Source organism: Tasmannia lanceolata, unplaced genomic scaffold (genome assembly GCF_043159265.1).
Source record: "Tasmannia lanceolata isolate RefF3 unplaced genomic scaffold, GAP_Taslan_0.1 ptg000019l, whole genome shotgun sequence".
In the NCBI taxonomy this organism is placed as follows: Eukaryota; Viridiplantae; Streptophyta; class Magnoliopsida; order Canellales; family Winteraceae; genus Tasmannia; species Tasmannia lanceolata.
The window spans coordinates 29473981-29618159 of NW_027518696.1; the positions used below are offsets into that span (position 1 = coordinate 29473981).

Sequence of the window (144179 nt, forward strand, 5' to 3'; positions counted from 1 at the left end):
AGATTATATGATTTTAAGTAAAAGAGATCAATTTGTTTCCTACGAATTAAAACCCATTTATTAAAATATATTGTAAAACCTTAACAAAATTTTGTAAAATCAATTGAAATTTTTTCTCTATCATTCCAGTAACCTAAGTTACTGGTTTGTAAAGAAACATTTCTAAAATTTATTAATTTAATATGAAAAAGAATTACGGCACATAAAACGGGGAGGCGAATGGAAAACAGTAAAGACCATATTCTTTTAAAACTTTTTTTTCAATGAAAAATTCAATTTGTTATTAAGCATTAATTCTAGAAATTTTCTTTAATTTTTACAACCTTTTGATATTTATTAAAAATGGTCAAAATTTAAAATAATTAATAATCCGATTAAAAAAAATCAAAAAATTCAGAAAATTTTAGGGTGATCTTGAAATTCAAAAGGAGGTTCGGAAACAAAATTTCATGAATTTGGGATTTGATTTGACCCGTTTTCCATTTTATTCTTCATGAAATAACCCTTTGTGGGGAAAACTTTCAAAAAATAGAACGGAAACCGAGGCAGTCAAACCATGGTCAAAGATCATGATTTCCAGTAACTTTAGAATTTTTAGAACCCTAAAAAAGATTCATTTTTTTAAAATGATACTTTTTTCAAACACTTGCTTTGAAACATCCATTTAAATCCATATTGAAAAGAAAATAAAGAAATTCAAGATTTGTGTAGAGGAAAATTAATTTTGGGGCAAAATTTTAGATTTTAAAAGCTTATAATCTATGTTATAACATATTGGAATGTTAAATGAAAACTTATAGATTTGATATTTCAAAAAAATAAAACCCTAGCATGCTTTTCTAATTCGCAAAGAAGGAAAATTCTTACCGTCGATCGCGATCCGAGTCTCTTGGGTTGGTAATCCGAAATATTCGCTTTGTCCAACCCTTTGGTATGATGAAGAAGACCGAAAGAACACCCCAAAGATCCTTGATGTGTGATTTGTTGAAGAAGAAAAAGGAATTCAAGAATCCCTTTTGTGAATAACCCTTGAAAGAGAGTTGAATACACTTCAAGAGAGAGGAGGTTTTTTTCTCTTTTTTTTTTCTTTGTTTTTCTTGAGAGGAGAGAGAAAAATGACGAATTTGGATTTTTTTGGATCTCCTTTGTGTTGTGTGCTTTGATTTTTATACAAAAAAAGCTAGGGTTAAGAGAGAAATAGTAGTTTCCAATGTGAGAGCTCCCATCTTTGGCTTGTTTATAATTTTGCCCTCTTGCTTTCTTTCTTTCTTGTTTCCAAATTGGATTTGATTCCAATCTTAATTTCTTGTCAAACAAGACATGATATTCCCATTCCACATTGCTTCTTTGGAAAACCCCTTTTAAGCAACCATTCATCTTTTCTTTCTTTACTTCTTTTCTTTTTATTCTTTTTATTTTTCTTTTAACCAATATGATGTCACCACCATGACATCATCTAGGTGGGGCACCCAACTCATGTGGGTCAGCCATGTGGGGCGCCCACCATGGTGGTCGACCCACATGGGCTCAATTCTTGCGGGCTTTAGCCCAATGGGCCATTTCACACACGTTTCGGGTTTTTTCCATAAAAGTTCAATAAAATCTTTCTAAATTCAACATTTTATATATGGACCCAACTCATTTGACATTTATGGTGCATCCCTAACACATGATCGAACCATATTTTTTGTAAAAATAATTTTTCAGACCAAAATGCCCCTATTTGACAATTACACATCCAAATGTGACCAAAATACCCTTAAATTGGTTCACCCCTAAAGGGAAAAGTTAAAAATGGAAAGTCTTTGTGATCAAACTTCAAAAATAGAAAATTTTAAAGTTGGGTCATTTTGGTGAGCAATATAAAACAGGATCATTTGGTACCCCCTGAAAATACCCAAAATGCCATTGACACATAAAATTTCCAAGTCAAGCGAAACCCCTGAAAACTCTAAATTTAGCAAGCTTTTCAAAATTCATGAAATGATCTAAGATTCCTTAAATACACCCTAGAGGTCAAATGAAACATTTTGGAAATGACCAGATTACCCCCGAGGTACAGAATTTGGTGAAACTAGGAAAAACCGTGAGAAATTCTACAAATAGCAGCTTTTTCAAAATTCATGGAATCGCTCAAGATTTCTCAGATACAACTCGGGGATCAAACGGGACACATCGGGAATAACCAAAATACCCCTGTAGTGCAAAAAGAGGCAAAAATGAAGGAAACCTTAAAAATCCCAAAAATAGTAGGTTTTTTCACTTGCTTGAAAACTTGATTTTATATCTTCCGGAGGCCAACGGAACCCCCTAGAGACCTTTAGGATCGTGGATCGACTTCAAAACTCATATAACGAGATGAAATCTACCCTAAAATACATGGATGCCTAATCTAATGCGAAATACGGACTCATGACTCGATGACACTACCAAATCTTTTGATTTTTAAAACGAAGCAAAATAGGGGTGTCTACACCAATAAGATGTAAGAAGATTAAAAGCTTTCCCTTTGGGATTAGGATATAAATCCCATCTTTCCCAAGATCTCATAGGATAAGTCTCTTCTTGAACTACCCGTTGAGTCCAATCTTGAGCAATTTCGCCTAATCTTTTGATCATGTGTCTATCATTTTTCTCTTATGAGATTCAATCATATCTTCATTCCTTTTATTAATTGGCGGAAACTGTGTTCCGATCCTATGATTATGTAATCCTGATCCTCCTTTTGAAATGAACTGATCATACTTGTATGCTTGGTCTCTTCTTACTCAGGGGGTGACCTTTTTCAAGATTACTTTGCTAAACTCCTCAGAGTTTATTCTCATGATCCTTAAACTAGGGGCATTCCCCGCGCAATTGTGCCATCATTGTTATGTCTCGATCATTAGGGTTTCATTCTATCATTCCAATTACTTGCTTATCCCATAATCATCTTTCAGTCATTTAATAGAAAGCACTCATTGAATGTCAAGCTTACGCCTCGTGTTCATTATTTCTATTTTAGGAAGTTGACACCATAGATAAACCCACTTCTTGGGTTCAGATTTCCTCACGACTGGAGAGGAGATATGTTTCTCCTCCACCCTCTGTGATAACCCCAGCATCTTCACCTTCTTTGTCGTCCCCCCAATGGCAGAGAACTCAGATAACCCTTCACCCATTTCCATTGCTGATACTCTTGCATTGGTTCTCAAGCAATTGCGAGAGCTTAAAGAAGAGAATCAATACATCAAGGCTAAACTGAATGAGAAATTTGGTTCAACCGCTGTTACTTCTAAAGACAAAGGTCCTAGCTTCCTAGATACATTGGTGCCATAAAAAAATCCTATGGCTATGAGAATGGGAGAAATGATTATGATTCTCTCTAGACAAATAGCCGCGCTAACACAAGAAGCTCATCAAATGAAGCACCAAACGCAGACGAATTATTCCCAATCTCAGGACTCCGACCACCAAGGTGATAGAGCACAAAGTTTTGTTATATGGAACTCGTCCGGTCAAAGGTCAAAAGAACCTCTCGGACCTCTAACTCATGAACATGACCAGGGAGAATCATTCAAAAAACCAACAAAGGAATTCATCAACCTCTCGAAACCAGATCCGATAATTGAACTCAGTAGTAGCAGCAGCAGTGGCAGTGATTCAGATGATGAAGAAAAATTGGATGTAGTGTTGCCAGATGGATTCCTCGATCCCTTGCCACCAGAAGAGCCAATGAAATACTATCAGAATCATCAATGCGTTGTAAACGCTGCAAGCCTTACGTCCACGGGGCAAAAAAATCAAAGAGGCTACGACGCATGGGGCTTATAACCGAGGCAATTTTACTTCAAAAATTATCAGGGAGCTACAAAACCCTATGGTATTCAAATACAATCAATCAAGGGCTGCACCTCGGCCACAGGATCAAACAGAATTTACTCCTCTCCCTCTTCCACCATCTGAGATACTCAGACAGTGTCTAGCCTCAGGTCATATTACCCTACCTGGCATTAGGGCTGCTCCTAATCTTTTACCGGCGAATTGGAGAGCAGACCAACACTGTGAATACCATGAAAATCCCGGCCATCTCACTGACAATTGCGTTGCCCTAAAATTCAGGATCCAAAGGTTGCTCAACAATAAAGGACTCAGTACTGTCAATAATCCTGTGTCGACTCATGCAGTACCGCCACCAGAAAATCTCAATGCTTAGACAACTCTAGGTTCAAAGAAGTACAGGTCTGGCTGCAATGAAAAGAATCAGAAGTTGGAAGTACTAGTTATGAGGAAGCCATCTCCAAGCCTCCAGGGCCAAACAGTCGCAGCAGTTAAAGTTTTAGTCATTTACTATTTTACGTTGAGTCAGTCATTATGTTTAGTCCAGTTAATAGGTCAGGTCTTACAGTGCAAGGTCGATGTCTGGTCCATGCCAATTATCTTCTGCTTTTCTTCTTATTTTTAGAGTTGTGAATCCTGAGCATGTTCAGGATAGGTCATGTGATGTAATAGCCTTTCTTTAAATAAAATTTCAGTTCCAATAGCTCCTTTGTATTTATTTCTCAAGTATGCTTCTGATCTTGATAACAATAACAATAAGACTCTCTCCTCAAATGAGGAAGAGATCGACGAAACTTTAGTTGATTCACAGCAATTGCTTGAACAAAAGGAGGAGCGCTGATCCCAACCTTTCAAGGAAGAAATTGAAATGATGAGCATTGGCACTAAAAATTTAATCCAGTAAATGCCAATTGGAAATGCATTACCCTCCAAAAGAGCGCAACGAATTAATAAAATTATTTCGAGGATAAGAGGATTGTCTAGAAGCTCTATAACTGATACCAGGTGCAAGACATAGATAGAAAGCTAAAGAGAATGAAGGAAGTGAGAGACATATGCTATACAAGGGACATGGATTGGAAACAACTTTCATATCTCCAGTCAATGACCTTGGTTCCCAAATTCATAATATGAAGCCAACAAATTCAAGATAGAAAAGTTCAGAGCAAGTATTGAAAAGAGATCGTCAAATATCAAGAGTTACTGATTCATGGATGAAGGATGACAGAGAAAGACTTCGCTCCATCAAAGTCAAAATGCATATATAAGAATCTTGAAAGAAGAAGACCCATTATCTCTTACCTGGAAATGCAGTCAAACTCTATGGAAAAAAAGTACAAGAAAAAAAAATAACAAAGAGAATTTATCAACCTAGATCAACTCCAAACCTGAACATCGGTAGGCCTCTTTTGGCCGAATAAGCCAGTGTAAAAAAGAATACCCGTTTGCAAACTCATTGAGCCTGAATAAAATTCCTTTGAAAACCCATCAAACTAGGGGCGTTCGCCCTGAACTACACAAGATCTGATCCCTACACTGGGGTACGTAGGCAGCTCGATCAAGCCGAGTTAGGTCATTTCAAAAGAAAAAATTCAATCATTCCACAAAGAAAAAGAAAGAGTCTATTAATCAGAGAAAAAGATATCAATCGAAAAAGAAAAAAAAAATAGAGTAAAAAAAAAGGAAAAAAGAAAAATCAATCTACCTTCAAACTAGAGGGCATTCGCCCTGAACTATGCGCGACCTGATTTATACACTGGGATACGTAGCAACCTGTTTACAGGTTCGGTCGAAATCTTTCCAAAGCCTTAAGCCTTTTCATTGAAAAGCCCTTCCCTACCTATAAAGTTCTTCCGGTATTCAGAATTAAGGATCTAGATCCCAAAACAAAGCTGAAGAAGAAACAAAAAAAATAACAGAGTTTGAAGATCCGCTAGACTAAAAACCAGAAAGGGCAGTCTAGGCAAAATTTAAGATCATTCCCTACTAAGTTGAAAACCCGAAAGAGCAACTTAGGCAAAAGTTAAGGGGACGGCCTGTTGAGTTGAAAATTCGAAAGGGCGACTCTAACAAAAGTTAAGGCCAACACGGTCTGCCAAGTTAAAAACCCTGAAGAGGTGACTTGGTCACGACGAGAGAATCAATATACGAAGGCTACAGCCAGTATCAAGACTGAAGATCGAAAGGAAGTTCAAGCGAGTTCAAGTGACATCCTAGAAACTGGCGGCATTGAAACCAAGCAATCATAGGAATGGTAATCAAATCCTTGAGACTTTACCATTTTAAGGAAGAAGTCCAGTGTTTATCAATTGAGAAACTACTCTTTGAAATGATAGGCTTACCAAATAAAATGTTAACTAAGTCAGAAGCATCACTATGTTTGTCAGTATAGTCAGTTAATTTTTGTTATTCAAAGATTCACCTTTTCAGAGTTCCTTAGTCCTTTGAATAGTATCTTTTACCCCAATTTTCTCTTTAAGAAGAGTCAATCGCCGTCCTTGTATCCAAATGATGCAACTGTCTCGGTGAAGGAGGCCCGGCATCGTCTGCTACCTGTGATTGTACCTAAAAGACCTCAAAAATCTAGTTAACAACTTCATTTCAAAGAAGATCAGAAGAATTCATAAGTATAAACATCAGAAAGTGCAGTTTCCATAAGAAGACCATGCCCCGGAGCAGCACCTAAAGCTTGGGAGAGTCTTGTATGTGATAATGGTTGGGCCAATTTCTCAGAACGATGAACCATTAAAATTCAGAATTTCTTTTCAGTTAGTTGAATACTATCCTGGTCAAGAAATGTTTGTCTAAATACCTGTCAAGAGAAAAATCTCACTTTTCAATTTCAGTATCCAAGAGAGCCGTTGTTCTAGATTACCAATTACAAGTATTTAGATCAAGGTTTCAGTTATCGAAGTCCCCGGCAGAAAAGACCAACAGTCTCTTTGCAAGAAAAAAAAATCTTGTCGAAGCTTCCTGAAGGCATTCCTAAACCTTTCTCGTTAGTCATACATCATCGTTCTTAATGTTTATTGTCTAGTCATTCCTCAAAGTCCTAATGTCAATGTCTTCATCGGGCACGATCTTTATCGTCCCCGATTTCATCCTTCACTAATTTCAAGAAACTAAAGTTCATCAAATTCAACTTCGCATCAAATTCAAGCTCATGAAAAAACTCCAAATTCTTCATTGTCGAATTCATCAATTCATCTCAACCGAAGTTGTCTCACCTTCTTTGAGCCCGTTTGTGAATGGTGTCTTATTTTCTGAGTCCATTTGTGAATGGTCTCATATCGTCCTTGAGCCCGTTTGTGAACGATTTCTCATTTTTCGAGTCCATTTGTGAATGGTCTCATATCCTCTTTAAGCCCGTTTGTGAACGGTGTCTAATTGTCCGAGTCCATTTGTGAATGGTCACATATCCTCTTTGAACCCGTTTGTGAACGGTGTCTCATTTTTCGAGTCCATTTGTGAATGGCCTCGTATTCTCTTTGAGCCCGTTTGTGAACGGTGTCTCATTTTCCAAGTCCATTTGTGAATGGTCTCATATCCTCCTTAAGCCTGTTTGTGAATGGTGTCTCATTTTCCAAGTCCATTTGCGAATGGTCTCATATCCTCTTTGAGCCCGTTTGGGAACAGTGTCTCATTTTCCGAGTCCATTTGTGAATGGTCTCATATCCTCTTTGAGCTCGTTTGTGAACGATGTCTCATTTTTCGAGTCAATTTGTGAATGGTCATGTATCCTCTTTGAGCCCGTTTGTGAACGGTGTCTCATTTTTCGACTCTATTTGTGAATGCCCTCGTATCCCCTTTGAGCCCGTTTGTGAACGATGTCTTATTTTCTTAGTCCATTTGTGAATGGTCTCATATCCTCCTTGAGCCCATTTATGAACGGTGTCTTACTTTCTGAGTCCATTTCTGAATGGTCTCATATCCTCTTTGAGCCCGTTTGTGAATAGTATCTCATTTTCGGAGTCCATTTGTGAATGGCCTCATATCCTCTTTGAGCCCGTTTGTGAACAGTGTCTCATTTTCAGAGTCCATTTGTGAATGGTCTCTTATCCTCCTTCAGCCCGTTTGTCTTCTAAAATCCGTTTGAGAACGATCTTTGTTCCTTCTCTTCAGAATCCATTCGAAAATGATATCTCATTCTCTCATTGCCCGTTTGTGAATGGCGCTGCATCATGATTATCTTTCATTCTAAGTTGTGTGATTTTCGCTTTTAGATTGAATTCATTTCTCCATTATTCTGAACTACCAGCTCATGGTAGCAAGAAAAAATGATTTTTGATTACATTCCAATTCTAGGACTTCGCTTAGGGTCTTGCATTAGGTAGTATATGTTTGCGTCTAGGTTGCATTTTGTCTAGAGAGTCTTTTGTTTATTAAAGCTATGCAAAATGACTCTGTCACTTTTGCTTTGGTATTCGATGACTATGTCATCTCAACCAAAGAGGGGCATCTGTAGACACCCCCATTTTGCTACGCTTTGAAAAGCAAGAGGTTTGGAAGTTTCATCGAGTCTTGAGTCGGTCTTCCACACTAGATTAGGTATTCTTGCATTTTTAAGGAGTTTTAAAGTTGATTCGCAATCCTTAAAGTCTCTAGGGGGTTCCATTGGACTCTAGAAGATGAAAAATCAAGTTTCCAATCAAGTAGGAAAAGCTGCTATTTTAGGGTTTCTCACGGGTTTCCCTCATTTTTGCCTATTTTTGCACCTCAGGTGTATTTTGCTCATTTCTAATGTCTCATTTGACCCCCCAAGTTGTGTCTGAGAAATCTTGAGTGAATCCATAAACTTTGAAAAAAGTTGCTAAATTTAGAAACTTACTTGAATTGGAAATTTTGTAAAACGAGGGCATTTTGGGCATTTTCAGGGAACCCCAAGTAATCATGTTTGATATCACCCATCAAAAGGAGCCATCTTAAAAAGTTTCTATTTTTGAAGTTTGCCCACGAAGATTTTCCCTTTTAACTCCTCCTTTATGGGCAACTTGAATTGAATGCACTTTGGTCTCTTTTCGGGTGCGTATTGTTCAAATGAGAGCATTTTGGTCCAAAATTTTATTTTCCCCAAGAGAGATGGCTCAACCATATGTTAGGGGTGCACCATAAAGGTCACATGGAATAGGTCCATCCATAAAATATTAAATTTAAAAGAATTTTATTAAATTTTTATGAAAAAAATAAAACCCATGTGAGAATGCCCATTGGGCAAATCCCACATAGGAAGAGGCCCAAGTGGACCCACCCATGTGGGTCGGCCACATAAGTGGGCGCCCCACAAGGGTGTCCCACTTAGTTGGGCGCCCAACATGGATGAGGTGGGATGATGATGTCATATTTGATGTGTTTTGAAAAAAAAGAAAACAATGAAAAGAAGGAAGAGTTATAATTAGAAATGGCTAGTATGGTCTGGTTAGTAAAATTGTCATAACTTTTTACCTTCTCTTCCAACAAATTTGCTATTATACTTGTTTCGAACGAGTCAAAAATATCTACAACTCTCTAGTGTACGACGTTTCTTGATTCTGCCTCTAAATAGGTCAAAAATGAGCTCTAACGTTAGGCAGTCTTTTTTTGACAGAAATCTTTCATGTATATGTTATTTCCATCGTGTGAGAGCTTCTAGAAGAGTCTTGAAAGATCTACCATATGCAAAATAGTATGCCTTGGTTTGCAAGTAATCACAATTAGAACTCAAGTTGATTTGGAAAGTAAAATGAAGGAAAGATAAGGAAGAGAAATAAGAAACTAGCTAATGTGACACTCCCCACAAAGGAAACTACCTATTTTTTTGCAAACCCTAGCTTTTTCTATAAAGCAAATCAATTCAACCTTGGGAAAGGGCTGAAAAAATGTCCAACTTGGTCTTCCTACTCTAAAAAATTCATCCCCTTTTGGAGAGCTCTTGTTCATCTTCTTCTCATATTATGTTCTTCTCCAAAAATCCATTAAACCTTTTCCGTTCTTCTTCTATATTTATGATATTAGAGATTTTTAGATCAATCAACGGGATTTTCTAGCGATTATAAAGGTGCGTCAAAGCGTATACCTCGGATCTACGCACCCTAGAGACAAGGATTTGCGATCAATGGTAGGTTTTCTTCCTTTTTGTTATCTAAAAACTAGAAAAGCATGTTTAAGGTTGTCTTTTCTTCGTTTTCTTCATATTTTTTTGTAGAGAATCTCATGAGAAGTTATCTTGCATAATCTAATATGATTTTTGATGGGTCAATTTGCTTTATTACTAATTTTGGTGAAAGAAGAACCATGTTATATGTGAAAATTGGGTGTTTAACCAATTAGGGTTTCAAGTCACTTTTGAATCGTTTTACAAAGCAAGTGTTTCGAAACCAAGGATTTTTCACAAAGTTGTATTTTCTGAGTTTTAATAAGATTAAAAGAACGCTAGAAATCTGACAATTTCAGTAGAATTTATTTATTTTGATAGCTTTAAAATTCGATCAACCAGTTAGGGTTTCAAGTGGCTTTTGAATGTTTTTACAAAGCAAGTGTTTCAAAACTAATCAACCAGATATGGGCAGTACCATTACAGATCGAAAACCAAGATTTAATGATTATATGTTATGATAAATCTAAAATGGTTATTTTTGCTTATATTGTGCCTCTTTCGTTTGCATTAGATATCGCATCCTTCAATTTATTAGCTAGGATTCTTGAAGACAACAAACTTACCGGTCCAAATTATGTGGACTTGAAGAGGAACTTAACCCTAGTGCTCACAGCAGCAAAAGTTTACTGGGTCTTGACTACTGAGGCACCTGAGTTGTCTGGTCCCGATGCTGAAGGAAGGTTCTCCCTTTCCGGCAAGATCGCTATGCGCAGCGGAATCGCATAGAACTTTAAATTTTTCTTTTTGATCTTGCAATTGCCCAAGATCCTATAGTCTAGATTAGTTAATTATGTTAATCAAATGTAAATAAATACCTCTTTGAAGAAGAAATCAAGGAATCACGATGCTTGATCTACTCCTCGAACGGTTGCGATCGTTCTAAACGCTGCGAACCCTGCAAGTTGAACAAATGAATTATTTTTCTTTGCACAGACTATTGTGGATGTGAATAACTCTTATTGACCTCTTTAAGGTCTGATCTAATTGTAGACACCCCATTTTGACCGAACCCTAAAACCTTTAAAATAAATAAAAGGCCTTCAAATGAGTGAGTTAGTGTCCTAGATTTCACTCTAGGGTAGTTTAGGATCCGAAGTAGGTCCCTGCAAAATTTCAGGAAAATCCCCTAAGATTTGCTTAATAGGGCGAGCTTAGTTAGAATTGTAGTGTAAAAAGAGGAGTGTCTTATCCTATAACCAAGTCAGCTTTTACACTTGAGTTAGGAATGGGTTGAATTATCCATCTTAGGGGCGTAGCACCCAATTTTGTCAAGGAAGTATTAGTGACAGGTGGCGTGAGGAAGAACCTTATGACGAGTTCTAGAGCACCAGTTGTGTTTCTCTCAATCTCTCTACCATCATTCAAGGCTCAAGGTGACATCAAGGAATTGAAGAAGGGAGATTTGGCCATTGCTAGAAGGAGAAAAAGAATAAGTTTTTCTTTTATTTTACTCTTTATTTCAATTCCAATTTCATGTATTTTTGTTTTCGACATTAATTGTAGAGGAGTTATTTTTTGTTTCTTTTTCTCTTTTCTAAGTTCTTCAATGGCTCTATTTTTTTCTTTTCTTTATTTTTTTCTCTTTCTCCATGAGTAACTAAACCCATCTACTTAAGGTTTAGATGAAGCCATGGGGAAGGAGAAAGAGAAGTAATTAAAACCAGTGGCTTATATAACAATTTATGTAAGGGTTTGTATTTGTTGGATCCCAACCACTTATGCCACTGGCTTTCCCCTGTCGTATAAGTAATTGCTGATAAACAACTATAATTTCTTATATAATATACACAATTGAGTAGTATATTTGATTAAACACTCATGGGCAATGACATCTATTGATCTTATTCCCCATTGACTGGATTTATCAAATACACTATCCAATGCAAAAATTGGATTGATTAATAATCCAATCCAAAATCCATGGTGGATTCTAACCCTAAGTACTCTTTTATATTGAATTAAGATTTTTACACTATTCCAAATTACATTGCAATTTTTCAATTAACTTAGGCCCTTAAAATTTTGGTTTTCTAATTAAATTAGATAAGGAGTTAAAAGAGATCATTAGAACTTTGGTGCACTTTGCCTAAATTAAGATTTTCAAATCACAATCTTATTTGTGTTCGATTCTTAGATTGTTTAGAATACAAACTTATTGATATTGTTGGCTCCGAGGTACGTCCACGGAAATCCTGAGTAAATGCAAGCAACATATATCATAATTTATATTCTAAGTGATACAAGAATAGGATTCACAAATAAAATATCTCTTCCCTGAGTTCCACCCGTGACTACACACGATCCGTGCACATGCGGTTATTTCATAAATCAATCAAGTTTTTGGCGCCGTTGACGGGGATCGAACCCGGGTCACCTGCGTGACAGGCAGGAATACTCACCACTATACTACAAGGTTGAGAGAGAGAGAAAGAAGAACTTGCAAAACAAAATAAGAGAGAACAAGAGAGAGAGCTTGAGAGTGGTAGAGAGAATGTGTAGAGAATAATTAGAGAGAGAGTATCATGAGATGATCCAACCATCCAAGTAATTGGTTGCCAGGTAAACAATTCGTGCTCCTAAATTTCATCCGTACAAACTAATCCTAGCCTTCCACTTAGTGATCATCAATGCAAATTGGTTCGTCCCTTATATCAATTCCACGAACCTTAAATGATCCAATCCATTCATTCGATGGGTCACAATGCGAACCGGTTATGCCTCATTGACCATGCTTGAAGGGTGATCCGAACCATTTCAATTGATGAATCTAACTGTCCAAATAAGTCATCTCTCAAGGATAATCCAGACCATCCAATTTATGATCCAAAATGTAAAGTGTTTGTGTCCACACATCATTTCTATGGAATGATCGGAATTACTCATTTCAGGTTGACTTTTGCATGCAATATTCCACCTTGGAAGAGATAAAAATCTGCTGGAAAGGGAGCCCATATAATGCACTCTAGCATGAAATCTGACATTCTTCAAAGAGCATGGTGGGCCCCACGCAGTGATAATCCAAATCGTCCAATTTTAATGGGCTAACAAAATGAGGAAAGAGACAAGATACAAGGGAAATAAATTAGTGGAAGAGAGAGAAAAAGAGTGAGGTCGGATGGGGCTCTTTCTAATTTTTTTGGAAGTGATAATTCCTTTTTTGCGCCGTTGTTCTGTCGAATTTCGCAGAACTTTGAGCTACTTTTCAATAGTAGCATCGTTGTTCTGCCGAAATCTCGACAAACTCAGAGGCGATTCGGCTTTACAACGTCGTTATGCCGCTGATTTCTCAGCAGCCTTCGAGGCTTCTTTCCAACCCAGCGTTGTAGCGCTGCCGAATTTCAAAGAGCCCAACGCCCTATTCTCAATATAGCGCCGTGGTTCTGCAAAAATTTCAGCGATCTTTGGAGCCTCTCCTTCAAACAAAAGCGGTTGCGCTGCCCAATTTTCTAGTGGTAAGACAAAAAACCTAAAAAATGTAATCCATTTACTTTTTTGTTCTGTTGTAAAGTAAGTTGCGAAATCAAGCTCTGCCGCAAGCAACTTACGATACAAACCTAAAAAAATGTAATCCATTTATTTTTCTGTTGTAAAGTAAGTTGCGAAATCAGGCTCTGCCGCAAGCAACTTACAATACAAACCTAAAACAAGGGTAATCCATTTACTTTTCTGTCGTAAATTGAGTTGCGAAATCAGGCTCTGCCGCAAGCAACTTACGATACAAAACTAAAAAAAGTAATCCCTTTACTTTACAGTTGTGTGTTTAAGAAACTTATAGGGTGGTTTTCATCATAAAATCTCCAGCTCATTTAGCCCCCAGGTTTTTGGGGTTAAACCCTATAAATGCCTTTTACTAATTCCAGTACTTTACAGCTTTCTGCACACAAAGGATGCGAGGTGGTGTCGTTATAAAATCCGCCCATGAAATTATGATGTAAATCCCTCCGCCTTCTCTACTTTCTGCTTTTATAGCTTTCTGCACACATAGGGTGCAAGGTGGTGTCGTCATTATGACGTAAATCCCTCCGCCTTCTATACTTTCTGTACAGTCATTTTCCGTTTGATTTATGTTAACCTGATCATGAGTAGTTTCAAGTTCCATTCGAGCCGTAAACAACTCGATCAGGTTAATTATCACTTATTTTCCTTTTTTTTTGTAAATTCATTCCATTTACATTCGGAATTAAGCATAATTTAACAAGGGAAATAAGATCAAATCATTTTATTTTAAATCCTTCCAAAATGCCAATCTAAGTTAAGAGACCGGATTAAGCCGGGCGAGTGGGGTGCTTAATACCTTCCCCAATTGTAACCACAACCCTTACCTGGGTATCTGTAAAGACCATGCCTTAAGTAAACAGAGTAAAATATAAGATTTTAGGCCTAGAGCAAAGGAACCCTTGATTACTTTTCTTCCAACGAAATTCGAGTCGTTACTCATTTCTTGGAAGAATAGACACGGGTCCTAGGCCCTAACCTAGGTGGCGACTCTAAGTTTCTCTAACTTGCGAAGTTAGGATTATGGTCCCGAGTCCGCAAGTTGCACAGATCAAATAACACCCCCTACATAAAACCAGATTGTGGTGATCCCCTGTCGTCCTGTGCAAACATAGGAAAAAATCGGCTCCCACAGACTGGCGACTCTGCTGGGGAGAACTTAAACATGATAATCCCTCTCAGCAAAGCCTGTTATCAAATTTAAAAGGTTGTAGCTCTATATAACTAAATTGACATTTTTCAAGAATTTCAAATCAATTAATTTGATTTTTCTCCTTTCTTGGGTTATCCTTAACCCGATGTAGCCTTTAGGGGTATTCGCAAGTTGCGAACTTTTTCGCAAGTTGCGAATGCTCCCGACGAGCAGAACATACAAGTGTTAGATTTACTTTCCAGTACATATATATACACTTCCTGCGCCTTTTCTACAAGGATTGCTAAGAGCCAATGCTCAAAATTGCTGCAAAATTGTTTGAGCCAATGCTCACAATTAAATTGCACGAAAATGCCCCGGGAGGCACCTAGGCTACCCCCTTTATTTTTATTTTTCACGCACACACCATGGGAGTTCATTGCCCACTGCATACCTATTTACCCGGCAGTGAGTAGCACTTGGAACGGATTCGGTTGTAATTGGGATTTCATCACCCGAATCTGCTGGTCATGCATACATTTGAGGTGAAAGTACCATCTCTTTGCACGTCACCCTTGTGGTGGCGTTAAAACAATGCTGTACTAATTTTCTGTTGCGTTCAGGTACAATGAACAAGGAATTGCTTATGCACATTGGCAAGAGGGACTTTGAAGCCTTCATCCCTTGCATAGCCCTGCATATTACACGTAGATGTTACCATACTCTGCCTAAAGGTATGTTGAGCTTAGAGTTAAGCAAGCCTACCAGCTACTCTCGAGAGATGTGAGCATCATCTTAATAGGGATACACTAAACCCCCAGCCCACTACGAGCATGTTGAGTGGTTCTAGAAAGGTGTCCCCGGGTTGCCTCAACTCACGCTAGCGATGTCATTTCCCTAGCCCGATGCGCACTCAGTCGCAGTTCTATCCAAAATTAGAGGTTATGTCTAACCTTTAGTCTTGTCCAAAGTCATGTGAAATGCAAGTGTGGCAACCCCAGGGGGGGTGAATTGGTTAATTAGAAATATTGGCTTAATTAGGTGTGAAGGTTAAAATCAATTTGCCAATTTTAAGCTATTTATATCAAACCCTAGCTCAAGTAATCATGATAACACAATTAGGGTTTAGATATTTTTTATCATTTATATTTTCTAACCCTTGTTCAATAAAAACATAAACACAAGAAAGGTTAGAATTTACCAATCACCACAAAGAGGTAAGAGAAGAGAAAGGAGACCACACAAAGATTTATAGTGGTTCGGTCACTAACGGACCTACTCCACTACCCAAGTACTTGGTCTTTCCTTGGGATTTCTCCACTAATGTTAAAAGCCTTACACACACCTTCTCCACCTCCGAGGGGAGAAACTCTCTAGCTCCGGATTCACCTTTCTTAATGGGCCGAATCGAACATTCTCTTACAATCAAGATTTTCCTTAAGGCCGAAAACCCCTCTCACAACTCCTAGATTCACCTTTCTTATCCGGCCGAATCGGAGACCCTCAATACAAAGAAGAACAAATAAAGAAAAACTCTCCTTAGCCTCTTGGTAGGCTTGATACAAAGATAATAGCTCTCAAAACTCTCCAAAAGATAACACAAATGAAAGCCCTATGGAGATCTTCTTCAAAATGAAATATGCAAGTTCAAAGCTCTTTGAAGAAATTATTTGGATTTGAAGGTTAAAGCTCAAATGAGGTTTTCAATAAGTCCAAAAGTCTCTTAATCCATGATAGAACAACATATTTATAGCCCACAATGATTCATGACCGTTTGGGGGTAGTTTGGGCAAGAAAAGACCAAAAACGGGTCAAAAAACAACTAGCCGTTATGCCCCAACAGCTAGTTTCTCGCGCCGTGGCGGTCGACCGGGGTAGGGCGGTCGACCTCCGAGGGTCATCTGGAATCTTAAAAATCAGAATTTTTACTGCCCCAGTCGACCGGGTCTCGACGGTGTGGGACCCTGATCCCGCGAGAGGGGCGTGGGGCGCGAGCCGCCGCGCGCTCTCTCTTGGTCTCTCGTTCCCACGCGATTGGCGTGTGCATTTTATTTGTTGATTTGAATTCGTCTTTCCTGTGAACTTGGGATCACTAAGGCAATCCGAATTCCACACGAAAGAGATTGACAGAGTCGCCACCTAGATGTGGGATCTAGGACCCATAATTAACCAGAAATCTAGACTCGCTACCTGGTTACGAGAATGGAAGGTATGGGGAGTTATCCACCACATGCACCATTCTTGCCCGATAATCGGTCTTCGATTCCAAAAGCTAACTCTTTTAAATTTATTTTAAATGGCTCATTCAACTCTATGTTATTGTGCGAACTAAGTGACATGCATCCTATGATCTAATTTCAATGTGAATCCTAAATGTGTATCTTGATTTCTTAATTTGTCTGGATTCAATCTAGGTGAAAGTTCTCCTAAAATTCTAATTTCATGAAAAATCCTAAGTGATTTGATTAAGCATTTACAAGAAAATTAATATACAAAACACCACAATTTGTTGTGGTGCCGACTCGCGGGTGGTATGCCGTCAGACATCCAAGCTGCCTACGTACCCAAGCCTCACTGGGATCAGAGTCGACGTAGTTCGGTGCACCTAAGCTAAGCTACATATGCCTAACTCAACTAAGACACCGACCTAGACGGGATTGACTGTTTCAACAGTTTTAAGAGAAGTTGTTTAATTCAAGTTGAGGATTTTATTATCTTAGGATTTCATCGAAGATGCTATATGATTCTTATCTAAATGCAAGTTGTCCCTTAGACTAATGCAGGTTAGCCTACATCCTAGTCTACTAGGCATGTCTTAGGGAAAGATGAGGTGACTAGTGTAACTAGACCTATGGTACGGTTGCTATACATAGCAAGCGTCCGTGATGAGGCTGGACTCCTAACTCTAGGACTCCCTAAAACTTAGGACACGACACAACACTAGTGTTCCTAAATTGGGCTCTAATGGTTCTTAGATTGGAAACCATAATCCAATGGTTCCGGAAGACTCGAGACAAATCAATTCAAATTCTTGAAGTTAATTAATTTCAGATTTCATGGATTTTCGATTTATGGACACTTGAGGATTACCAATGGTTCTAGGGTTCACCAATTTCGGCCCAGAATAGCATCCAAGGAAGGGAATCGTGCGTTCTTTCTTTGTGCAATTTAGTACTTAGGTTATGGCATCTTATTGCCTGGCAAATCTCAGGATTTCCGTGGACAGTAACCTCGGAGCCAACAACATGCTATAGCTTAAATATTCAAATTGTCAAAGATCGGTTGCAATTGGGATACGATTATGGATGCACTGGCCATTTTTCCAGGAAAATCTAAAGATCCTAAAATTTCTGTTTCAATGGATTAAGGAGTGAACATGTGACAGAATTTAAAAGTTCTTTAGGAATTTTTACAATAATTTTTAATTAATTTCGAATTTTCAATGGATTTAAACAATTTTAAGCCTATGAGTGGTTTTACAAGTGAAATTGTTGAAAATAAATTCGAAATGATTTGAAATTTCAACAGCAGCAAGATGGGAATGTATGTAGCTTACTGGATGAGTTTTATAGATTTTTATGTTAAATTCATATTTAATCTTGATTTATCAATTCAATGACCAGATTGCAAATTAACACAGAAACTACAAGAAATAGAAATTTAAATTCTATGAAATTTCTACAGATATAAGATATGAATAGACATAGCATGCTGTGAGAATTTCATAAATTTTAAAGGCTATTTACTACCAATTTCGGATTTTACAAGTTTCAGACCAGATTGTGAATTAACACTACATCCCATATGAAAACAGATCCAAAGAACTTGAAACTTTTACAGAAACAAGGAATATGGAATATATGACTACTGTAAAAATTGGAAGAATTTTAATGGTGATCTAGTGTCAGTAACAATTCTCACAAAATCTGATAATTTTCAAAGAAAGTATTAAATAATATACCAAATAAACTCCAAAAATCGTTACAAATTCATGGTAGAATGTGTCAGTATCATAGTATTTTTCCACGAAATTGCATTAATTTTGGAGTCTGTTTAGTATATAATTTATGTTTCTTTGTCAAAAGATGTTTTTTTTTTTAAGAGTTTTCTATTTTTAAAACACGATTTGCGGAAAAATTCGGAAAAATTCGAAAAACAATGTACCTACCTGTGGTGAAGATCTCCGCCCAATCCAAGAGTTAAGAACAATCGCCGCCGCCGATCCGCTCCGCCGTCTTTCGCTTTCTCTTTCTTCTTTTTTATTTTTTTTATTTTTTTGTTTCCCTCACTGTTGATAGAGGAAGTGATTGGAAGAAGGATTTTTATGAGATGAGCCACCTTGGTCCTCTTTTCTTCCTCTCATCCCCTCTTCCTCTCCTCTCTTTATATAGTGAAAAACTTAGTGGGAGAAGATGGAGAGGTGGAAAATAAAAAATGAGAATGGTGGGTATGGTGGAGAATATATAATGGTAATGGTGGGAATGGTGGTGGGAATAATGGAATATATAATGGAATAGTGGGAATGGTGGTGGGAATAATGGAATAGATAATGGAATAGTGGGAATGGTGGTGGGAATAATGGAATAGATAATGAGAATGGTGGGAATGGTGATGGAAATAATGGAATATATAATGGGATGGTGGGAATGGTGGTGGGAATAATGGAATATATAATGGAATGGTGGGAATGGTGGTGGGAATCATGGAATATATAATGGTAATGGAGATAATGGTGTTATTTTAAAAGGGAAAAATAAAGTTAGTGGAAATGGTAGAGAAAGTTAAGTCATGCTAATGGTGAGTCCCACTTTGGGGGTTCCGCACAAGCGGGTCCCACATCAGCGGGCCCTACACAAGCGGGTCCCACATCAGCGGGTCCCACACAAACGGGTCCCACACTAGCAGGTCCCACACTAGCAGGTCCCACACCAGCGGGTCCCACACAAACGGGTCCCACACTAGCAGGTCCCACACTAGCAGGTCCCACACTAGCAGGTACAAATTCTCCCTAGTTTAGATTTTTCTGAATAATCCTTCTCAACATTTAGCGGGAAAATGCGAAACACGACGGAAATGACCAAAAATATTTAGAAATGTAACAAACGGATGCGGGAAAGAAAGACATTGGAAAACCGACGGAAAACAAACCCTAATTTCTTTATCGATTAAGGTAGAGCAAAATGGGGTGTCTACAGATGCCCCTCTTTGGTAGAGATGACGTAGTCATCGAATACCAAAGTCAAAATGACAGAGCCATTTTGCGTAGCTTTAATCGACAAAAGACTCTACACAAAACGGAACTTAGACGCAAACATTTACTACCTAATGCAAGGCCCTAAATGAAATCCTAGAATTAGAACATAATAAGAAATCCTGATGCGGTGCCGTTTACAAACGAGCAACGAGAGAATGAGATACCACTTTCGAATAGATTCCGAAGAGAAAGAACAAAGATCGTTCTCAAGCGGTTTTTTTTTTTTTTTTTTTTTTTTTTTTTTTTTTTTTTTTTTTAAAGAAAATGAGACATCTTTCACAAGCGGGCTCAAGGAGGATAAGAGACCATTCACAAATGGACTCAGACAATGAGGTACCATTCACAAACGGACTCAAGGAGGATATGAGACCATTCACAAATGGACTCAGAAAATGAGGTACCGTTCACAAACGGGCTTAAGAAGAAGATGAGACCATTCACAAATGGACTCAGAAAATGAGGTACCGTTCACAAACGGGCTTAAGGAGAGGACGAGACCATTCACAAATGGACTCAGAAAATGAGGTACCGTTCACAAACGGGCTCAAGGAGAAGATGAGACCATTCTCAAATGGACTCGAGAAACGAGGCACCGTTCACAAACGTGCTCAAGGAGAACATGAGACCATTCACAAATAGACTCAGAAAATGAGGTACTGTTCACAAACGGGCTTAAGGAGAAGACGAGACCATTCACAAATGGACTCGAGAAATGAGGCACCGTTCACAAACGGGCTCAAGGAGAATAAGAGACCATTCACAAATGGACTCAGAAAATGAGGCACCGTTCACAAACGGGCTCAAGGAGAACATGAGACCATTCATAAATAGACTCGAGAAATGAGGCACCGTTCACAAACGGGCTCAATGAGAAGACGAGACCATTCACAAATGGACTCGAGAAACGAGGCACCGTTCACAAACGGGCTCAAGGAAAACATGAGACCATTCATAAATGGACTCGAGAAATGAGGCAACGTTCACAAACGGGCTCAAAGAAACAAGATAGCTTCAACAACGAAGAATTTAGAGATTTTTCATGAACTTGAATTTGACGTAGGATTGGATTTGATGAATTTTTGATTTTTCAGAAATAAGGCACCGTCCACAAACGGGCTCAAGGAGGACATAAGACCATTCACAAATAGACTCAGAAAATGAGGTACCCTTCACAAACGGGCTTAAGGAGAAGACGAGACCATTCACAAATGGACTCGAGAAACGAGGCACCGTTCACAAACGGGCTCAAAGAAACAAGATAGCTTTGATTGATGAATTCAACAACGAAGAATTTAGAGTTTTTCATGAACTTGAATTTGACATAGGATTGGATTTGATGAATTTTTGATTTTTCAGAAATAAGGCACCGTCCACAAACGGGCTTAAGGAGGACATGAGACCATAAATGGACTCAGAAAAATGAGACACCGTTCACAAACGGGTTCAAGGAGAAGACGAGATCATTTACAAATGGACTCGAGAAAAGAGGCACCATTCACAAACGGGCTCAAAGAAACAAGATAGCTTTGATTGATGAATTCAACAACGAAGAATTTAGAGATTTTTCATGAACTTGAATTTGACATAGGATTGGATTTGATGAATTTTTGATTTTTTGAACTTAATGAAATCGGGGATGTTATAGATCGTGCCTGACAAAGATATCGGAAACTAGGACTTTGACGAATGATGAAACGGCAAACCGAAGAACCATTACTAACAAGAATGGAGTAGAAACACTTTTATGAAACTTCAACAAGATTTTTCTCAAAGAGACTGCTGGTCTTGTCTTTGGGGATTTGGATGACTGAAACCTTGAACAAGACACTTGAAATTGGTAATCTAGAACAACGGCTCTCTTGGATATAATCAAACTAACTGGAAGGAAATTCTGAATTTTAACGGTTCATCTTTGTGAGAAATTGGCTCGACCATCATTGCATCTGAGGCTCTTCCAAGCTTAAGATGCCTTCCTGAGGTATGATCTTTTTAAGGAAGCTGGGCTTTCTGATGTTTCTACTTCTGAACTCTTCTGAGTTGATCTTCTTTGAAATGTAGCTGTTTGACTAGATTCTCGAACTCTTTCAGGTACAATCGCAGGGAGTTGACGAGGTCGGGCCTCCTTCACCGAGACAGTTGCATCATTTTGGACACAAGGACGACGATTGACTCTTTTTAAAGAGAAAACTTAGATAAAAGACACTACTCAAAGGATTGAGGATCTCTGAAGGAGTGAACATAGAATAACAACGATTGATTAACTACACTGACAGACACAGTAATGCTTCTGACTTAGTTAATATTTTATTTGGTAAGTCTATCCTTTCAAGGAATATTTTTTTTTAATTGGTAAACACTGGACTTTTCCCTTAAACAGTAATGCCTCAATGATTTAATTACAACTCCTAGGATTGCTTAGCTCCAATGCCCCCAGTTTTGAGGATGTCACTTGAATTTGCTTGAACTTCAGTTGATCTTCAGTCCTGATACCGGTTGTAGCCTTCTTACAATGATTCTCTTACCATGACCAAGTCACCTCTTCAAGGTTTTTAACTTGGCGGACCGTGCTAGCCTTAACTTTTGCCTGAACCGCCTTTCTAGGTTTTCGATTCAGCAGGCTATCCCCTTAGCTTTTGCCTAAGCCGCCCTTTCGGGTTTTCAACTTAGCAGGGGAATGATCTTAAATTTTGCCTAAACCGTCCTTTCAGGTTTTCAGTCTAGCAGATCTTCAAACTCCATTTCATCATCAATTTTTTTTTTGTTTCGGGACCTAGATCATTAGTTCTGAACACCGGAAGGACTTTATAGGTAGGATAGGGCTTTTCAAAGAATGGCTTAAGGTTCAACAAAGATTTCGACCGAACCTGTGAACATGTTGCCTACATGTCCCAAGGTAGGAATCAGGTCGTGTGTAGTTCAGGGCGAATGCCCCTAGTTTGAAGATAAATTGTTCGAAGGTTTATTGATTTTTTTTTTCTTTCTGGAATAATTGACTTCTCTTCTTTAGGAACTTGTCCCTCTTTTTTCTGAAAGGATTGAATTTCTTTTTTTTTTGATTGATTGAATTGCTTTTCTTTTTTGAATCGACCGAACTCAGTTTAACCGAGCTGCCTACGTACCCCAGTGTAGGGATCAGGTATCGCGTAGTTCGGGGCGAATGCCCCTAGTTTGATGGGTTTTCAAGAAAATTTCATTCAGGCTCAAAAGGGTTTGCAAACATGTATTTGTTTTGACATTGGGTTCTGATTTTGGGATTTATTCGGCCAAAGAAGGCCTTCCGATGTTTAGATTGGGAGTCGATCTAGTTTACTAGAGTCCCTCTGGTACTGATTATTTATTTTTTTTTTTTTTTTTTTTACGGAGTTTGACGGCATTTCCAGGTAAGAGATAATAGATCTTCTTCTTTCAAGATTCTAAAACGCGCCTTCGACTTTCATAGAGCGAAACTTGTTCTTCGACATCCTCCATCTATGGATTTGTAACTCTTGATATCTGATGATCACTTTTCAATGCTTGCTCTTGAACTTCTTATCTCGAATTTGATGGCTTCATGTTATGAATTTGAGAACCAAGGTCATTCATTGGAAATATGAAAGTTGTTTCCACTCCATGCCCCTTGCATAGCATATGATATTCACTTCATTCTTTCTTGAACCTTCTATCTGGGTCTTTCTCCTGGCATTAATGGTAACGCTTACCGGACCATCTTTTTATCCTCAAAATGGGTTTACCAATTCTTCACACTCTTCAGAGGGTAATGTATTTTCAATCGGCATTTACTGGATCAAGGTTTCAGTGCCAGTGTTTACCACTTCAATTTCATCTTTGAAAGGCTGGGATTGGCGCTCCTCCTCTTGTTCAAGTAATTGTTGTGACTCAAGTGGAGTTTCGCCAATTTTGTCCTCATTTGAGGAGGGAGTCTTACTTTAAGATCAGAAGCATACTTAAGAAACAGACACAAGTGAACTATTGAAACTTGAAATTTTATTTAAAGGAAAGGCTATTACATCTGACGACCTATCCTGAACATGCTCAGGATTCACAACTCTGAATAAAGAGAAAAGCAAACGATAACTTGCCTGGACTAGGCATTAACCTTGAACTGTAAAACCGGACTCAACAATTGTACTGACCATGGTGACTGACTCAACATAAAATAGTAAATGACTAAAACTTTAACTGCTGCAACTGTCTAGCTTTGGAGGCTCGGCGAAAGCTGGCTCATAAATGGTACTTTCAACTTCTGATTCTTTTCATTGCAACCGGACCTGTGCCCCTTTGAGCCTTCAGTTATTTAAGCATTGCGAACGGCTGGCGGCAGTACTGCATGATTCGGTAATGGGTTATTGGTAGCAACGGGACTTGGCTCAAACACAAGGCTTTTATTGTCGAGCAACCTCTGGATTCTGAATTTTAGGGCAATGCAATTATCAGTGAGATGGCCAGAATTTCTATGGTATTCGCAGTGTTGATCTGTTCGCCAATTTGCTGGTAAAGGATTAGGAAGAGCCCTAATGTCGGGCAGGATTATGCGACCTGAGGCTAAACACTCCTTGAGTATCACAGATGGTGGAAGAGGGAGAGGGGTAAATTCTGTCTGGGCCTGTGGCCGAGGTGCGACAGCAGGTTGGGTATAATCCATCACCATGGGGTTCTGAGGTTTTGAAGGCTGAGGCTTGGAGCGGGAAAGGTTATTAATTTCAGCTGATGGAGGCTTCCTGAATTCTTTGGTATTCGGGTTACTTCGGTTGAACACACCTTGAGCCATAGCCTCCTCTATTTGGGTGCCTGCCACGATAAAGTGTTTGAAGTCCGGATAATACTGCAACGACATGTGATACTGGAGCTGGGGGGAAATATTTTTCATGATTATTTGGACCTGCTCTTCCTCAGAAGGGCGCTCCATCATCTGAGCTGCTATTCTCCTCCATCTTTTCACAAAGGTCAGAAAGGATTCCCTCAAGTCTTGCTTTGTCCTTTCCAAATCCTTTCTGGTGATTTCTGTCCCGTCATCATATTTGAATTGCCTGATGAACTGCTCGCCGATATCCTTCCATGTCCTGTAACGAGTCTTGTCCAAGACCATGAACCACCTCCTGGCAACCTTGGTTAGAGAAACCGGGAACAATTGAGCCATTTGCTCAGAAGATAAGCCTTGAGGTTGACACATGATGGTGAACATTTGCAAATGTGTGATTGGACAACCCACACCATCATATTTATCAAAGTCCGGCATTTGAAAATTGGCTGGGAGACGGATTTCTGGGAACAGTGTGAGGTCACTTGGATTGAAACCACCCTGGTCCTGAAACTGAATGTCCTGAACCTTCCTGGTAAGACTTTCTAATTTCTCCATAACTACTTTATCAACCATGGACTGAGAAGGCCTGCTGCGATCTTCGCTGTACTGCTCTTTTTCAAAATCTTCTTCAGTTTTGTCAGGGATAGGAATGAACACTGGCTGGGCAGGTGCGGCTGAAGTAACTGTATGGTGCATGGACCCTTTATCTTTGGACAACGATGGCCCCAACTTTTCAGAAAGCTGGGTCTTGATAACTTGGTTCTCTTCTTTGAGTTCTTGAAGCTGCCGGAGAATCAAGGTGAGAGTATCGGTAATAGCAGCGGGTGGAAGACTACTGTTCTGGTTTTCTGCCATTGGGGAGGATGAGGATGGGAAAGAAGGAGATGCTGGGGTCCTCAGAGAAGGTGGCGGGGAGACAGATTTCCTCTGCAATCGAGAAGAGATCCGAACCCAAGGAATAGTAGGGTTAGCTATGGTGTTTAGTGCCCTGTCATGGAAATAATGAACACGAGGTATATGAGCTTGACATTCATGGAGTGTTTCTTCTCAATGACTGAAAAATATTACACATTTAAGCAAGTAATTGGGACAATAGAATGAATCCAAATGATGAGGGGAATGTCCTTAGTTCAAGGATTATGAGAGTAAACTCTGAAGGATTTAGCAGAAATATTCTTGAAAAAGGTAGCCCCTAGAGGAGGAAGAGATCAAGGGTACAGGCAAGATTGGATCATCAAGATTGCACGATCAAATGATTGAGACACAATTTCCGCCAATGAAGACACAATCGAATCCCACAAGAGACGAATGATAGACACATGATCAAAATGTGAGATTGCCTAGGATTACTTTCAACGGGTAGATCAAGAATAACTAATCCTATGAGATCTTTGGAAATGATGGGATTTATATCCTAACCCCAAAGGAAAAGTTTTTAGTCTTCGCACATTTTAACAGTGTTACCTGAAGGCATCAACCCTAATCCTAATCTAGCGGAGTGGAGAGAGGATCTCGACTCATGACTTTGTTTGTGTACCTAGGACCGATCGTAGCCATTGGAAGATGGACTACGGCCTAATCTAGACACAAATGGGTAAGATATCCTAAACTAGGCTCACACATGTGGTGCACATGTGTTCGTATACTGCATGCATGTGTGGGTTAATCTAGGGGTAAGGCCAAGAGTCCCCTTAGCGCGAATCCCTGTTCGATATACTGTACCAGTGTCCGGCGTATCAGTACGTGAACAAGAGATCCGTTTACGTACCATAAAGGTACTAGGCTAAGGGTGGAATGCTTCTCTAGCACAGAGGCACCAGGTGATGAAATCCCAGTCAACCATGCTAGATAACACTCCGGGTTCCTAAAATAGGACGTGTGTGCATGTGAGATGCAGGGGTTTAGATGAAAGTGATGTAAGTGTGTGCAATAAGTTCGCGCAATCTATGATGCCTTCAGGTTTTGTTAGATTAAGTTCGAGTAAAATGTGATGAGAAAATAAAACGAGACAAACTAATCTAACAAGTATAGAGTTTTTATGAGCCAGTTTAAATTAAATTCAAATGAATTATCTTTTGAAATTTTAATGAAGTTAGGTGGTCCCCAGCAGAGTCGCCAGACTGTGGGACCCTGATCCCGCGAGAGGGGCGTGGGGCGCGAGCCGCCGCGCGCTCTCTCTTGGTCTCTCGTTCCCACGCGATTGGCGTGTGCATTTTATTTGTTGATTTGAATTCGTCTTTCCTGTGAACTTGGGATCACTAAGGCAATCCGAATTCCACACGAAAGAGATTGACAGAGTCGCCACCTAGATGTGGGATCTAGGACCCATAATTAACCAGAAATCTAGACTCGCTACCTGGTTACGAGAATGGAAGGTATGGGGAGTTATCCACCACATGCACCATTCTTGCCCGATAATCGGTCTTCGATTCCAAAAGCTAACTCTTTTAAATTTATTTTAAATGGCTCATTCAACTCTATGTTATTGTGCGAACTAAGTGACATGCATCCTATGATCTAATTTCAATGTGAATCCTAAATGTGTATCTTGATTTCTTAATTTGTCTGGATTCAATCTAGGTGAAAGTTCTCCTAAAATTCTAATTTCATGAAAAATCCTAAGTGATTTGATTAAGCATTTACAAGAAAATTAATATACAAAACACCACAATTTGTTGTGGTGCCGACTCGCGGGTGGTATGCCGTCAGACATCCAAGCTGCCTACGTACCCAAGCCTCACTGGGATCAGAGTCGACGTAGTTCGGTGCACCTAAGCTAAGCTACATATGCCTAACTCAACTAAGACACCGACCTAGACGGGATTGACTGTTTCAACAGTTTTAAGAGAAGTTGTTTAATTCAAGTTGAGGATTTTATTATCTTAGGATTTCATCGAAGATGCTATATGATTCTTATCTAAATGCAAGTTGTCCCTTAGACTAATGCAGGTTAGCCTACATCCTAGTCTACTAGGCATGTCTTAGGGAAAGATGAGGTGACTAGTGTAACTAGACCTATGGTACGGTTGCTATACATAGCAAGCGTCCGTGATGAGGCTGGACTCCTAACTCTAGGACTCCCTAAAACTTAGGACACGACACAACACTAGTGTTCCTAAATTGGGCTCTAATGGTTCTTAGATTGGAAACCATAATCCAATGGTTCCGGAAGACTCGAGACAAATCAATTCAAATTCTTGAAGTTAATTAATTTCAGATTTCATGGATTTTCGATTTATGGACACTTGAGGATTACCAATGGTTCTAGGGTTCACCAATTTCGGCCCAGAATAGCATCCAAGGAAGGGAATCGTGCGTTCTTTCTTTGTGCAATTTAGTACTTAGGTTATGGCATCTTATTGCCTGGCAAATCTCAGGATTTCCGTGGACAGTAACCTCGGAGCCAACAACATGCTATAGCTTAAATATTCAAATTGTCAAAGATCGGTTGCAATTGGGATACGATTATGGATGCACTGGCCATTTTTCCAGGAAAATCTAAAGATCCTAAAATTTCTGTTTCAATGGATTAAGGAGTGAACATGTGACAGAATTTAAAAGTTCTTTAGGAATTTTTACAATAATTTTTAATTAATTTCGAATTTTCAATGGATTTAAACAATTTTAAGCCTATGAGTGGTTTTACAAGTGAAATTGTTGAAAATAAATTCGAAATGATTTGAAATTTCAACAGCAGCAAGATGGGAATGTATGTAGCTTACTGGATGAGTTTTATAGATTTTTATGTTAAATTCATATTTAATCTTGATTTATCAATTCAATGACCAGATTGCAAATTAACACAGAAACTACAAGAAATAGAAATTTAAATTCTATGAAATTTCTACAGATATAAGATATGAATAGACATAGCATGCTGTGAGAATTTCATAAATTTTAAAGGCTATTTACTACCAATTTCGGATTTTACAAGTTTCAGACCAGATTGTGAATTAACACTACATCCCATATGAAAACAGATCCAAAGAACTTGAAACTTTTACAGAAACAAGGAATATGGAATATATGACTACTGTAAAAATTGGAAGAATTTTAATGGTGATCTAGTGTCAGTAACAATTCTCACAAAATCTGATAATTTTCAAAGAAAGTATTAAATAATATACCAAATAAACTCCAAAAATCGTTACAAATTCATGGTAGAATGTGTCAGTATCATAGTATTTTTCCACGAAATTGCATTAATTTTGGAGTCTGTTTAGTATATAATTTATGTTTCTTTGTCAAAAGATGTTTTTTTTTTTAAGAGTTTTCTATTTTTAAAACACGATTTGCGGAAAAATTCGGAAAAATTCGAAAAACAATGTACCTACCTGTGGTGAAGATCTCCGCCCAATCCAAGAGTTAAGAACAATCGCCGCCGCCGATCCGCTCCGCCGTCTTTCGCTTTCTCTTTCTTCTTTTTTATTTTTTTTATTTTTTTGTTTCCCTCACTGTTGATAGAGGAAGTGATTGGAAGAAGGATTTTTATGAGATGAGCCACCTTGGTCCTCTTTTCTTCCTCTCATCCCCTCTTCCTCTCCTCTCTTTATATAGTGAAAAACTTAGTGGGAGAAGATGGAGAGGTGGAAAATAAAAAATGAGAATGGTGGGTATGGTGGAGAATATATAATGGTAATGGTGGGAATGGTGGTGGGAATAATGGAATATATAATGGAATAGTGGGAATGGTGGTGGGAATAATGGAATAGATAATGGAATAGTGGGAATGGTGGTGGGAATAATGGAATAGATAATGAGAATGGTGGGAATGGTGATGGAAATAATGGAATATATAATGGGATGGTGGGAATGGTGGTGGGAATAATGGAATATATAATGGAATGGTGGGAATGGTGGTGGGAATCATGGAATATATAATGGTAATGGAGATAATGGTGTTATTTTAAAAGGGAAAAATAAAGTTAGTGGAAATGGTAGAGAAAGTTAAGTCATGCTAATGGTGAGTCCCACTTTGGGGGTTCCGCACAAGCGGGTCCCACATCAGCGGGCCCTACACAAGCGGGTCCCACATCAGCGGGTCCCACACAAACGGGTCCCACACTAGCAGGTCCCACACCAGCGGGTCCCACACAAACGGGTCCCACACTAGCAGGTCCCACACTAGCAGGTCCCACACTAGCAGGTACAAATTCTCCCTAGTTTAGATTTTTCTGAATAATCCTTCTCAACATTTAGCGGGAAAATGCGAAACACGACGGAAATGACCAAAAATATTTAGAAATGTAACAAACGGATGCGGGAAAGAAAGACATTGGAAAACCGACGGAAAACAAACCCTAATTTCTTTATCGATTAAGGTAGAGCAAAATGGGGTGTCTACAGACGGTAGCCCGCCACTAGTCTGCTGTTTCAGCACAGTGCATATTTTCAGCACGGTTTGTAAAAATCATATCTCCCCCATTTCTCGTTGGATTTTAAAGTACTTACACTTTACGGATATTAGAAAAATGAGAGATATTGTGGGACCCGATCCCGCGAGAGGGGAATGGCCTGTGAGCCGCCTCCCTTTCTCTTGGTCTCTCGTACCCACACGATTGGCGTGTGCCTTTTTTTTATTGATTACCCAACCAAGCCGGCAACAACCAAGCCATAGCGTGCAAACAAACGTGCAACCCAGTACCCACAAGGGCAGGGGTAAGCCGCCGAGCCTATCAAGGTGTGATTTAATTCATCCTTTCCATGAACTTGGGATCACTAAAAGAATTCGAATTTCACACAAAGGAGAATGACAGAGTCGCCACCTAGATGAGGTATCTAGGACCCATAAATAACTAGAAATCTAGACTCGTTAGCTGGTTACGAGAATGGAAGGTATGGGGAGTTACCACCACATGTACCATCCTCGCCCGATAATCTAGTCTTCGATTCCAAAAGTTAACTCTCTTGAATTTTTTTTAAATGGCTCATTTAACTCTATTGAAGTGCGAACTACGTGACATGCATCCTAAAATCTAATTTTAATGTAATTCCTAAATGTGTAACTTGATTTTCTTAATTTGTTTGAATTCAATCTAAGTGAAAGTTCTCCTAAAATTCTAATTTCATGAAAAGTTCTAAGTGATTTAATTACTTTTAGTTTAAGGGTTAGTATACAAAACCCCACCACTTATGTGTGGAGCCGACTCGGGCTTGGTATGCCACTCAAGTATCCAAGTTGTCTACGTATCCCAGCCTCACTGGAATCAGAGTCGATCGTAGTTCAGTGCACCTGAACTAAGCTACTAATGCCTAACTCATCTAGGACACCGATCTAGACTGGATTAACTGTTTTAACCGTTTAAGAGAAATTATTTAATTCAAGTTGAAGATTTTATTATCTTAGGACTTCATCTAAGATGCTATATGGTCCTATCTAAGTGCAAGTCGTCCCTTAAACTAATCCAGGTTAACCTACATCCTAGGTAACTATGTTTGTCCTAGGAAAAAATTGGGTGACTGTGTGACTAGATCTATGGCACGGTTGCTATCCATAGCAAACGGCCGTAATGAAGCTGGACTCCTAACTCTAGGACTCCCTAAAACCTAGGACACAACATGACGTAAGTGTTCCTAATGGACCCTAAAAGGTTCCTACGATAGGAGACCGCAATCCAACGGCTCCCAAGACTTTGATTAAGTTAATTCTATTTGTTGATATTGGTGATTTTTAGATTGACTGATTTTCTATTTTCAAGGATTTTCGATTCCTAAATATCTAAGGGATACCAAAGTTTCTACGGTTTGCCAGTTTCGGCCTCGAATCGCAACCATGGATGGGAATCATGCTCTCAACCCTTATATAATTTATCACGTAAGTTATAGTATCTTATTGCCTGGCATGTTTCTCAGGGTTTCCGTGGACAGTGGACTTTGGAGCCAATATCATACTATAATTTACGCACTCCAATTATGCAAGATTAATCGCAATTAGTATACGATTGTGGTTGCGATCTCGGCAGTTAGACTATCGCGGTATAGCGAATTTACATGGGAGATCTATGAATCCTAAGGTTTCTGCTTCAAGCAAGTTAGGAATTAAATTTATGATGTAAAGTTAAGATTTTTTGAAGGTTTTTACTGACTTTTGTGTTGATTTACTATTAAATTATGATTTATTAACATTAAGACCAGATTGCTAGGATTACACAGAAACCCTAAGCAACCAAACTCCAAATCAGTTGAAACTTTTCCCGTAACAAGATATTGATAATTTGGCTTACTGGAAAAATGTCAGGAATTTTCATTAAGATTTGATATCAATCTACGATTTTTTAAAATTCAAATGAGTTCATAGGTTAACACAGTAACTTATAGCATATCAGTTTTAAATTAATCCAAACTTTCACAGAATAGAGATATAGATGATTATAGCTTACTGGAAATATTTCATGAATTGTCATTAAGATTTGATATCAATTTCCGATGTCTCAAAATTCAAATCAGCTCATAGATTAACACAGTAACTTATAGCATATCAATTGAAAATTAATCCAAACTTTCACAGAACAAAGATATAGATGATTAAGCTTACTGGAAACTTTTCATGAATTATCATTAAGGTTTGATATCAATTTTTGATTTTTTAAAATTTAAATCAGATTATAGATTAACACAGTCACCTATAGCATATCAATTTTAAATTGACTCAAACTCTTATAGTATAAAGATAATCATGCGATTAGACTACTTTATGACTTTCATGGATTTTTATTACGATTTGATGCCAATTAAAATTCACACAAAAAGCGGATGAAACCTAAGAATCTCTTAAAAAGCAAACATAATGGTATCATAAAATTAAATAAAAAATTTCAGTAGATATATAATAGATTATAAGATTTTCTATAAAAATTTAAAAACTTAAAAATTAAATATCCTCCATAAAATCAATTTTAAAATAGAAAAGGGGAATTTGTTTCCTAGGAATTGAAACCCGTTTATTAAAATAAATTACAAAATCATATTAAAACTATGCAAAACCAATTAAAAATTTTTCTCTAATATTCCAGTAACCTAAGTTACTGGTTTGTAAAGAAATTTTTTGAAAATTTACTAATTTAATACGAAAAAGAATTACGACACGTAAACCAAAGAATCGATTAGAAAATAGTAAAGAAAATATTTTTTCAAGATTTTATTCCATGAAAACTTCAATTTATAATTAAACATGAGTTCTGGAAAGTTTCATCAATTTTTAAAATCGTTTGATATTTATTAAAAATAACCCAAAAATAAAATAAATTAAAACTGGATTAAAAAAATTAAAAACTTCAAAACATTTGATGGTGAACTGAAAATCCAAAAATTGGTTTGGAACCAAATTTTCATAAAATTTGGACTTGATTTGACCCGTTTTCCCTTTTATTCTTCAAGAAATAACCCTTTTGTCGGGTTATCTTTCAAAAAATAAAACGGAAATCGAGGCGGTCAAACCGTGGTCCAGGATTTCATTTTCCAGTAGTTTCGACCCTAAAAAAAATTTATTTTTTGAAAAAGATTATGTTTTCAAACACTTGCCTTGAAAATTGAATTTAAACTCATATTGAAGAATAAAGAAAGAAAATTAATATTTATATGGAGGAAAACTAATTTTTTGTTGAAATTTTAGATTTTGAAAGCCTTTAATCTATACTATTAACATACTCGAATTTAAAAAGAAAACTCATTGATTTGATATTTCAAAAATAAAACCCTAGCATGCTTGTTCTAATTCACAAAGAAGAGAGATCCTTACCGTTGATCGCGATCCTTGTCTCTAGGGTTGGTGATCCGATATATACACTTTGTCCAACCCTTTTATACGCTCAAAAATATCCAAAGAACACTCCAATAATCCTTGATTATATGATGCTTTGGAGAAGAAGAAGACGTTCAAGAACCCCTTTTGTGAAGAACACTTGAGAGAGAGATGAACACACTTGAAGAGAGGAATGAATTCCAAGGAGGAAGAGACAGAGGGATGAATTTTCTAGAGCCAGGCCAAAGGTTGTGCTTGCTTTGTTTTTATAGAAAAAGTTAGGCTTAGAATGGATTTGGAGGTTTCCAATGTAAGGACTCCTACCTTTAGTTAGTTTCTAATTGTCACATATGGCTTGCTTTTCCCTTACCTTCTAAATTGTATTTACTTCTAATATTGATTTCTTCCTAGCCAAGCAATGCTAAATTACACAATGGAGATCCTTCAAGATCAATCTAGAAGTCTTTTCACATAGGAAACTAGCTTTTCTGAATGATTTTCGTCCAAAAAGCGCTGCCCGACGTTTGAGCTCATTTTGGACCTATTTAGAGGCTGATTCAGGAAATGTCATAAACTAGAAGGTTGTAGATCTTTTCAAGACGTTCGAAACAAGTATATTAATAATTTTTTAGACGAAAAGGTAAAAAGTTATGACAGTTTTAGTAACTTGACCATACAAGCCCTTTCTAGTTATAACTCTTCATTTCTTTATTATTTTTCTAAATCAAATATGATGTCACCAACCACCTCATCCCATGTTGGACGTTTTGGCATGTGGCCTCCTCATGTGGGGCGCCCACTTATGTGGCCAACCCACATGGGTGGGTCCACATGGACCCCCCCTTGTGGGCCTTAGCCCAATAAGCATTATAACATGTATTTTGGGTTTTTTTTCAATGAAAATTCAATAAAATCCTTTAAATTCAAAATTTTTATTGATAAACCCAACCCATATGATATTTATAGTGCACCCCTAACACGTGATCGAACCATCATTTTTGGAAAAATAACTTTTAGAACCAAAATGCCCCTATTTGACCATTACATATCCTAATGCAACTAAAATACCCTCAAATTGGTTCACCCCTAAAGGAAAAAATAAAAAATGAAAAGTCTTTGTGGTAAAACTTCAAAAATAGAAACTTTTAAAGTTGAGTCTTTTCGGTGAGCAATATCAAATAGGATCATTTGGTATCCCCTGAAAATACCCAAAATGCCCTCAATACTCAGAATTTCCAAATTAAGCGAAACCCTTGAGAAATTCTAAATTTAGCAAGTTTTCCAAAATTCAGGAAATCATTCATAATCTCTCAGACACCTTTCGGAGATCAAAAGAATTACACAGGAAAAGACCAAATTACCCCGAGGTGCAAGAATTTGGCGAGACTAGGGAAAACCTTGAGAAATTCCAAAAATAGCAGATTTTCGAAAATTTATGAACAGACTTAAGATTTCTTAGACACAACTTAGGGACGAAATATGACATGTTGGAAATGTCTAAAATACCCCCAAGTGCAAGACTAAGAGAAAATCTTGAGAGATCTAAATTTAGCAGGTTTTCTAAATCTTACGAAATTACTCCTAATTCATCAGTCGTACCCTCAAGATGGTTTTGGATATACGAGAAATGATTAAAATATCCATAAGATGATGAAAATGTGGAAGCCCCATGAGTTATTAAAAATAGCAGCTTTTTTAAAATTTATAAAATCACTCAAGATTTCTCAAATATAACTCGGGGGTCAGACAAGACACATCGGGAATGACCAAAATACCCCTGTAGTGTAAAAATGGGCAAAAATGAGGGTAAACCCGAAAATTATAAAAATAGCAGGTTTTTTCACTTGCTTGGAAACTTGAATTTTCATCTTCTAGATAGCATTGGAACACCCTAGAAACCTTTAGGATCGCGAATCAACTTTAGAATTCCTTCAACGAGGCAAAATCTACGCTAAAATGCACTGATGCCTAATCCTAGGTGGAATACGGACTTGAAATTTGACAAACTACAGAATCATTTGCTTTTTTAAAGTGTAGCAAAATGGGGGTGTCTACAGATATCTGTTAAAAATATTTTCAAAAATATTTGAAAATATTTTGGACCCATAAAATCAGGTTTAAGCTGTTGTTTGCACAATTCAAGTGCTAATGTCATTTTTTTTCATTTGTAAACTTTGTTTAGCACTTGGGATTTCATTCTTGGGCTATGAACTTTTGTTTTAATAACATTTAGGACCTTTGAAAATGATTTTACATGAAATACAAATAGGTTTCAAGGTTGGTTTTGAAAGTGGATTGAAAAACACTTTGAAATGCAAAACCACTTGAAAAAGATCCCCCATACAATCTATAAAGTTAAACTACTTAGCACCTTGATCGTATTGGCTTCAAAGGTGTTCTTTGTGCTCTTGGCTTGTAAGTGAACACTTGAATTGCTTTGGTCCATCTGATGCTCTCTCTCTTCCATCATCTTCACTTTGAATGCTTGAGATAGTCACCAACACTTGTTCATCTTCAAGCTCCTCTTGGCATTGTGCAAGGCATGCTTGTGGGATATTTAAGTTGAGCTTTATCCTTGAAAATCTTTCAAAGATGATGCCTCCAATGTGTGCAAGCTCTCTTAGCTCCTTTGCGCATGTTGATCCTCAAGCCTTGTGTTGAGTAGTATTGTGCAATGGAGATATGACATATGAAGTTCCTATTGAAGGCACAATACTCCAAGACAACACATTAGTCCATAAAGACTAATCAATTTGCGTTTGCTAGCATCAAAATAAGAAGGTAAAGGTGAATAGTTGAACTCATGGGAACCACTGAGCTAACATTCTCCCGCTTTTTTATGATGGCAAATCAAATTGATTAGGAGGTAGGAGATATCAAAAGAATAGACAGATGGCATGAAGACAAGCCATATCATCTAACCCATTGAAGGTTTCTGCAGGTATAGTAGGAATTGGATTGGCTCCACGATCCATTTGATCAACGAGATCCAAAAGAACAGCCGACGCCAAGCGAAAAGGCTGGACAGTGAGGAACCTAGCAAAGGAGCAGAATCTCAAAGCGCGACGTCGGGCCTTTTGAATATCAACAGCACCAATGTGTCCAATAGGAGGGTAAATGTCGATCAGCTGTTGCATGGACACTTCTTGGCCTTTTATGAAAGAGTCCATGAATTCATCTGGATTATTCATTAAGCGAAGGAACAAAGAACGATAATCCGGCACACAGGATGGCTTCACCAGAGGGCCATCCACAGGATATTCCAACAAGGCACACCATTCTTCAAAAGTGGAACACATTTCTTGGTTGCCAAAACGGAAGACGTGATGATCGGGATCCCAACACTCTGATGCGGCATAGAGTAATCTCCAATCGAGCTTAATGGTTGCTATGTAGCCAAAGAGATTTTTCTCTTGCTCACTTATAGCATAGATGTGTGATTCTTTTAATGTACCACGGATCCAATCGAGAATTTTACGAGTAGACATGATGCCTGTAAGCCAAGAGAAGGGCTACAAGAATGATCAAGATTACATGAACACGAGATTGGGATAAGTTCCTGCCAGTATAAAGAAAGTATGAAGACATGATCGAATCGTATGAATGAAAGGCACATGATCAAAAGATTAGATGAGATTACATAAGATTACTTTCAACGGGTAGATCAAGAATAACTAATCCTACGAGATCTTAGGAAAGATGGGATTTATATCTTAACCCCAAAGGGAAAGTTTTTTTTTTTTAATCTTTTTACATTTTGACAAGGGTTACCTGAAGGCATCAATCCTAATCCTAATCTAACGGAGTGGAGAGAGGATCTCGACTCATGACTTTGTTTGTGTACCTAAGGACCGATCGTAGCCATTGGAAGATGGACCACGGCCTAATCTAGATACAAATGGGTAGGATATCCTAAACTAGGCTCACACACGTGATGCACGTGTGTTCGTATACTACATGCATGTGTAGTTTAATCTAAGGGTAAGGCCAAGAGTTCCCTTAGCGCGAATCTGTGTTTAATATACTGTACCAGTATCCGGCGTATCAGTACGTGAACAGGAGATCTGTTTACATACCATAAAGGTACTAGGCTAAGAGTGGAATGCTTCTCTAACACAGAGGCACCAGGTGATGAAATCCCAGTCAACCATGCTAGGTAACACTCTGGATTCCTAAAATAGGATGTGTGTGCATGTTAGATGCAAGTGATGTAAGTGTGTGCAATCTATGATGCCTTCAGGTTTTGTTAGATTAAGTTTGAGTATGATGTGATGAAAAAATAAAACAAGACAAACAAACTAATGTGGCAAACATATAAGAGATAGAATTTTTATGAGCCAGTTAAATTAAATTCAAATGAGTTATCCTTTGAAGTTTTAATAATGTTAGGTGATCCCCAGCAGAGTAGCCAAACTGTGGGACCCGATCCCGCGAGAGGGGTGAGCGCGCGAGCCGTTACACTGTCTCTCTTGGTCTCTCGTACCCACGCGAATGGCGTGTGCTTTTTATTATTGATTTTAATTACCCAACCAAGCAGGCAGTAACCAAGCCATATGGTACAAACAAACGTGCAACCCAATACCCATAAGGGCAGGAGTAAGCCGCCGTGCCTAGCAAGGTGTGATTTAATTCATCTTTTTCGTGAACTTGGGATCACTAAGACAATCCGAATTCCACACAAAAGAGAGTGATAGAGTTGCCACCTAGATGAGAGATCTAGGACCCATAATGGACCAGAAATCTAGACTCGTTACCTGCTTACGAGAATGGAAGGTATGGGGAATTACCACCACATGCACCATTCCTGCCCAATAATCGGTCTTCAATCCCAAAAGTTTACTCTTTTGAATTTCTTTTAAATGGCTCATTTAATTCTATATTAATGTGCGAACTATGTGACATGCATCCTAAGATCTAATTTCAATGTAATTCCTAAATGTGTATCTTGATTTTCTTAATTTGTTTGCATTCAATCTAAGTGAAAGTTCTCCTAAAATGCTAATTTGAGGGAAATCCTACACATTTTAATTAAGAATTTATAAGAAAACTAATATACAAAACCCCACCATTTGTGTGGGGCTGACTCGTGATTGGTATGCCATCAAGCATCCAAGCTGCCTACGTACCCAAGCCTCACTTGGATCAGAGTCGACGTAGTTCGGTGCACCTGAACTAAGCTACTTATGCCTAACTCATCTAGGACACCGACCTAGACTGGATTGACTGTTTTAACAGTTTAAGAGAAATTATTTAATTCAAGTTGAAGATTTTATTATCTTAGGACTTCATCTAAGATGCTATATGGTCCTATCTAAGTGCAAGACGTCCCTCAGACTAATGCAGGTTAACCTACATCATAGGTAACTAGATTTGTCGTAGGGGAAAATTGGGTGACTAGTGTAACTAGATCTATGGCACGGTTGCTATCCATAGCAAACGCCCGTGATGAGGCTGGACTCTTAACTCTAGGACTCCCTAAAATTTAGGACACAACGTGACGTAAGTGTTCCTAAGGGGCCCTAAAGGTTCCTACGATAAGAGACCGCAATCCAACGGCTCCTAAGACATGGAGTGAGCTAGTTTAATTTGTTGAACTTGATGATTTTTTATTTTAAGAATTTTCGATTCCTAAACATCTAAGGAATACCAAAGGCTCTATGGTTCGCAAGTTTCAGCCTTGAATCGCAACCATGGAATGAAATCGTGCTCTCGACCCTCGTATAATTTAGCACGTAAGTTATAGTATGTTATTGCCTGGCATATTTCTCAGGATTTTCGTGGACAGTGGACCTCGGAGCCAATAAGATACTATAATTTACCGACTCCAATTATGCTAGATCAATCGCAATTAGTATACGATTATGGTTACGATCTCGGCATCTAAATTATCCTAGCATGTTATTTTACAAAGGAAATCTATTACTCCTAAGATTTCTATTTCAGATAGCTTAGTGATTGAATACATTATGAAAAGTTAGAGTTCTCTGAAAATTTTCAAGGTGCTTTGAATTAATTTGGATTTTTAAATGAATTTATCATAATTGGATCAGATTAATGATTTTAGAAAGAAGCCTATAGCTAATTAAGTTATCTTTCCAGAAATTTTAGGATAAGATGTATTCTTGAAAAATATATTTTGCTTTAATTTTTCATGATTTTAAAGATTGAAATTCGATTTTTAATTGATTTTCCACAGTCGGGTCAGATTGATGACATTACGCTAACAAATATAGCAAATTAATTCCAAATCTAACCAAACTTTTACTAGATCATTCTCGGACAAATAGAAAATTATGAGAAACATTCAGATATTATTTCGATAAATGTATATTTTTAACAGATATATTCATGTTCTGGTCAGAGGAATTATAAATCAATAAAAGATATTAAAATATGCCCACAATTTCTGAGAAATTCACAATATAATTCTGACTGGTCAGTTCATCTTTCTACCAAATTTCAACATTTAAGGAGTTTGTTTAATGATATGTCCTTCATATACATGAAAATCAGTGATTTTATTAAAACAATTTCAGTAGAAATAATAAATCAACTCCAAATCTTTTGAAAAGTTTTGTATGATATTTAAACATCAAAAATCTATTGAGGACCAAATTTCAATCAGTTTCGAATTGTTTTGTTATACGAACGATTTTTAGAACCATATAAATCATATTTCCGGGTATTATTTAAACGAATTTTTGAGCCATCAAAACAACTAAAATCTACCAGAATTTTTAGAATTTTGGTGTTAATTTAACCACATTAAGACTCAGAAAATATAGCTTCGCAAAAAACCCTTAGTTTTAAAACACTCACTTTGTAAAACGATTCAAAAGCCATTAGATATCCCAATCGGTTAAATACCAAATTTTCTCATATAATGATTCTTTTTTTTTTTTACCAAAATTGATAATTAAATAAACTGACTCATCAAAATCATGCATGGTAGCTTTTACGAAAATCATGAAGAAAACAAAGAAGAAATAGCCCTAAGCACACTTTTCTACTTTTGATCTTACAAAGATGAAGGAACCTACCGTTGATCGCGCTCCTCGTCTCTAGGGTGCGTAAATCCGAGGTATACGCTTTGTCGCACCCTTTTATACGCAAGAGAAAAACCCAAGAATCACCAAATATTAGCCGCTTTGACGTTCAATCAAGAAATGATGAAAGAGAGCTTGCTCCAACATGAGATGGGATGAGCCAAAAATTGGATGTTTTTTCTTTTTTTCTTCTTGGTGTCATGAGATCAATAGCAATCGAAAACCAAAAACCCCCCTCATGTTTCTCTTTCTTTTACTTTTATATTCCAATTCTCTTGACCATTTTTTATGATGTTGCTAAATTAATTTTCTTAGAATGGAAAGCTAGTGATCCTTTCTAATCACCTAATCTTGTTTTCTATTACATAGGAAACCAAAAAAGGTATAATGGGAACCTTCTATTCTTCCTAGGCCATACGGTTACCACAAGACAAACAAGATGCTATGGATAAAAATCCTTGGCTCCTCTTTCCCTACTAATAAAGCCATTGCTAATTTGAAATAATAATATGTGGCATCATATCTCACCTTTTGACATTTTCTCCTTGAGGAGGGACCTTAAACGAGCATGCACATTAAGAAGACAACTAAAATGCTTCAACAAAATTCCCTTCCAAATTATATGCCTTCCATATGGTAAGTTGCCCATAGTAGCATTTAGACGTGCTGTCCATATCCACCACCAAAGCTGCTTGAAGATATTTTACTAAAGCTTAAACACATTCCCCTTTTGTAATTAGAAGGCCACCTCACCACCTTGTTAATTTAGAAACTTAAGCCAGTCACCTTATCACATGTGTAATTGACATGGTCATACAACTAACAAGGACATCACAGCCGGTCCATTACTTCTTCAATATCCAATTAACATGGGCCATTGCGACACTTTAGTGGGCCCTTTGTTCTTAACCCACATAGCCAAGATCCTTATACATTTAGTCGCAAAAGTCCTTCAAATAACAACGAAATAAACAAGTGGGTCCCACTAAAATTAATCACGCCCCCCTAGATGATCCAAAAAGTCCAAGCGATAGGCCAAAAGTGTAAATTGGTTACACCCTTTAGAACATTTCCATGGGCTTATCCGATCCATCCGAATAATGGGCCGCAATGTGAATATGCTATACAATCTTTAAATCACTCCCATATGATGATCCGAACTGTTCATTTGATTGGCGACAGTTGATGATCTTGACCGTTCAAATAGTTGGCTGCGATGTGATTTAATTCCATAGGATGATCTAAACTGTCCATTTGGTGGGCTCCCCATAAATGGGTTGTGCCCCCTTGAAATCAGTTCCATGGGATGATTCTTACTGTCCATTAGATGGGCCATATTACAAATTGGTTGTGCCACAAAATTAATTCTAATTAGAATAATCTGAACCATCAATTTGACGATCCACAACTTCAAATATCATTTTCAAGAATGGCTCGGATCAACCTAATATGATAAACACTAATTGTATAGTGGGCCCCACTACCTTGCCGATCAACTATTCCTTCAAAATTTGTATTTTCCAAACCTTTGTGACCGCACCAAATGAATTGATTTTATTCAAATTTATTCTCTCTAATGTCCAACTCTTGATGTGATAATAAGATCAGTGAGTGGCCCCACTTGTATTTGCCAGATTCCAATAAGATTTAATGATTATCAAGAACGAGCCCCACTGAAGTGACCGAATTCCCCTAGTATAATTTTCAGAATTTATTATTTGTAGGCTCAGACAAGACCAAAACTCTTTTAAAATTTGAACTTTTTCTAATCGACAATTATGTTGGCTCACTTGTTCAACCCGAATCACAATTGTAAGGCCACGAAATTCGTACAAACTCATCTCATTCGGAACCTCATGAACACTCTTTCTTAACACTTTGCTGGAAAAGATGGAAAACGCGGTGGAACTGACCGAAATGATCGAGATAATATTAGAAACGGACATAGAAAGAGAAAACACTGAAAAACTCATAGGAAAACACTAACTTCTTTATTGATTAAAGCGGAGCAAAATGGGGGTATCTAAACGGGTTTCAATTCCTAGGAAACACATTCACCTTTTCTATTTACAAATCAATTTTATAGAGGAGTCTTAATTTTTAGGTTTTGAAATTTTGATAACACATTTTATAATCTATTATATACTTACTGGAATTTTTCTTTAATTTTAGGATAGCATTAGGTTTGCCTTTTAATTAATTCTTTGATTTCATCCGATTTTTGTGTGAATTTTAATTGGCATCAAATCGTAATAAAATCTTTGAACTTTTTACAGTAGCCTACTATCTTGATTAACTTGATACTGTAAAAGTTGAAGCTAATTTGAAAGCCATATGCTATAAGTTGCTTTGTCAATCCATAATCTAACTTGAAGTTTGAAAATTCAGAAATTGATAGTAAAACTTAGTTAAAATTCATGAAACTCTTCCAGTAAATTACAATCATCCTTATCTTGTTACGGGAAACGTTTCAATGGATTTGGAATTCGATTGCTTAGAGTTTCTGTGTAATCCTATCAATCTGGTATTAATGTTAATAAATCACAACTTAATAGCAAATCAACACAAAAGTCAGTAAACATCTCCACAAAATCTTACCTTTTCATCATGAATTCAATCCCTAACTTATTTGAAACAGAAACCTTAGGGTTCATAGATCTCCGATGTAAATTCGCTATATCGCGATAGTACAACTGCCGAGATCGCATCCATAATCGTATACTAATTGTGATCGATCCTGCATAATTTGAACATGTAAATTATAGTATGTTGTTGGCTCTGAGGTCCACTGTCCATGAAAATCCTGAGAAACATGTCAGGCAATAATATACGATAACTTATGTGTTAAATTATACAAGGGTTGAGAGTACTATTCCCTTTCATGGATGCAATCCAAGGCTGAAACTAATCGAGCCCTAGAGCCTTTGATATTCCTTAGATCTTAGGAATCGAAAACTTTCAAAGAATTGAAAATCATTAACTTCGGCAAACTAAATTGATTTAATCCTTGTCCTTGGGACCGTTGGATTACGGTTTCCTATCGTAAGAACCTTTCGGGCCCCTTAAGAACACTTACGTCATGTTGTGTCCTAGGTTTTAGAGAGTCCTAGAGTTAGGAGTCCAGCCTCATCACAGCCGTTTGCTATGGATAGCAACCATGTCATAGATCTAGTTACACTAGTAACCCAATTTTCACATAAGACAGGCCTAGTTACCTAGGATGTAGGTTCACCTGCATTAGTCTAAGGGATGATTTTTGCACTTAGATGAGACCATATATAATCTTAGATGATGTCCTAAGATAATAAAATCTTCAACTTGAACTATATAATCTCTCTTAAACTGTTGAAACAGTCAATCCAGTCTAGATCGGTGTCCTAGATGAGTCAGGCATAAGTAGCTTAGTTTAGGTGCACCGAACTACGATCGACTCTGATTCCAGTGAGGCTTGGATACGTAGGGAGCTTTGGATGCTTTGAGTGGCATACCAAGCATGAGTCAGCCCACCACAAATGGTGGGCCTTTGTATATTAATTTTTTCTAAATCCTTAACTAAATAATTAAAATATATAGGATTTCTCTCAAATTAGAATTTGAGGAGAACATTCACTTAGATTGAATCTAAATAAATTAAGAAAATCAAGATACACATTAGGGATTATATTGAAATTAGATTTTAGGATGCATGTCACATGAGCCATTTAAAATAAATTCAAGAGAGTTAACTTTTAGAATTGAAGATCGGATTATGGGGCAAGAATGGTGCATGTGGTGATAATTTCTCATACCTTCCATTCTCGTAATTAGGTAGCGAATCTAGATTTCTGGTCACTTATGGGTCCTAGATCTCTCATCTAGGTGGCAACTCTGTCATTTTCTTTTGTGTGAAATTTAGATTGCTTTAGTGATCCCAAGTTCACGGAAAAGATGAATTAAATCAATAATAAAAAGCACACGCCATTCGCTTGGGTACGAGAGACCAAGAGAGAGGGTGGCGGCTCACGGGATCGGGTTCCACAGATTGGCGATTCTGCTGGGGACCACCTAACTTCATTAAAATTCCAAAGGATAACTCATTTGAATTGATTTGAATTGGCTCATTTAACTCTATATTATATCTTATATGCTTGATAGATTAGTTTCTCATCACATCATACTCAAACTTAATCTAACAAAACCTGAAGGCATCATAGATTGTGCAAACTTATTTCACACACTTACATCAGTTGCATCTAAACCCTTGCATCTCACATGTACACACATCCTATTTTAGGAACCCGGAGTGTTATCTAGCATGGTTGACTGGAATTTCATCACATGGTGCCTCTGTGCTAGAGAAGCATTCCACTCTTAGCCTAGTACCTTTATACTGCGTAAATGGATCTTTTGTTCACGTACTGATACGCCGGACACTGGTACAATATATTGAACACGGATTCGCTCTAAGGGAACTCTTGGCCTTACTCCTAGATTACCCCACACATGCATATAGTATACGAACACACGTACATCGCGTGTGTGAGCCTAGATTAGGATATCTTATCCAATGGTGTCTAGATTAGGCCATAGTCCATGTTCCAATGGCTACAATCGGTTCTTAAGAACACTAACAAAGTCTTGAGTCGAGATCCTGTCTCCACTCCGCTAGATTAGGATTATGATTAGGGTTTGATGCCTTCAAGTAACACTGTTAAAATGTACGAAGATTAAAAGACTTTCCCTTTGGGATTAGGATATAAATCCCATCTTTCCTAAGAGCTCATAGGATTAGTCATTCTTGATCTACCCGTTGAAAGCAATCCTATGTAATCTCATCTAATCTTTTGATCATGTGTCTTTCATTCTTCTATCATTCGATCCGATCATGTCTTCATACTCTCTTCAAACTGGCAGGAACTTGTCCCAATCTCATGTTTATGTAATTCTGATCCTTCTTGTATCCCTTCTCTTGGCTAACAGGCACCATGTCTACTCGTAAAATCCTCGATAGGATCCGTGGTACATTAAAGGAATCACAGATCTATGCCATAAGTGAGTAAGAGAAAAATCTCTTCGGCTGCATAGCAACCATTAAGCTCGATTGGGGATTACTCTATGCCGTCTCAGACTGTTGGGATCCCGATCATCATGTCTTCCGTTTTGGCAACCAAGAAATGTGTCCCACCTTTGAAGAATGGTGTGCCTTATTGGAATATCCTGTAGATGGCCCTCTAGTGACCCCATCTTGTGTGTCGGATTACCGTCCTTTGTTCCTTTGTTTAATGAACATTCCAGATGAATCCATGGACTCAAAAGGCCCGACGTCGTGCTTTGAGATTCTGCTCTTTTGCTAGGTTAATCACTGTCCAGGCTTCTCGCTTTGCATCAGCAATTCTCTTAGATCTCGTCGATCAAATGGATCGTGGTGCCAATCCAATCCCTACTATACTTGGAAAAACCTTCAATGGGTTAGATGAAATGGCTCGCCTTCGTGTTAGCTCAGATCCAGGTCGTTATGTTCGCTCTTTCAATGGGTCCTTCTCAGGATGTCCTGCATTACTCCAGGTGTGGTTGTGTCACAAGCTGAAGATCACAGCTCCTGTCCATTTCGATCATACATTGTATAACTTTAGTGAGTGGCATCATGATGTTTCCTTTGATCACAAAAATGATTGGGTTGACTGGTTAAATTCTTGCCAACACGATTAGATTCGTTGGCAAATATTTGGAATTCAAGAAGCTATTTTTAACACTGGAGAGGCCAACTACATTCGCCTTCTTGGTCTAAAAAAGACTTCCTTTTATGTTCCTGCCAGGATTCTGCATCAGTATGGAAGGGAGCAATCTACTGTGCCTCCCCTTCGTCATTTTTATCCGCTGAGGATCTCAAGCCCAAGATTGTCAGAGCCGTTTCATCTGCTTGGGATGCCAAATTCATCAAACCTTTAAAGGAGTCAGTTGAGGAAGATTATCGTCCGAAGAAAAAGCCTAGAAAGAATATTTAGTCTTTTTAGACCTGTCACTTTATCTGTGATTTAATAAGAGTGAACCATGTACTCAGGCTTTAATGATTGATCAATAAAGTTCATCTTTCTCTCTCATTATCTTCGTCTATGTGTGTATCATTGTCTATTTTCTTCTGTGATTTTAAAATATGTCTTTCAAATATTTCAGGAAAGTAACACCATAGCTAGGCCTACTACTCCTTGGATTCAGATTTCTTCACGATTGGAGCAAAATCTGTCTCTCCACCACCTTCTCTTAGAACCCTGCCATCTCCTTCTTTCTCACCTTCATCCTCGCCAATTGTAGAAAACCAAGATAATCCTCCACCCGTTGCTGTTACCGATACTTTCGCCTTAATTCTCCAGCAACTTCAAGAGCTCAAAGAGGAGAACCGAGTTATCAAGGCTCATCTTTCTGAGAAGTTGGGGCCATCGTCTTCCAAAGATAAAGGGCCTATGCACCATACAATTACTTCAGCAGCACCTGTCCAGCTAGTGTTCATCCCTATCCCTGATAAAACCGAAGAAGAGTTAGAAAAAGAGCAGTACAGCGAGGATCATAGTAAGCCTTCTCAGTCCATGGTTGATAAGATGGTTATTGATAAATTAGAAAGTCTTACCAGGAAAGTTCAAGACATCCAGCTTCAAGACCAGGGTGGTTTCAACCCAAGTGATCTTACATTGTTTTTCGAAATCCGTCTCCCTGCCAATTTTCAAATGCTAGATTTTGATAAATATGACGGCGTTGGTTGTCCCGTCACTCACTTGCAGATGTTTACCATTATGTGTCAGCCTTAAGTCTTATCTCCTGAGCAAATGGCCCAACTATTCCCTGTTTCGCTCACTAAAGTTGCTAGGAGATGGTTCATGATCCTAGACAAAACCCGTTATAGGACATGGAAGGACATTGGCGAACAATTCATCAAGCAATTCAAGTACGATGATGGGACATAAATCACTAGAAAGGATTCAGAGAGAACCAAGCAAGACTCGAAGGAATCTTTTCTAACGTTTGTGAAAAGATGGAGGAAACTAGCAGCACAAATGATGGAGCGCCCTTCTGAGGAAGAGCAGGTCTAAATAATTATGAAGAATATTTACCCCCAACTCTAATATCACATGTCTCTACAGTATTACCTGGATTTCAAACATTTCATTATGGCAGGCACCCAAATAGAGGAGGCTATGGCTCAAGGTGTATTCAACCGTAGTAACCCAAACACCAGGGATTTCAAAAAGCTCCCCCAGCCCAAGTTAGTAACATTTCTCATTCCAATGCTCATTCATCTAGGTCCCAAGAACCTCTAGTGATGGACTATGCCCAATCTGCGGCTGTACCTCGACAACGAACCCAGGTAGAATTTACCCATCTTCCTCTTCCACCTTCAGAGGTACCTAAGCAGTGTCTTGCCTCAGGTCGCATAACCCTACCTGCCATCCCGCCTCCCCCCAGTCCTCTACCTGCAAATTGGCAAGCTGACTAACATTGTGAGTACCACAGGGGTCCTCGTCATCTTACTGACAACTGAATTGCTTTGAAATTTAGAATTCAGAAACTCATTGATGAGAAAGGCATTGCATTCCAGCCAAGACCTAATGTTACCCAAAACCCGCTACCTGGTCATGCCAACCCTCCTGCTGCCATTAATGCCGTAACCATAGGAGATTCTAATTTTGACCCTCTCACCCTTATCTGTGCCTTAGAACCCGTTTCTGAACCTCAAATCATCTTCTGTGATGAGTCATACCTAAGAGAGTCTGTATCTCCCTTGATGATCACCTATGAGCCACAAGTTCCTCAAGTTATTACTTATGACGAGCCGGAGCTAGATGAGGTTAGACATGTTACTACGGGAGGAAGGATCTTCAAACCTGCTGAACTGAGAGACAAAAATCCAGGGGCATTGGCTCGAGGAGAAGAACCACAGTATATGAAAGACCCAGATGATGAGGTTATGCAACAGTTGAAGAAAACTCAGGCTGTTATATCTGTTTGGGGATTATTGATAGCATCAAAGAAACACAGGGAAGTTGTGTTAAAAGAATTGAATACTACACAGGTATCCTCAGAAATATCTCCAGAGCAATTGGCTGAAGTTGTTGCTCTAACCTAGGATGCCAGAGTCATTAGCTTCACAGATCAGGAGCTGCTTCCTCCAGGTCGGAATCATGCTAGAGCTCTTCATGTCACTATTGTCTGTGAAGGCAAGAAAGTACCATCTGTGTTAGTAGATAACGGATCTACGTTGAATGTGTGTCTGTTGAGAACTGCCATTACCTTGGGTTTCGGCCCCACTGATTTTGCAGAATCAACCCTTGGAATCCTTGCATATGACAACACCCGCAGAGATGTAGTCGGGGTCCTTACCACCAAGATTGTTTTAGGTGGTCAAGAATTTGAAGTTGAGTTCTAAGTTATCGACATCAAGGCCTCATTTAGGGTGTGTTTGGCGTACTGTTTGAAATAGCGTTTAAAACGCCGTTTTCAGAACGGTGTTTTGCCAAACGGCATTTTCATGTTTGGTTGGCCAGATCAAAATGACGTTTTAAACGGCAAACGGAGGTATTGTGTGTTTGGTTGCAAATGCCCCAAAACGGAGTTTTAGTGGTAAAATGACCAAAAAGGGCATTGTTTGGTTGGCTTCAATGTAACTCAACTACTCTCTCATTAGGCCCAATATTAAAAGGTCATTAGGATCTCATTCAAACACTATTAAAATTAAACATCATTGCCAAAAAAAAAAAATGGCTATACCTTTGGGGTTCTTCTCCTTCTTCTTCTTAACCGCCGAATTTTCCGGATTTGACGAACGAGTGGAGGCGTTGAGGCAGTGAGGCGGACGAGTGGGTTTGCAACTTTGCAAAGTAGATGAAGAAAGTAAGAAACTAGGGTTTCTTTTAATTCTTCTGTCTTTAAAAAATCAAAATTAAGAGATCATATAATGATATCAGCAGCCCCTTGTTTTGAATTAAATATTAACAATTTAACAAATTTGTGTCCTCAAGAATGATATTAACACCCCCACTTTTTTGGTATTTGGCGTAACGCATAAAGTCGCACGCATATATGTAAAAATGGGTTTTGGTGAGGGCAAACATGTAAAAACCCACAGCCCAAAAACTCCGTTCAAAACGGCGTCTTGCAAACGGACGTCCCCCCCTCCGTTTGCAAAACGCCGTTTTGAGGGTTCAAAACGGTGTTTCAAATGGCGTTTCAAACGGTGGCTGCACACCCAAACACTCCCAAACGGCGGTTTGGCCCCAAAACGGTGTTTCAAACGCCAAACGGTGTTTTAAACGGTACGCCAAACACGCACTTAATATGCTTCTAGGACGTCCGTGGTTGCATAAGAAGGTGCTGTTGCTTCAACCCTTAACCAGAAACTAAAGTTCATCAAAGACGTAAAGCTGATCACTGTCAGAGGTGACGAAGAGCAGGAGATAGGACAAATAACAAAGGAAGTTCTGATTCTCCCAGTTGTAAAAATAGAAGACTACAATCTGAATGGCTTTGCATTCGATGTTGCTACTATTTCTTATGAAGAAGCCTCTTGTGAGGAGTTGTGTTTGCCTTTTGCCATCAATCCCGTTGTTGTAAAAATGATGAGAAAAATGAATTACTTTCCTGGCATGAATTTGGGCCGTGATCCAAGCAAGGCGTCTCACTGGCGCCCAATCAAAGCAAACCATGGAACTTTTGGTCTTGGATATGTACCTACTAAGGAAGAGGAAGAAGCCATTCAAGAATTGTTGAAATTGAGAGAACAAATCCGCCGCACTGGAGGGGTACTCCCAATGGCTCCATTATCGATGAATGGACACTTTGTCAAGGAAGGCGAGACTTCACCATACTATGGGTTTTTCGAACCATGGTATGACTCGGTGACAGGTATCATGGTGCCTGGTCTCGAAATATTGAACGGCCTCGCTCTCTCAGAATCAGAACTGCCGGTATTTTATGTTGAGAAAGTTATGGAAGACTGGTTAGTCTATCTTGAGCCTGGTTTTCTGGGATCCTTGTTTGAACAAGACGAACCTGATAAAGAAGATGTTTTGATAGCCGCTATTCAGAATGATTCTACCTTCGCCGAACCTCAGAGTCAGATTGCACCTGCAACAGAAAATCTGTCTTGGAGTTTTGATGTTATTCCTACTTATCTGATGTCAAGTCATGTCAAGTCATGTCAAGTCAGTGTCAGTACCTGGTCCAGGCGAGTCATTTTCTGATTTTATTTATGATGTGAATCCTGAGCTTGTTCAGGATGAGTCTATTAATGATGATGTAATTTCTTTCAAGTCAATGAAATTCGATTCTCAGTATGTCTCTGTGTTTGCTTCTGACTTTAATAATGATAACACTCCCTCCTCAGACGAGGAAGAAGGGATCGACGAAACTCCCCTTGAGTTGCAGCATATGCTCAACCAAGAGGAGGAGCTCCGAGCCTAGCCTCTTAAAGATGAAATCAAAATTATAAACATTGGAACAGAAGATTTAATACAGGAAATACGAATTGAAAATACTCTATCTTCTGAAGAGCGCGACGAACTAATAAACCTACTTAGGAAATATAAAGAAGTTTTTGCCTGGTCTTACAAAAATATGCCCGGGTTAAGTGAAGACATCGTCCAACATAAGCTGCCTTTGTTACCAGGAATTAAACCTAAAAAGTAGAAACTAAGGCGAATGAAACCCGAGTGGATCTTGAAAATAGAAGAAGAAATTACTAAGCAGTTGAATGCTGGGTTTCTGCAAGTGGAATATCCAGAATGGCTCGCAAACATAGTACCTGTACCAAAGAAAGATGGGAAGGTGAGAATGTGTGTAGATTTCAGGGATTTGAATAAGGCAAGTCCAAAAGATGACTTCCCTCTACCACATATCGATATCCTGGTAGACAATACGGCCGGGCATGAATTACTATCTTTCATGGATGGTTTCTCTGGTTACAATCAAATTAAGATGGCACCCGAGGACATGAGTAAGACCTCGTTCATTACACAATAGGGGACCTATTGCTATCGGGTGATGCCATTTGGTCTCAAGAATGGTGGTGCGACATACCAAAGAGCAGCTACAGCCTTACTCCATGACATGATACATAGAGAAGTCGAAGTTTATGTTGATGATATGATTGTAAAAGCCAAGGAAAGGAGAGATCATATCCCGAACCTTAAGAAGTTCTTTGAAAGAATACTCAAATACCAGCTTCGCCTGAATCCTAGCAAGTGTGTATTCGGGGTTACCTCTGGTAAGTTGCTAGGATTCATGGTGAGCCAAAGGGGCATAGAGGTAGATCCTCAGAAGATTAAGGCTATCCAAGAGATGCCACCACCTAAAACCGAGAAGAAAATTTGAGGATTCCTAGGAAGGATACAGTTCTTAAGACGATTCATTGCTCATCTTACATCAAGTTGCGAACCTATCTTTAAGCTCTTAAAGAAAAATGCTTCCAAAGAATGGACAGAGGAATGTCAACATGCCTTTGAGAAGATAAAGCAAAGCTTGTCTGAACCACCGATATTAGCACCAGTAATATCGGGGCACCCATTGCTGCTTTACTTGTCAGTAATAGAAACCACCATGGGGTGTATGTTAGCACAACAAGATCCAGAAACCAAGCATGAAAGGCTGTGTATTATCTTAGTAAGAAGATGTTGGAGTATGAACAGAAGTACACTGTCCTAGAAAAAAACTACTTAGCCTTGGTTTGGGCTACTCAGTGACTCAGGCATTATCTTTTATCACATAAGGTTCTGCTTTTGTCAAGGATGGATCCTTTGAAGTATCTCTTTGAAAAACCTACCCTGACAGGTAGGACCGCCAGATGGTTATTGTTGTTGTCTGAGTTTGACATCACTCATGTAACCCAAAAATCAGTAAAGGGTCGAACCATTGCTGAACAATTGGCAGAAGCACCCCGGGAAGAAAGTCAGCCTTTCAAGCCGATGTTCCCAGATGATGAGATCATGATGATAGAAGATGAATATCCGGAAACTGGTTGGACCCTCTATTTTGATGGAGCAGCAAACCAAACAGGGCAAGGAGTAGGGGCATTGCTTGTGTCACCCCGAAATGAGCATATTCCCCTTGCCGTTAAGTTACAATTTAATTGTACCAACAATATGACAGAGTATGAAGCATGCATTGTTGGACTTGAGGCCGCATTGGCCTTAGGCATAGAGGATCTTGACGTATATGGAGATTCGAAGTTAATCATTTGCCAAACTCAGGAAGAGTGGAGAACTAGAGAAGAAAAGTTACAGCCATATCATGAATACTTGGACGTTCTTGTTCAACAATTCTCGTGCATCACTTTCAGTTATTTACGAAGGTTGAAGAATAGATTCGTCGATGCCTTAGCAACACTAGCTTCTATGATTGACATACCTCACAATATAAATATGAGACCCATCACGGTTCAGGAGCAATGGGCTCCTGCATATGTTGATGCTATAGAAATAGCTGCAAGATGTCCCGATGGTAAGCCATGATATACGGACATAAAGAACTACATCTTAGGCCAGGGACATCTCGACGAGGACTCAAATAAAGAAAGGAGGGCTTTGCAGAGATTGGCAGCTAATTTTGTCATTTGTGGAGGAGAGTTATATCGACGGTCTTTCGATGGAATTCAACTCTTATGTGTCACTGAAGATCAAGCAGAAGAAATTCTCACAGATATTCATGAAGGGGTGTGTGAACCTCATATGGATGGAAAGATGTTGGCAAGCAAGATCCTACGTCTAGGGTACTATTGGCCAACATTGGAAGTAGATTGTCACACATTTGGAAGTAAATGTCAAATACATGCGAATCTTATCCATGTACCACCCACCGAATTGCATTCTCTTACCTCCCCTTGGCCATTCTCAGTGTGGGGTATTGATATTATTGGCAAGATTTCTCCCAAGTCGTCTAATGGTCACGAGTATATACTTGTTGTAATCGACTACTTCACCAAGTGGGTTGAGGCCGCTTCTTACCTAAAGCTTACATCCGCATCAGTTGCTAAATTCATACGCATCAATATCATATGCAGATATGGAATTCCCTATGAACTTATCTCAGATAATGGATCTCATTTCAAGAAATAAGTAATCACTCTTTGCCGAGAGTTCAAAGTTAACCATTATAAATCCTCACCTTATCGACCACAGACAAATGGAGCGATAGAAGCTGCAAACAGAAATGTCAAGGCTATCATTAGCAAAATGTCAGAAACTTATAAGGATTGGTCGAATAAGCTACCACACGCCTTGTGGGCTTACAGAACATCAATCAGAACTTCAACTGGGGCAACCCCTTACTCTCTTGTTTATGGGATGGAAGCAGTGCTACCTGTTGAGATCCATGTACCTTCGCTCCGAGTGTTGACTGAGGCTAAGTTGCCAGAAAATGAATGGGCAGATGCCAGATATAAAGAGTTGAACATGCTAGATGAGAAGAGATTAAAGGCACTTTATCATGTGCATGGTTACCAGCGTAGAATAGCCCGGGCTTTTAATAAAAAGGTTAAAATCAGAGATTTAGAAGAAGGCAATTTTGTTCTGAAAGAGAACCGAGCACCAGTATTTGACCCAAGAGACAAGTTCAAACCTAATTGGTCAGGACCATACATTGTGGACCAAATCTTACCCGAAAAAGCCGTCAAGCTCCGTAATCTAAATGGAAAAATATTGCAAGAACCAACAAATCTTGATCAACTCAAGAGGTTCTATCCTTGAACACCAGAAGGCCGTCTTTTGGCCGAATAAATCCCAAATTCATAACCTAAGATAAAAATATATATAATCTTTTGCGAACCCATTTGAGCCTAAGTAATATTTTCCTTCACAAACCCAATATACTAGAGGCATTCGCCCTGAACTACGCATTACCTGATCCCTATACTGGGGTACGTAGGCAGCTCGGTCAAACCGAGTTCGGTTGTGTGGGACCCGATCCCGCGAGAGGGTTGTGGCGCGATGGTGCCACGCACGCTCTTGGTCTCTCGTACCCACGCGAATGGCTTGTGTTTTTTATTATTGATTTTAATTACCCAACCAAGCAGGCAGCAACCAAGCCATAGGGTGCAAACAAACGTGCAACCCAGTACCCATAAGGGCAGGGGTAAGCCGCCGAGCCTAGCGAGGTGTGATTTAATTCATCTTTTCCGTGAACTTGGGATCACTAAGGCAATCCGAATTCCACGCAAAAGAGAGTGACAGAGTCGCTACCTAGATGAGGGATCCCATTAAAAATCTCAAAAAAAAATTTAATTTATTATTGAAAATTTAATTTAATTTCTCAAAAAAAAATCTCATTAAAAATTTAATTTATTATTGAAAATTAATTCAGGAGAGTTTCATTAATTTTTAAAATATTTTGATATTTATTAAAAATGGCCGAAATTTAAAATAATTTAAAACCGGATTAAAAAAATTCAACAAAATCCGAAAATTTTTGGGTATTCTGGAAATCAAAACATTAGTTTGAAAATAAGATTTTATAAATTTTGGACATGGTTTGATAGACTTTTGGATTTGTTCATCAAGAAATAACCTCTTTCGGGGTTATTGTTTGAAAATTAGAATGAAAATTAAAACGGCCAAACCGTGATTGAAAATTAAGTTTCCAGTAGTATTTTATTTTATAGAAATCCTAAAAAATATCAGTTTTTAAAGAAACCCACGTTTTCTAACACTTGCTTTAATAATCCGATTTAAATCCATATTGAATAAAAAACGAAAGAAAATCATTATTAAATGGAGGAAATTTAATTTTTGGATCAAATTTGGGATTTTGAAAACTCATAATCTATATTATAACATACTGGAATGTCAAGAAAAAATTCATTGATTTGATCTATCAAAAGTAAAACCCTAGCATGCTTTTCTACTTTTGATATTACAAAGATAAAGATCCTACCGTTGATCGGGCTCCTTGTCTCTAGGGTGCGTAGATCCGAGGTATACGCTTTGTCGCACCCTTTTATATGATGAAGAAGACCCAAAGAACACTCAAATAATTCTTGATTGTGTGATGCCTTGGAGAAGAAGAAGGAATTCAAGAATTCCTTTTGTGAAGAACCCTTGAGAGAGAGAGATCACTTCAAGAGAAAAGAGATTTTTTTTTCTTCTTGGGAGGAGTGAGAAAAAAAGAATTTTGATCTTTTTCCAATCTTCTTTAGGATTGTTTGCTTTGATTTTTTATACAAAAAAGCTAGGGTTAAGAGAGAAATAGTAGTTCCCAATGTGAGAGCTCTCATTTTTGGCTTGTTTCCAATTTTCCCCTCTTGCTTGCTTTCTTTCTTGTTTCCAAATTGGATTTGATTCCAATCTTAATTTATTGTCAATCAAGACATGCTATTCTCTATTCCACATTGCTTCTTTGGAAGAAAACCTTTTTTAAGCAATCATTCATCTTTTCCTTCTTTCCTTTTTTTTTTATTCTTTTTATTTTTCTTTTAACAAATATGATGTCACCATTGTGACATCATCAAGGTTGGATGCTCAATTCATGTGGGTCAGCCATGTGGGGCGCCCACCATGGTGGTCGACCCATATGCGTGAACCCACATGAGCTCCATCTTTACGGGCTTTAGCCCAATGGGCCATTTCACACGGGTTTCGGGTTTTTCCGTAAAAATTCAATAAAATCTTTCTAAATTCAACATTCTATATATGGACCCAACCCATTTGACATTTATGGTGCATCCCTCACACATGATCGAACCATCTTTTTTGGGAAAATCTTTTTTAGGACCAAAATGCCCCTATTTGACAATTACACATCCAAATGTGACCAAAATAACCTTAAATTGGTTCACCCCTAATGGGAAATGTTAAAAATGGAAAGTCTTTGTGATCAAACTTCAAAAATAGAAACTTTTAAAGTTGGGTCCTTTTGATGAGCAATATCAAACAGGATCATTTGGTACCCCCTGAAAATACCCAAAATGCCATCAACACTTAGAATTTCCAAATTAAGCGAAACTCCTGAGAAATTCTAAATTTAGCAGGTTTTCCAAAATTCAGAAAATCATTCATAATCTCTCAGACATATTTCGGGGATCAAAAGAATTACACAGGAAAAGACCAAATTACCCCGAGGTGCTAGAATTTGGCGAGACTAGGGAAAACCTTGAGAAATTCTAAAAATAGCAGATTTTCGAAAATTTATGAACGGACTCACAACTTAGGGACTAAATATGATATGTTTGAAAATGTCTAAAATACCCCCGAAGTGCAAGACTAAGAGAAAATCTTGAGAGATCTAAATTTAGCAGGTTTCCCAAATCTTACGAAATTACTCTTAATCCATCAGCCGTACCCTCGAGATGGTTTTGGACATATGAGAAATGATTGAAATATCCATAAGATGATGAAAATGTGAAAGCCCCATGAGTTTCTAAAAATAGCAGCTTTTTCAAAATTTGTAAAATCACTCAAGATTTCTCAAATATAACTCGGGGGTCAAATGAGACACATCGGGAATGACCAACATACCCCTGCAGTTCAAAATAGGCAAAAATGAGGGAAACCCTGAAAATTCTAAAAATAGCAGGTTTTTTTCATTTGCTTGGAAACTTAAACTTTCATCTTCCAGAGGCCAAAGGAACCCCCTAGAGACCTTCAGGATCGCGAATCAACTTCAAAACTCCCATAATGAGGTGAAATCTACCCTAAAATGCATAGATGCCTAATCTAATGCTGAATACGGACTCAAGACTCGATGATACTACCGAATCTTTCACTTTTTAAAGCGTAGAAAAATGGGGGTGTCTACAAATGCCCCTCTTTGGTAGAGATGACGTAGTCATCGAATACCAAAGCAAAAGTGACAGAGCCATTTTGAGCAGCTTTAATTAACAAATGACTCTAGACAAAATAGAACCTAGACGCAAACATATACTATCTAATGCAAGACCCTAAACGAAGTCCTAGAATTGGAATGTAATAAAAAATCCCGATGCGGCCCCGTTCACAAACGGGCAATGAGAGAATGAGATATCATTTTCGAATGGATTCTGAAGAGAAGGAACCAAGATCGTTCTCAAACGATTTTTAGAAGAAAATGAGACATCGTTCACACGCGGGCTCAAGGAGGATAAGAGACTAATCACAAATGGACTCGGGAAATGAGACACCGTTCACAAACGGGCTCAAGGAGGACATGAGACCATTCACAAATGGACTCAGAAAATAAGACATCGTGCATAAACGGGCTCAAAGAGGATAAGAGACCATTCACAAATGGACTCGGAGAATGAGACACCGTTCACAAACGGGCGGGTAGAAGATAAGAGACCATTCACAAATGGACTCGAAAAAAATGAGACACCGTTCCCAAACGGGCTCGAAGACAAGAGACCATTCCCAAATGGATTCGAAAAATGAGGCACCGTTCCCAAACGGGTTCGAAGAAGATAAAGAATTAGCCTATTCGTGAGTGAGACAGGGGCTAATGGATTTAAGATCGGATTTGACAATTGAGAATGAGACTGGAAATGATAATTTAATAACTGGAGGACTCGATTACCGGAAAATTAGAGGCTTAAGGACTTGAGAACCGGAGAACTGAGAAACCGAATAATCCAACAATGGGTGGACTGGAGAATTGGAAGACTGGATAACTTGAAACTGGAGGATTGAAGATTTGATGAACTGAAGAATTGGAAAACTGGAGAAGTAGAAAATTTAGGGACTGGATATTTGCAGAGCTGAAAATTGGAGAACTGGATGATTAAGGGACTCAATAGTCGGATAACTGAAGAATTAAAGAACTGAGAAGTTAAAGAGCTAGTTCACTGGGAATTGTAGAACTTGATTACTGGAAAACTGGAGAGTCAAAAATTGATAATTGGTGAACTGTGGATTAGATTGGATTGACATTTTGATTGATTCAATTGGGATTGGAATTTGATCACTGGATGTTAGGACAGGAAACTAAAAACTGGAATCTTGATCTAAACATCAGGAACCGGGAATCTAGAACGAAGACATACTAGATACTAGAATTAGAGTACTGAAACACTGGATTTTCGGACACTGGAACTGAGTGTTGGAATTGGAGTGTCGAAATACTGGGAACAGGAATACGAGTACTGGAAAATGGAACACTGGAATACTGGTGATAGGGATACTGGACACTAGAACTATGATACTGGAATATTGGATAATGGAACTGGAGACTCAAACTGGCATAGTGAAATACTGGAACACTGGAATCGAAACTGGATACTGGATGCTGGAACTGGAATACTGGAATTGAAACTGAATACTGGATGCTGAAACTGGAATACCAGAATTGAAACTGAATACTGGATGCTGGAACTGGAATACTAGAGTACTGGATATTGGAACTGGAATAGTAGAATACTGGATACTAGAACTGGAATATTGGAATACTGGATACTGGAACTGGAACTGGAATACCGGAATTGAAACTGAATACTGGATGCTGGAACTGGAATACTAGAGCACTGGATATTGGAACTGGAATACTAGAATACTGGATACTGGAACTGGAATATTGGAATACTGGATACTGGAACTGGAACTGGAATACTGGAATACTGGAATCGGTGAACTGGTACTGGCGAATTAGGAATTGGTAATTGATGAACTAGTAAACTGTTTCTTACACAACTTTATTAGCATTTTGAATTGTTTACTGGGGATGAACAAGAAAGTCTCACAGGGTATGAAATTTCTTAGATCAAGATCTTCTTTACCGGGGATATGAATTGGGACCTCGGAATATTTGGACACTGGTACAGAGGATTCTTCTTTTGACAAGCATTCAGACAAATATTCAACTGGCTGGAAGGAGATTCTGATTTTAAATGGTTCATCTTTATGAGAAACTGGCTCAACCACCACTGCATCTAAGGCTCTTCCAAGCTCAAGGTGCTTTTCTAGGGGTATGATCTTCTTATGGGAACTGGTTTTTTGGATTTTTCTGCTTCTGGATTCTTCTGGAACTGACTTTGCTTAGATTGGATTTTTTCTTAACTCCTGAAATCCTTGCCTGCGGATTAACTTAGCTCTGGAATAATTGCAGGGGGGTAGCTACACCAGGCATCTTTTACCGAGACAGCTCCAACATTTGACTAACTGGACAATGATCGACTCTACTAAAAAGGGGAAGATAGTAAAAGACACTATTGGATGAACGGGAAGTTTCTGAAAGAATGAGCTAAAACGAACAGGAATGGACTAACTGGACTGATACACAGTGATGCTCCTGACTTAGTTATCGTTTTGTTTGGTAAGTCTAGCCTTTCAAAGAGTAGTTTCCCAATTGATAAGCACTGGAATTTATTTATTTATTTAATTTTTTTTTAAACAGTAATGCTCTTAGAATTTTATTACCACTCCTAGAATTGCTTGGTTTCAATACCCCCAAGTTTCTTGGATGACATTTAAGCTTGCTCGAACTTCTTTTCTCTTCTTCAATCTTGATACCACCTGTAACCTTCTTATAATAACTCTCTTACCGTGACCAAGTCACCTCTTCAGCGTCTTTAACTTGGCGGACCGTGTTAGCCTTAACTTTTGCCTGAATCATCCTTTCGGATTCTCAACTCAGCAGGCTATCCCCTTAGCTTTTGCCTAAGCCGCCCTTTCGGGTTTTCAACTTAGCAGGGGAATGATCTTAAATTTTGCCTAGACCACCCTTTCAGGTTTTCAACCTAGCAGATCTTCAAACTCCATTCTTTTTTCTTTTTTTTTTCACTTTTTGTGTTTCGGGACCTAGATCATTAATTCTGAACACCGGAAGGACTTTATAGGTAGGATAGGGCTTTTCAAAGAATGGCTTAAGGTTCAATAAAGATTTCGACCGAACCTGTGAACAGGTTGCCTACGTATCCCAGGGTAGGAATCAGGTCGTGCGTAGTTCAGGGCAAATGCCCCTATTTTGAAGATAAATTGTTTGAAGGTTAATTGATTTTTCTTTTTTCTTTTCTTTCTAGAATAATTGACTTCCCTTCTTTTGGAACTTGTCCCTCTTTTTTCTGAAAGGATTGAATTTCTTTTTCTTTTTTTTTGAATCGACTGAACTCGGTTTAACCGAGCTGCCTACGTACCCCAATGTAGGGATCAGGTCTCGCGTAGTTCGGGACGAATGCCCTTAGTCTGATGGGTTTTCAAGAAAATTCCATTCAAGCTCGAAGGGTTTGCAAACCGGTATTCTTTTGACGTTGGGTTCTGATTTTGGGATTTATTCAGCCAAAGGAGGCCTTCCAATGTTCAGATTGGGAATCGATATAGGTTACTAGAGTCCCTCTAGTACTGATTATTTATTATTATTTTTTTCCTCTTTTTTTTTTTTACGGAGTTTGACGGCATTTCCCGGTAAGAGATAATGATTCTTCTTCCTTCTGGATATTGATAAGTAATTTGACCTTGAGGGTGCATACTGGTTTTTGGACATCATTTCATCCTTGAATCGGTGGCCCTTGATATTTTGATGATCGCTCTGAGATGATTGCTCTTGCACTTTTCATATTGAATTTGATGGCTTTACATTGTCACCGGTGAAACCTGTGACCGGGGCCATTGACTGGAGATATGGAAGTTGTTTCGAATCCATGTCCCTTGTATAGCATGTGACATTTACTTCATTCTTTCTTGAACCTTCTATCTGGGTCTTTCTCCTGGCATTAATGATAGCGCTTACTGGACCATCTCTTTATTCTCGAAATAGGTTTATCAATTCCTCACATTCTTCAGAGGGTAATGTATTTTCAATCGGCATTCACTAAAAGAAAGTTTCAGTGCCAGTACTTACCATTTCAATTTTCTTTTTGAGAGGCTAAGCTCGGCGCTCCTCCTCTTGTTTGAGCATATGCTGCAATTCAGGAGGAGTTTCATCTACATCTTCTTTCTCATTCGAGGAGGGAGTATTTTTCTCTTTGTTTATTAAAGTCAGAAGCACACGTTGGAATGTATAGAGAAAGCAAGTTTTATTGAATTGAAAATGACCACATCTAATAAGACTTATCCTGAACATACTCAGGATTTACATTATTGACTCAAAAATAAAAGTAAGAAAAGACTCAACTGGACTAGAAATTTATTCAAACTTTTTAGAAGACTGCACTTAATAACTGGACTTGACATCATGACTGGACTTAATTAAAATAACAAAAGGACTAAGACTGCTGCAACTGTCTGGCTTTGGAGGCTCGGCAAGGGCTGGCTCATAACTAGACCTGTTTCTTTTGTTAACCATAGGTCGTCTAAGCATCGAGATCATCCGGCGACAGGGGATCAAGGAATCCTTCTGGCAACACTACGTTTAGATCTCCTCCAGCATCTGAGTCACTGTCGTCGTCACTGCTACTACTGAGCTCGATTATCGGATTTGGTTTGGATGGTCTTTCGTGTTCATGCTCATGAGTCAGAGACTTGAGTGGTTCCTTAGAGCTTTGACTAGCCGAGTTCCATATAACAATACTTCCTTCTCTATCATCTTGGAGCTTGGAGTCTTGCGGTTGGAAACAATTGGTCTTCATTTGTTGCTTCATTTGATGAATCTCCTGCGCGAGGGCGGTCACTTGTCTAGAGAGATTCAGAATCAATCCTTCAGAACCCGTGGCCATGGAACTTTGAGTACGCCCATATGCCATGGAGAAGCTAGGGCTTTTGCCTTTAGAGGTAACATCAGCTGAGCCAAATATCTCATTCAATTGAACCCTGATGCAACGATTCTCTTCTTTAAGCTCTTGCAATTGTTGGAGGATAAGAGCCAAGGTATCAGCAGTGGTATTGGACCGGGTATTTCTCGAGCTTTCAGCTACAGGAGCTGACGGAGGAAGTGGCGCGGAATCTGGATCAACAACGGAAGGTTGTGGAGAGCCAGGCCTCATTTGTAATAATGAATTGATCCGGACCTGAAAAATATTAGACATGGTTATGACAGTTCCTGGAATGGAAACAAGGAATATAAAGTGTAAGCCTGACATTCAAGGTGCGCTCTATACTTGACGATTGAAAGATGATTATGGGTTAAACAAGCAATTGAAATGACGGAATGAATCCTATAGTGACTGAGACATGATGATGGAGACACGAATGCACTAGGGGATGCCCTTAGTTTAAGGGTCATGGGAATAGACTCTGAGAGGGGTAGCCCTAGAGTGAGAAGAGATCAATGAAATAGACAAGATTGGATCATTTGGACCAGGTATGATCAGATCATGAGATTGCATAATCGAAAGATTGTGAGATTCTATTCCTGCCAGTTAGGGGATAGTATGAAGATACGATCGAATCACATGATAGAAGAATGAAAGGCATACGATCAAAAGATTAGATAAGATTGCATAGGATTGCTTTCAACGGGTAGATCAGGAATGACTAATCCTATGAGATCTTTGGAAATGATGGGATTTATATCCTAACCCCAAAGGGAAAGTTTTTAATCTTCGTACATTTTAACAGTGTTACTTGAAGGCATCAAACCCTAATCCTAATCTAGCGGAGTGGAGAGAGGATCTTGACTCATGACTTTGTTTGTGCACCTAAGGACCGATCGCAGCCATTGGAAGATGGACTACGGCCTAATCTAGACACAAATGGGTAGGATTTCCTAAGCTAGGCTCACACACGTGATGCACGTGTGTTCGTATACTACATGCATGTGTGGGTTAATCTAGGGGTAAGGCCAAGAGTTACCTTAGCGCGAATCCGTGTTAAATATACTGTACCAGTGTCCGGTGTATCAGTACGTGAACAAGAGATCCGTTTACGTACCATAAAGGTACTAGGCTAAGAGTGGAATGCTTCTCTAGCACAGAGGCACCAGGTGATGAAATCCCAGTCAACCATGCTAGATAACACTCCGGGTTCCTAAAATAGGATGTGTGTGCATGTGAGATGCAAGAGTTTAGATGCAAGTGATGTAAGTGTGTGCAATATGTTCGCGCAATCTATGATGCCTTCAGGTTATGTTAGATTAAATTTGAGTAAAATGTGATTAGAAAATAAAACATACAAACTAATCTAACAAGTATATAAGAGAAATAGTTTTCATGAGCCAGTTAAATTAAATTCAAATGAGTTATCCTCTGAAGTTTTAATGAAGTTAGGTGGTCCCCAGCAGAGTCGCCAAACTGTGGGACCCAATCCCGCGAGAGGGTTGCGGCGCGATGGTGCCACGCTCTCCCTTGGTCTCTCGTACCCACGCAAATGGCGTGTGTTTTTTATTATTGATTTTAATTACCCAACCAAGCAGGCAGCAACCAAGCCATAGGGTGCAACACAAACGTGCAACCCAAACGTGCAACCCAGTACCCATAAGGGCAGGGGTAAGCCGCCGAGCCTAGCGAGGTGTGATTTAATTCATCTTTTTCGTGAACTTGGGATCACTAAGGCAATCCGAATTCCACGCAAAAGAGAGTGACAGAGTCGCCACTTAGATGAGGGATGTAGGACCCATAATTGACCAGAAATCTAGACTCGTTACCTGGTTACGAGAATGGAAGGTATGGGGAGTTACCACCACATGCACCATTCCTGCCCGATAATCGATCTTCAATTCCAAAAGTTAACTCTTTTGAATTTCTTTTAAATGCCTCATTTAACTCTATATTAATGTGCGAACTATGTGACATGCATCCTAAGATCTAATTTCAATGTAATTCCTAAATGTGTATCTTAATTTTCTTAATTTGTTTGAATTCAATCTAAGTGAAAGTTCTCCTAAACTTCTAATTTCATGGAAAGTCCTAAGTGATTTAATTACTTTTAATTTAAGGATTAATGTACAAAACCCCACTTATGTGTGGAGCCGACTCGTGATTGGTATGCCATCAAGTATCCAAGCTGCCTACGTACCCAAGCCTCACTGGGATCAGAGTCGACGTAGTTCGGTGCACCTGAACTAAGCTACTTATGCCTAACTCATCTAGGACACCGATCTAGACTGGATTGACTGTTTTAACAGTTTTAAGAGAAATTATTTAATTCAAGTTGAAGATTTTATTATCCTAGGACTTCATCTAAGATGCTATATGATCCTATCTAAGTGCAAGTTGCCCCTTAGACTAATGCAGGTTAACCTACATCCTAGGTAACTCGGCTTGTCCTAGGGAAAAATTGGGTGATGTAGACACCCCCATTTTGCTCTGCTTTAATCAACAAAGAAGTTAGTGTTCCGGTTATCAGTCTTTTTCAGTGTTTTCCATTCCCGTGTCCGTCCCTTATGCTTTCTCAATCTTTCCGATCATTTCCGCAATGTTCCGCGTTTTCCTTTTCGCTAAGTATTGAGAGGGGTTATTCAGAAGAATCCAAACCAGAGAGAATTTGGACCCGGTTGGTGGGCCCGCATTGAGCATTTGTTTAGATTTGGATCAAGCAGGGGGGGGCCCGCGCATTGTTTTAATGAAAAATGAGTTTTGAGCCTACTTCGATCCAATGCATAAAGATGTCCATCAAGGGAGCGGTCAAGATCTCAGAGAGGTCATTTTTAACAACCAATTTACATGGTGGCCCACTAATCGGTTGGTTTAGATTACCTGATGAAGATAATTTAAAGAGCACAACCTATTTATAATGCAATCTAATCAATTGGATGGATTGGATCGTCACCAGGTGTTAATTTCTAGAGACACAATTTATTTATGCCATGGCCGATCCAATGGACAACTCGGATTATCCCGTGAAAAATGATTTGTGGGTCCAACCCGTTCTCATTGCGGCCCATCCAATTAAGCAGTTCGAATCATTCAATGGATGCGATTTGCAGGGCACGATTAATTTATGCCTTTGCTTATCAATTGGACGGCCAAGATCAGCTTGCGACAATGAATTAGAGGAGCGAATCATTTATTCGGTAGCCCTTTGAAATGGATGGTTCGGATCATCCTATGAATGATCTATAAGAAATGATTTATTGAGCATATCCCATTAATGACTTATTAATCGGGTGGTTCAGGTTATCCTATGGAGTGGACCCCACCATTTTCTTAAAAGGATACAAATAACAAGGCAAGATGTAGGAATTAGCCATACAACATGGGACCCACTTGGGATAAGGCCGAATTGAATGGATCGGATCATCCTACAAAGACTGCGAGGCACGCCTAATTTACACCATAGCCCAATTTATATTGTGGCTAACTATTTGGCCGGTTTGGATCAGTCCATGAGATTGATTTATGAGGGCGCAACCCAATTTGCCGTGGGGTATTAAATAGATGGCTAGGATCAGTTTCTAAGAATCAGATGGAATCATATGGACATAAGGCAATCGCTAAGTCAGTGTACGTGAGAACAAGAAATTTTTGCAAACAATTCTATTTTTAGATTGATACAAATATATCACAATAAAAGAAAAAAAGAAACAAAGGATGAGAAAGAATCTGTTTTAAGAAATAGAGGCATAATTTCATGGAGGAGACTCAGCAACTTTCCCAGCAGAGATGGGCCATAAGAAAAAAAAAAGGAAGAAGAAAAGGATTGCTCTGTTTCTTTATTCCGAACAGCGGCACCATAGCCGATGGCTCCCACCACCTTCTTCTGACTCCGACGGTTTTGTTTATCTCCCACCCTCTCATCTCGGAGCACAGCATTCCCACAAGCTCTCTCCCTCTCACCCTCTTCAGTTTCCATCGAAAAAAAGAAAAAAGAGAGGAGAAAAGCTATAACAGAGCAGCCATCTCCACCTCTGTTTTTCGGTCTCAACCATCTCATCTCCCAGCTCCCCTCACCATTCTCCAGAACTCTCTCATTTTTCTCACCCACCCTATCTCTATTTCAACAGAAAAAGCAGAGCATCGGTTTTGATTTGTTTCCTAAAACAATAGAAAAACAGAGTTTCAGTTTTACTCCCCACCACTCTCTATATCCTTCTCACACTCTCTGTCTCACTCCCTCACTCTCCCACTCTCTCTACATCCCTCTCTATCTCTCTTTCCATTCAGAATATTTTTAAAAAAAAATAATAATAATAAGAGGAAGAAAAACGTGAAAAAAACAGAGCATCGCATGCTCTGTTTTTCCCACGTTCTCTCTCTCTCTCTCTCTCTCACTCTCTCACTCTCTCTATATCCCTCTCACTCTCTCTCTCTCTGTCTCACTCCCTCACTCTCTCACTCTCTCACTCTCTCGGCCTCACTCTCACACCCTCTGTCAATCTCTCTCTCTCTCTCTCTCTCTCTCTCTCTCTCTCACCACAGCTTTGCTCCCTATCACTCCCTCTCTGTTTCGCTCTCTCTCCTTCTCGGATTATCACTCTCTTTCTATCTCTCCCTCTCTCCCAATAGCCGGCCATCTCTCCATCTGTCGTCTCTCTCGGCCTCTCTCCCACCCTCTGTCAATCTCTCTCTCGGCCTCTCTCTCTCTCTCTCTTTATATACCTCTCTCTCTCTCTATATATATATATACCTCTCTCTCGGCTTCTTTCCCTCTCTCTCTCTCTCTCATTCTCTATCTCTCACCTCCTCTCGGCAGTGAAGAAAACTCCACAAAATAAAACTAAAAAAAAAAAGAAAGAGCGAAAGAAAGCGAGCATTGGATTACGCGTCGGCGATATTTTTCGGGTTCTCCGGCTCTCGGATTCTGCGAGGATCCCCACCATAGGTAAGTACACTGTTCTCGAATTTTTCCGAAATTATCTGGTATTTTTTTAGATTTTTGCATGATTTTTAAGCATTTAAATGATTTTAATTCAATATTAAATGTGTGTGCTTAAAATCATGATCTGCATGAGTGTTTCAATTCCGTTTCGTCTCGAAATTTAATACAATGTTCTACTTAAATGGAGTAAAATAACTATAAGATCGGATCGGACATTGGATCAACGGTTTTTTAGAATTTGAGTGAAGAGTGGTATTTTATTTAAAATAATGGCTGAGTAATTACGAAATTCGAAAAAATAGCCATCTCAGGATGATCTATTTTTTGGAATTTTAAATTTTTTTTGTGTTCATCATATCAGAACAAGGTTGGAGGATGTTTTCCGGAGTCGTATTTTCTCGAGAATCGTGTTTTAAAAATAGAAAGCTCTTCAAAAATATCTTTTTGACGAAGAAAAATAAATTATATACTAAACGGATTCTAAAATTAATGAAATTTCGTGAAAAAATAATATAATACTGGTACATTCTACCATGATTTTTTGAGAATTTTTTGATTTGGTTTGGTATATTATTTTATGCTTTCTTTGAGAATTATCCGATTTTGGGAGAATTTTTATAGACATCAGATCACAGATTAAATTCTCAATATTTTTACAGTAGTCTTATATTCTATATTTCTTGTTTCTGTAAAAGTTTCAAGTGCTTTGGATCTTGTTTCATATGGGATTTAGTCTTAATTCATAATCTAGACTGAATATTGAAAAATCCGAAATTGATAGTAAATAGTTTCTAAAATTCATAAAAATATCACAGCATGCTATATTTACTCATATATTATTTCTTCAAAAATTTCATTGAATTTAGATTTCTATTTCTAGTAGTTTCTGTGTTATTTTTGCAATCTGGTCAATTAATTGTTAAATCAAAATTAAATATGAGCTTAATGTAAAAATATGTAAAAATCTTTCAGTAAGCTACATCTCATCATATCTTTCTGCTGTAGAAGTTTCAATTCATTTCGAATTCGTTTGCAACAGTTTCACTTGCAAAATCACTCATATGGTTTAAAATTGATAAAATCCATTAAAATATTGAGATTAATTGAAATTCATCTGAAAATCTTTCAAGAACCTTAAATCTCTGTCACATATTAATTCCTCAATCCATCGAAATAGAAATTTTAGGATTTTTAGATTTCCCTGGAAAAATGGCCAGCGCATCCATAATCGTATCCCTATTGCACTCGATCTTTGACAATTTGAATATTTAAGCTATAGCACGTTGTTGGCTCCGAGGTTACTGTCCACAGAAATCCTGAGATATGCCAGGCAATAAGATGCTATAACCTAAGTATTAAATTGCACAAGGAAAGAGCGCACGATTCCCTTCCTTGGATGCTATTCTGGGCCGAAATTGGTGAACCCTAGAGCCATTGGTAATCCTTAAATGTCCAGAAACTGAAAATCCTTAAAATCTGAAATTCATTAACCTCGAGAATTTAAATCGATTTGTCTTGTGTCTTTCGGAACCGTTGGATCGCGATTTTCATCGTAAGAACCATTAGAGCCCAATTTAGGAACACTGGTGTCAGGTCGTGTCTTAGGTTTTAGGGAGTCCTATAGTTAGGAGTCCAGCCTCATCACAGACGCTAATCCATCCATTAGGTGCCATTATTGTGGGCTTTATGGCCATTACCAATTTCAATGTGCATCCAATTGGAATGGAGATAGTGGTAGAACCAAGAGATCTTGGTTTACCAAATCCCCAACTTGATTTTCATTTTGAAAATGAGTTAGATTAGGGGCTTGAGCTTATCTATAGAACATCTTAATTGTTGATGTATGGTGTTGAAAATCCCCTCTTGTGTTGTATTTGTATTCCAAATAGGGGAAATTCTATTGTTAATTTTTTCCTTGATAAAGGGGGAGTTTTAAATTGAAATTTTTTATCCCTTTTTCTTTTGCCTCTTGCCCCATCTTTTTGTTGATGACAAAGGGGGAGAGAATTCTAGTATATTCGATAACCAAATAAGGGGAGAGAAATGTGTTTGCTTTTATTGGAAAATCCCTTGTGCTTGTCATCATAAAAAATGGGGAGATTGTAAGCCCAATGGTTCCCACCTTGGCATTCCCATCTTCTTTCGATAACCAAATGAGATGTTGTGCTCTACACAGGAATTTGATATGATATATCGCCATTACACAACTCAGCACAACACACGTGTAGACACCCCATTTTGACCATACCCTAAACCTCTCATGTTTGAGCAAAACCTAACCAAACCAATGTTTTAAAACTCCAAATTTCACTCCAAGGTAGGTTAGGGTCCCAGCAAGGTCCCTGCAAAATTTCATCAAAATCCGAGCACGTTTGCCTAGCGAACGAGCCGAGGTAAGTGTCGTAGTATAAACCAGAAGGGGGGTGAATGTATCCTGAGAGGGGGGCGAACTTATCCTGTGGAGGACGTGCCCAGGCCAAGTAAGACAAAAATAGCGGGCGCGCAATATCAACTTTTCGCGCGCCTTATCAACTTGAGGTGCGAATATTAATTCTGAATCTGCCTATAAATATCTCTTATTCTCTCATTTTTAGAGAAAAAAGGAAGAAAAAAAAAGGAGAAAAGGAGAGAGAGAGAGAGAGAGAGAGAGAGAGAGAAGCTAGATCTCGTTGTTTTTTCATTTTTTTCCGATCGTTCTTCATCTTCTCCGGTTGAGCTCCGGTGAGATTCCGGCTAGCATTCTGATCAATCATTCTTCTACACTCAGATTCATCTGTTTCCATTTTCTTTAAGCTTAAATCTAGATCTTTACTTTGTCAAAACCCTAACCTTTCCTCTTCTCTGATCTTTATCTTCATCTTCTCCGATTGATCTTACTGGAGATCTGATCTAATTTCCGAATTCTCCTTCTCCGATCTATTGTTTTACTCACTTTCTCAAACCTCAACTCATCTTGCTTCCATTCCCGACTATTTCTGCCATGATTTCCGGCTAAAAGTTTCTTCATCAGCACTTTCGATCTCATCTCCACTAGAAGCAAAGAGGAGTAGAAGAATCAACGGGGTATGTATCGATTCTGAGAAAAAGTTGAAAAATCGTCTTCAACAGGTAAGATCTGAATCATTCCCTTGCACAATTTCATGATCTAATTGATTTTTCTTCTTAAAATCGCATGACGAATGATATGCTTTTGATTTTGGCCCTCTGATAGAGTTGATTTTCAAATCACCTCCTAATAATTGTTATGCCTGATTTTTTATGTTGATTTGTAGATGATATTTCTTCACCGCCATTTTTTAATGTTAATAATCGTTAAATCCATGCTTGATGATTAGATCATTACTTTTTATTTTGTGTTATCATGTAAAAAATATTTCACAGTTTTTTTTATATCATAGTAATCTTCATTAGATTTCATTAAATGATTTAGAATCTGTGTTATATAGGTTTAAATTGCTTAAGATATATTGCTACAGGATATTTGAAATTCACTTTTTAATTTGAGCTTTGTGATTTTCTTATATGAAATCTGCTGAAAGTTTGAATCCTAATGTCCTTGAATTTCTTATTTCAGTGAGACCTTTGTCTAGTTGATATAATTCAGAGCAAGTGATTCTATTTCATTTGGGGAAATTGTATCATTTGTTGCGTTTTGAGTGTTTGTTACTAGAACTACCATGTTTCGTATAAAATAAACCCGATCAACCCACCTATATCTAGTCAATTGCACAGCTTTACTTTGTTTCTTTCTTACATTAGGTTTGTTGATCTTTTGAAAACTGTAATAACCTTACCCATGACAAAACTCCAACATGTGTCTATGATTGTTTACCCAAGGCCTTTAGGTAGGTTATTGAAATGGTTTTCTTCCTTGCTAGCATAACTCTATTAGAATTTTTTATAAAGAGTCTGTATTCATTCTCTCCAGTAGAAACATCATGAGACCGTATGGACTTTTCAGTCTGCTGTATACATTGAGATCACTTGGAATTTTGAAGTTAAATAAGCCATATGGCTGCTGTCCTTGAGAGGATATTCTAGGTATTTGGCTCTTGTTTAATCACGTTTTAATGATGTCATCACCGTATTGCATGGCACTTATGAACTCCAATCATCATTAGCTTACCATGACAGTAAATAGATGAAACATTCAAATGAAATGAAGTACATTATTACTTTTTTTTTTAGTATCATTGCTGATATCCAGTTCAGAAATGGCGTGAAATTAATCTTTTGTGTTCCAGCAGGTCTTTGATGAAAATAAAAAAATATAGTGTGAGAAAGTTTAAATCATTTGTGCTAAAAAGAAAGGATATCAGTTTTCACCATATTGTGATGAAAGCATTACTTGTTTTGCTCCTGATCAGTTAACGTATGTAAAATGATATTATTTTCTTGATGAATGTGGAATAATGTCAGTAAGCTGAAATAAAGCCTGGTAGGGATTGGTTCTTCATATAATGGCTACTATTGTAAACTTGTCTAAGAAATAGAATTGCTATGCTATCAGTTTGTGGAATATGGCTATACTCTAAACCTTGTTTTGAAGTTGTTCAAGTGATCTTTGGATTAATTTCTGAGTGGTATTGTCATAATATAAGTCAGTTGACATCATTTAAAATAGCCATAGGGGAAGAATATCATATCTTGTTGCCAAAATGGTTATGGATTAGTGCTTGTTTTACGAATTCCGTTTTATTTTAGCTGTAGGAATAAGTGAAAATTCATGGTTGTATTTTAACTGATGTTCATCTCAACTCAATTGTCCTTATCATTTCAAATATATCTATGAATGTGGGTGTATGTGTATGCTTATGTCATTGTATAAATATTCTATTCCAGTTCAGCTGTGCTTTCATTATCATGAATGTATATTACACAGTTGAGATCTTTGTTTGATTTAGAGCATTCAGCTGCTGTCCTACAGGTTCATGCACTGGTCCGGTTTTCACTGATTTATATGGTTTTTCACTGGTTCAGTTTTTACTGATTTATATGGCCCTTCACTAGTTCAAGTTTTTACTGATTCATATACTTGTACACTGGTTCGATCCTTCATTGATTTGGACTTGTATTGTGTTGAATGGATGAATCAAGGGGAATATTATAGAGATACATTGTTTATCATGGCATATTATAGGTTTCACAATATTAGTTTTCTCATTGTTTGCACTATAAAGCTACATTAGCTTAATTCTCCTCTTCACTGTCAGTACTATTTAGTATTTTAATTTTTAAAATATGAAGAGAATTGATATAGTTATCAAGGCATGGTGTTGTTGCTAGTATTCTTCTCCCAGCCTGGACAATATCTCATTTAAATTTGGATCTTGTTTGGCACTCAATTATTATCTTGAGAATTCTTGACAGTGTTGCTGCTAGAATATTACGATTTTGTTAGTGTTATGATCAAAATGCCATAGAACAAATAGATAAGCATCCATATATGCAAAGAGGGTTCTCTTTTAGATCTTGTAAAAGTGGCAGCGTAATTCTGTCCAGGTTTCAGCCCCAGTTTTGTACAAGATTTAAACCGTGAGTTGTACAAATTTAGCTTGCTTGCTTGATTTTCATTTTCTTGTAGATTGGATGAGTGTAAAGAAATAAAATAAAAATAAAGAATCAGTGTTGATATGGTCAGGTTGGGTAGTTGTTGACATCTAGTTTGTTGTCATTTTGTTTTCACCCTCTTATTCTTTGTAGGTGAATAGCAATGGTTCAATTCAGTTTGGAATTTATCTTTACCCTACCATATTTTGGCAGTGGCATTATTCTGTAACCTATGCTCTTGTAGTGGATCAATATGGGTAGCTTCAAATATGCAATTTTATTAACAAGTATGTGTGAATGAATGTATATGAGTGTCTGTTCATGTGTGTGCATCTCTAAGACTATGGTTCTAGTGAAGTTAAAAAAAAACACATAAATGCTGTCCATCTTTACACAGCTGCTGCTCCGTATGCTCATTATTCCTGCAAAATATGAGCTGGTGTTGTTTGAAGTCATTTTCATAGAAAAGATATTGGATTTTTACTAATAAATACTGTTATTCCTTTCATAACCTGCTATGCTTTCTGGTTATATGTTATTGTACAATCAGGTTATATTTCCTACAACTTTATTCTACCTCTGATGAAGAATGATATCAGTTGAATCATGTTATGCTGATTGCATAACTTGATTATTTTTGTGAGCTAAGTTTTAATATTCTTATGACTTGGATTGCCAGTATTTATCATTTATCTTATTATTGTACTATGTGACAAAGGTTTATTTCTCTTGTGACACGATACATTGCCGTATATGACAGAAAATTCATGTCCCTTGGGATTGGGAATCCTTTCTTTCGTCATTAGATGTATTTTAGTATTGGGATCTTGAGTTCAGGTGATGAAGGCGCTAGCCCAAGCCCATCCTTAGGGGACTTGCACAGTCCAAGTAGTGCTCTCCTCTTTATTTAGTAGACTTACACAGTCTTTTAGACACCTTTTAGATAGAAGAGTCTTCATTAGGAGGCACACTATGTCTCATTAGGTAATTCTCATTTGGAGATAATCCTCATTTAAAGCTTACTGTGGACCACGATCCGAGGACGGCGAGGGAACGGGTCCCTGACACCCTCTGGATCATCCACGTGTGAAGGAGAGCTCTACCAAGGAACTCTCGAAATGGATGCCACCCTCATAGCATAGCATAAGTGGCGATATAAAAAGAAAGAGATATGTCTTGATCCGGAACCAAGGTTCGAAACCGAGACATACCTAAAATAAACTCAGAGTCGCCATCCATGGATATGCCATGGAACCCTAAATCAAATCCTCTGTGCAATGGATAACCAGAAATATATATGGGTTCGTGCCTGGTTATGAATGGAGAAGGTCTGAGAGCACCCCCAATTCGTCCGAGTGCAAGCACTTGGTCTCTTATGCCATTTTCATTAACTCCAAAGAAGTTTGGGTAAAAATCATGTGAAATGGGAACAATCCTCAGGAGTCGTCTACCTAAGCATGCATTTCCTGAGAATACAAATAATAAACACACATAAAATAAAATGAAAGATGTGACACCTAAGCATAACTAGGTTATGAGTGACATGCCTAATGGGTGTCTAAGTTCTGATGTGCAAACACATGCAAGCTATAGCTAAAGGTATAGGATTAGCTAAAGGTATAGGATCAGTACAAGAAAGTAAGAAAACACATCAAAACATACGATGACTATACAACAAATCCTAAGACTCTAAATGATTAGCCCGAGTCTTCGGATGGTCTGGTATTCATCCAAAGAAGCCTACGTATCCCCGCCTCCGCAAGAATCAGAGCCACGTAGTTCTTCGTGCCTATTCTAAGCTAGGATGCCTAAGACACCTAGACCTCTATCCTAGACTCGATCAAAAAGACCGGACTAGTTATTAAAGTTTCTTGTACGCTTATTTAAATTCCAGTGAATGGTGGATTTTAGGACACCCTATATGCCCTTACTAAATGTAGATTAGCCATAAGCTAATGCAGGTGGTTCCTACAACCTATGTGTAAATAGGCTGTATTTCCTAAGGAAAACCAAAGGTGGACTAGCGTATCCTACTCTAGTCATCACTCGGTGATGTAGATCGCCGACTGATCGGACGGAGGCGTTCCTATAACTCTAGGACAGACCTGTAACTCTAAAATAAGCACACAACAAACAAATAAACAAACAACCTATCAAAAGAAACTCCTAACTCTAAAACTCTCTATCTAGGAGAAACTCCTAATTCTAGAAGAAGATCTTTTAAAAACAAGGTTTTGAAGGGTTGCTTATTCAAAAAAGATTTAAAATGTTATTTACAAAAGTTTGGCTGGACTTGGGATATGGATCCCAAGCTGCACTACGTACCTCGTGAAAGAGGATCAAGCCAACGTAGTTCAAAACGAACTCTCCTAATTAAAATCTAACAATCCAAAAGATTTAAGGTTTTTAATGTTTTCAAATTTTTTTGATATTTTTAAAGTTTTCAATGTTTTTGACATTTTAAATTTCTGATGTCTTTGGATTTTAAAATATTCCAATGCTTTTAGATTCTTAAATGTTTTCACCCTTCAAGGGAACACGCAAGCATAACCACAAACTAGGGCAAAGCCCTAAATCGAAAGGGGAAACCTCGAACAAACAACAAGCGTCTCAAAGAGACGAACCACAACACGTAAATAAATGTCCCAAGAACAGAGAAAATGAATCTAAGATCTCAAACAAGCAAAGCTCTAATAAGACTGAGTTAGTCTCTAATCAAAGCGGAATAATAACAACTCTAAAGGAGAAACTCCTAAGTAATAACACTAAAAAGGGGCGCAAATGAGTCAGGGACTCTTTAATAACACTACTAAAAGAAGGTAAATAAGCCAAAGACTTGCTATTAATTCTACCAAAAGATGAATGAGTCAAAGACTCTAATAAAACCTAAAGACAACTGAGTCAAAGACTCTCTAACAATGCCATCCAAAGGACGAGTGAGTCAACGACTCTCTAATAAAAAACACTAAAGAAGATAAATGAGCCAAAGGCTCTCTAATACTACAACTTTAAAGGAGGAGTGAGTCAAAGACTCTCTAAAAGGAGCTGCTCCAATATAAGGCTGGGTAAGCCTTCTAAAAATGAAAACCCTCTAAATGAGGCAAGGCTTGTCTCCAAATAGGGGCTCTATAAATGAGGCAAGGCATGCCTCCTATGGGTTCATTATCTATCAAAAAACAAGGCAACCTCCCTGAGGGTAGGCTCCCAATGAGGCTTGTCTCCAAGGGAGCAAGGCCTAATGAGACAAAGCATGTCTCCTAGTAGGGATCTAATTTCTATCGGTGTCTAAAAGACTATTAAAGTCTACTATACAAAGGAGGGGAGCTCTACTTAGACTGAGCGAGTCCCCAAATGATGGGCTCTTCTAACGAGACATAACTTGTCCCCAAAGAGGGAGGCTCCGGCTAGCGCCATCATGGCCTCAAAACTCTCCTCGGGAACTAAAACCACAACCTCAACACAAATCAAATTTAAACACCACACTCATCTTTTGCATTGCAGATTTCAATATAAACAAAAGAAAGAACAACAATTTTAACGCGATTGAGGGCATAAGATGAGGCAAGGTGTGCCTCCTATTCACAAAGGGGAAGCAATTACCACCAATAAGACCGTGTATGTCTCTTTGATGACTTAAACCTCGATTATCACACTAGGTAAGCCAAAAAACAAATTATATGAACCTCTGTCCAAATCTTGACATTAAAAAGATGAAGAATAACATGGAAATTCTAATTATAATTACTCAGGATCCAGATCCGATCACTCAGAATATGCGCCATAACGTGAAGATTTCAATCAAGATTTCAATCAGAATAAACAAAACTTAGCAATAGAAATCATAGAAGATAAAAAAAAAACACGCAAAAATCATACAATTCTGAAAATAATCAACAGTAGCCACACAAAAAGAATGGCAAAACTTTTTTAAATGCCAAATAGACTGAAAATTTCCTTGTTCTCTGTTCTACGTTACCCTTTTTCTCTCTTTGCCCTTGCTTTTCAAATCAACAGCCTAATCCCTTGAGAATTTTCCATAGCTTTTTACTCTTTCGTAACCACCAGAATGAGAGATTAGATCAATAGTTGAAGAGGTTTGCCAAAACGAAGAAGATCACCAGATTAGATCTGAGAATTATTCTACAGACTCCGAAACTCTATCGGAAAAAAAATGGAGATTGGCCGGAATCTATGGAGCTCACCAGAGCTTAGGCAAATTTGCCGGAAAGAGAAGGTCAGAAGTGAAACACAGAGGTAGGGTCTGATTGGGGGGTTTTAAAGAGGTATCGGTGGTTAGATTGGGTAGAAATGAAGTGGGTTTGGGGGTAAGCAAAATGGGTTTGAGGTAGTGTGGTACCCGATCCCGCGAGAGGGGTGAGGCGCGAGCCGCCGCGCTCTCTCTCTTGGTCTCTCGTACCCACGCGATTGGCGTGTGCATTTAATTATTGATTTGAATTCGTCTTTCATGTGAACTTGGGATCACTAAGGCAATCCGAATTCCACACGAAAGAGACTGACAGAGTCGCCACCTAGATGTGGGATCTAGGACCCGAAATTAACCAGAAATCTAGACTCGCTACCTGGTTACGAGAATGGAAGGTATGGAGAGTTATCCGCCACATGCACCATTCCTGCCCGATAATCGGTCTTCGATTCCAAAAGCTAACTCTTTTAAATTTATTTTAAATGGCTCATTCAACTCTATGTTAATGTGCGAACTAAGTGACATGCATCATATGATCTAATTTCAATGAGAATCCTAAATGTGTATCTTGATTTATTAATTTGTCTGGATTCAATCTAAGTGAAAGTTCTCCTAGAATTCTAATTTCATGGAAAGTCCTAAGTGATTTGATTAAGTATTTACAAGAAAATTAATATACAAAACACCACAATTTGTTGTGGTGCCGACTCGCGGGTGGTATGCCATCAGACATCCAAGCTGCCTACGTACCCAAGCCTCACTGGGATCAGAGTCGACGTAGTTCGGTGCACCTAAGCTAAGCTACTTATGCCTAACTCAACTAGGACACCGATCTAGACTGGATTGACTGTTTCAACAGTTTTAAGAGAAGTTATTTAATTCAAGTTGAGGATTTTATTATCCTAGGATTTCATCTAAGATGTTATATGATTCTTATCTAAATGCAAGTTCTCCCTTAGACTAATGCAGGTTAGCCTACATCCTAGTTTACTAGGCTTGTCCTAGGGAAAGAGTGGGTGACTAGTGTAACTAGACCTATGGCACGGTTGCTATACATAGCAAGCGTCTGTGATGAGGCTGGACTCCTGACTCTAGGACTCCCTAAAACCTAAGACTCCCTAAAACTTAGGACACGACACCAGTGTTCCTAAATTGGGCTCTAAGGGTTCCTAAAGGAATTTTGAATCCACCGGCTCTTGGGAATCTCGAATTCTTTTGGGCTTGTGGAAACTTTTAAAGTTTTCTTGAAGCTTTTATTATCTGAAGGTATTTAGTGTGTTTGGTAGCTTTTAAAGTTGTTTATTTAGAAGGTTTTAGTTTCACTTGAAATTTTTAGTGGTCTTTTGGTTAATGGCTTTTAACGGATTTTTATCAGTGGATTTTAAATGGGTGAATTTTAGTTTTGTTAATTTTAGGTTGGATGTACTTTAGATTAATGTCTTTCGATTTTGGTTTGGAAAATGACGTTAACACAACCAAGTTTTGACAATTGCACAAATTCGACAAACCATTGACCATTAAAAGATCTAACAAATGCAGCCCACTAAAACTGTCGTAACTCTTTTAACAGCTTGGCCAAATTCAACGTACAAACATGCGTTGGAAAGATCTTTTATAGGGCTACAACTTTGTAGTTCTCCATTGTTTGTAAATCTGTGATTTAGAGGTTCGAATTTGTGTTGCAAACAAAAGGACAGCAACATTAAACTGGAAATGCCTAAAGGTGTGCCGCAACCATTTTGGACTTAACTTTTTAACCGCTCGCCGTCTGATCTAGCACGAATACTCGTTGGAAACGGAACGAAAATATCTACGACTTTGTAGTTAACCATTTCCCACGATTCTGTTGTTTAGAGGTCGAAAAATCTGTTTAAAGTCTAACAGCTAGCACTATGACGGGAATGATATTGGCACCCCCATGTTTTCTTTTGATAGTTCTTATTTTTTTAGTGATTAAAAGACGGTGAATATGAAAAATGGCTTGAATAGGCCTGAGATTAGATTCAAATGGGATGTTTGAAAAAGGGGTTGTTTTTATCTACTTGGCAAGGTGGGGTATGGATATTGGGTTCTTGAGATTGAGTGGGGCTGTTGTTATCAAATTGGAGTGGGGGCTGTTGTTATCAATTGAAAGATGGAGGTTTTGTAAGCCAAATTAAATGGGTTTTGATAATTCATGTAAAATTCAAGTTTTCTTTCTTGTAAATGTTCAAAATTTTTAATGAATTGTTTTCCCAAAACAAATCCGAAATTCCTAAAAAAAAGCTAATGATTTTAAAATCCCACTCTAATAGGTTCTAATGACCCTAACACATTAATTATATTTAGCATAAGTGAGAACATGACAAAGGCCAAACCGGTACGAAATTAAACATGACAGTAACCAAAATATACGCAAAACAACACTCAATCATACAAATATAGAAAAGAAAATAAAATTCCAAAAGGCATACCTTTTTGTAAACGATATTCCATGCAAACTTATGGAGAAGAGGGATTCGGTCTAGAGAAAGGGCTTGAATTTTCTAAGAGAGGGGTTCTCCCCTTCTTCTCCTCCTTTTTTTCTTTGGATGGTGGGATGAGAGGGTATTTATAGGAGAATGGGATAGGAGGTTAGGTGAGGTTAGGTGAGGTTAGGTAAGGTTAGGTGAGGTTAGGTGGTTAGGTGAGGTTAGGTGAGGTTAGGTGAGGTTTGGATGGTTAGGATGAGAGGAGAGGTTAGGTGAGGTTAGGTGAGGTTTGGGTGGTTAGGATGAGAGGAGAGGTTAGGTGATTTTGGATGGTTAGACCCAGGTCAAGATCTGCCATTGATCTAACGATTTACGGAAATCGGGTCTCGGAATGGAATCAGGGTCCGGGCTATGAAGTGACCCTAGCTTATTTTGTCCCGATTGATGATCCGTAAAGTCAGATCAAGATATTAATGACCTAAAACATATAAATCAATGATAGAGGGGGTTCTCACATGGATTTAACACACTAAATTCACCAATCAGGGTATTTTTCAATTTTTCGGATCTAATCATCTCACCAGGTACATCTCTTTATCATTTTGTTTTTTTCAAAAAATTTGAGGATGCATACTTTACCAATGAAATTCTACGGATCAATATATTAGGTTATTGTTTGGTTAAAGTAAGGCAAAATGTGGGTGTCTACAGATGCCCCTCTTTGGTAGAGACGACGTACTCATCGAATACCAAAGTCAAAATGACAGAACCATTTTGCGTAGCTTTAATCGACAAAGAACCCCCTAAACACAATGCAACCTAATATAATGCAAGACCTTAGATGAAATCCTAGAATTGGAATGCAATAAAACAAACCCGCTGCGGTGCCGCTGGCAACGAGAGAAATGGGATACCATTTTCAAATGGATTTTCGGAGGGAAAGGAATATCGCTTTTGAACAGCTTCAGAGGAAATGAGACGTCATTTTCAAATGGTCTCAGAGAGAATAATGGATGACTTTTGAAAGATTCTTAATGAAAACGCAGCATCATTTTTGAATGGGCTTGGGCAAGATGAAATACCGTATTTATACGGATTCGAAGGAAATGAGACATCATAGTTGTATGATGTTCAAAGGGGATAAGAGACCATAGTTGTATGGACTCGAAGAGAATGAAATACCGTATTTGTACGGATTCCAAGGAAATGAGACATCATAGTTGTATGATGTTCAAAGGGGATAAGAGATCATAGTTGTATGGACTCGAAGAGAATGAAATACCGTATTTGTACGGATTCCAAGGAAATGAGACATCATAGTTGTATGATGTTCAAAGAGGATAAGAGACCATAGTTGTATGGACTCGAAGAGAATGAAATACCGTATTTGTACGGATTCCAAGGAAATGAGACATCATAGTTGTATGATATTCAAAGGGGATAAGAGACCATAGTTGTATGGACTCGAAGAAAAGAGGCACCGTTCTCAAACGGGCTCGAAGAATTTAGAGATTTTTCATAGGATTGGATTTATTATTATTTTTTTGAATCGGGGATTGGATTTGATGAATTTTTTTTAATTTATTATTTTTTTTTAATTTTTTTTTGGGAAATGAAACATCATAGTTGTATGATGTTCAAAGGGGATAAGAGACCATAGTTGTATGGACTCGAAGAGAATGAAATACCGTATTTGTATGGATTCCAAGGGAATGAGACATCATAGTTGTATGATGTTCAGAGAGTATAAGAGACCATAGTTGTATGGACTCGAAGAGAATGAAATACCGTATTTGTACGGATTCCAAGGAAATGAGACATCATAGATGTATGATGTTCAAAGAGGATAAGAGACCATAGTTATATGGACTCGAAGAAAAGAGGCACCGTTCTCAAACGGGCTCGAAGAATTTAGAGATTTTTCGTAGGATTGGATTTTATTTTATTTTGAACCGGGGATTGGATTTGATGAATTTTTTTTATTTATTATTTTTTTTAAAATTTTTTTTTTGGGAAATGAAACATCATAGTTGTATGATGTTCAAAGGGGATAAGAGACCATAGTTGTATGGACTCGAAGAGAATAAAATACCATATTTGTACGGATTCCAAGGAAATGAGACATCATAGTTGTATGATGTTCAAAGGGGATAAGAGACCATAGTTGTATGGACTCGGAGAGAATGAAATACCGTATTTGTACGGATTCCAAGGGAATGGGACATCATAGTTGTATGATGTTCAAAGGGGATAAGAGACCATAGTTGTATGGACTCGCAGAGAATGAAATACCGTATTTGTACGGATTCCAAGGAAATGAGACATCATAGTTGTATGATGTTCAAAGGGGATAAGAGACCATAGTTGTATGGACTCGAAGAGAATGAAATACCGTATTTGTACGGCTTCCAAGGAAATGAGACATCATAGTTATATGATGTTCAAAGAGGATAAGAGACCATAGTTGTATGGACTCAAAGAAAATGAAATACCGTATTTGTATGGATTCCAAGGAAATGAGACATCATAGTTGTATGATGTTCAAAGGGGATAAGAGACCATAGTTGTATGGAATCGAAGAGAATGAAATATCGTATTTTTACGGATTCCAAGAAAATGAGACATCATAGATGTATGATGTTCAAAGAGGATAAGAGACCATAGTTGTATGGACTCGAAGAAAAGAGGCACCGTTCTCAAACGGGCTCGAAGAATTTAGAGATTTTTCGTAGGATTGGATTTTATTTTATTATTTTTTTTTGAATCGGGGATTGGATTTGATAAATTTTTTTTATTTTTTATTATTTTTATTATTTTTTTTTAATTTTATTTTTGGGAAATGAAACATCATAGTTGTATGATGTTCAAAGGGGATAAGAGACCATAGTTGTATGGACTCGAATAGAATGAAATACCGTATTTGTACGGATTCCAAGGAAATGAGACATCATAGTTGTATGATGTTCAAAGGGTATAAGAGACCATAGTTGTATGGACTAGGAGAGAATGAAATACCGTATTTGTACGGATTCCAAGGGAATGAGACATCATAGTTGTATGATGTTCAAAGGGGATAAGAGACCATAGTTGTATGGACTCGAAGAGAATGAAATACCGTATTTGTACGGATTCAAGGAAAGGAGACATCATAGTTGTATGATGTTCAAAGGGGATAAGAGACCATAGTTGTATGGACTCGAAGAGAATGAAATACCGTATTTGTACGGATTCCAAGGGAATGAGACATGTACGGATTCCAAGGGAATGAGACATCATAATTGTATGATGTTCAAAGAGGATAAGAGACCATAGTTGTATGGACTCAAAGAAAAGAGAGACCGTTCTCAAATGGGCTTGAAGAATTTAGAGATTTTTCATGAGCTTGAATTTGATGTAAGATTAGATTTTTTTTGTTTTTTGAAATCCTTGCATGCGGATTAACTTAGCTCTGGAACGATTGCAGGGGGTTAGATACACCAGGCATCTTTTACCGAGACAGCTGTAACATTTGACTAACTGGACAATGATCGACTCTTTCTAAAGAGAAAACTTAGATAAAAGGCACTACTCAAAGGACTGAGGAGCTCTGAATGAGTGAACTTAGAATAACAAAGATTGACTGACTACACTGACAGACACAGTGATGCTTCTGACTTAGTTAATATTTTGTTTGGTAAGTCTATCCTTCCGAGGAATAGTTTTTCAATTGGTAAACACTGGACCTTTTCCTTAAAACAGTAATGCCTCAAGGATTTAATTACGACCCCTAAGATTGCTTAGCTTCAATGCCCCCAGTTTTGAGGATGTTACTTGAATTTGTTTGAACTTCAGTTAATCTTCAGTCTTGATACCGGCTGTAGCCTTCTTATACTGATTCTCTTACCGTGACCAAGTCACCTCTTCGGGGTTTTTAACTTGGCGGACCGTGCTAGCCTTAACTTTTGCCTGAACCACCTTTCTAGGTTTTTGATCCAGCAGGCTATCTCCTTAGCTTCTGCCTAAGCCGCCCTTTCGGGTTTTCAACTTAGCAGGGGAATGATCTTAAATTTTGCCTAGACCGCCCTTTCAGGTTTTCAGTCTAGCAGATCTTCAAACTCCGCTCTTTTTCTTATTCATCATTTTTTTTTATTGTGTCTCGGGATCTAGCTCATTAGTTCTGAACACTAGAAGGACTTTTATAGGTAGGATAGGGCTTTTCAAAGAATGGCTTAAGGCTCAACAAAGATTTCGACCGAACCTGTGAACAGGTCGCCTACATATCCCAAGGTAGGAATCAGGTCGTGTGTAGCTCAGGGCGAATGCCCCTAGTTTGAAGATAAATTGTTTGAAGGTTAATTGATTTTTTCCTTTTTTTTCTTTCTTTCTGGAATAATTGACCTCTCTTCTACTGGAACTTGTCCCTCTTTTTTTTTTTGAAATGATTGAATTTCTTTTCCTTTTTGAATCGACCGAACTCGGTTCAACCGAGTTGCCTACGTACCCCAGTATAGGGATCAGGTCTCGCGTAGTTTGGGGAAATGCCCCTGGTTTGATGGGTTTTCAAGAAAATTTTATTCAGGCTCGAAGGGTTTGCAAACCGGTATTCTTTTGACATTGGTTCTGATTTTGGGATTTATTCGGCCAAAGGGGGCCTTCCGATGTTCAGATTGGCTAGAGTCCGTCTGGTACTGATTATTTTTTTCTTTTTTGTTTTTTTTTTTTTGTTTTTTTTTTTTTACGGAGTTTGACGGCATTTCCAGGTAAGAGATAATGGATCTTCTTCTTCCAAGATTCTAAAGTGTGCTTTCGACTTTCATAGAGCGAAACTTGTTCTTTGACATCCTCCATCTATGGATTCGTTCTGATGATCACTTTTCAATGCTTGCTCTTGAACTTCTTATCTTGAATTTGTTGGCTTTATGTTATGAATTTGAGAACCAAGGTCATTAATTGGAAATATGAAAGTTGTTTCCACTCTATGCCCCTTGTATAGCATATATCTTCTCACTTTCTTCATTTTCTTTGAGCTTTCCAACTATGTCTTGCCCCTGGTATCGGTTGTAGCTTTTCTAGACAATCATCTTATTCTTGAAATAATTTTATCAATTCTTCACACTCTTCAGAGGGTAATGTATTTTCAATCGGCATTTACTGAATCAAAGTTTCAGTGCCAGCGTTTACCACTTCAATTTCATTTTTGAAAAGCTGGGATTGGCGCTCCTCCTCTTGTTCAAGTAATTGCTGTGACTCAAGTGGAGTTTAGTCAATTTTGTCCTCATTTGAGGAGGGAGTCTTATTTAAGATCAGAAGCACACTTAAGAAACAGACACAAGTGAACTATTTGACTTGAAATTTTTATTTAAAGAAAAAGCTATTACATCTGACGACCTATCCTCTCAGGATTCACAACTCTAAATAAAAAAGAGAGATAACTTGCCTGGACTAGGCATTGACCTTGAAATGTAAGACCGGACTCAACAATTGTACTGACCATGATGACTGATTCGCATTGGGGAATGCCCCTAGTTCAAGGATTATGAGAGTAAACTCCGAAGGACTTAGCAAAATATTCTTGAAAAATGTTGCCCTTAGAGTAAGAAAGGACCAAGGGTACAATTAAGATTGGATCATCTGGACCAGGCATGATCAGATCATGAGATTGCATAATCGAAAGATTGTGAGATTCTGCTCCTGCCAGTTAGGGGATGGCATGAAGATACGATCGAATTGTATGACAGAAGAATGAAAGACGCACGATCAAGAGATTAGATGAGATAGCATAAGATTGCTTTCAACAGATAGATCATGAATGACTAATCCTATGAGATCTTTGGAAATGATGGGATTTATATCCTAACCCCAAAGGGAAAGTTTTTAATCTTCACACATTTTAACAGTGTTACCTGAAGGCATCAACCCTAATCCTAATCTAGCGTAGTGGAGAGAGGATCTCGACTCATGACTTTGTTCGTGTATCTAAGGACCGATCGTAGCCATTGGAAGATGGACCACGGCCTAATCTAGACACAAATGGGTAGGATATCCTAAACTAGGCTCACACACGTGATGCACATGTGTTCGTATACTACATGCATGTGTGGGTTAATCTAGGGGTAAGGCCAAGAGTTCCCTTAGCGCGAATCCCTGTTCGATATACTGTACCAGTGTCCGGCGTATCAGTACGTGAACAAGAGATCCCTTTACGTACCATAAAGGTACCAGGCTAAGGGTGGAATGCTTCTCTAGCACAGAGGCACCAGGTGATGAAATCCCAGTCAACCATGCTAGATAACACTCCGGGTTCCTAAAATAGGACGTGTGTGCACGTGAGATGCAAGGGTTTAGATGCAAGTGATGTAAGTGTGTGCAATAAGTTCGCGCGATCTATGATGCCTTCAGGTTTTGTTAGATTAAGTTCAAGTAAAAGGTGATGAGAAAATAAAACAAGACAAATTAATCTGACAAGTATAGAGTTTTTATGAGCCAGTTAAATTAAATTCAAATGAATTATCTTTTGGAATTTTAATGAAGTTAGGTGATCCCCAGCAGAGTCGCCAGACTGTGGTACCCGATCCCGCGAGAGGGGTGGGGCGCGAGCCGCCGCGCTCTCTCTCTTGGTCTCTCGTACCCACGCGATTGGCGTGTGCATTTAATTATTGATTTGAATTCGTCTTTCATGTGAACTTGGGATCACTAAGGCAATCCGAATTCCACACGAAAGAGACTGACAGAGTCGCCACCTAGATGTGGGATCTAGGACCCGAAATTAACCAGAAATCTAGACTCGCTACCTGGTTACGAGAATGGAAGGTATGGAGAGTTATCCGCCACATGCACCATTCCTGCCCGATAATCGGTCTTCGATTCCAAAAGCTAACTCTTTTAAATTTATTTTAAATGGCTCATTCAACTCTATGTTAATGTGCGAACTAAGTGACATGCATCATATGATCTAATTTCAATGAGAATCCTAAATGTGTATCTTGATTTATTAATTTGTCTGGATTCAATCTAAGTGAAAGTTCTCCTAGAATTCTAATTTCATGGAAAGTCCTAAGTGATTTGATTAAGTATTTACAAGAAAATTAATATACAAAACACCACAATTTGTTGTGGTGCCGACTCGCGGGTGGTATGCCATCAGACATCCAAGCTGCCTACGTACCCAAGCCTCACTGGGATCAGAGTCGACGTAGTTCGGTGCACCTAAGCTAAGCTACTTATGCCTAACTCAACTAGGACACCGATCTAGACTGGATTGACTGTTTCAACAGTTTTAAGAGAAGTTATTTAATTCAAGTTGAGGATTTTATTATCCTAGGATTTCATCTAAGATGTTATATGATTCTTATCTAAATGCAAGTTCTCCCTTAGACTAATGCAGGTTAGCCTACATCCTAGTTTACTAGGCTTGTCCTAGGGAAAGAGTGGGTGACTAGTGTAACTAGACCTATGGCACGGTTGCTATACATAGCAAGCGTCTGTGATGAGGCTGGACTCCTGACTCTAGGACTCCCTAAAACCTAAGACTCCCTAAAACTTAGGACACGACACCAGTGTTCCTAAATTGGGCTCTAAGGGTTCCTAAAGGAATTTTGAATCCACCGGCTCTTGGGAATCTCGAATTCTTTTGGGCTTGTGGAAACTTTTAAAGTTTTCTTGAAGCTTTTATTATCTGAAGGTATTTAGTGTGTTTGGTAGCTTTTAAAGTTGTTTATTTAGAAGGTTTTAGTTTCACTTGAAATTTTTAGTGGTCTTTTGGTTAATGGCTTTTAACGGATTTTTATCAGTGGATTTTAAATGGGTGAATTTTAGTTTTGTTAATTTTAGGTTGGATGTACTTTAGATTAATGTCTTTCGATTTTGGTTTGGAAAATGACGTTAACACAACCAAGTTTTGACAATTGCACAAATTCGACAAACCATTGACCATTAAAAGATCTAACAAATGCAGCCCACTAAAACTGTCGTAACTCTTTTAACAGCTTGGCCAAATTCAACGTACAAACATGCGTTGGAAAGATCTTTTATAGGGCTACAACTTTGTAGTTCTCCATTGTTTGTAAATCTGTGATTTAGAGGTTCGAATTTGTGTTGCAAACAAAAGGACAGCAACATTAAACTGGAAATGCCTAAAGGTGTGCCGCAACCATTTTGGACTTAACTTTTTAACCGCTCGCCGTCTGATCTAGCACGAATACTCGTTGGAAACGGAACGAAAATATCTACGACTTTGTAGTTAACCATTTCCCACGATTCTGTTGTTTAGAGGTCGAAAAATCTGTTTAAAGTCTAACAGCTAGCACTATGACGGGAATGATATTGGCACCCCCATGTTTTCTTTTGATAGTTCTTATTTTTTTAGTGATTAAAAGACGGTGAATATGAAAAATGGCTTGAATAGGCCTGAGATTAGATTCAAATGGGATGTTTGAAAAAGGGGTTGTTTTTATCTACTTGGCAAGGTGGGGTATGGATATTGGGTTCTTGAGATTGAGTGGGGCTGTTGTTATCAAATTGGAGTGGGGGCTGTTGTTATCAATTGAAAGATGGAGGTTTTGTAAGCCAAATTAAATGGGTTTTGATAATTCATGTAAAATTCAAGTTTTCTTTCTTGTAAATGTTCAAAATTTTTAATGAATTGTTTTCCCAAAACAAATCCGAAATTCCTAAAAAAAAGCTAATGATTTTAAAATCCCACTCTAATAGGTTCTAATGACCCTAACACATTAATTATATTTAGCATAAGTGAGAACATGACAAAGGCCAAACCGGTACGAAATTAAACATGACAGTAACCAAAATATACGCAAAACAACACTCAATCATACAAATATAGAAAAGAAAATAAAATTCCAAAAGGCATACCTTTTTGTAAACGATATTCCATGCAAACTTATGGAGAAGAGGGATTCGGTCTAGAGAAAGGGCTTGAATTTTCTAAGAGAGGGGTTCTCCCCTTCTTCTCCTCCTTTTTTTCTTTGGATGGTGGGATGAGAGGGTATTTATAGGAGAATGGGATAGGAGGTTAGGTGAGGTTAGGTGAGGTTAGGTAAGGTTAGGTGAGGTTAGGTGGTTAGGTGAGGTTAGGTGAGGTTAGGTGAGGTTTGGATGGTTAGGATGAGAGGAGAGGTTAGGTGAGGTTAGGTGAGGTTTGGGTGGTTAGGATGAGAGGAGAGGTTAGGTGATTTTGGATGGTTAGACCCAGGTCAAGATCTGCCATTGATCTAACGATTTACGGAAATCGGGTCTCGGAATGGAATCAGGGTCCGGGCTATGAAGTGACCCTAGCTTATTTTGTCCCGATTGATGATCCGTAAAGTCAGATCAAGATATTAATGACCTAAAACATATAAATCAATGATAGAGGGGGTTCTCACATGGATTTAACACACTAAATTCACCAATCAGGGTATTTTTCAATTTTTCGGATCTAATCATCTCACCAGGTACATCTCTTTATCATTTTGTTTTTTTCAAAAAATTTGAGGATGCATACTTTACCAATGAAATTCTACGGATCAATATATTAGGTTATTGTTTGGTTAAAGTAAGGCAAAATGTGGGTGTCTACAGATGCCCCTCTTTGGTAGAGACGACGTACTCATCGAATACCAAAGTCAAAATGACAGAACCATTTTGCGTAGCTTTAATCGACAAAGAACCCCCTAAACACAATGCAACCTAATATAATGCAAGACCTTAGATGAAATCCTAGAATTGGAATGCAATAAAACAAACCCGCTGCGGTGCCGCTGGCAACGAGAGAAATGGGATACCATTTTCAAATGGATTTTCGGAGGGAAAGGAATATCGCTTTTGAACAGCTTCAGAGGAAATGAGACGTCATTTTCAAATGGTCTCAGAGAGAATAATGGATGACTTTTGAAAGATTCTTAATGAAAACGCAGCATCATTTTTGAATGGGCTTGGGCAAGATGAAATACCGTATTTATACGGATTCGAAGGAAATGAGACATCATAGTTGTATGATGTTCAAAGGGGATAAGAGACCATAGTTGTATGGACTCGAAGAGAATGAAATACCGTATTTGTACGGATTCCAAGGAAATGAGACATCATAGTTGTATGATGTTCAAAGGGGATAAGAGATCATAGTTGTATGGACTCGAAGAGAATGAAATACCGTATTTGTACGGATTCCAAGGAAATGAGACATCATAGTTGTATGATGTTCAAAGAGGATAAGAGACCATAGTTGTATGGACTCAAAGAAAATGAAATACCGTATTTGTATGGATTCCAAGGAAATGAGACATCATAGTTGTATGATGTTCAAAGGGGATAAGAGACCATAGTTGTATGGAATCGAAGAGAATGAAATATCGTATTTTTACGGATTCCAAGAAAATGAGACATCATAGATGTATGATGTTCAAAGAGGATAAGAGACCATAGTTGTATGGACTCGAAGAAAAGAGGCACCGTTCTCAAACGGGCTCGAAGAATTTAGAGATTTTTCGTAGGATTGGATTTTATTTTATTATTTTTTTTTGAATCGGGGATTGGATTTGATAAATTTTTTTTATTTTTTATTATTTTTATTATTTTTTTTTAATTTTATTTTTGGGAAATGAAACATCATAGTTGTATGATGTTCAAAGGGGATAAGAGACCATAGTTGTATGGACTCGAATAGAATGAAATACCGTATTTGTACGGATTCCAAGGAAATGAGACATCATAGTTGTATGATGTTCAAAGGGTATAAGAGACCATAGTTGTATGGACTAGGAGAGAATGAAATACCGTATTTGTACGGATTCCAAGGGAATGAGACATCATAGTTGTATGATGTTCAAAGGGGATAAGAGACCATAGTTGTATGGACTCGAAGAGAATGAAATACCGTATTTGTACGGATTCAAGGAAAGGAGACATCATAGTTGTATGATGTTCAAAGGGGATAAGAGACCATAGTTGTATGGACTCGAAGAGAATGAAATACCGTATTTGTACGGATTCCAAGGGAATGAGACATGTACGGATTCCAAGGGAATGAGACATCATAATTGTATGATGTTCAAAGAGGATAAGAGACCATAGTTGTATGGACTCAAAGAAAAGAGAGACCGTTCTCAAATGGGCTTGAAGAATTTAGAGATTTTTCATGAGCTTGAATTTGATGTAAGATTAGATTTTTTTTGTTTTTTGAAATCCTTGCATGCGGATTAACTTAGCTCTGGAACGATTGCAGGGGGTTAGATACACCAGGCATCTTTTACCGAGACAGCTGTAACATTTGACTAACTGGACAATGATCGACTCTTTCTAAAGAGAAAACTTAGATAAAAGGCACTACTCAAAGGACTGAGGAGCTCTGAATGAGTGAACTTAGAATAACAAAGATTGACTGACTACACTGACAGACACAGTGATGCTTCTGACTTAGTTAATATTTTGTTTGGTAAGTCTATCCTTCCGAGGAATAGTTTTTCAATTGGTAAACACTGGACCTTTTCCTTAAAACAGTAATGCCTCAAGGATTTAATTACGACCCCTAAGATTGCTTAGCTTCAATGCCCCCAGTTTTGAGGATGTTACTTGAATTTGTTTGAACTTCAGTTAATCTTCAGTCTTGATACCGGCTGTAGCCTTCTTATACTGATTCTCTTACCGTGACCAAGTCACCTCTTCGGGGTTTTTAACTTGGCGGACCGTGCTAGCCTTAACTTTTGCCTGAACCACCTTTCTAGGTTTTTGATCCAGCAGGCTATCTCCTTAGCTTCTGCCTAAGCCGCCCTTTCGGGTTTTCAACTTAGCAGGGGAATGATCTTAAATTTTGCCTAGACCGCCCTTTCAGGTTTTCAGTCTAGCAGATCTTCAAACTCCGCTCTTTTTCTTATTCATCATTTTTTTTTATTGTGTCTCGGGATCTAGCTCATTAGTTCTGAACACTAGAAGGACTTTTATAGGTAGGATAGGGCTTTTCAAAGAATGGCTTAAGGCTCAACAAAGATTTCGACCGAACCTGTGAACAGGTCGCCTACATATCCCAAGGTAGGAATCAGGTCGTGTGTAGCTCAGGGCGAATGCCCCTAGTTTGAAGATAAATTGTTTGAAGGTTAATTGATTTTTTCCTTTTTTTTCTTTCTTTCTGGAATAATTGACCTCTCTTCTACTGGAACTTGTCCCTCTTTTTTTTTTTGAAATGATTGAATTTCTTTTCCTTTTTGAATCGACCGAACTCGGTTCAACCGAGTTGCCTACGTACCCCAGTATAGGGATCAGGTCTCGCGTAGTTTGGGGAAATGCCCCTGGTTTGATGGGTTTTCAAGAAAATTTTATTCAGGCTCGAAGGGTTTGCAAACCGGTATTCTTTTGACATTGGTTCTGATTTTGGGATTTATTCGGCCAAAGGGGGCCTTCCGATGTTCAGATTGGCTAGAGTCCGTCTGGTACTGATTATTTTTTTCTTTTTTGTTTTTTTTTTTTTGTTTTTTTTTTTTTACGGAGTTTGACGGCATTTCCAGGTAAGAGATAATGGATCTTCTTCTTCCAAGATTCTAAAGTGTGCTTTCGACTTTCATAGAGCGAAACTTGTTCTTTGACATCCTCCATCTATGGATTCGTTCTGATGATCACTTTTCAATGCTTGCTCTTGAACTTCTTATCTTGAATTTGTTGGCTTTATGTTATGAATTTGAGAACCAAGGTCATTAATTGGAAATATGAAAGTTGTTTCCACTCTATGCCCCTTGTATAGCATATATCTTCTCACTTTCTTCATTTTCTTTGAGCTTTCCAACTATGTCTTGCCCCTGGTATCGGTTGTAGCTTTTCTAGACAATCATCTTATTCTTGAAATAATTTTATCAATTCTTCACACTCTTCAGAGGGTAATGTATTTTCAATCGGCATTTACTGAATCAAAGTTTCAGTGCCAGCGTTTACCACTTCAATTTCATTTTTGAAAAGCTGGGATTGGCGCTCCTCCTCTTGTTCAAGTAATTGCTGTGACTCAAGTGGAGTTTAGTCAATTTTGTCCTCATTTGAGGAGGGAGTCTTATTTAAGATCAGAAGCACACTTAAGAAACAGACACAAGTGAACTATTTGACTTGAAATTTTTATTTAAAGAAAAAGCTATTACATCTGACGACCTATCCTCTCAGGATTCACAACTCTAAATAAAAAAGAGAGATAACTTGCCTGGACTAGGCATTGACCTTGAAATGTAAGACCGGACTCAACAATTGTACTGACCATGATGACTGATTCGCATTGGGGAATGCCCCTAGTTCAAGGATTATGAGAGTAAACTCCGAAGGACTTAGCAAAATATTCTTGAAAAATGTTGCCCTTAGAGTAAGAAAGGACCAAGGGTACAATTAAGATTGGATCATCTGGACCAGGCATGATCAGATCATGAGATTGCATAATCGAAAGATTGTGAGATTCTGCTCCTGCCAGTTAGGGGATGGCATGAAGATACGATCGAATTGTATGACAGAAGAATGAAAGACGCACGATCAAGAGATTAGATGAGATAGCATAAGATTGCTTTCAACAGATAGATCATGAATGACTAATCCTATGAGATCTTTGGAAATGATGGGATTTATATCCTAACCCCAAAGGGAAAGTTTTTAATCTTCACACATTTTAACAGTGTTACCTGAAGGCATCAACCCTAATCCTAATCTAGCGTAGTGGAGAGAGGATCTCGACTCATGACTTTGTTCGTGTATCTAAGGACCGATCGTAGCCATTGGAAGATGGACCACGGCCTAATCTAGACACAAATGGGTAGGATATCCTAAACTAGGCTCACACACGTGATGCACATGTGTTCGTATACTACATGCATGTGTGGGTTAATCTAGGGGTAAGGCCAAGAGTTCCCTTAGCGCGAATCCCTGTTCGATATACTGTACCAGTGTCCGGCGTATCAGTACGTGAACAAGAGATCCCTTTACGTACCATAAAGGTACCAGGCTAAGGGTGGAATGCTTCTCTAGCACAGAGGCACCAGGTGATGAAATCCCAGTCAACCATGCTAGATAACACTCCGGGTTCCTAAAATAGGACGTGTGTGCACGTGAGATGCAAGGGTTTAGATGCAAGTGATGTAAGTGTGTGCAATAAGTTCGCGCGATCTATGATGCCTTCAGGTTTTGTTAGATTAAGTTCAAGTAAAAGGTGATGAGAAAATAAAACAAGACAAATTAATCTGACAAGTATAGAGTTTTTATGAGCCAGTTAAATTAAATTCAAATGAATTATCTTTTGGAATTTTAATGAAGTTAGGTGATCCCCAGCAGAGTCGCCAGACTGTGGTACCCGATCCCGCGAGAGGGGTGGGGCGCGAGCCGCCGCGCTCTCTCTCTTGGTCTCTCGTACCCACGCGATTGGCGTGTGCATTTAATTATTGATTTGAATTCGTCTTTCATGTGAACTTGGGATCACTAAGGCAATCCGAATTCCACACGAAAGAGACTGACAGAGTCGCCACCTAGATGTGGGATCTAGGACCCGAAATTAACCAGAAATCTAGACTCGCTACCTGGTTACGAGAATGGAAGGTATGGAGAGTTATCCGCCACATGCACCATTCCTGCCCGATAATCGGTCTTCGATTCCAAAAGCTAACTCTTTTAAATTTATTTTAAATGGCTCATTCAACTCTATGTTAATGTGCGAACTAAGTGACATGCATCATATGATCTAATTTCAATGAGAATCCTAAATGTGTATCTTGATTTATTAATTTGTCTGGATTCAATCTAAGTGAAAGTTCTCCTAGAATTCTAATTTCATGGAAAGTCCTAAGTGATTTGATTAAGTATTTACAAGAAAATTAATATACAAAACACCACAATTTGTTGTGGTGCCGACTCGCGGGTGGTATGCCATCAGACATCCAAGCTGCCTACGTACCCAAGCCTCACTGGGATCAGAGTCGACGTAGTTCGGTGCACCTAAGCTAAGCTACTTATGCCTAACTCAACTAGGACACCGATCTAGACTGGATTGACTGTTTCAACAGTTTTAAGAGAAGTTATTTAATTCAAGTTGAGGATTTTATTATCCTAGGATTTCATCTAAGATGTTATATGATTCTTATCTAAATGCAAGTTCTCCCTTAGACTAATGCAGGTTAGCCTACATCCTAGTTTACTAGGCTTGTCCTAGGGAAAGAGTGGGTGACTAGTGTAACTAGACCTATGGCACGGTTGCTATACATAGCAAGCGTCTGTGATGAGGCTGGACTCCTGACTCTAGGACTCCCTAAAACCTAAGACTCCCTAAAACTTAGGACACGACACCAGTGTTCCTAAATTGGGCTCTAAGGGTTCCTAAAGGAATTTTGAATCCACCGGCTCTTGGGAATCTCGAATTCTTTTGGGCTTGTGGAAACTTTTAAAGTTTTCTTGAAGCTTTTATTATCTGAAGGTATTTAGTGTGTTTGGTAGCTTTTAAAGTTGTTTATTTAGAAGGTTTTAGTTTCACTTGAAATTTTTAGTGGTCTTTTGGTTAATGGCTTTTAACGGATTTTTATCAGTGGATTTTAAATGGGTGAATTTTAGTTTTGTTAATTTTAGGTTGGATGTACTTTAGATTAATGTCTTTCGATTTTGGTTTGGAAAATGACGTTAACACAACCAAGTTTTGACAATTGCACAAATTCGACAAACCATTGACCATTAAAAGATCTAACAAATGCAGCCCACTAAAACTGTCGTAACTCTTTTAACAGCTTGGCCAAATTCAACGTACAAACATGCGTTGGAAAGATCTTTTATAGGGCTACAACTTTGTAGTTCTCCATTGTTTGTAAATCTGTGATTTAGAGGTTCGAATTTGTGTTGCAAACAAAAGGACAGCAACATTAAACTGGAAATGCCTAAAGGTGTGCCGCAACCATTTTGGACTTAACTTTTTAACCGCTCGCCGTCTGATCTAGCACGAATACTCGTTGGAAACGGAACGAAAATATCTACGACTTTGTAGTTAACCATTTCCCACGATTCTGTTGTTTAGAGGTCGAAAAATCTGTTTAAAGTCTAACAGCTAGCACTATGACGGGAATGATATTGGCACCCCCATGTTTTCTTTTGATAGTTCTTATTTTTTTAGTGATTAAAAGACGGTGAATATGAAAAATGGCTTGAATAGGCCTGAGATTAGATTCAAATGGGATGTTTGAAAAAGGGGTTGTTTTTATCTACTTGGCAAGGTGGGGTATGGATATTGGGTTCTTGAGATTGAGTGGGGCTGTTGTTATCAAATTGGAGTGGGGGCTGTTGTTATCAATTGAAAGATGGAGGTTTTGTAAGCCAAATTAAATGGGTTTTGATAATTCATGTAAAATTCAAGTTTTCTTTCTTGTAAATGTTCAAAATTTTTAATGAATTGTTTTCCCAAAACAAATCCGAAATTCCTAAAAAAAAGCTAATGATTTTAAAATCCCACTCTAATAGGTTCTAATGACCCTAACACATTAATTATATTTAGCATAAGTGAGAACATGACAAAGGCCAAACCGGTACGAAATTAAACATGACAGTAACCAAAATATACGCAAAACAACACTCAATCATACAAATATAGAAAAGAAAATAAAATTCCAAAAGGCATACCTTTTTGTAAACGATATTCCATGCAAACTTATGGAGAAGAGGGATTCGGTCTAGAGAAAGGGCTTGAATTTTCTAAGAGAGGGGTTCTCCCCTTCTTCTCCTCCTTTTTTTCTTTGGATGGTGGGATGAGAGGGTATTTATAGGAGAATGGGATAGGAGGTTAGGTGAGGTTAGGTGAGGTTAGGTAAGGTTAGGTGAGGTTAGGTGGTTAGGTGAGGTTAGGTGAGGTTAGGTGAGGTTTGGATGGTTAGGATGAGAGGAGAGGTTAGGTGAGGTTAGGTGAGGTTTGGGTGGTTAGGATGAGAGGAGAGGTTAGGTGATTTTGGATGGTTAGACCCAGGTCAAGATCTGCCATTGATCTAACGATTTACGGAAATCGGGTCTCGGAATGGAATCAGGGTCCGGGCTATGAAGTGACCCTAGCTTATTTTGTCCCGATTGATGATCCGTAAAGTCAGATCAAGATATTAATGACCTAAAACATATAAATCAATGATAGAGGGGGTTCTCACATGGATTTAACACACTAAATTCACCAATCAGGGTATTTTTCAATTTTTCGGATCTAATCATCTCACCAGGTACATCTCTTTATCATTTTGTTTTTTTCAAAAAATTTGAGGATGCATACTTTACCAATGAAATTCTACGGATCAATATATTAGGTTATTGTTTGGTTAAAGTAAGGCAAAATGTGGGTGTCTACAGGTAGAAATGGTGATATGGTTTGGAAGTGGAGGGTAATGAAATGGGTTTCAACAGGGGTGGAGGTGGGTTTGGGGATTTGGAGAAGACGATGGTGGTGGGGGTGGAAATCGGGGTTGGAACTGATTGGAGGTGGAGGAGATGAAGGTTAGGTGAAGAAATAAAAGCAGAAAATGTGCGGAGGAAGAGGGGATTGGCCGGCGAGTGGAGCTCAAGCTCCCTCTGCAATTTCTCCTCTCTCTCCGTTGATTTCAGCTAGGGCTTTTCTCTCTGCAGATATGAGGGTTACAGCTTGTAGAGGTTGAAGATGGAAGTGGTGGTGGTGGTGGTGGTGGTGATTGATTTTAATGGAGGTGGGGTTTGAATAGATGGAAGATGATCGGCCGGAGGAAGAAGGTGGCGATTGGGGTTGAAGATGATCGGCGGCAAGGTAGAGGTGGAGGTGGTGGATTCGGCGGAAGTGGAATGGGGTTTGGGATGGAGAGATGGGCGGAGGTGACAGAGGTGGCCGGCCGGAGATGGTGCTTGAGAAGAAGATCCCCAAAATCCATTTCTCCCTCTCTGGTTTTTGCCTCACGAGAAAAAATAAATCTTGATCCCTCTGCAAATGGGGGGTTTTCTTCTTAATTTCTGAAAATCTCAAAATCTCAGATCCAGATCTGAGATTTTCTCTCAAAATCTCAGATCCAGATCTGAGATTTTCCTTCTTCTTCTTCTCCCCTCTCTCTCTGTTTTCTGTTTCAACGAGAACGAGATCCTCCTCTCTTCTAAAAAAAAATGATATATTTGCCTCCCTTTTTCCGTGGACAACCCCCGACTTGGCTAATCCATCCCCCTTCCGGATTCGCATCATGCTCATTGCTTCGGTTTGCTGGCTAAGTGAATGAGCTTGGATCTCGACGAAATTTTGAAAGGGAACTGGTGGGACTCTAACCTAACTTGTGACGCAATTTGGGATCCTAACTTGGTGATTGGATAGGGTCTTGCACAAACACAGCGAACTTGGGTCCGGTCAAAATTGGGTGTCTACACTTACCCTTAGGGAGTGTACCTTGGTTTAATAGAGAGGTACCCAAAGGAGGCATACAGTGTCTCATTTACAGAACTTCCCCTACTTGTACCTCAATTTGTAACCCCTCTTTAGTGTCGTTTGGTTTAGAGGTTTATCCTTAGAGACTAGCTTAGTCTTGTTCGAGTTTGATTGGTTAGAGATCTTATGTTTTCTCTTTTATTTTGGATTTTAGTTACTTGTTTGTGGTTTAGTTCAGGTGTCTTTGACACTAGTTTGCTTGTTCGGGGTTACCCCGTAGCTTTAGGGTTTTGCCCTAGTTTGTCGCTTTGTGTGTTCCCTTTGGGTCTTTGACCAAAAGAGTTAAAACATTTTAAAAATCTAAAAAACACTTGAACACTTTAAAATTCAAAACAAAAAGACATTTGAAATATCTTAAAATTCAAAAACATATGAAAACTTAAAAAAAAAAAAATATATATATATATATATATATATATATATATATATATCAAAAGCTTTAAATCATTTGGAGTGTTAAGCTTTTTAGTGGTAATTAGGAGAGTTCGTTTCTGAACTACGTTGGCTTGATCCTCTTTCACGAGGTACGTAGTGCAGCTTGGGATCCACATCCCAGGTCCGGCCAAACTTTTAAAAATAAATTTGTCAAACCTTCAAAAAAATATAAAGCTTCTTCAAAACCTTTTCAAAAGATCTTTCCCTAGAGTTAGGAGTCTGTCTTAGCTGTTTGGGGTGTTTTAGAGTTAGGATGCTGTCCTGATTTATATTGATATGGTGCGTCCTGTCGTGTGAGTGTCCTTAGAGTTAGGAGGCCTCGAGTCGATCGGTTAGACATTTAGTCGAACCGATGGCTAGACTAGGAAGCATATAGTCAGCCCATGATTTTCATTAGGTTGCACAGCCTAAATACACATAGGATGTAGGGCCCACCTGCATTAGCTTAAGGCTAACCAATTTGCATTAGTTAGGGCATATAAAGAGTCCTAAAACTTACAATTCACACGAACTTAAGCAATTGTGTAAAAAGCTTTAAAAATCAGTCGAGTCTAGTGGATCGAGTCTAGGATAGCGGTTCTAGATGGTTAGGCATCGTAGTTTAGAATAGGTCATCGAACTACGTTGACTCCGGTTCTTCCCGAGGCCGGGATACGTAGCGCAGCTAGGGTGGATGGCCATTCTGATCCGAGTCAAGCTTCATTAGAGTTTTAGGATTTGTCTTGTCCTGTCATGTATAGAATTGATTTGTGTTTTATGTTTTGATGTGTTTTCTTACTTTCTTGTACTGATACTATACCTTTAGCTGTAGCTTGCACGTGTATGTCCACCAGAACTTAGACACCCATTAGGTATGTCACTTATAATCTAGCAATGCTTAGGTGACACTTCTTTCATTATTTTGTGTGCGCTTATTATTTTATCCTCAGGAAATGCATGTTTAGGTAGACGACTCCTGAGGATTGTTCCCATTTCATATGATTTTCGCCCGAAACTCTTTGAGGTTAATAATAAATGGCATAAGAGACCAAGTGCTTGCACTCGGACGAATTGGGGGTGCTCTTCGGACCTTCTCCATTCGTAATCAGGCACGAACCTATTCATTTCTGGTTATCCATGGTATACAGAGCATATTTGTTTAAGGATCCATGGCCGTATACCATGGATGGCGACTCTGAGTTTGTTTAGGTACGTTTCGAATCCGGACTTGTTCCCGAATCGAGAGGTATCTCTTTTATATCGCCACTCGTGCTATGCTATGAGGATGGCATCTGTTTCGAGAGTTCCTTGGTATAGCTCTCCACACACGTGGATGATCCAGAGGGTGTTAGGGACTCGTTTCCTCACCGTCCTCGGATCGGGGTCCACAGGCTGGCGACTCTGCTGGGGAGTTCCTGGAACATTGCCTAACTCTGTTAAAATGCCATTTGTTACTAACTTTGAAGATTTTGGGCTAAAATCATTATAAATGGGAATTTAATCGATTAGAATCCAGGGGCACTAAATAGGTGTTTAAAACAAGGGATTCACACACTGCACAGCATACATCATTTTGTTTTTTTTTTTTTTTTTGATTTTGTTATTATTGGCTCCATGGGATAGATATAGTACATGCCAGATAGGATGTCATTACCCTGATGAGATTGTTGTATATATTTCCAAGCTATGCGCCGGTGCAGCAGTTGTAAACACTAGGCGCACTTGTGTTTATAGCAGCTTATGAGCAATGAAGCATACTATGTATAACACTAGGCGTACTTGTGTTATACATTTTAAGTATGGATCATAAGCATAGTACCCGATATATTGAGTCCAGAGCCCTACTTTCATTTTAAATATATTATGTATATGAATATATCTACTGACTTAGTGAAACCCAATTAGAATCTGCATGTGCTTATATATATATTGCATACATATAAAGACGAACATGTGTTTCTTACACATGTTGGAGCCTAGATTTAGGAGCCTTGTCTTATTCATAGATTATTGTAGTTCACCTTATGTGGCTACAGCGCGGTCCTAGTATACTCACATGTCTGTCTTAAGTCAAGTGTCTTGACTCTGCGGGATTATATTTAGGGCTGATGCCCCTGGTTAGGATATATATGTATATGTCTATATATTGATTATCAGATTTGGGCCTACTCTTTAGTGAGGTTTCCTTGTCTAATCTAATCAGTCATATCAGTCTGTTCTTCAGATCTAGACCCGACCAGTGGCTTTTACTTGCCCCTCTCATGGTCGTGGCCTATCTTTTGCTCTATTCATTGAGATTTTGTCCATATATCTCTTGATTATAAAATCAGGACCTACTTTCTAGTAGAGATTCCTGACTTGAATCAATCCGTCATGACTATTCATCTCTCAGATCTAAACCTAGCTAGTGGCTTATACTTGTCACACTCATAGCTACGGTTTATTCCTTGACCCAGTGATGATAAATTTTACATGTTTTTATCCTTCAGATTCAAACCTCATTTATCCATTCTTTTGTTGTGTCATTCATGTTGCGTATGTATTAATCAAATTTTTGCTTGTTTTGTCTTTTAGATATGGTCGACAGTTTGTCTGCTGTCCCTATGACCATAGTTTGTCATTGTTGATCTCTTTGATCATATAGTTTTGACATCCATCTTCCAGATTTAGATCCGATCTATGATCTACTTTTGTCATTTTGTGACCGCGGTCTCGTTTCTGAGTTTCTGATCATCTTTGATCATCAGTGGAACATTCGATATCGCCAATTGTATCCTTCTTCTGTTTGATCGTTAAGTTTATCTCTATTCTTTGATTATTCCAAGTTATCATCATTCCCTCATTATCCCTTCTTATCTTTGTGTCAGGTCTGATTATGGCAAATATTTTGTTGGACAACCGGATAGTCGATGCTATTAAAGCTCTTCCGCGTGAACATTCACAAAGAAATATGGCTGATCATTTCATCCATTCGTTCACTCATTTGAACAGTCGGGATATAAATTGGAAGTTTCTCCAAGCAGCCGCTGGACTTTGGGATCATGTTCTTCATGTCTTCTGATTTGGCTGTTTTGAACTCTGTCCCATATTTGATGACTGGTGTACCCTGCTAGAGCTCCCATCTGAGGGACTCGAGATTAAACCTTCAAGAATAAAATCTCCTCATGATCTGTTTTGCAAACTATTTAAAAATGAAACTGTGGATGCTCTGCCGTGCCTAACGGATAAGTGCGTGAAAGTTCAAGACCTGATTAAACTTTTTTCCAAAAACGTCGATCCTACCAATTCCTGTTTTCAGGATTGTCGACGTTTCGCTTTAATCTTTATGGTCTTCGCACGTCACGTTCTTCGCAGAAACTCCCATGTTGCATCTTTTAGTCTATTAGGAGTGGTAGATCAGATTAATGAGGGGAGGAATCCTATACCCACCATGTTAGCAGCGACTTTCTTGGGATTGGACCTTATTGCTTCCCAAGAAGTCAAAGATGATGTGTTAAATTGCTGTATATCTGGCTTGGTGAGAAACTGCAGGTCCTTCAACGACAAAACCAAAATCCGTATACCCTGAAGAATTTCCGTGCATGGCAACCAATAGGTAATCAACCTCAATCCATTGATGAATGGCGCAATTGGTTGAAGCATGTAGAGGAGAGCCAGTTTCGTTGGGTGAGCCATTCATACTTCCAAGTTTTCACTAGCACCTACCCACATCCATTTGTTTACCTCATGGGTCTTGAGAAATCATCTTTTTATGCACCCATGCGATTTATCCATCAGGTTATGAGAATTCCATGTCCTCCCGGAGCCATAGTCCCTCCTCTTTGTGAAGATCTCACTCCTGATCTTATCAGATCCATTGTGGCTACTTGGGAAAACAAAAATAAGGAGGTTCAGTTTATCATCCAAAGTCCGACGTGGAGAAATATCGGAAGAGCCTGCAAGCAGGAGAGCTCGGATCGAGGAGCCTTGAGGATCCGTATCATGTTTTGTTATCTTGATTTCTGCATTTTCCATTTATTGTCAATCTGCTTATCCAATTGTGATCAAAGATTAGTATTGTCATCTATTGTAATCACAGTTCAAATTTTATCAATGAAAGTGTGTTTGTTTTCTCTTATCTTTATTTGCTCAGAATGTCTTATATCACTCATCATTCATTTAATCTAATATGTTCATTTCCATTCAGGATTCTGAAAGAGAGCAACCATCGCTCCATCAAAAGATAACCAGTCCAAACCTACCTGGTCTAGACCTTCCTCTGTCTCTAGACTTGTCCGTCATTTTGACTCACCTATATCATCCAGAGAATCTTTATCCCCTACACTTGAGTTACCTAACTCATCTGAGTCTGACCTAATGGCTAATTTAACTGATCCCATGATGGTTATTCAAGAAATGTTGAGAAACATGTCTCAAGATATCTCGGGATTGAAAGAGGAAATGGCCGTGCTAAAATCCCAGAATATCGACAAGACCTCTACTTCTAGAGCGCCTGTCATCTAGCCTAATCCTGCTGCATTTACTAACCCCAATAGACCTCATATTCCTCCTGAGGAGATTGACCTATACGAGGACCAATATGCCGAAGAATATTGCACTCCGCAGACAAATATGGAGGAGTTATTCAGTATGTGTCAGAAGATGGCTAAGGACATTGAAAACATGAAATTCCAAAGGCCGAAGAGGTTCGATATTTCTGAGTACTTTGAGACTCCTAGTGTTACTTTACCGCCAAAGTTTAAGGCACCAGATTATGATAGGTATGATGGCACTGGGTGCCCGAGAAACCCTGTCAGATGGTTCATAACCCTCTCTCAGCAGCACGGGTTGAGTCATGAACAAATGGCTCAGCTATTTCCCATGTCTCTCATTAGGATAGCTAAAAAGTGGTTTCTGAGGCTGAAGCCCGAAGAAACCAGAACTTTGGACGATATATCGAACCTGTTTATTGAACAGTTTTTGATAGAGGAGGGGATAGAGATAACAAAGAGAGACCTGAAGCAGCTAAAGCAAGGTCCCCAAGAAACTTTCACGTTGTTTATCAGGCGCTGGAGGCGCAAATCTATACAGTTAAGTCAGAGGATGCCAGAACAAGATCAAATCAAGTTGGTGATCAAAAGTTTGTCCCCACAATACTTCCATTTCATAGCACCACAGCACTACCCCAGTTTTGATCACTTGATAAAAACTGGCACCCAGACAGAGGACGCTATAGCTAAGGGGCTTAGAGCAAAGACACTGTCTGATGTGTGGGAGGGCAAGAGGCCTATGGCTCTGCCGAAAGAGGTTCATGCAGCGAATTACTTTAAGCCAGCTTTTAGACCAGAGGTCAAGGCTGTTGCTGAGGTGGCCAGACCAGTAAGGAAAATTGTTTTTAGGCAATTCGATCCGCTCCCTTACCCTTTACCCATGATATTGAAAAAGCTGGTAAGGGACAAAAAGATTAAACTTCCGGATCTAAAACCTGTGCCAAATCCATTACCACCATACTGGAGGCTAGATCAACATTGTGAGTATCACAGGAATTCAGGTCATCTGACTGAAAACTGTCTCGCCCTGAAGCATGCAATCCAAAACATGATTGATAAGGATGAGCTCTCAGTTAAAGGGCCGAATATTACTCAGAATCCTCTCCCGAACCATCGAGCTATCCCTCCTCCTGCAACCAATGCCATCTTTTTGGATGAGCCCATCCTTGATCCCTCTACTCTTATATGTTCTATCATGTCAGATAACACATATGTTTTGGAGTTTGACGAGAAAGAACTTGATGATGTGAAAGGGAAACAGCCATACGTATTGTCATTCAGTGACATAGAGATTGCAGAGTCCTCTTCATCTCGATCGTATCTTCCTCATTGTGATGACATGGGGAAAGGAAGGAAGGCCGCATACGTTTTAGAGATGGATGACTTTGAACAAGAAGATGTCAGAATTCCTTATGTTTTGAGTATGGATGACGATGAATTATTGTTGATGGATGATCAATGTGACAAGATGTGTCACATGACCAGGGGAGGGCGAGTCTTTAAACCTCCTGAGTTGAGCGCTGACAATCCGGCTGAGATTACAAGGGCTGCTGATGGCCAGAGGCAGAATAGACTCTTGATAAATGAAGAAGATGATAATCTTCTGAAATAGTTGAAGAAGACCCAAGCGAACATCTTTGTTTGAGGTCTCTCGATGTCATCTTCAAAACACCGGAAAGTGGTGTTGAAAGAGCTAAACTCCGCTCAGGTGTCTGTTGAGATAACTATTGACGAGCTTGTCAGCGTAGTTTCTGTGGCTAGAGCAGCGAAAACTCTTTCATTTACAGACAGTGATTTGTCCCCAGAGGGGAAGGACCATACGAAACCGCTCCGAATTACTGTCATTTGTAACAAGAAGAAGGTGCCTGAGGTCCTTATTGATAATGGGTCTGCACTGAATGTATGCCCGCTCAGTACAACGTCTACTCTTGGTTTCGGACCTGAGAGCTTTGTCCCTTCTGACCAAGGTATTCTGGCTTATGATGGGACCAGAAGAGATGTGATCGGGACTCTAGTTACAGAGGTACAGATAGGAGGAGAAGAATTTGATATCGAATTCCAAGTGTTAGATATTAAAGCCTCCTTTTTGTTGCTCTTAGGGCGTCCTTGGTTACATAAAGTCGGAGCTGTCCCATCCACCTTACATCAGAAATTGAAATTCATTCTGAATCATATGGTGATCACTGTTAAGGGAGATCCAGATTTTGAAGTGGGTCAGATTTTGCAGGAATTGACCATGGGAAAGGAGGGAGATATTAGTTTGACTGGTTTCTCCTTGGAAGTGGCGACTATAACTATGGAAGAAGCGATGAATGAAGAGATCCTTTTCTTGGGCAGTACAAATTCCAAAGTCATCAGAATGATTCGTCTACAAGGTTATATCCCGGGTGCAGGACTGGGCAGATACCATCAGGGTATGACTGAGTGGCCAGTGTTCAAGACCTTTAATGGTTTGTTTGGACTTGGGTATGAACCGACCAAGACAGAGGTCAAAGAGATGAAGCGATACATGATGAAATGGGCAGAGTGTCACCGCAGAGGTTTGGACTTGCCGATGGGACCATTTGATCTGACTATGAATGGGAGATTTCGTAAAGAAGGATCTGACATTCCATTCTGTGGCTTTGCTGAGGCATGGAAAGATGAATCTACAGGACAATGGCTACCGGGCTTTGAGATTTTCTTTGACTTAAAGCTTGATGATGAGTTGATGAGTCTATAGGGCACAAGAGCTGAAACAGATGCTGAGATAGACTGGGCAGATACAGTGGGGCCGGATGCACTGAACTCCCTTTTTCATGAGAGGTCACAGACTGTGGCCGTGATCAGCAGAAGCCCGCTCGTACTAAATCCCACTCATCTTATCACCCCGGCTGAGGGACCTTTGACTAACTGGACCTCTCAGGTCCTACCTCAGGTTACTTTTCAGTCCTGTCATTCTCCCTCAAAAGAGTCAGTTGTTTATAGGTATGTGTCATTCTCTGAATCTAATTCAGAGTCTTTCATTTCTAATGATTCTTTTAATGCAGGTACCGTAGAGGTCAAGTCTATTTCTGAGGTCGGTGATGAGTCCATTTCTCCTAGTGAAGTCAAATTGGAGGCTGTTTCTGCTGATGGGCCTACCGTTTCTTCTTTGCATTTGTTTGAATCGGTTGATACTGATGTCAACCTATCATTTGAGTCTGTAAATACATTTCATGAGTCCATTGTAAAGCCTGATGTGGGCCATTCGTCATTGGATGTATTCAATTCTACTTTGAATGAAATAAAGGAGTTTTCTTCTGTGTATATTCCTGTTTCTGTTTCATCTACTGAATCTGCTTTAAAATCTGATAATAATAATAATCAAGACTCCCCCTCTGATGAGGAAGCCGACGAAACATCCCCTGAAATCAAACACATGATTCAACAGGAGAGTCGCCGAGCAAAACCACTCGAAGAGGAGATTGAAATCATTAATATTGGTGATGAAACCTTAATTCAAGAAATAAGGATTGGCAAAACTTTATCTCCTGAGGAGCGCAAGGAATTAATCTCTTTACTTAAAGAGTTTACGGAGGTTTTTGCTTGGTCTTATGATGACATGCCGGGATTGAGTGAGGAGATTGTTCAGCACAAATTACCCTTAATCCCTGGCATTAATCCAAAGAAGCAAAAACTTTGAAAACTCAGAACTGAATGGGAGTTGAAAGTTTATGAAGAAGTTAAGAAGCTTTTAGAGGTGAAATTCATCCAAGTGGTTGAATACCCTGAATGGCTCGTTAATGTAGTACCGGTGCATAAGAAGGATGGGAAGGTTCGAATGTGTGTCGATTTTCGAGACCTGAACAAGGCAAGTCCAAAAGACGATTTTCCATTGCCGAACATTGATCTTCTGGTGGATAATACGGCTGGACATGCACTCTTATCTTTTATGGATGGATTCTCCGGGTATAACCAGATCAAGATGGTGTGGGACCCGATCCCGCGAGAGGGGTGGGGCTCGAGCCGCCACGCTCTCTCTTGGTCTCTCGTACCCACGCGATTGGCGTGTGCCTTTTAGTATTGATTTTAATTCATCTTTTATGTGAACTTGGGATCCCTAAGGCAATCCGAATTCCACACAAAAGAGACTGACAGAGTCGCCACCTAGATGTGGGATCTAGGACCCATAATTAACTAGAAATCTAGGCTCGCTACCTGGTTACAAGAATGGAAGGTACGGGGAGTTATCCACCACATGCACCATTCCTGCCCGATAATCGGTCTTCGATTCCAAAAGCTAACTCTTTTAAATTTATTTTAAATGGCTCATTCAACTCTCTGTTAATGTGCTATCTATGTGACATGCATCCTATGATCTAATTTCATTATGGATCCTAAATGTGTATCTTGGTTCCTTAATTTGTTTGAATTCAATCTAGGTGCAAGTTCTCCTAAGATTCTAATTTCATGGAAAATCCTAAGTGATTTAATTAAGCATTTACAAGAAAATTAATATACAAAACCCCACAATTTGTTGCGGAGCCGACTCGCGGTTGGTATGCCATCAGACATCCAAGCTGCCTACGTACCCAAGCCTCACTGGGATCAGAGTCGACGTAGTTCGGTGCACCTAAGCTAAGCTACTTATGCCTAACTCAACTAAGACACCGATCTAGACTGATTTGACTGTTTCAACAGTTTTAAGAGGAGTTATTTAATTCAAGTTGAGGATTTTATTATCCTAGGATTTCATCTAAGATGCTATATGATTCTTATCTAAATGCAAGTTGTTCCTTAGACTAATGCAGGTTAGCCTACATCCTAGTTCACTAGGCTTGTCCTAGGGAAAGATTGGGTGACTAGTGTAACTAGACCTATGGCACGGTTGCTATCTATAGGAAACGTACGTGATGAGGCTGGACTCCTAACTCTAGGACTTCCTAAAACCTAAGACTCCCTAAAACTTAGGACAAGACACGACACCAGTGTTTCTAAATTGGGCTCTAAGGGTTCTTATGACGGAAACCGTAATCCAACGGTTCCGAAAGACATGAGATGAATTGATTCAAGTTCTTGTAGTTAATGAATTTCAGATTTCAAGGATTTTTGATTCCTAAACATTTAAGGAATACCAATGGTTCTAGGGTTCACTAATTTCGGCCTTGAATGGCATCCAAGGGAGGAAATCGTGCGCTCTTTCCTTCTGCAATTTAATACTTAAGTTATAGCATCTTATTGCCTGGCATATCTCAGGATTTCCGTGGACAGTGAACCTCGGAGCCAACAACATGCTATAGCTTAAATATTCAAATTGTCAAAGATCGATTGCAATTGAGATACGATTATGGATGCGCTGGCCATTTTTCCAGGGAAATCTAAAAATATTAAAATTTCTGTTTCGATGGATTAAGGAATTAATATGTGACAGAATTTCAAGGTTCTTTAGAAACTTTATGATGATTTTTAATTAATTTCAATGGATTTTATCAATTTTAAACATATGAGTGCTTTTACAAGTGAAATTATTGCAAACGAATTCGAAACGAGTTGAAACTTCTACAGCAGCAAGATATGATGGAATGTAGCTTACCGAAAGAGTTTTGCAGATTTTTACATTAAGTTCATATTTAATTTTGATTTAACAATAATAAGACCAGATTGCAAAAATAACACAGAAACTACTAGAAATAGAAATCAAAATTCAATGCAATTTCTACAGTAGTACGATATAAGTAAAACTAGTATGCTGTGAGATTTTCATGAATTTTAGAAACTATTTACTATCAATTTCGGATTTTGCAATTTTCAGACCAGATTATGAATTAACACTACATCCCATATGAAACAAAGCTCCAAATCACTTGAAAATTTTAAAGCAACAAGAAATATAGAATATAATACTACTGTAAAAATTTTGTGAATTTTAATGGTGATCTGATGTCAGTAAAAATTCTCACAAAATATGATAATTTTCAAAGAAAGCATAAAATAATATACCAAACAAAATCAAAAACTTCTCAAAACTTCAAGATAGAATGTATCAGCACCATATTATTTTCCCATATAATTTCATTATTTTTGGAATCTGTTTAGTATATATTTTATTTTTCTTCGTCGAAAAGATATTTTTGAAGAGTTTTCTATTTTTAAAACACGATTTTCGAGAAAATTACGACTCCGGAAAACGTCCTCTAACCTTGTTCTGATGTGATGAACACAAGAAAAATTTAAAATTCCAAAAAATAGGTTATCCTGAGATAGCTATTTTTTTCAAATTTTGTAATTTCTCAGCCATTATTTTAAATAAAATTCCACTCTTCACTCAAATTTTCGAAAACCTTTGATCCAATGTCCGATCCGATCCGATGGTTACTTTACTCTCTTTAGATAGATCATTGTATTAAATTTTGGGACGAATCGGAATTGAAACACTCATGCTGATCATGATTTTGAGCACACACATTTAATATTGAATTAAATTCATTTAAATGCTTAAAAATCATGCAAAAATCTAAAAAAATACCAAATATGGTGGGGAAAATTCGAGAACAGTGTACCTACCTCTGGTGGAGATCCCCGCCGAATCTGAGAGCCGCAGAGTCCGAAAAATCTCGCCAACGTGCGACCCGCTCCGCTCTCTTTCCCTTTTTCTTTCTTTTTTTTAAAAAAAAAAAACAAAACTACTGTGAGGAGGGAGAGGGCTATGAAGCGAGTAAGAGAGAATGAGAATGATTGGGAGAGATAATGAGAGAAGAGTGAGAATGATATAGAGTGAGAGAGTGAGTGACTAAGATGGAATGAGAAAGAGAGAGTGGAACCGAGAGTCGATAGCTGATGCTAGAGAAAAAACAGATATAGAGAGATCAATAGAGAGAATGAGAGAGAGGCTAATAGAGAGAGAGAGTTAGATGGAGAGAGAGAGAGAGATGAACAGAACTCTCATTTTTTTTTTTTTTTTATTTTGCTTGCTTGGGGTTGAAGTGGATGAAGGAGATGAGGGATGAGAAGACTAAGGGTGGTGGGAGGAGGATATGGTGTTGAGAGCTTGAACGAGGGAGAGAGAGGGTGTGGGAGAGATGATGAAGGGAGGAAAACCAAAGGAACCACTACTCTGTTTATTTTCATTTTTTTTTCTTTTATTTATGAGCTGCTGTTGAGGAGGGTGATGGGGAAGTGGTCTGTTTGGGAGAGGTGAAAGGTGAGAGTGCCCCGTGGAAGAGGCTCAGAGAGGTTGGCTTTCAAGAGCAGAAAACCCAGCCACCAATCTCTTTTGTTTGGTCCTTCCTTTTTTCTTTTTCTCCTTTTTTTCTTTTTTTTTACTATCCCTCCCCTTCAACTCTTTAATGGCCTTCCCTAGGACATCTAAAGTTGCCGAAAATTCCTCTCCATAAATTCGGTAAATCCTCCTTTTAAAATCGCAGAATACTAATTTTCCAAAAGATGTTAATTCTCCAAAACAACCAACAATGGAATGTTGCTCAAATCCATTCAAGAGCAGGTACGAGGAAGAGGAATGGAAGATCTATTGTTGCCACAATTCTCATAGTTACCATGGATAGCAGCTTGCTGTCACTTTATTTTGGAAAAAAAAAAACATTGATTACCATGAAGAGAGTCTCGTATAAATTTCTTTCCTTTAGAAAGGGGAGCTCCACGTGACATTCCCTCAGCCAATTCTTTTTTAAGAAATTTCAACACGCAAGGTCCATATGTGGGACCGAGCAACACATGGAAGATGATCCAAACCATTCAATTCATTGGGCTGATCCACATCATCCAAATGGCGAGCATCAAATGCGAATTAATCGTACTCCCCTAATCAATCCTATGGGCTGATCCAAGCCATCCAATCGATTAACCATGCCCTCTAGATTTTCTTCATTAGATGATCCAAACCGTCCATTTGATTTGGCCGCAACATAAATGAGTTGCACCCTTGAAATTATCTCCGAAAGATGATCCGAACTACCTAATTGATGGGTCACAACATGGATGGACATATCCCACAAATCAGCCATTGGATGAGCCAATCCGCCCAATTAGTGGGCCGCAATACAAATGGGTTGGGCCCACAAATCATTTTTCATGGGATAATCCGAGCCACTATTGGATTGGGCTAAAACCAAAATGGGTTATGCCCCAAATCATTTCCTTGGTTTGATCTGAATTGCTCAAATTTGATGGACATCTGTATGCATTAGATCGAAGTAGGCTCAACACTCATTTTTCATTAAAACAATATGCGGGTACCTTGTTGATCCAAATTTAAACAAATGTTCGATGTGGGACCACCGAATGGATCCAAATTCCCTCCTTTGCTCAGATTCTCGTGAATAACCCCTCTCAACACTTAGCGGAAAAATGCGAAACATGGCAGAAATGATTGAAAAGATCGAGAAAGCATAAGGGACGGACACGGGAATGGAAAACACTGAAAAAGACCGATAACAAAACATTAATTTCTTTGTTGATTAGAGCGGAGCAAAATGGGGGTGTCTACAGATGGCACCCGAGGACATGATGAAAACAGCATTCATAACTCAGTGGGGTACATATTGCTACAGAGTAATGCCATTTGGGCTAAAGAATGCTGGTGCAACTTATCAGAAGGCAGCAACCACTCTTCTTCATGATATGATTCACAAAGAAGTCGAAGTCTATGTAGATGACATGATCGTTAAAGCAAAGACTAGACCAGAGCATACAGTTGCCTTGAGAAAATTCTTTGAGAGAATCAAGAAATATCAGCTTAGCCTGAATCCAAATAAGTGTGTATTTGGAGTTACATCAGGGAAACTCCTTGGATTTATGGTCAGTGAAAGAGGAATTGAGGTGGATCCTCAAAAGATCAAGGCAATCCTGGAAATGGAGCCGCCAAAAACAGAAAAGCAGATCAGAGGTTTCCTTGGGAAAGTTCAATACTTGAGAAGGTTCATATCTCATTTAACTATGACATGTGAACCAATTTTTAAAGGGAGAAGCCAATCTATTACATCAGTAAGAAGATGCTAGAATATGAGTTAAAGTACACTGTTTTGGAAAAGACTTGTCTAGCATTAGTTTGGGCTACCCAAAGGCTTAGGCATTATCTGTTATCGAACAAGGTTCTTTTACTTTCACGGATGGATCCGTTAAAGTACTTGTTTGAGAAATCCGCCCTTACAGGAAGAACCGCCCGGTGGTTATTGCTATTATCTGAGTTCGACATCACTTATATCACTCAGAAGTCTATCAAAGGACGGGTCATAGCTGAGCAACTGGCTGATGCTCCTGTTGAGGAGAGTATTTTTCTGAAGGCTGAGTTTCCTGATGAAGAGATCATGGATATTGAAGAAGAAACTCCGAGTACCAAGTGGTCGATGTATTTTGACGGAGCAGTCAATAACCGGGGTCAAGGAGTAGGTGCAGTTTTGATATCCCCAAAGAAAGAGTATATTCCTATATCCATCAAGCTTCAGTTTGAGTGCACAAATAACATGGCAGAATATGAAGCCTGTGTTGCAAGACTTGAGGCAGCTTTAGCTCTTCAAATTCAGGACATAAATGTGTTTGGGGACTCAATGCTCATTATTTGTCAGATTAATGGGCAATGGAAAACTCGAGAGGATAAATTGATCCCTTATAATACTATTTGGAATCTCTGGTTAAAAAATTTAAGAATATCATTTTTACTCACTTGTCAAGAACCAGGAACCATTTTGCTGATGCTTTGGCTACTTTGGCTTCGATGCTAGACATCTCTGCAACTATGGAAGTCCAGCTGCTAACTGTAAGATTACAGTGGGCTCCTGCACATGTGAATGCGATTGAAATATCAGCTAGGTGTCCAGATGGGAAGCCGTGGTTTATTGATATCAAGAACCTCATTTCTGGTAAAGGACATCCTCCTGAAGCTTCGAGCAAAGAGAGAAAGACTCTTCAGAAATTAGCTGCCAACTTCATCATTTGTGGTGAAGAGCTGTACAGGCGATCTTTTGATGGCATACAACTCCTATGTGTTGATGAGGACAAAGCTGCCGAGCTTATTGAGCAAACTCATGAAGGAGTCTGCGGCCCTCATATGAATGGAAAAATGTTATCCAGAAAGATTTTGAGACTTGGTTTTTACTGGCCCACAATGGAAGCAGACTGCTTTGCCTTTGTGAAGAAATGCCACAAGTGCCAAGTCTATGCGAATCTCATTCATATTCCTCCTTCAGAGTTGCATTCTTTGTCTTCGCCATGGCCATTCTCAGTATGGGGAATAGACATAATTGGGAAGATTTATCCGAAGTCCTCAAGCGGGCATGAGTACATTTTGGTAGCTATCGATTATTTTACAAAGTGGATCGAGGCTGCATCTTATGCTTCTATAACTTCGAACACAGTTGCGAAGTTTATCCGTACAAATATTATTTGTAGATATGGAGTACCTTATGAGTTGATTTCAGATAATGGATCGCATTTCAAAAAGGAGGTTTTACACCTGTGTGAAGAGTTCAAAATAAGACATCATAAGTCATCTCCTTACAGACCTCAAACAAACGGGGCTGTAGAGGCAGCGAACAAGAATATCAAAGTCATTATCAGTAAGATGACTGAGACTTATAAAGACTAATCGAACAAACTTCCATATGCTTTGTTGGCTTATCGGACATCGATCAGGTCTTCGACAGGTGTGACTCCGTATTCTTTAGTGTACGGAATGGAAGCGGTTTTGCCGGTTGAGCTGAGAATTCCCTCTTTGAGAGTGATGATAGAGGCTAACTTACTAGAGTCTGAGTGGGCAAGAACCAGACATGATGAGCTGCAGATGATAGACAAAAAGAGGCTGAGAGCCTTATATCATATTCAGGAATATCAAAGGCGGATTGAGAGAGCTTTCAACAAGAAAGTTCGTATCCGAGACTTGAAGCCTGGAGATCTTGTTTTGAAGTCCTACAGGGCACCGGTGTTTAATCCGAGAGGAAAGTTCAGGCCAAACTGGTCTGGTCCTTACATTATTGATGAAGTCCTGCCTGGAAAAGCCGTAAGACTCCTCAATGAAAGCGGAGAAAAATTAAATGAACCTACAAACCTGGATCAGTTAAAGAAATATTACGCCTGATACACCAGGAGGCCATCTTTGATCGATTTGAGCTTTGAGCCAACAACCTATATGTTTAAAACCATTTGCAAACCCTTTGAGCAAATAAAAAATAACACTTCCTTTCTTTAACAAACTCAAACCAGGGGCATCTTTTATGACTTGCGTCATAAAAGATATTGAACCTGAACTACGTTATGACCTGATCCCTTTTTAAGGGTACGTAGGTAGCCTGATTAATTCAGGTTCGGTCACATCTTTCGTAACATTTTGAAAATAAAAATCCTTGAAGTCCCAATGGCAAACTACGCAGACCTGATTCCCATTTTCTTCAGGGATACGTAGGCAGTCTGGAGGGTCCAGATGCACTTTAAAAACATTCAAACACACCAATGTTTATGCTGCTTGAACCTAAGCCTACCTGAAAGTCCTTTTGGTGTATTTTAGGCCCAGGTTTGTAGAGAAACAGAAAGAGAAAAAAATGATGGAGTCTTAGACCCGCTAGACCGAAAACCCGCAAGGGCGGTCTAGGCAAAAGTTAGGGTCATTCACCCGCTAAGCTGAAAACCCGAAAGGGCGCTTAGGCAAAAATTAGGGTGCAGAGCCTGCTGGATGGAAAATCTGCAAGGGCAGACAGTCCAGGCAAAAATTAAGGCATGCGGTCCGCTAAATCGAAAACCTGAAAAGGCGATTTGGTCATGGCAATGACTTCATGCAGAAAGAACAATTTGAAGATCCAGCTAGACTTTCTTTTCTTTGGCATTACTTCAATGTCTGAGTAAGCGCCAGCAAGGCTTTCTTTGATACTCTTTGAGTTAGGGAGGTTGAGACTAAGCAATCCAAAGGGATAATAACCATAACTGAAATACCGAAAAGAGGAATAAAATGCCTTTAAACGCAGTATTCAAAAGATTCTAAGAGTGGTTGACTTTTACCATTTTAAAACATTTATCAGTCTAAGAAGCAGATTCAGTCTCTCTTAGTGTAAAGGTCATGTGTTGTCAAAGTCTTCGTTTATTTTTTGTCAAAGTATTCCCTTTGTCGAGTCGAGTTCAAGTTTTGAGGTCTTGTTAGTCAAAGTTCTCCCAAAGCTGAGGTGATGAGTAAAAAAAAAAACCCTCAGAGAAGCAGAGAATTCGTGGCTCCTGTGGATAATGTGAAACAGAGCAGAATTCAGAAAGTGACAGACTCTTAAACTCCTTTACAGTATCAGCAAAGGGCAGAGATGAAGAGATTTTTGAGCAGAACAAGTTTCTTGTACTTGTGAAAAGCCTTGGAAATTCAAGTGTTCATGAGAAGAATCTTTTGTAAATCCCAAGTGTTTGATAATGAAAAGCCTTTGGCCTGTTTTTCTTGTGTTGCTCTGCAATGAATCTTATTATGGAATTAATCATACTAGGAGCATTTTTTATGACTTACGTCATAAAAAGATGTCAATTAAGCGATGATATTTGAGATGGATATTTTCATCAAATAGAGACTAGAGAGGTTTGAGCATGTTCTTTTGAGTCGAACTCCTCTGCCCAGTTGTTCTCCTTTGGGGTCAAATCTTTTAGAAATTCTTTATCTCAGCGGAGTCTAGAATTCATTCTGGCAATCTTTAGATCTCCGTTGAATGTTTTTCACTTTTGAAAAATAGTTGATACCCGAGAATTTCTTCAAGTTACTTGAGTCTGGTCTTTAACCAAGATCAGGCATTTTAGTCACTCTTTGTGAGAGATGACTGGTCCATCAATGAAATCGATAAGAGTCGATCTTTTGCTTCATTTGTTTTGAGATATTTTAATAAGGTAGAAAGTTACCAGGGTCTGTATTTCATGGCCTGGTCCTTTTCTTTCATCAATTTGAAAGTTTATAATGTCTTTTTCTTCAATCATCCATTGTTTTGAGTTTCTAAAAAGATTAGAAATTGAATGCAATCACTGAAGTCTGTGCTGCGTGGTTTGATCTTTTTCTTTAGTTTTCAAAATAAAACTCTTTGAGTGTTTGGTTCTATACTCATTTTGGTGAAGTTTTTCATACAATGTTAAAAAAAAAAACTCTTTGAGTGTTTGGTTTTGTATCTGTATGGAGCTGGTTTATGCGGCACCATACAAATCAAGGTTGATCCGCAATGTGTTGCTATCTAATGAAATTATGGGTCAGGCATATCTGCGAGGGTTCATATGGAGCTGGTTTATGCAGAGCCTTATGAATCTGGGTTTACATTGAGCTGGTTTATGCGACGCCATGTAAATTTTGGGTGATTCACTACCTTGAAAGAGAGGAGTCAGAGTTACCTTGATAGCTAAACAAATGGATTTTCAGTAATGGTCTGTATAGTTATCGCCCTAGTATTAAACTCTTTGAGTGTTTGGTTTTATGCTTATTATAGTATATCTGTGAAGGGTTCGCATGGAGCTGGTTTATGCAGCACTGCATTTATTTTGAAAAGTTCGCATGGAGCTGGTTTATGCAGCACCGCATTTATTTTGAAAAATTCGCATGGAGCTGGTTTATGCAGCAGCGCATTTATTTTGAAAAATTGCATAAAGCTGGTTTATGCGGCACCGCATTTATTTTGAAAAATTGCATGAAGCTGGTTTATGCGGCACCACATTTATTTTGAAAAATTGCATAGAGCTGGTTTATGCAGCACCATACCTATTTTGAAAAATTACATGGAGATGGTTTATGCAACACCGCACTTTTGAAAAAAAAAGCTTCGGATGTTTGGTTTTGTAATATCTGTGAAGGGTTCATATGGATTTGGTTTTTGCAGAACCATACAAATTTGGATTTCTATGGAGCTGGTTTATGCGGCACCATATAAAACAAAATTTCTTTGAGTGTTTGTGATTGCAAAAATGAAGGAGTGTTTTGTGTTTGTTTGTTTAGTTGAGTCATGAGCGTTAGAGAGAGGCTATCACTTTGAGATGTCATGGTTATCATTTTTAAGGGTTGGTGAGAGGCCACTTCCCTAATTGCTTTGAGTCTTATAATATCTTTTTGTTCTTTTACTTTTGTGGATATCATTTTTGAACCAAAAACCTAAAAATTACTTTGTTTTATTTTCAGGTTGATCAAAATGAGTTGTCTGTTCAGCTTTGGCATTCACGCGACAAGCACGCTCTGCCAAAGAGGGGCATCTGTAGACACCCCATTTTGACCATACCCTAAACCTCTCATGTTTGAGCAAAACCTAACCAAACCAATATTTTAAAACTCCAAATTTCACTCCAAGGTAGGTTAGAGTCCCAGCAAGGTCCCTGCAAAATTTCATCAAAATCCGAGTGCGTTTGCTTAGCGAACGAGCCGAGGTAAGTGTCGTAGTATAAACCAGAACGGGGGTGAATGTATCCTGAGAGGGGGGCGAACTTATCCTGTGGAGGACGTGCCCAGGCCAAGTAAGACAAAAATAGCGGGCGCGCCATATCAACTTTTCGCGCGCCTTATCAACTTGAGGTGCGAATATTAATTCTGAATCTGCCTATAAATATCTCTTATTCTCTCATTTTTAGAGAAAAAAGGAAGAAAAAAAAAGGAAAAGGAGAGAGAGAGAGAGAGAGAGAGAGAGAGAGAGAGAGAGAAGCTAGATCTCGTTGTTTTCATTTTTTTTCCAATCGTTCTTCATCTTCTCCGGTTGAGCTCCGGTGAGATTCCGGCTAGCATTCTGATCAATCATTCTTCTACACTCAGATTTGTCTGTTTCCATTTTCTTTAAGAGAGAGAGAGAGAGAAGCTAGATCTTTACTTTGTCAAAACCCTAACCTTTCCTCTTCTCTGATCTTTATCTTCATCTTCTCCGATTGATCTTACCGGAGATCTGATCTAATTTCTGAATTCTCCTTCTCCGATCTATTGTTTTACTCACTTTCTCAAACCTCAACTCATCTTGCTTCCATTCCCGACTATTTCTGCCATGATTTCCGGCTAAAAGTTTCTTCATCAGCACTTTCGATCTCATCTCCACTAGAAGCAAAGAGGAGTAGAAGAATCAACGGGGTATGTATCGATTCTGAGAAAAAGTTGAAAAATCATCTTCAACAGGTAAGATCTGAATCATTCCCTTGCACAATTTCATGATCTAATTGATTTTTCTTCTTAAAATCGCATGACGAATGATATGCTTTTGATTTTGGCCCTCTGATAGAGTTGATTTTCAAATCACCTCCTAATAATTGTTATGCCTGATTTTTTATGTTGATTTGTAGATGATATTTCTTCACCACCATTTTCTTAATGTTAATAATCGTTAAATCCATGCATGATGATTAGATCATTACTTTTTATTTTGTGTTATCATGTAAAAAATATTTCACAGTTTTTTTTTATATCATAGTAATCTTCATTAGATTTCATTAAATGATTTAGAATCTGTGTTATATAGGTTTAAATTGCTTAAGATATATTGCTACAGGATATTTGAGATTCACTTTTTAATTTGAGCTTTGTGTTTTTCTTATATGAAATCTGCTGAAAGTTTGAATCCTAATGTCCTTGAATTTCTTATTTCAGTGAGACTTTTGTCTGGTTGATATAATTCAGAGCAAGTGATTCTGTTTGATTTGGGGAAACTGTATCATTTGTTGCGTTTTGAGTGTTTGTTACTAGAACTACCATGTTTCGTATAAAATAAACCCGATCAACCCACCTATATCTAGTCAATTGCACAGGTTTACTTTGTTTCTTTCTTACATTAGGTTTGTTGATCTTTTGAAAACTCTAATAACTTTAGCCATGACATAACTCCAACATGTGTCTATGATTGTTTACCCAAGGCCTTTAGGTAGGTTATTGAACTGGTTTTCTTCCTTGCTAGCATAACTCTATTAGAATTTTTTTATAAAGAGTCTGTATTCATTCTCTCCAGTAGAAACATCATGAGACCGTATGGACTTTTCAGTCTGCTGTATACATTGAGATCACTTGGAATTTTGAAGTTAAATAAGCCACATTGGCTCTTGTTTAATCATGTTTTAATGATGTCATCACCTTTTTTGCATGGCAGTTATGAACTTCAATCATCATTAGCTTACCATGACAGTAAATAGATGAAACATTCAAATGAAATGAAGTACATTATTACTTTTTTTTTTAGTATCATTGCTGATATCCAGTTCAGAAATGGCGTGAAATTAATCATTTGTGTTCGAACAGGTCTTTGATGAAAATAAAAAAATATAGTGTGAGAAAGTTTAAATCATTTGTGCTAAAAAGAAAGGATATCAGTTTTCACCATATTGTGATGAAAGCATTACCTGTTTTGCTCCTGATCAGTTAACGTATGTAAAATGATATTATTTTCTTGATGAATGTGGAATAATGTCAGTAAGCTGAAATAAAGCCTGGTAGGGATTGGTTCTTCATATAATGGCTACTATTGTAAACTTGTCTAAGAAATAGAATTGCTATGCTATCAGTTTGTGGAATATGGCTATACTCTAAACCTTGTTTTGAAGTTGTTCAAGTGATCTTTGGATTAATTTCTGAGTGGTATTGTCATAATATAAGTCTGTTGACATCATTTAAAATAGCCATAGGGGAAGAATATCATATCTTGTTGCCAAAATGGTTATGGATTAGTACTTGTTTTACGAATTCCGTTTTATTTTAGCTGTAGGAATAAGTGAAAATTCATGGTTGTATTTTAACTGCTGTTCATCTCAACTCAATTGTCCCTATCATTTCAAATATATCTATGAATGTGGGCGTATGTGTATGCTTATGTCATTGTATAAATATTCTATTCCACTTCAGCTGTGCTTTCATTATCATGAATGTATATTACACAGTTGAGATCTTTGTTTGATTTAGAGCATTCAACTACTGTCTTACAGGTTCATGCAGTGGTCCGGTTTTCACTGATTTATATGGTTTTTCACTGGTTCAGTTTTTACTGATTTATATGGCCCTTCACTAGTTCAAGTTTTTACTGATTCATATACTTGTACATTGGTTCGATCCTTCATTGATTTGGACTTGTATTGTGTTGAATGGATGAATCAAGTGGAATATTATAGAGATACATTGTTTATCATGGCATATTATAGGTTTTACAATATTAGTTTTCTTCACTGTTTGCACTATAAAGCTACATTAGCTTAATTCTCCTCTTCACTGTCAGTACTATTTAGTATTTTAATTTTTAAAATATGAAGAGAATTGATATAGTTATCAAGGCATGGTGTTGTTGCTAGTATTCTTCTCCCAGCGTGGACAATATCTCATTTAAATTTGGATCTTGCTTGGCACTCAATTATTATCTTGAGAATTCTTGACAGTGTTGCTGCTAGAATATTACGATTTTGTTAGTGTTATGATCAAAATGCCATAGAACAAATTGATAAGCATCCATATATGCAAAGAGGGTTCTCTTTGAGATCTTGTAAAAGTGGCAGCGTAATTCTGTCCAGGTTTCAGCCCCAGTTTTGTACAAGATTTGAACCGTGAATTGTACATATTTAGCTTGCTTGCTTGATCCCCATTTTCTTGTAGATTGGATGAGTGTAAAGAAATAAAATAAAAATAAAGAATCAGTGCTGATATGGTCAGGTTGGGTAGTTGTTGACATCTAGTTTGTTGTCATTTTGTTTTCACCCTCTTATTCTTTGTAGGTGAATAGAAATGGTTCAATTCAGTTTGGAATTTATCTTTACCCTACCATATTTTGGCAGTGGCATTATTCTGTAACCTATGCTCTTGTAGTGGATCAATATGGGTAGCTTCAAATATGCAATTTTATTAACAAGTATGTGTGAATGAATGTATATGAGTGTCTGTTCATGTGTGTGCATCTCTAAGACTATGGTTCTAGTGAAGTTAAAAAAAAACACATAAATGCTGTCCATCTTTACACAGCTGCTGCTCCGTATGCTCATTATTCCTGCAAAATATGAGCTGGTGTTGTTTGAAGTCATTTTCTTAGAAAAGATATTGGATTTTTACTAATAAATACTGTTATTCCTTTCATAACCTGCTATGCTTTCTGGTTATATGTTATTGTACAATCAGGTTATATTTCCTACAACTTTATTCTACCTCTGATGAAGAATGATATCAGTTGAATCATGTTATGCTGATTGCATAACTTGATTATTTTTGTGAGCTAAGTCTTAATATTCTTATGACTTGGATTGCCAGTATTTATCATTTATCTTATTATTGTACTATGTAACAAAGGTTTATTTCTCTTGTGACACGATACATTGCCGTATATGACAGAAAATTCATGTCCCTTGGGATTGGGAATCCTTTCTTTCGTCATTAGATGTATTTTAGTATTGGGATCTTGAGTTCAGGCGATGAAGGCGCTAGCCCAAGCCCATCCTTAGGGGACTTGCACAGTCCAAGTAGTGCTCTTCTCTTTATTTAGTAGACTAACACAGTCTTTTAGACACCTTTTAGATAAAAGAGTCTTCATTAGGAGGCACACTATGTCTCATTAGGTAATTCTCATTTGGAGATAATCCTCATTTAAAGCTTACCCTTAGGGAGTGTACCTTGGTTTAATAGAGAGGTACCCATAGGAGGCATACAGTGTCTCATTTACAGAACTTCCCCTACTTGTACCTCAATTTGTAACCCCTCTTTAGTGTCGTTTGGTTTAGAGGTTTATCCTTAGAGACTAGCTTAGTCTTGTTCGAGTTTGATTGGTTAGAGATCTTATCTTTTCTCTTTTATTTTGGATTTTAGTTACTTGTTTGTGGTTTAGTTCAGGTGTCTTTGACACTAGTTTGCTTGTTCGGGGTTACCCCGTAGCTTTAGGGTTTTGCCCTAGTTTGTCGCTTTGTGTGTTCCCTTTGGGTCTTTAACCAAAAGAGTGAAAACGTTTTAAAAATCTAAAAAACACTTGAACACTTTAAAATTCAAAACAAAAAAACATTTGAAATATCTTAAAATTCAAAAACATATGAAAACTTAAAAAATATATATATATATATATCAAAAGCTTTAAATCATTTGGAGTGTTAAGCTTTTTAGTGGTAATTAGCAGAGTTCGTGTCCGAACTACGTTGGCTTGATCCTCTTTCACGAGGTACGTAGTGCAGCTTGGGATCCACATCCCAGGTCCAGCCAAACTTTTAAAAATAAATTTGTCAAACCTTCAAAAAAATACAAAGCTTCTTCAAAACCTTTTCAAAAGATCTTCCCCTAGAGTTAGGAGTCTGTCCTAGCTGCTTGGGGTGTTTTAGAGTTAGGATGTTGTCCTGATTTGTATTGATATGGTGCGTCTTGTCGTGTGAGTGTCCTTAGAGTTAGGAGGCCTCGAGTCGATCGGTTAGACATTTAGTCGAACCGATGGCTAGATTAGGAAGCATATAGTCAGCCCCTGGTTTTCATTAGGTTGCACAGCCTAGATACACATAGGATGTAGGGCCCACCTGCATTAGCTTAAGGCTAACCAATTTGCATTAGTTAGGGCATATATAGAGTCCTAAAACTTTCAATTCACATGAACTTAAGCAATTGTGTAAAAAGCTTTAAAAATCAGTCGAGTCTAGTGGATCGAGTCTAGGATAGCGGTTCTAGATGGTTAGGCATCGCAGTTTAGAATAGGTCATCGAACTACGTTGACTCTGATTCTTCCCGAGGCCGGGATACGTAGAGCAGCCAGGGTGGATGGCCATTCTGGTCCGAGTCAAGTCCTGCATTAGAGTTTTAGGATTTGTCTTGTCCTGTCATGTATAGAATTGATTTGTGTTTTATGTTTTGATGTGTTTTCTTACTTTCTTGTACTGATACTATACCTTTAACTGTAGCTTGCATGTGTATGTCCACAAGAACTTAGACACCCATTAGGTATGTCACTTATAATCTACCAATGCTTAGGTGACACTTCTTTCATTATTTTGTCTGCGCTTATTATTTTATCCTCAGGAAATGCATGTTTAGGTAGACGACTCCTGAGGATTGTTCCCATTTCATATGATTTTCGCCCGAAACTCTTCGAGGTTAATAATAAATGGCATAAGAGACCAAGTGGTTGCACTCGGACGAATTGGGGGTGCTCTTCGGACCTTCTCCATTCGTAATCAGGCACGAACCTATTCATTTCTGGTGATCCATGGTATACAGACCATATTTGTTTAAGGATCCATGGTCGTATACCATGGATGGCGACTCTGAGTTTGTTTAGGTACGTTTAGAATCCGGACTTGTTCTCAAATCGATAGGTATCTCTTTTATATCGCCACTCATGCTATGCTATGAGGGTGTCATCTGTTTCGAGAGTTCCTTGGTAGAGCTCTCCACACACATGGATGATCCAGAGGGTGTTAGGGACTAGTTTCCTCACCATCCTCGGATCGGGGCCACAACATGGCTTGTGGATCCACACTCACATTGATTAAGAGCTTACACCTACATTGGAGTCATCCTCATTTGAAGTCCTCTTGATTTTATATAAAATGTATTTTGCTTATTTTACTTCTTATTTTTAGAATGTATTTGGAGTTCTCTTGATTTTATATAAAATGCACGTTCTAAAGGTTTTCAAAATGGTTTTTATAGTTAACATTTTACTTCTTTGAAAACCATCAACACACCCAAAAATGTGTTTAAAAACCTTGGACTAAAGCCCAAAGACCATAGCCCAAAAACCCCTGGATTTTAAAGTTAAAATGGAATTTCACTCAGGGCCGGTCGACTGGGCTCGGCCGGGCGATTGCGGGATGGAACCTGAAAATCCAGGCTATTTCGAATTCTATCAGGCCCATCGACTGGGGTAAGTAGGACGACCACGGATGCGTTTCTGTTTTAAGACAGAAATAATCCAGTATGGTATGGGCGGTCGACCTCCATGGATCCGATTGACCGCGATATTGTTTTGAGCGAAAATTTAATTCAAATAGTAACCCCTCGCCGGGCGACCACCATTGGGCCGGTCGACCGCGTCGGTATGAATTTTGAATTTCAAAAGAAGAGCCCGATATGGGCGGGCGACCGCCGTGCCTCGGTCGACCGCCGCGACTGAAAAATAGATCCGTTGGGGCTTTCGCAGGTTGACTTTTTCAACCCTGTAAATTACAGTTTAATCCCCAAACGGTCATATTTTCTTATGAGCTATATATAAACTATCTAAACCTTTATACTTAACCTTTGGCAAGATCAAATCCCATCTTCTTGAACCTAAACTTTTATAATAAAGGTTAAAACTTGTGCCTTGTGGATGCTTTCTTCTTCTCCTTCTCATTTGCACATTATGGTGATTGGTAATCTCTAACCCAACTTGTGTCTATGTTTTAATCGAACAAGGGTTAGTGAATGCATGCTTAAAGTAACATCCAAACCTTAGCTCTTAATTTCTTTATTGATTAATCAAGGGTTAAACTTGTTAAGGCTTAATTTGTAAATTGGTTTTAGTAATTCAATTAATTAAGCCCCAAATTTTGAAGTAGCCAATTCACCTTCCCTCTTGGGTTGTCACCTTGTATTTCACTTGGTTTCAAAGCTAAGGCTCTTAAAGAGATTTTTCTTTAATTCAAAATCTACAAGAGATAATGATCCGTGACAATCCAATGGATTTTGAGTTAGGCCAATCCGCTATAATTCCTCCATTTTTTTATGGAACAAATTTTAGAGGTTGGAGAATAAGAATGCTTTCCTATCTCAAATCCATAGACTTTGACATCTTAGATGTCATTGAAAGGGGATTTTTTATTCCAAAAAAATGCACTAAAAATGATGCAAAATTAATTTCATTAAATTTAAAAGCTACTATTATAATACGTTGTGAACTATGTCCTAGTGCTTTTGAGAAAATTTCATCATGTTCCAATGCAAAAGATATTTGGACTAATCTTGAAAAATTTTATGAGAAAAATGATAGTCTCTTTTTAAATGATAAAAATACGGTTTTTGAACAAAAAATGAATCAACAAAAATCTTTTGCAAAGGAGAATTCTTTCAAACAATCAATTTTTGATTTAGAAAAACAAATTGAAAATTTAAAATCGGAAGTTAATGATTTTTTAAAAGAAATGAAAAATTAAGTTATTTGAGAAAAATTTTGAGAAACAAAAAAGATGACTTAATTAAACAATGCAATATCCTTGAAAAAGAAACAAAAAGCCTTGATAACACAAACAAAAATTTAAATAAAAAATATAAACTTGTTTCTGAGAATGAAGAAAAACTAAAAGCTAATTTATCTCAGCAAACAAATTGCTTTGAAAGTCAATTGAATGAGATAAAATTAGTTAATAAAGAACTCTCTATGAAGAACCAAAGAATACAAGAAGAAAATGACAAGCATGTTTGTCATCATATGTATTCTTGTGGTTCTAGTTGCTCTTTATCTACCCACACTTATTCATGTTCATATTGTGGTAGATTAGGGCGTCACAAATCTAGGTGTAGGCTTAGATTTGTGAAATCAAGCAAGTTTATGTGGATAAGAAAAGATACACTCCCACACACAAACTTGATTGGAACCAAATGGATTTGGATTTCAAAATCCCCCACTCAACTCATTATTTAAAATTATTAATATATGGGGCTGTGCTTCAATTGCTATATCATATGAATTCTATCTAGATACTATTTCAATAGTGGATTCAATCTATCTAGATCACTTGTGCTTTAATGATATATCATTTCATAATTAAGCATAGATACATATTATCAGTCATGTTGTTAATAGAATGTATCCTTGATTATTGAGCTTCATGATCACATCATATATCTTATAGTCTATAAAGAAAATAAGAAATTACCTCTGTAGACTACATATTGTGCTTTATTGAAAATCGTTTAGTGAAATCCATCTAAGTGCAAAAACACACATATGCACTTAGCATCCACATCTTGATGAACTAACATGTCAAATATTGCTAGACATTGATCAAACATAATGTTTTGATATCTAGCAAAATTCACCTAGATCATCCACAAAAAACTTCATTGAAAATATATGTCCATTCATCCATTCGAGCTTAAATGATAGAAAATTAGAAATGAATTTTTAGGTGTCCTCACATTGTCTTGTGATAGAGTTTGCATATTCATTAGAATCCGATAAAGGTGAGAAAAATAAGAGAAAATCGATTTGTCCACAAAATCCCTTGAAAAATATCAAGAAATTGAAAACAGGGGTGTGGCGGTCGACCGAGCCTCGGAGAGCGACCATGGAAGGCAATCTGGACAAAAATAAAAAGGAAAACAAATTTCTCGGGCGAACGACCACGTCAACCCGGTCGACCGCAGATGGTCGCGAGTGAAAAATAAAAATGGACAGTAGCATCACGGAGGGCGATCGCGATAGCCCGGTCGACCGCGACGATCGAAAACTGCTTTTAAAGGGCTTCCGCCATTTTATTTTCACTCCCGCCATTTGTTTTTCTCTTAGGGTTTTTCCTCATCTTCATCTCTAAATCAATTTTCAGTGCCAAAGCTTCAATATTAAAGGGTTCTAGTGAGTTATCTTTCATTTCCTCCTCTCATTCTCTCACTTTCTCTTTTCCATTTCTCATTCTTCTTCCCTCTTCTTAGTTTCTCTCCATTAAATCGTTCCATTGTTCTTGTTCTTCATTTCCCTTAGCATACCCCCACTAATCTCTCATCTTCTTTGTATTTTCATCTCTTCATTTCATTTTTCGTCTCTCATCTCTGTTTTCTTTTTTTTTTCTCTCACAAAATCCGAACCCTAGAATGGAATCCTCAAGAAGGAAAATGCTTCCGCATAAAGACAAGAGACCAAGATTCAAATCAAAAGAAGAGGAATTTCCTAATGAACATTTCTTCAACCAACAAGCACAAGAAAAGTACGAGCTTCTCAAGGATAGACCGATCATCTCGGAAAGAAAAGTTGAGATTACTGACCTTATAGAGTTTGATCTCTTCAATCTCTTTGCAGCACAAGGATGGGTAACATTTTTAGAATCTAACTCCTTAATCTTCCCCGAGCTTGTAAAGTTCTTTTATGCTAATCTCTCAATATCACATGAAGGTGCAGTAAGAATAGCTACTGCAAATCACAGCTTGTGTTGAATGTTGCAGAAATTTGTAATATTCTGGATGTCCCTAATAGTGGGAAGAGAATCTTCTTTTGGGGAAAAGATGACATTGAGAATCATCACTTCCCATGGAAGGATGTTTACGAAACTCTAGGAACCTTCCCCCTACAGGTGAAAAATTGAATGTCATGTCTAATCAAATGAATCAGCTAGCCAGATTAATCCATAAAGTTGTGGTTCACACTTACTCCAAAAGTTGAAAATCTTGATACAGTCAAGCCATTTGAAGCTTTCTTAACTACTATATTATTAAGAAAACTCGACTGAACCTCGGTACCATTCTCTTAGGATTCATGGATAAGGCAGTCAAGAAGAGAAAAGGAGGTTTACCCTATGGAATGCCCATCACTAAACTACTAAAGTATAATGGAGTAGATTTGATGAAGACCTACTTCACACTTTAGGATCCTGTCATCGATTCATCTACCCTAATTCAAATGGGAATAAGAAATATCACAGGGAGAGATTGCAGTAGAGTTGGTTCTAGTGAAGTACCAAGGAGTCTGACAGAAGATGAGAAAGTACAGGTTACTCAGCCTCAGAGATCATATGAGCATATTGTCAGACGAATTGTCCAGATGAGCACAGAGATAGGATGACTTACTAGGGCTGAGACTCAGAGGGCTACTGATTATTCGCTACTGATGGATATCGTAGCAACAGACAGGAGAGAGAGAGTCTGAGAGCATGGCGAGCTATTACAGGCGATATCAGGATCTCGTCCGTTTCGATATTACTCCTCGACTCCTCCCCGTAATCAGCCTCCTTCAAAGATGTGATGGACTCTCCAGTGCATTTTGAGTTAGCAGATGAACTGTAGTTGGTACACCAGAAATAATATACTATAGTGCTGCTAGGATATCCTTCTCCAGTTCTTTCTTCCTACCCAGTTTGGGCTTTTGGACATTGTATTTTTATTTTCTTCTTCGATGATGGTTATGCCCGATGTGGGCTTTTATTTTGGTCTGTACATGCCCAGTATGGGCTTTATGATATGTTGATGAATATGCCTTGTGTGGCATGCTTATGGATGTATAGGATATCTGCCCAGTAAGGGACTTTTAATGCTTTTATTTTGGTTCATGACTCAGAGATTGTATGACCGTATCTATTGTTGTGGTGATGAGTTCTTGTTCCTCACACCCATCATTTGTGTATCTCTGTCATGTAGTCTTGATGTGAAGAGGATGTGTCTCTTCCATCATTCATTCATGTATATGGGATCTATTCCTGTCTCATCTTTATATATATACATGAGTTCTTTTGGTTGCCATGGATATGTACTCCTTTGATTGTTTATTATTTTGGTATCCATGTGTTTATTAGACATAGGTGTTTCAATTTTATAATCCTATGTCTAATAATCATCCATTCTAATTCAAAGTGTACTTCTCATTTGAATGGAGCAAAAATTGAAATGGGTAAGATGATTAAAATTATGGGCTTATGTGCTAGAGTCAATTACATTTAGATTAATCGCACATAATCAGGGGGAGCTTTTCTGAAATACAGGTGTGACAATCCAAGAGGGGGGTGAATTGGTCAATTAGAAATTTTAGGCTCAATTAAATGAGATTAAAAATTAATCCATTTAATTAAGCACTAATTAGTTTAACCCTTGTTCAAATAGGTATATCAATAAACTCTAGGGATTAAACTTTCTAATCATGCACATTTAGCTAACCCTTGTTCAAATAGATATTATAATGCAATTTAGGGTTTAGACATTTATCTTAAGTGCATTCACTAACCCTTGTTCAATTAAAGCATAAACATAAGTAAGGTTAGAGATTACCAATCACCACACGTGCGAGAGAGAGAAAAGAGCAAGCATCCACAAGGCATAAGATTTATAGTGGTTCGGTCACAACTTGACCTACTCCACGCTTCCAAGTTTACCTCCTTGGGATCTCCACTAAAATGATGAAGCCGTACACCCTACTCCTTCATCTCCAAAGGGAACAAACCCTTGCTTTTCCATTCTTAACGGCCAAAGTGAAGCCCTTCGCACGAAGCCTTGACAAGGGAGTCAAACCCTTGCACATGATTCACCTTTCTTCACGGGCCGAATCAAAGACCCTTTTCTTCACCTTTCTTTACGGGTCGAAGAGGAGACCCTCACATGAAGAACAAAAACAATAAAAACTCTCTTGCCTCTTAATAGGCAGATGACAAAGTTGAAGCTCATAATCACTCCAAGAAATAAACAAATGAAAGCCATATGGAGTGCCTCTTGATAACACGTAGAAATGGAAGATCAAAGAGGTTTTTAGCTTTTGAAATAAAAGGTTGAAGCTCAAAGAGAAATGGAATTTGATCTTTCTAAAATGTTCAAAAGCTTGTAAAGATAGGTTTTAATGATGTATATATAGTGTATTTTAAAATATGACCGTTTGGGAAAAACTGTAAATAAATGGCATGAAAAAGTCAAGCAGAAAACGCCCCAATGGCTAGTTTGCTCGACCGCAGCGGTCGACCGGGCTACGGCGGTCGCCCTCCCCTATTGGATGCCGTATTCTATTTTCAAATTTCTTACCGTCGCGGTCGACCGGCCCAATGGCGATCGCCCGGCGAGGGCTTACTGTTTGCTCAAAAACCTATCTCGGTCGATCGACCCACGGCGGTCACCTGCCCTAGACCAAATTGGATTGTTCTGTCTGAAACAGAAGCGCATCAGCGGTCGCTCGGCTTAACCCGGTCGACCGACCCGATAAAATTCGAGATGGCCTGGATTTCCAGGTTCCATCTCGCGGTCGCCCGGCATAGCCCGGTCGACCGGCCCTGAGTGAAATTCCATTTTAACTTTAAAATCCAGGGGCTTTTGGGCTATGGTCTTTGGGTTTAAGTCCAAGATTTTCAAATACATTTTTGGGTGTGTTGATGGTTTTCAAAGATGTAAAATATTAAGTATAAAAACCATTTGAAAACCTTTTGAAAGTGCATTTAAACATAAAATCAAGAGGACTCCAAATACATTCTAAAAATAAGAACCTTGAGTCTTCTTGGAATGTCTTGGCTCCTTTGCACTTTCTTGGACTTCTTTGGCTTGGGTGAACATCTTGACCTTGTCTTGGCTCTTGTGACATCCTCCAATCTTCATTGCATGTAGTGAGGTGCATGAGGTGTCACCAATGGTATGTTGAGCTCAAGCTCCTTCTTGACCCTTGCTTAGGAACTTGTGGGATCTTCATGATGAGCTTCTTTACGTTGAGCATCTTTAAATAAGGATGAATCCAATGTAGGTACAAGCTCTTGGTTCCTTTGATCCTTGATCCACAAGTCATGTGTTGTGAAGAGTTGTGTAATGGCGATTATGACATGAAATTGCTGTATACAACATAACACCTCAAAGCAACACATCAGTCCATAAATGCTAATCAATTTGGTTTGCTAGCATCAAAATAAGAAGGTAAGATGAATGATTAACCCATGCGAACCCTTGGGCTTACATTCTCCCCCTTTTTTATGATGGCAAACAAATTGATTAGGGAGGCAGGAGATATTAAACAAATATATGAATGAGCATTAAATACAATACACAATTTAAGCAATGCTCCCCCTCACTATATGCACAAGTGTAATACGATAATATAAAACATATAGTGCATACACAAATGGACAACCTAATCAATTCCCAAAAACTGTCTCCCTTTTGGCAACAACAAAAAGGTAGGGATATGCAAGCTCAGGTAGATACTTATCTGACTTCAAAAGTTGTAAATAAAGCTAAGTGTTCAAATCATTCACCTTGCATCATTGTACATTGCCATGCCTTCCAACACAGGTTTCACTTAGGGCCTATGACAAATTCATAGGGGGAGAGATCAATGGTTATATATTCATGATGATATAGACCAATGTGATGTGCTCACATGGTTTATTGCCCCTATTCTTGTGCTTAACTCGCAAATCATTTAATCAAAAACAAAAAATAAATAAAAATTTTGGCTTATCATGCATTTCAATTGTGTTTTCTCTCTGATAAGCATTCTTAGAACTTAAATGTATTATCATGTACAAGGCACATAGCTTAGCAAAGCTATTATTCATCTTGGCACCCCACTTGCACTTTCACTTGTTTATTCCTACCTTTTTGCTGTTGCCAAAAGGAGGAGAATTTTGAGAATTGATTAAGTAGTCCAATTGTATATGCACCATAAGTTTTACAGTTATTAATTATATTTGTGCATATAGTGAGGGGGAGCTATGCTGTATTGTGTATATCATACCATGCTTATTCATCTATTGGTTGATATCTCCTTCCTCCCTAATCAATTTGTTTGCCATCATCAAAAAGGAGGAGAATGTAAGCCCAAGGGTGCACATGGGTTCAATCATTCACCTTACCTTCTTATTTTGATGCTAGCAAACACAAATTGATTAATATTGTCAGACTAATGTGTTGCTTTGAGATGTTGTGCTCCACACAGGAATTTGATATGATATATCGCCATTACACAACTCAACACAACACATGGCTTATGGATCCACACTCACATTGATCAAGAGCTTGCACCTATATTGGAGTCATCCTCATTTGAAGATGCTCAAGTAAAGAAGCTCATAATGAAGATCCCACAAATTCCTAAGCAAGTGTCAAGAAGAAGCTTGGAGTAGTACAAGTCATTGGTGACACCTCATGCACCTCACAACATGCAGTGAAGATTGGAGGATGTCACATGAACTAAGACAAGGTCAAGATGTTCACTCAAGCCGAAGAAGTCCAAGAAAGTGCAAAGAAGCCAAGACATTCCAAGAAGACTCAAGGTTCTTATTTTTAGAATGTATTTGGAGTCCTCTTGATTTTATATAAAATGCACTTTCAAAAGGTTTTCAAAATAGTTTTTATACTTAACATTTTACATCTTTGAAAACCATCAATACATCCAAAAATGTGTTTGAAAACTTTGGACTAAAGCCCAAAAGCCTCTGGATTTTAAAGTTAAAATGAAATTTCACTCAAGGCCGGTCGAAAGGGCTAGGCCTGGCGACCGCGGGATAGAACCTGGAAAGCCGGGCTATCTCGAATTCTATCGGGCCGGTCGACCGGGGTAAGCCAGGCGACCGCGGATGCGTTTCTATTTTAAGACAAAAACAATCCAGTATGGTATGGGCAGTCGACCTCCATGGATCCAGTCGACCGCGATAGTGCTTTGAGCGAAAATTTAATTCAAACAGTAAGCCCTTGCCGGGCGACCGGCATTGGGCCGGTCGACTGCGCCGTTATGAATTTTGAATTTCAAAAGAAGAGCCTGATAAGGGCGGACGACCGCTGTGCCTCGGTCGACTGCCACAACTAGAAAATAGATCCGTTGGGGCTTTCGCAGCTTAACTTTTTCAACCCTATAAATTACAGTTTTACCCCAAACGGTCATATTTCCTTGTGGGCTATATATACACTATCTAAACCTTTTAACATAACCTTTTGCAAGATCAAATCCCATCTTCTTGAACCTAAAATTTTATATGAAAGGTTAAACCTCTTTGAACTTGTATTTTTACATTCTATCCAGAGGATCTCCATAGGCTTTACATTTGTATATATTCCTTGGAGAGTTTGTGAGCTTCGAAAGTTGTAATCAGCCTATCAAGAGGCAATAAGAGTTCTTTTATTTTATTTCTTCATTCTATAGTTGAGGGTCTCCGATTTGGCCTGGAAAGAAAGGTAAATCAATTGTACGAAGAAGGTGTCCTCGGAAAGGCTTCGTGCAGAAAAGGTTGTGATCCCTTTGAAGAAGGAGTTGGTGTAAGGCTTTGAGATTCGCCCTTTGAAGAATCTTATTGGTTAGTGAAGAATCCCAAGGAGAAAAACTTGAAAGAGTGGAGTAGGTCAAGTTGTGACCGAACCACTATAAAACTTGTGCCTTGTGGATGCTTTCTTCTTCTCCTTCTCATTTGCACATTGTGGTGATTGGTAATCTCTAACCCAACTTGTGTCTATGTTTTAATCGAGCAAGGGTTAGTGAATGCATGCTTAAAGTAACATCCAAACCCTAGCTCTTAATATCTTTATTGATTAATCAAGGGTTAAACTTGTTAAGGCTTAATTTGTAAATTGGTTTTAGTAATTCAATTAATTAAGCCTCAAACTTTTAAGTAGCCAATTCACCCTCCCTCTTGGGTTGTCACCTTGTATTTCATCTTAGTTGTAGATCATGATTGTTTGATATCCAGGTTGCTTGGATCAAGGCCAAGAAGCTCTCATTGGACCACATTCGGAAGGCCAAAGACGTTGTGATCCAAGACGCAAGAAGACTTGAAGCGGTGCAGAGTGAAGATCGTTTTAATTTAAGTCTTTTTAGATTGTATAAATCCAATCTTAGTTTAGATTTTGAGAAGCATAAAATGGAGTAAATCACACACCCCTAAATAGACTTATAATGGTAGAGTGATTGCCCTTGTGGTGTTCCAAGACTGTGGAACCCTCATATCAATCCCATCTATGTGTGAATAGGAAGTCCAAAAGGCCCAAATCAAATCAGCAAAAAATCTGGAAAATCTGCTGAAAATAGGCTTTTCAGAACTCCGAGCTCAGAACTCCGAGAATGTCCTCGGAGCTCCGAGAAATGGTCCAGGGATCAAATATTCAATCCTGGCTTGTTTTCTCGGAGCTCCGAGAAATTTCTCGGAGCTTAGAGAATTTTCTCGGAACTCTGAGAAATTCTCTCGGAACTTCGAGAATGGTCTGAAAGCAAAAAAATAGCAGTTGGGACTTCTACGAATTACCACTATACCCCTGTAACGGTCATATTTGGTTCTTTCCTATTTATATGGGTTCTAAACTTCACTAAACTTAATCCTTACGTTCTAAAATATTATTGGAACATCCTAAGAGTGATTCAAGCTTATTTTATGCCTCTCAACCTCTAGATTAAAGATTTGGATTATAGGCTCTCATTTGTATATCTTCTTCAAGTTTGTAAACCCTTGTGAGGGATATTGTTTTTCTTTTCTTCCAATCATTGTAAGAGGGCAAGTGTTGGTGGAGATGCGTAGCCATCTCCACAGAGCAAGTGCCGAGGACGCAGAGCTATCCTCAGTATATTTGGGTTGATTCCCCTCCGTTAAGGGAATCATACTAAGTGAAGCTATCAAGAGTTCTTGGTGGAGTGGAGTAGGTCCTTGGTTTGGACCGAACCACTTAAAAATCTCCGGTGCACTCTTTCTTGTCTCCTTTACATTTTATTGCACTTGTGATTTTTATCGTCCGTTGTGCTTGATTTTTTTAAATTGCCATTATTATTTTTAGCTTCCGCATTTCGTATTTTTTTGGCAAAACTTTTAAAACCCTATACACCCCCCACTTTGGGTTGCCATCTAGGGCCGACGATTATTTCAATTGGTATCAAAGCCTAGGGCTCTTGATTTTTTTGTGCTTGATTTTTTTAATTGCCATTATTGTTTTTAGCTTCCGCATTTCGTATTTTTTGGGCAAAAGTTTTAAAACCCTATACAGCCCCCACTTTGGGTTGCCATCTAGGACCTACGATTATTTCAATTGGTATCAAAGCCTAGGGCTCTTGATTTTTTTTAAAGCCTTAACCAGTTTGAGTTTTAAGATCTTTTGGCAAACCTGTAAGCCCAATGGTTTCCACCTTGGCATTCCCATCTTATTTTGATGATTCCAATACACAAGTGATTTATGATCACTAATGTGTTTGATTGTCTAAGTTGTAGATCACATTGGTGCTAAGACAACATTGCTTGGATTGAGGCCAAGAAGATCTCATTGGACCACATCATGAAGGCCAAAGACATCGAAGTCCAAGACAAATGAAGACTTGAAGAATCCATTGAAGATCAAAGTTATATTAGATTGTATTAAGATCCAATCCTAGTTTAGGATTTTGAAAGGCATAATTAAGTAATTAAACACACACCCTGTATAAGAGATTGTCTTTGTGGAGTTCCAACACCTTGGAACCCTCATAGCAATCCCAACTTGGTGTTAAGTTGGAAGCCTAAAAACAGAAGTGAAAATATGCTCTTCATAGGCTTCTCGGAACTCCGAGATAATTTCTCGGAACTCCGAGAAATAGTCCAGTAGACTTTTCTCCAACTTCTGTTTGTATTCCCGGAACTCCGAGAAATATTCTCGGAACTCCGAGAACACTACAACGGTCGGATTTTTAGCCGTTGCGATTTTTCCTGGAATTACAACAATGCCATTGAACGGTCATATTTGGTTTTTCCTATATATATGGGCATTCCAAACATTCAAACTATCAATCCTAATACTCTAAAACTTCATTTGAACATCCAAAGAGTGAATCAAACTTGATTATGCCTCTCATCCTCTAAGATTAGGATTTGGATCTATAGGCTCAATTTGTACATCTTCTACAATTTGTAAACCCTTGTGAGGGATTTTTTGTTCTTTCTTTCTTAGTCAAGAACTTGTATCGGGCGAGTGTTCGGAGAAGCGTAGCCCACTCTCCGTGATGAAGATTGCCACCAAGGTTAAAGGTAATCGGAATTTGTAATCGGCACCGATCTTCGCCGAAGTTAAGAAGATCACATAGTGAAGCCATCAACGGGTTTGGTTGGTGGAGTGGAGTAGGCCTCACGTTTGGAGGACCGAACCACTTTAAATCTCGGGTGCAATCTCTCTTACTCTTGCTCTTTATTTTGCATTTGCACTTTAGATTTAACTTGTGTGCTTGAACTTTATTGTTGATCTCTTAATTTCCAAAATTGGGTTTGAGTTTTCAAAAAAGTTAAAACTTGTTAGCAACCTAATTTCTCACTCCTCATAAGTTGCCGTACTCGGGACCACCCTTGTAATTTCAAAACCCTTCTTTTTGTAAAATGGCTGACATTGGAATTCCTTTTGGTGGTATTACGGAGGGCCATTCTACAACTAGACCTCGCTTCTTCAATGGAACAAATTATAGTTATTGGAAGTCAAGAATGCGTTTCTATTTACTCTCAATCGATGTTGAACTTTGGAACATGGTTGAAATTGGATACACGCCTCTAACTAAACCATTTGAAGAATTGAGTGTTGTGGAAAAGAGACAAGCCAACTTGAATTATAAGGCGGTAAACGCTCTATATTGTGCTTTGTCTCCGGAGGAGTTTGGTAGAGTTGTTATGTTTCACTCCGCTAAACAAATTTGGGGTACACTTGAAGTCACCCATGAGGGAACTAGTCAAGTAAAATATTCCAAGATAACCCTCCTTAGAAGTAAATATGAAAATTTTCAAATGTCTAATGATGAAAATGTTTCAGAAATGTATACTCGTTTTTCCTCTATTTCTAATGAATTAACTAATCTTGGTAAACCTATTGCTAATGATAAGTTGGTGAGCAAATTGCTTAGGTCACTTCCAAAAGGTTGGGATCCGAAGGTGACCGCCGTATTGGAGTCAAAGGACATAAAAACACTTACTCTGGAGGAAGTTGTAGGATCACTCATCACCCGTGAGATGATTCTCTCTAGCCGAGAAGAAGACGAGAAGAGATTTAAGGAGAAGGATAAAGGCAAATCAATTGCCCTTAAGGCCAAGGCATCATCTTCATCATCATCATCTAGTGCCGATAGCGACGAAGAAGAAGCCTTGACGAAGTTCAAAAAACTATGGAAGAAAGGAAAGAAAGATAAGAAGAAGAAAGAAAGAAGGAAGGAAAAGGAAAAGAAATAGTGGAACCTCGGTGTTTTCAATGTGTAGACACCCCCATTTTGCTACTCCCTAACCGTCAATATCCTGAGAGGATTTGCAGGGTATAGCTCATCCATGTTACAGTTTGGATCATTCAATAAGAATAATTTTGGGGTCGACCAATTTACATTGTAGCCAACCCAATGGACGGTTCAGATCATCCCGTGGAAGCAATTTAGGAGGCGTGACCAATTTACTTTGTGACCTGCCAAATGGACAGTTCATGTCACCCTATAGAAATGGTTTCGAGGCACTACCAATTTACATTGGGGCCCATTGATCGAACGGTCTACATCATCCTATGCAAATGATTAAAGGGGGGACACCACCCATTCAGGTTGTGGCCCATGAACTAGACGGTTTGGATCATCCTATGAAAATAATTGGCGGGGCACAGCCAATTCACATTGCAACCCATCAATTAGGCGGTTTAGATCGTCCATGGAAATGATTTTCTAGGCACAACCTATCCCGGCAAGTGGACGGTTTTGATCACCCAATGAAGTAGGCATACAAGTACTTTTGAAAAAATACAAGATTGAGCAACCTACACCATAGAATGATCTGAACCATCTAATTGTGTCCCCATCTTTTAATCATTAAACAAGGTAGGACCCCACCCATATTTGTCAAAAACTGTATAACCTGCACCATGGGATGATCCTAACCATCCATTTGATGGGAAAAATCCCAACCGACTCTCTCTCTCTCCTCCTTCCAACGGACTCTCTTATTTTGGAATTCTCTCTTTTTTTAGAAAACAGCTCATGTTGGAAACTCTCGGATTCTAAAAAAAAGGATATGCAGCAATTCAATTCTTTCTCATATATAACGGGGAGAAGCTCTCGGAAACCTTCTATTCTTTTCATGTGACTCTCTTCAACAAAAAAGATTATATAAAAAGGAAGCTATTGGACTGCTTTGGGAAAGGGTGATTCTTTCTTTCACAAATTTTTAGGACCCTGATATTTATCTCTTTTGGTTTGGTGCATGAAAGGGAAAAAATTCCTCTTTAAGACTTTCCAAAAGTTGGTAACTTCTTTACACATTTTGGGATGTTTCTGTTCTCAAAAGATTTTGTTGTCGAGATGTGTATTTTCCAATTCTCTTCTTTGATACACATTTTAGGCAATATATCTCCTTCAAAGGAATGACCAAAATATGAGATCAATCTTAGCCACCCAATTCTAATCAATCCAATCTTATAAAGATGGTAAGTAATGGCAACCTTTACCTACAAATACCACTCACCGGCTCTCATTCTAGGGACGAATAGACTACATCTCTCACAACCCCATAGTCGAACTACCCCTCTTCCCACTACCTTGGCCGACTACCCTCTCCCTCGCTGAGCCGAAACCCATCTCCATCCTACCTTGTCCTTTGCTGGCTGAAATTGTTTTTGGTCCGTCAGTTTATTTTGGCCAAACTCTCTTGGCCGAAACCCCTCTTTTGGTTAGTTGGGTCTCTATCCTTGGATTGGGATCAACAAGCAACTGGTTCTTCATCAAAATCAACATCAAAGGCAAAGGACCGACATCAAGCTCTGGAAAGAGGTAGGCCAATGTCCATATTTCTTTCAATTTATCCTATAGAAATTTACATGTTTGTATCTTTGCATCTTTTCTTTTCTCTTGTTGTTTTCAATCCCTCTCTACTCTAAACAGCCATTCGGATATCCCATGCAACCCGAAACCCGAACACAACCAAATCCTAACCAGTACTTCACTCAAACCAAACCCATTTTGGTTCAACCCAACTGCACCTAACCAATCCAACTGGACTCAATCCAATTGGACCCAACTATACCAACCTGCGCCCTAAGCCGCACCCCTAACCCTCGCCCTAAGCCGCACCCTAAAGCCGCACTCCAATTCGCGCCCTAAGCCGTATCCAAAACCCGCACCCCGAACCCAAAACCTGCGGCCTACTTGGCGTTGACCCGAACCCCCGGCTCATTCGGCCTTTACCCAAGCCTACCCCACCTAGACTACCCAATCAGATTCCCACAATTCATATTTCATAGCCATCATATCATTAGCCCCCATCATCAAATTTATTCCATCAGATTCTATCATACCCACGTGTTCCATCGAACCATACCCATGCTCCTATCCATCGGATCCAGCAGCCATATTTCCTAATCTTTGATCCTCAAGACTGTATGCCATAAACATGTCATATACCCATGGCTATCAGCCCATCCTACATCCCCATATTCCAGCCAAATTGATTCGATAGCATACCCATATCTCCATACATTCCTTACCATTTGGTTACCCCACGTCCAAGACAGCATCCAACTACACCATGCCCATCAGATCCATGTACCACATCTCATCCACACCATCATATTTGAATCTTATATTTAATTAATCATCAGCCCATTACTATCCATTTATGACCCCATAGTCATACCCATCCGATCCAACTCAACGGGGACCGAAATTGGAATCCCGACCCCGAACCCAACCCCGACTCACCCCGGTTCAACCCAAACCACGCCAACCTAACCCAGGCCAACCTGGGTCCAACCCGAGTCAACCCACGCCTATTATTCTACCATAACAGCAGCCATACAACCCATTCTCGCCTACCTAATTAGACCAATATTCAGCCCATTTGATAAACAGTCGAGCCGACCCAACCTAGTCCAACCCGGACCTAACCCGTGTCCAACCCGAGTCAAACTGGGTCCAACCCAAGCTAACCCGATTCAACCCGGACCTTACCCAACGCAGCCTAACTGAACCCGAACCCGAACCATGACCGCACCCCATACCACTCAACCACAAACCAACCAAAACAGCCCCTCCCCTGTTTTACCGACCAAAACAGTCTCTCTTGTCCCCTCTTTTATCAGCCAAAACAGCTCCCTCTACCCCTATTTTGCCAACCAAAACAGCCCCCATTGTGCCTTGTTTTGTTCACATGAGTAGCCCATAGTTTCCCAATTTTGTTAAACCAAACAGACTTATTACACCTTGAAATCACACTCCTTTTTTCCAAAACTGAGTAGTACCCCAATACCCCCAAGACTCACCCGAGTCATGCACTCGAATTACACCCCATGACTCACCCGAGTCATGCTCCCTATATCCCCAACCCGAGTTACATCCCATCACTCACCCAAGTCACTCACCTAAACCCCAACCTAGTTATATTCCATGACTCCCTTGAGTCATGCACTTATACCCAACCTGAGTTGCACCCTTTAGTACCCAACCCGAGTTTTGCCCTTGTTTCAAACCGAGTTCCACCCCCAGACCTAACCAAGTTACACTACCCAATCCTTAACCGAGTTGCACCCTTATCTTTAACCAAGCTGCGTCCCATTGGCCGAATTTGAGAGTCCAAAGCCGAATTTCATGAACCCATCCTTTGGACTCTCAAATTCAGTCCCTTGATGATTCCGTTATGATTCAATCCTTTGAAGTTGATTCCCAATTCAAACATCTCATTTCCAAATTCGTGCTTGCAATACAAATTTCAAATTTCAACTCCAGATTTTTAATCTCAAACCCAAATCTCCCAATGGAACTACGTGTGGCTTGATCCCCACCACAGGGTATGTAGGCAACTTGGCAAAACCAAGTTGAGTCGCACCTTTCTCCATCCTTCCCTTTCCCTCACACCCTTCTTCATCTCTTCCATCCCTTTTTCTATCCCTTCTCCCATTCTCAAATCATTGATTGCATGTTTAGTTGTTTGGTCATTTTGCATGATTAGTTACTTTGCTTCCACTGTTTAGTTTCTTTACATGTTTTATCACTTAAAAATGGCATGTTACTTTTCTTTGGTACAAATTGCATGTTTAGTTATTTTGTTTGAACATGGGGTTCTTTGGAATTTGAAAGCTTTAAAGAACCTAAGAACTCTCACCTAATTGGGAAATCACAATTCAAGATCATAAATTCCAAAACGTAATGCTTTAGGTTCTAAACTTAGAGGTTGCATTCTAGGTTCCCCAATAGAATTCTTAGAGCCCAAACTTTACAAATATACTGAAAATGCAATTTAGGTCCATTGCATTAGATGTAGGTTCATATAGCATAGGTCATTTCAAGTCAAATCAATTAATCAAATTCAACTTAAACCAAATCATCATCAATTCTATAAAATGTCAAATCACTCATATAGGCATCTAAGCATTCTAGCTAGACATTTAGGATAATCACTCCTGGCCTGCATGAGTCTAAACTGTGAACGACTAAACAATTAGAATGCATTTAAGTTAATAAAATTCACATTCACCACCCTAGTTAAACCTAAACAATTCAAGCTTTTAAAAGTGGAAGTCTGACTTTCGTCAGGCAAGATCGATGCTATACACTTCGTACGGTACACCTTTCGATCTCGTAACCAGGTAACTTACCCAGGATTTAAATCGTAGACCAAATTAACAGAGTTAATTATGGGTCCTAGATCCCTAATCTAGGTGGCGACTCTGGTCATGGCTTCTCTCGTAAATTAGGATTTTCATCCCAAATTTATGAGAAAAGCAATCATATTCAAAATCAATGAACAAAGACGCTATCGCAACACACACTCTCATGGGCCACCCCCCGGAAAGGGATCCATACAATGCAAGAAGCCCAGACACATTAGATCGGATTGTCCCCTCCTAAAATCTTTCAAGTATACTCGTTTTTCCTCTTTCTTTCCTTGTAGGATCACTCATCACCCCTGAGATGATTCTCTCTAGCCGATAAGAAGAGGAGAAGAGATTTAAGGAGAAGGATAAAGGCAAATCCATTGCTCTTAAGGCCAAGGCATTATCTTCATCATCATCATCTAGTGCCGATAGCGACGAAGAAGAAGCCTTCACGAAGTTCAAAAAACTATGGAAGAAAGGAAAGAAAGATAAGAAGGAGGAAGGAAAAGGAAAAGAATAGTGGAACCTCGGTGTTTTCAATGCAAGAAGCCCGGACACATTAGATCGGATTGTCCCCTCCTAAAATCGTCCAAGTACAAAGGAAAGAACAATTGGAAGAACAAGAAGAACTTGGTTGCTACATGGGATGACCAAGGAAGCGAGAAATCCAAAAGCTCAAGTGAAGAAGTGGATGCTCACATCACCATCTCAAGCTACAAAGAAGATTCAAACGTTTGCTTCATGGCACTTGCACATGAAGAAGAGGTACGGTCTCCATCTTGTGATAATGAAAATATGTCTTATGATAAAGTATGTGAGACATTGGACTCTCAAATTCCAAAAAATAAAGTTCTTAAAAAAATCTAATTCAAAACTTGAAAAAAAACTTAATTCTTTGAAGGATGTTCATTCTTCCAAAACTCAAGTTGAGCTTGATTTGAAAAATTCAATACTTGAGAATGATACCCTAAAGGAGAGATTAGGAGAACTTAAAAACCAAATTTTAAAATTTCAAAACATACCAAGTTCATCCAAATTATTTGAAGATGAGAAAAAAAAGTTTTTGCACCAAATAACTCATCTTCAAAATGAAAATGAGAGGCTTAGGATATGTCTAGGTGGATTTATGAGTGGAGCTTGAGCTTATCTATTGAACATCTTAATTGTTGATGTATGGTGTTGAAAATCCCCTCTTGTGTTGTATTTGTATTCCAAATAGGGAATTTCTATTGCTAATTTTTTCCTTGATAAAGAGGGAGTTTAAAATTAAAAAATTTTATCCCTTTTTCTCTTGCCTCTTGCTCCATCTTTTTGTTGATGACAAAGGGGGGGAGAATTCTAGTATATTTGATAACCAAATAGGGGGAGAGAAATGTGTTTGCTTTTATTGAAAAATCCCTTGTGCTTGTCATCATAAAAAAGGGAGAGAGAAATGTGTTTGCTTTTATTGAAAAATCCCTTGTGCTTGTCATCATAAAAAAGGGAGAGATTGTAAGCCCAATGGTTCTCACCTTGGCATTCCCATCTTCTTTTGATGATTCCAAAACACAAGTAATTTTATTTCACTAACGTGTCTTAGTATCTTAGTTGTAGATCATGATTGTTTGATATCAAGGTTGCTTGGATCAAGGCCAAGAAGCCCTCATTGGACCACATTCGGAAGGCCAAAGACGTGATCCAAGACGCAAGAAGACTTGAAGCTGTGCAGAGTGAAGATCGTTTTAATTTAAGTCTTTTTAGATTGTATAAATCCAATCCTAGTTTAGATTTTGAGAAGCATAAAATGGAGTAAATCACACACCCCTAAATAGAATTATAATGGTAGAGTGATTACCCTTGTGGAGTTCCATTTATGTGTAAATAGGAAGTCCAAAAGGCCCAAATCAAATCAGCACAAACTCTGAAAAATCTGCTGAAAATAGGCTTCTCAGAACTCCGAGAGAATTCTCGGAGCTCCGAGCTCAGAACTCCGAGAATGTCCTCGGAGCTCCGAGAAGTGGTCCAGGGATCAATTATTCAATCCCTGCTTGTTTTCTCGGAACTCCGAGAAATTGTCTCGGAACTCCGAGAAATTGTCTCGGAACTCCGAGAATTTTCTCGGAACTTCGAGAATGGTCTGAAAGCAAAAAAATAGCCGTTGGGACTTATGCGAAATTACCACTCTACCCCTGTAACGGTCAGAAACTGAAGAAAGAATTCACTCAGCTACCTTGTTCTCAGGAAGTCATCATGAAGAAATGGGTCAGTGAAGGTTGTTTGACACTTTTAGATCCGAGGCCTCTTCCTAACCCACTCCCTAAATATTGGAGAAAGGATCAGTACTGTGAGTACCACAGAAGTATTGGTCATACAACATAAATGTGTTTGGCTCTGAAACACGTAATCCAGGACAAGATAGAAAGTGACTCTTCCATTCTTTTTGAATTCCATGCTTTTGTGAATCCTGCACCAGTAAGACCCATTGAACCCTTCAATTGTCCCACCATCTCTGCTTATACCACCTCAGAGCTGAAAAATGAATCGAAAGGAAAAGGAAAGATGTCAGAATTTGAACCTCCAAAGAATGTCAGGGCAGAGAACATGATGTCACCAACAGGTTTTCAAGAGCAGTTTGGATCAAGTCGACATAATTTTATGGGACCACCTCTTCCGAGATTCCTATACCAGAGTTGAACTCCCTAATCAACCATATCATGGAGGAAGGCATGCTACTCGTGAACTCCAGTGCCAATTACTTGCCCATGTCTAAGTGTTTCTGTTCAAGTATCATGTTCCAAATATCATGTTATAAGATTTAGTTTCTGTCAAGTGTATACCATAGAGGCATGTCTGTGAGTCATCAATGTAGTTTCTGTCATGTTATAAGATTTATTTTCTGTCAGTTTTTTTCATTCAGAGTCAGTGTTTTGTCCTTAGTCCCGTCTGATGTAAAAGCCCATAGAGGCGTGTCTGTGAGTCATCAATGTACTTGAAAGTTTTCAATTCAATAAAAGTTTGATTTCAATGTTATCAATATTCTTATGATTCACTCTTAGATCTAATGTTTAAAATAACTAAAGGCACCCTCCTCAGATGAGGATGCAGACAAAATTCCCCTCGAGATCTGAAAGAGGATCAAACGAGAGGAAGAGCGTCGAGCATAGCCACTTGAAGAAGAAATCGAAGCTGTTGATAGTGGTATCGAAATCCGAAACTCGGAAAGATGGATTGGCAAAACTTTATCTCCCGAGGAGCGCGAAGAATTGATAAACCTATTTAGAAGGGTTCAGGGTAGTCCTGCTTGATCCTATAATTTGAACCGGGTGAATACCCTGTGTGGTGTAAAGCAAAACTCCCTCGGCTTTAGACACTTAGTTGAAGGGATAAGTTAAAGAGAGATGAGCATCAGACATCTAGTGGGGCTGATGATATATCGAGAGAAGACTTTCAAATAATGAAGTCGTATTCATAGACCATGAGCCCAAAAAGAACACCTGGGCTATAGAGTTTCAAGTCAAAGCATACGAGGAGTAAGGACAGTTCTTATGTCCAAAAGAAAGAGAACATAAAAAGAAAGAGAACATTCAAAAGAAAAGAAAGTATGAGAGAGACACAAAAGGGGAACGGAATGTGTTCCTAAGAC

General features: G+C 38.5%; 1 long non-coding RNA gene across 2 annotated transcripts; it reads right to left on the reverse strand.

The window, feature by feature from the left end:
• Positions 1 to 61504: 61504 nt before the first annotated feature.
• On the reverse strand, positions 61505 to 96414 carry LOC143852523 (uncharacterized). Of its 2 annotated transcripts, none has more exons than XR_013236784.1 (4): positions 95758 to 96414; positions 88024 to 92580; positions 79180 to 84846; positions 61505 to 62285 (listed from the first exon to the last, which is right to left on the reverse strand). It is a non-coding gene; the product is annotated as an uncharacterized LOC143852523 (long non-coding RNA). The 2 variants fall into 2 exon arrangements; XR_013236785.1 differs by lacking the exon at positions 61505 to 62285 and adding an exon at positions 76926 to 78569.
• Positions 96415 to 144179: the final 47765 nt, after the last annotated feature.